Source organism: Cavia porcellus, unplaced genomic scaffold (genome assembly GCF_034190915.1).
Source record: "Cavia porcellus strain 051 isolate PalLab524CR breed Dunkin Hartley unplaced genomic scaffold, mCavPor4.1 scaffold_15, whole genome shotgun sequence".
Taxonomy (NCBI): Eukaryota; Metazoa; Chordata; class Mammalia; order Rodentia; family Caviidae; genus Cavia; species Cavia porcellus.
Genome location: NW_026947498.1, coordinates 39,841,472 through 39,985,650, shown reverse-complemented (window position 1 = coordinate 39,985,650; position 144,179 = coordinate 39,841,472). Strand labels below are relative to the sequence as shown.

The 144,179-nt window shown below is 35.7% G+C and overlaps 2 pseudogenes; both read left to right on the top strand.

Annotated features, from left to right (window-relative positions):
- Nucleotides 1-1,804: 1,804 nt before the first annotated feature.
- Nucleotides 1,805-15,938, top strand: LOC100724721 (ADP-ribosylation factor-like protein 13B; annotated as a pseudogene).
- Nucleotides 15,939-30,517: 14,579 nt separating this feature from the next.
- LOC100724440 (tRNA (cytosine(34)-C(5))-methyltransferase, mitochondrial-like) lies at nt 30,518-93,958 on the top strand (annotated as a pseudogene).
- Nucleotides 93,959-144,179: the final 50,221 nt, after the last annotated feature.

The following is a 144,179-nucleotide window of genomic DNA, read 5'->3' as shown; positions in this document are numbered from 1 at the left end:
GTAAGCAAAACTTAGTATTATGTGATTTGAAATAAGAAAACTCATTATGAACTCAAGAATTAGTTTTTTTTTTTTTTTCTTTCTAAAAAATAAACAGAAAGAAAGGAAAAACATTTTCTTGCTGTGTACTCTGAAAGGATTGGGAAGCATTGAGAAGTCAGTAGCAGTGAATGTCATTAGTTTCACATTGTGTCTTAAAAAAACACCATGTCCCCTGAAAAGACCAGAGAGTCTTGGGGAAATAGGTAATCCCAGGTCTTAAACAGTGCTTCATATTAGAAAGCAAAGAAATTATCAACAGCTGTTGAAACTGCACAACTAAGGAGCTGGAGCCTACCTGGAAAGGCCTCTGTGTCCACAGATGGGCAGCTTTGGGCCTTCACAGGAACAGTGACTATAATAAACTGATGTACATCAAATATGTTTTAGAAAATCAATTTGTAATGATGACCCCTAAAAGAAGATTTTAAAAAGATGATAAAGCAACTTGTATCAATTTTGGGGGTGGCTTGACCACCAATTAATTATTATGAAAATTAGGGAATAAAGTCAAAGGATCAAACATTTATCTTGGTTTAATTGTAACTTGTTTTTAACTAAGAGTACAAAGTAATTGGTGGGAGCTAATTTTTTTACAGAAAATTCTGCTCTTACATGCAGAAGTAATATAGAATTAGTTTTTATTTTATACAATTATAAAATAATTAGATTAAGCAAACTTCATTAATTATTGTTAAAATCATTAAGTGAAAGACTAAGGGCTGGGGATATAGTTCAGTGACACAGCGCCTGCCTGGTAAGCATGAGGTCTTGCGTTCCTTCCCCATTCAAAAAAAAAAAAAAAAAAAGAGGATCGTACTGACTCATCAAATTTTAATGTCACTAAAATGTGATATAATATAAAAGTGGTGCTTGATACCTTGTAATTACTTGCAACCGTATTAACTATGATACCAAATTATTTCAGTCTGAAACTCCTCTAGTCTCCATAATCTAATTATCAGATAAAGGAAATACAGGTTATGTACAGTAATAATCTCCTAAAGAAGACATTAGCCAAATCCTAAACATGTGAATTTCTACAAAAAAAAAAATGATTTGTTTTCTTCTAAAAATAAATGCATTGAACAAAAAAGAGATATCACTATAGTTGGAAGAGGGTGGGCATTGCAGACTTTAAAAGGTGATAAATTTTAATTTCATTTGATTTGGATGAAAATTTTAATTTTCATTTGATTTGAAAATAATTCAAAATAATTTTGAAAATAAAAAAGCTGTTGAGGAATATTAAGTACATAGAATAATATTAAAGGTTTTTTAATAATTTTATTAAGTGTGATACTATGGACATGTTTTGTAATTATAAAATGTTTTGATGAAGTGATACAGACAAAGGTATATATATATATATATATATATATCTGCAAAAATCATGCAGTATTGATAATATTTAAAGGTGTGGGGGCTGGAGCTTTGGCTCAGTGGCACAAGCACTTCCCTAAGATATGTGAGGTCATGAGTTTGATCTCTGGTACAAAAAAAAAAACTACAAGTATTTAAAGGTATATGATTAGATTTATTATTCTGTGTGTTTATGAAACACTATTTTTTGCCCAAAGCTCTAACAAACTCTGATCATGTACAGTACAGTTATCACCCAGTATCAAAATGAATTGGTTCCAGAATGCTTTATAAATATCAGTATCCAAAGATGTTCAAGTTCTTCACATAAAATAGGAAGATTTCTATATAACCTATCTGGGGCTAGGGATATAGTTCAGTGGCACAGTATCTGCCTGGAAGCATGAGGTGGTAAGTTTGATTCTCATTGCCAAAAACAAAAAAAAAAAGTCGAGACTCTAACCTACCCGCATTTGTATAATTTATATTTCCTTTAGATTGCTTATAATACTTAGTACAATATAAATGTTATATAGATAGTTGTTACACAGTTGTGTATTATTTAATGAATAATGACAAAAAGAAAGTTCATATAGAGTCAGTACAGTGTTTTGGTTTTTTCCCAAATGCTTCCTATCTGAATTTTTTTGAATTCATGTATACAGCATCTATGAATACAGCATCCATGAATATAGGTGACCAACTATGTTTTTTCACCTCTTCCATCTAACAGAAAAATAGTAATCATGGTAATTTTCCTATTATCTCTATAAGTTACCTGGTTTTACATTTGATTCCCCAAATTGTATTGAGATGAATGTGTATGTATATGAGCTGCACATGAAATGCGTTTGTTTATTAATGTTCTGTGCCAGGTAAATTAGAAGTATCTATGAGCCTTCAGTAAATTGCACATTTACATGTACACATTCACACATTAGAAATGTTGATGAGCTCAAATACAGAATGAATCATTGACATTTAAAAATTATAAGGTCTATATTTTAATAAGATATTAATGTGAAATGAGGATATTTACATGATGATGCGGTTTATTTTAAGAAATAAGGACATAATATGTGGTTTTGGCCATGGAAAATAGGCAGTTTTTTCCCTCTTTTGGGCTACTGGTATATTGTTTGTGTTATCTTGATACTTCTTGATAGTTATAGTACAACCATCTTGTTTTTGTAGGTTGACAAATAAACAGGACAAATAAGGGGCTTTAGGACAAGCTTGATTTTGGTTTTATAACCAGTTCTTATGACTTTATATCTGTCTTTAGAAAAATTGGTTAATGAGCACATGTGCCTGTGTTAGATAGTGTTTTTTTTTTTTTCTGCTTTTTACAGATATGTTTAGTATAATGTAGTTCTTATAAAGGAGATAAGCAGTTAAAGGACAATCATTTTACATAGGAAATCATGCTGTTACTCGTCTGTTGGCATTAGTTATGCTATAATGTTTCCTGTTTAGTTGTCACTGACTTCTTGAGAAAGCAGTCCTTCATAATTTCAGAGTTTTTGCACTACTTTTTGTAAAGTACATATCTCAAAATGTTATGCTATAAATTTTTAAATGGTAAATAAAAATACAAAGATAAGATTTATATTCAGAAATTCATAGTGAATTTTGAAAAATTATATCAGGAGAATTGTCATATCATCTTAAGAAAGAGATGAGTATAATTAATCTAGTTTTGTAAAATTATTATTAGGTTGTGAACTTTATGGATGTTTACTGCTATAAATTATTGGCTAAGAAATTAAAACTTGCTAATATTCTTAATTAGTTGATATATTTTTCTCATGGCAGGTATATTTTGTTTTCCAGTAGAATGGTTTAAAATTACAACTGATACCTATCAACTTCCTATGTCATAGTAGGTCTTGTAGCGTTCAGATAATATATGTAAAATTATTTAGTTACTATGTGGTAATGAAGTATGTTTATAAGTATGCAGATGCTTCATATAAATATTTAAAATAGTTTACTTTTGATATACTGATAATTATGCACAAAGGTATATGTCTTAATTACTTTTTACTCATTACTGAGACAAAATACCTAATGCCCAAAGTTGGGAAAGGAAAGGTTTATTTCTTACAGTTTTTGGAGGTTTCAGTCCATACTCAGTTGGCTCCAAGGCACAGTGGCATGGTAGGGCCACAGTTCATGGTGGCTTCAAACATCAAGGCAGAAACTGACAAAAAAGCAAGACATGTCTTCTTCCTGCCATTATACTGTATGCTGGCTCCACCCCTAGATGGGTGTAATGCTGACACCATCAGTCCAAGCTAGACAATGAACTAATCACAAATGCACAATGCAAATGCATAAGGCCTGGGGGCCACCAACATAAATCATGACATTCCACACCTGGCCCCCAGGACTCCTGTACATCTTTTATACAAAAAAAGACATTTAGTCCATCTCCAAGAATTGCCAACTCCTAATAGTTTTAGTACTGTTGAAATCTGTAAGTCCCAAGTCTCCTCCAAGATCTATGGAAAATTATTAAGTATAACCCCCTATACAAATGAAACAAGGTTAAACATTTCTGAAATGCAAAGGCACAAGATAAACATTACCATTCCAAAAGGTACAAACAGGGGAATATACAGCATTGTGAACAAAGCAAGTCCAACATCCAGCAGGATGAACTTTAAGTTTTAGAGTTCCATGCTCAGCATTTGAAGCAATCTGGTTGCGAGTTCCAAAAGGCTTGGGTGATTCCACCCCCAAGGCACTTCCAAGGATGTGAGTTCCCAAAGCTTCTCTCTTAAACCTTCTCTGCTTTTTGCAGCTTTCCTTGGGTGATCCATTTTCCTGGCTTTTCCAAACTTCTGGGGTCTCCATTGCACCTTTGGCTTCACCTTTACATCTTTAAAAATTGCCCTCTCAGGGTCACATTGCTTGGAGTCCCAGGCCCTTTGCAATTGAGGTGTAGGCCATCTTACCCTCAGAATTTGTGCATTTTCCTTGCACCTAAAATCAGCACCAATGGATGCTGTCAAGGTTTGCTGCCAACTGGAGCAACAGCCAGGCTTCTGTCTCTCTTGGCTGTAAGGGTTGATTCCCTAGATTGCTGGGCTCCATGAACCTGATTGTAAAGATAAGCTTCTCTATGTTGCTGCCATTCTGGAACATCATGTGGTCTCTGTCTCCATTCTGGAGCATGGTGCTCTGCAGTTTTCTCCTCTGAGCAAATTCTTTCACTTTTGCATTTTTGAAGCTGCAATGGGTGGGAACTCCCTGCTTCCTGGGATGCACAATGGCCATCTTTCTTATCTCTTTGTTACTCTTCAGCAATCAAAGTCTCAACTCTATCTTTACAATACACAGCTTTACTGGAGTTTTCCTTCTGGCTAAACTCACAGCATTGTAAATTATTCTGTTGGGCTCTTTGCTCTTGCTTTTCAGCATAAAGCTGGCGAAAAACCCCCAACACTAGCTTCGACTGCCTTGAAATTTCCTTTGCCAGATTAATCAGTCTATTGCCGTTAGTCTCAGTGTCAGGCAAAGTCTCTGGGCATGCGCAAAATGCAGACAAACTTTCTGCCAAGCCATAACAAACATGGTGGGGAGTCCAACAACCAATGCAGTCCTTCTTCCCAGCAGAAACCTCTGAAGCCTGGACTTTACCATCAGTCTTTCTATCAGCATTCTGGTCTCCAGAACACTGACCAGAATCTCCTTCACAGAGTACCCTAAGCTACTCCAGCTTTATGCATCCAGGCAATAACTCTGAACCTTTCCAAACTCTGCCCATTAGCCATTTCTAAATGGCTTGTATGGTGGGCCACAGTTCATGGTGACTTCAAACAGCAAGGCAGAAACTGGCAAAAGTGCAAGACACACCTTCTTCCTGCCATTACATTTTATGCTGGCACCACCCCTAGATGGGTGTAGCACTGACACCATCAATCCAAGCTAGACAATGAACCAATCACAAACGCACAATGCAAATGCATAAGGTCTAGGGGACACCAACATAAACCATGACAGTATATGAATGTAGGTTTGGGAGATCTTTCAGCTTTAACAGCTTTGAATCCATAAACATCTGTTGTAGGAACCTCATTCAGCAGTCTTGGAATATGGAAAGAAAATTGACAAATCTATTAAAAAGGACCTTTACTGGCTACTACATATCATTGCAAGAGACTTTTATATCTTAAATAAAAGGATCGAAAAGGACGCAATTGAACAGTGAGCACTTGAGGAACAGGAGAAATGAGAAAGAACTGAATGAGTATGAAAATTATGGATAGAAAGGTAAGTAGCCTATTTTTATAGCACATGGCAGTTTTATTAATTCTTTGACACTTTTGTTTATTCAGTCTACCTGTTCTATTTAGTTTTATCTCCTTTTGTATGAAGGGGGATACTAAATAAATTGCCTATTTTATGGATCTTTGGTTACAAGCTTAGGTGATAGATTTTAACTTTCCTGGTGGTATTACACTAGTTAAATATACACCTTATGTGGTCATTATTTCCCAGAGTTTCAAAATTTTATGTATTATATCTTAGGAGTACCTGACTGTCAAGTGCAAGCTTGTGAGTTTGATTCCCAGTACAAAAGAGAGAGCGAGAGAGAGAGAGAGAGAGAGAGAGAGAGAGAGAGAGAGAAAGAAAGAAAAAGAAAAGAAATACCTCTTAGGAGCACTTTAGAGCAGTGGTTCTCAATGTACAGAGATTGTGGCCTTTCAGGGCCATGTGGAGATGTCTGAAAACATTTTGATTGTCACAGCTTGGGGGAGAGAGAGGTAGTGTTGATGCCTATTGTGTAGAGTCCAGGGATGCTGCTAAACATTTTATGATGTACAGGACAGTCTTCCCCCATCAACAATTATAAGGCTCAAAATGACAAAACTATGGAGATTCAGAAACTTTTCTTTAGTCTCGGCAAAGTTAGAAGGTGTGATGATAAAAGGTAAATTAACTGAGAAAGAGCTGATCTTCAGTACTAATTGTCAGAGAGTATACCATTTTAAATATATTTTAAGTTATTAAAATATATATCTTACATTATTAAAATATGCTTTCAGAAAGAAAACACTTAAATTCACCGAACTACTTTTGAAAAAGATTGCATAAATTCTACTTCAGAATCATTTTTAATGTTATCAATGCAAGAACGTGCTATGATTAAAATATAAGTTGAATTTACTGTGGAAGGGGGAAGGGAAGGAGGAAAAATGGGAAGGATTTTTGAGTGAGTTCCTGTAAGATCCAGAATTGCCTCCAATCAACCTAAGCAGTATTGGCTTTTCACATGGTTTAATGAGCAAAAACGCAGTACTCCTGAGCTTTTGTGAGGCCTCCCCTTACATTGTGGAGGAAGGTCCTCTGGCAGTATTGTTCTTTTAATTGAGAGAATTTTGTAAAGGAAAGAAATGTGTGTAAAATAACTCTCTTGCTCTCCCCTGAAGTGCTCTGTAATGTGAGTGTGCCACTCATCTAGGTCCTCACTTACCTAAGAAAGAGGAGAATGAGTGGTCTTGAGGCAGCTGCTAGCATGTGGTTTTAGTTACTGTGAGAATCTTTGGGTTTATATCCCAATGTATATTTTCATGCTGTCATGCTCACTACAAGTAGTCACATCTGTAAAATACTTTATTTATAAAAATAATATATAGGGCCATTCTTTTGTGGCCATTACCTTTTCTCTGCGAGGAAAAGAAAAGTATGGGACTGTGTGAATAGACAGAGGTGGAAAATGTGGCCAACTTGTGCAAGGCAGAGAGAAAGGAGTGGGAGAGAGGAATAGGAAGAGAGGGAGAGGACGGGAGGGAGAGAGGGAGGCAGTTGGGAGAGAGAGACAGTAATCAAGTTGAATAAAAGAAATTTAATGTTATTCATTTACAAAGGCTTTTACCTGCTCCGCATCATGGCAGACATTACTCATCCTTGTTTTCTTCTCCTCTTTCCCCCTTTTCCTGGGTTGCTGTGGCCTCAGATTGCTCTTCTTTAATTAAACATCAATAACCACCTATAATTAAACATCAATTAATACTTAGAACAGGCTACAGAGATCAGAAAACAATCTTTTTACTTTAATAAATTGAATCTAATTTGTCCTCATAATCATTTCTAATTTTTTTGATAAGCAGTAAAAAACCCCACAATTTGGGTATCAAAGTAGTGTATTAATACTATATATTGGAAATTGTTACTAATAAATAAGTAATATAAATAACATTGACTATTCTATTTTGTTTATTTATGAGTTCCCTAATATATTTTGCCTTGTTTGATCTTTGAGACAGTGTAATGAGGTATTTTTTCCATATTTATGGGATGCTGAGGCTCAATAATCTAGTCCAATGTCAGGAATAGTTGACTGTAAGTCTCAAAACCTTGCCTTTCCAGATTCAGATTGATAGGATATATATTTTCATTTTAGAACACAGTTAACAAATTCCATAATTATGAACACTTGGATTGTTTTACTACTAACCTAGTTGATCATCCCTAATACTCATTTTTCTGCCTTTGGCTGCTTGTTTTAGTAACTTTCTCTTCATGTATTGGGCAGCATTAACTCTAAATCACAGAAATCATAAATGAATGAAAAAAGAAATTATAAGTGATTCAGTAGCAACTAATATGGGAACATTTAATCTGAATGATATGGAGCAACTTATTTTTATAACTTCTCATACTATTAAACTAAGTGACAGGGTTTTTTTTTTGTTGTTGTTGTTGTTTTGTTTTGTACTTTTGGTTTTTGAGACAAGGTCTCACTGTGTAGTTCAGGCTTTACCTGAACTCATCATGTAGCCCAGAATGGCCTCAAACTTGCAGCAATCCTCCTGCCTCAGCCTCCTGAGTGCTAGAATTACAGGTGTACACTGCCACCTCCAGCTTTAAGTAATAGATGTTTACCTAGCTATTCAAATATTATATACAATGGGACAAAATATTGTACTAACTTACATAGTTCTATAGAAAAATCTATAGATATACCACTGTTTTCTTTGTACTAAAATAAAAAACACATTTGTGTATAAATAAAAACACAGGTTGAGTTACAGAAATATCTCCAAGACTTTTCTGATGATGCTGGTAAAAAGAATGCCTTTGATTCTAATTATTATTATTAATAATATGACATATTATTAATTATTATTATTAATAATAGGGTAATTAATAATATGACATATATAATTTTAAGAAATAATTTGTGCTATTAACATTAAAGAGCTGTTAGCTTAGTGTGGTGATGGTATATTTCTGTAATTTCAGCTCTTTGAAGGCTAAAGCAGAGTGATTACCACAAATTCAAGGCCAGACTGGGCTACAAAATGAGTTCAAGACCAGCCTGAATTATACAGGAAGACCTTAACTCAAAAAAAAAAAAAAAAAAAAAAAAACTAAATAAAACAATGAAAAAAGTCACTCTTAAGAATTTTTTTTCAGAATTTCTTTAAATTCAAATAACTGATTTTCTGTTTTTGTTGTTGTTATTTGTTTCTTTTTTGTTACAGGGTCTGGCCTTGAATTTATGTCAATCATCCTGCCTCATCCTCCAGAATGCTGAGGTTGGGGCTGAGGATATAGCTCAGTGGCACAGTGCTTGTCTACAAAGGATGAGGTCATGAGTTCAATTTCTGGTACCAAAACAAAACAAAACTAACCCCCCCCCAAAGAAACAGTCCAATGCTGAGGTTACAGGCATCAAATAGCTTGCTCAGCTTGGTACCCTGCCCAGCTTCAAATAGGTAATGTTTATATGAGGATAGAGGCCTGTGTATTTTTAAAATCCTCTCTATAATTAAGAGCTATGATGATGTTAAAATTATGAAGATTAAATACCCTTAAGCCTATTACAAATTGGCTTATTAAACATAAGAGTTTTTATAAAGAAACTTCCATTGCCCCGCACTAATAATAGGGAACAAAGAAAAAGAGAACAAGCAGAACTGGATGGAACCAGTGGTCTGGATGAGTTGAACCCAAGCCCAATTACTGCTAATCCTTTCCAGCCAATAGCATCTGTAATAATGGAGGCATGAATTGGTGGCAAATTAATTTTTTGTATATTAATTTATAAAATTGATGATGGGAAAGGAGGTGAAGGGAGGAAGAAGAGACAAGGTGTGCTAGTTTTCTATTACTGTGACAAAATACCTGAAAGTGTCAATTTAAAGGAGGAAAGGTTGGGGCTGGGGATTTAGGTTAGGGGCATAAGCACCTGCGTTACAAGCAGGCGGTCGTGAGTTCAATCCCTGGTACCGATATAAAATAAAAAAAATTAAAAAATAAATGGGATTGGGGATTTAGTTCAGCAGCATAAGCACCTGCCTTGCAAGAGTGTGGTTGTGAGTTCGAGCCCCAGTACCGATAAAAAAACAAAAAGACAAAGGAGGAAAGGTTTAATTTGGCTCGTGGTTTCAGTCCATGGTTAGCTGGGTTCATTGTTTCTGCATCCTTCATGGCAGAATATTGTGGCAGGACATGATGGGGCAAAGCTGCACACCTCATGGTGGCCCGGAAGCAGAGAGAGAGAAATCAAAGCAGAAACAAAGATACTGGGAGCAAAATATCCCCGTCAGAACCGTCACCCACCCCCACTGCTGACAGTGACTCACTTCATTCATAGTGCATCCTCAAAGCCCTTTGAGCTGTGCACTTATCACTGGGCTAATCCACTTGGTGAAGTTAGAGCCCTCATGATCCAATCACTTCCCAAAGTTCACCAGCTGGGAACCTTGGCTTCAGTGCAGTAAGCCTTTCCAGAAATATTTTAGATTGCAGCCATAACATAGAAAATAGAGTTATCTCTCTAAATAATGAAGTTAAAGGTGAGAGACTGAATGTTTATTCCTTTATTTTCCCCTTCAAGTTTTACTTTGGGGACTGGAGATACAGAGCAACTATCTAGCATGCACACAAAAAATAAAAATGGCAGTCATTTTAAATTGACTATTAAAAAGAAACGTTTTCAAAATGAATTAGAATGAAGATAAATGTTGAATATTGTTCAACATTATCTTATCAACATTAACATTAGCAGTTATTTCCATTAATGTTTTAATGAATCTACTTTTATCATTATTTTCATATAGCAGTAATGTATTAGTCTTATTTACATTATCTTTATCCTAGTGTTGTTGTTACTATCTCTGATAAAAATGTTTAGGTGCTTGTATAAAGAGTAAACAATTTTTCATTTTCCAATGATACTTAAGAATGTTCAAAGTACAGTAAATTTTCCTGTATCTGAATATAGGGAAATATATTTTGATTCTGAGCATCAAAAGTTTTCAGCAAAATTGATTGGTAGATTTTAATAGTGAAGAGGTTAAGGAGCATGCATGTATGCACATGTGTATGTGTGTGTGCTTGTGTCTTTATTTTCATCTTTTGCTGGGACCAAGGGTTTGCTTTTGCATTGCTTTCCTCACTCTCAGCAGCTGAGCCACCTTTCAGGCAGGGCTTGCTAAGTCTCTCCTGCTCACTCAGAGCTCGCTGTGGATATGGGCTCGCTGGTCTTGCCTGTGTGTTCTCTACTCCTCTTCCCTATCACACAGGTGCTCATCTGGGAAGGTGAATTATTCTTTCTCAGGGCTGGTGTTGAGGGAGCACCTTTCTGGGTAAAAACGTAATGAGACAGTTTTGATATTTATTCTGCAAAATAACTGATAATATGGGATAGTTAGCCTTAAGTTTTTCAGCTTATGATTAAGTAAATCTCTTATTAACCCCATTGCATTTCCTCTAAATATGGTGCTTTTCTAAATAAAGCCATCTTAATAGTGGTAACTATTGTCGCCATAGTACCGTACCAAACATTGTCATCTTGATTTACATTTTAAAAAATACTTTGAAACATTTATTACTCTGTGTAAGAAGGCTGATCTTGTAAATAAAACCTGTTATTTTATAGTACTATTGTATGTAAAACTTAGAAAGCCCTAGTGCTTCTCTCAGTATCATATTTTTCACAATATAAGGAAGAAAACAATATTGGTATAGAGGATAGACTATTGCATATGTATAAATTAATTAGGGTTATGGAGAGAGTATAATTATTCTTTGAAATTATGATAATTTAAGAAGATGGTAAGTAATGAAAACAAATTATCTAAATCTCTTTGTACTACACAAATGTTTTTTTTTTCCCACAGTATCTTTAGTATGTTTGCATTGTTCACAATATCTATTATTCATTTAATTTTACAGTAGCTATTAAAAATAGTAAGGTATTATGAAGTATTGGTTCTAAAATACATCTATAAATGGAACAAATAGTAATAAATCTAATTATATATGAGCATTCAATATAAAATAAAGATAATATTTCAAAGTGAGGAGAAAAAATATTGGAACTGAATAATCATTTGGAAAATTATAAAATTATTATGCATTCCACAGCAAATTAAACTTCAGAAATATCAATGACATATATATTTGAAACATTTTCTTAAAAATAGTAGTAGGTAATATAAGTATTAGTATATGCTGAGAGATTGAAAACTTTAAAAGATAAATTACAAGTCATAAAGTGAAAAATGGATAGAGTATATTATATTTAATTTTAAAAGTGCTGTTTTACAAAGTTAAAAGGCAAGCATTGAAACAAAGTAAATCCTAGTGGAAAGTAAAACACATAGGATGCATAACCTGCTATAATTGTGTGGTTAGTCCTCATAATAGAGAAGACAAAAGCGATAAAAGATAATTTGTATAAATTACTATGAAATAGAGAAAGGTATACTGATAAGCACAGTTTACTAAATGGATAAAATAGCAATAAAGGTATTTAATAAGTAATCTTCTTTAGTAATAAAATTTTTAAATTAAAATAACACTAAGTTAAATATTTGTTAGTGTACTAGAAAAATGAAAATTTAATAATGTGTAGCATTGAAAATGATTTTAAAAAATTATCTTCCTAACTTTTTACCTGAGGTATAAATTTTTCCATTTTTTTAAGGAAGAGAACTATGTGCTTATATGTCACTTTTAAAAACATATTAACCTCACTGATTCAACATTTTTACTGTTAGAAATTTAATTTTAAAAATTTAAAAGAATTTATTTCTTACAATACGAGGAAAACTAAAAATCTGGAGTCATTGTTTATTGTAAAAGAATTAGTGTAATAAGTTAGAACCATTTCAAAGGTTAATATAATTGTTGACAATAAAACAACTAACACTTATTTTCTATATATGAGAAACTGTTCTAAGTACTTGATATATTCATCTGGAAAGAAATACTTTTTAAAAACTTAAATTTTTGCGGAGGATTTAGCTCAGTGGCATAAGCACCTGATGGCAAGTGTGAGGTTATAAGTTCTGTCCCTGGTACCAAAACAAACAAACAAACAAACAACAACAAAAAAAAAACCCAAAAAACCCTTACATTATTTTTTTCATTTAAATAAAGATGTATGTAGAGTCAGTCACACACTTACATGTGTTTACGTGTGACATATGTCTGTGTGTGGGTAGATAGGCAGAGAAAAACGCCTCATAATGATTACACAGTGAAGAATGAACATCTCTAGGCTGTAAAATCACCAGTAATACTTGTTTTCTTTATATTTTCTGTTTTTTACATATTTAATAACATGTTTTAGTGTAACATTCAACAAATAATTTTAATAAAAATATCACAATGCCATCAAAATCTCAAAATGTCTAACTTTACAAGCATTGCTTTTGATTTGTTTGTTTGTTTGTTTTGGTTTATTGAGACTGTGTCACACTAAGTAGTCTAGACTGGCTGTGAAATCATTTTGTAGCCCAGGCTGGCCTCAGACTGATGCAATCCTACTTCCCTTAGCTTCCTGAGTGGTGGGATTACAGGCATGCAACACCATGCCTGGTTATAACATTTTAAGCATTCTTACGTTGCTATTAGGTAAATGATGTTAAATTGATGTTAGATATAACCACTATACAGTATAATAAAAATGTTATATTTCACTTTTGTTAGAATGAAAAGAAACTTGAAAAAGAGACAAAGAAACAAACAGTGAAAAAAGATAGTGATATTTGTCCCCTGCAACAGAAAATGGAACATGAACAATTAGAGACACAAAGCGAGATTAGTGAAAATAGCCAAAAAAAAAAAAAAAATAATGAATTTGAAGTGGTAGAAAATTATAAGGAGGCATTAACACAGCAGCTGGATGAAGATAAGATAGATCAGTGATCTTTACAATCAAGCAACAATGTATTATTTAAAGTAACTCATATATGGTATTTTTGTCATTGTTGTTTTTTGTTTCCTTTTGTGTTTTTGGTACCAGAGATCAAACTCACAACCTTGCACTTGCCAGGCATGCACTGGGCAACTGAGCTATATTCCCAGCCCTACCATGTTTATTTTCACAAAAAAGCTGTAATTTTTTGGTCTCCAAATGCAGTTTTTATCTTGATTTTTCTCAAAGATCTTTGGTTACTTATTACCCAATTTTCTCTAAGTGCATTTTTGCATATAAGCTTACTATATGGACTTTTACAACTTAAAAAAATTCAGCAGAAATTCAATTTTGAAAAATTTAGAATTCAGTGTAATTCCTAGGATTCCTTAGAATTTATTGAACATTTTAAGCCTTTGTTGTTGTTAAGCCTTTTAATGCTGAAGTTTACATCATTTTCTTTATTGTTTTTTTCTTTAATATGTAAACATTATAAAAACATTTTTACAATCTTGTCAGGGACTGTGGTATAGCTCAATGGTAAAACTTACATTTAGCTGGTGCAAGGCTCTGAGTTCATTCCTAAGCACATGCATAAACACAGACATGCACACATAAATCTTATCAAATAGTTAATTTCCTTTATTTTAATTCTGTAGAAAATTTTCATCGCAAGGTTAACTGCTGATGTGTTGGTGTCATGGGAGAAAACCTTTGTTTAGAATCAGAAAACCAGGGGTAAAATACTTCGTTAGATATATGTTAAATGCTATAACAGCAGTTCCCAACCTTTTTAGTGTCAGGGAGTAGTTTTATGGAAAGCATTTATTTCCATTGACTGGGGGAGGTATAGTAGTCATGGGATGGGTGTGGCAATTGAAGCACATTATATTTATTGTGCAGCATTTTTTCTGTTATTATATTGTAGCATATAACAAAATCATCATACAACTCACAGTACTGCAGAATCACTGGATTCCCAGAGCTTGTTTTACTGGAACTAGACTGCCTTGGCTGGGGGTGATGGGAGACAGTGACACTTAAAGTGTGCTGTTTTTGTCCAGTCTACTTGATAATCTCATTTTTGGCTGCTATCATTGCAGAAAACCCTGCTTCACAAAGATAGTATATTGCAAACGGAAGCAGCTTTTTCATGTTTTTGTGTCAATCTCAGGATATACCATTTGCCTTTAATACAGAAAGAATGGAGATTTGAGGTTGTCTCAAATGAACATTTTTTTTCCATACTGGGGATAGAACCACATGCTAGGTGAGTTTCTACTATTTAGCCACACCTCAAACATACTTTTAAGGCTTCTGTCATTTTCAGTCTGAAGCAGTTGTTTCTCTTCTAGTACAAAGTCACTTCACCTGGCTTATTCACAAGTGGGTTGAGGATGTGCTTAATGATATTTTGTGGTTAGGAAGTAATATTCACTCTTTTGAAAGGCAAAATAAGTAATTGTATTCCAGCTGGAAAAAAGAAGGCCCTGTCTCAGTCTCTTTCTACAATCTCCTAATGTATGAAATGTGTCAGAAACTCTCATGTTCACTCTCTACCCTCATAATTCCAGTTTGGCTTTAAATGCAGCCCATTTATCTGCCATCTTGAACACATTTGTCATTGTCCCTTGAGGGGATAGATTTGAGTTCCTTGAGTAGGTTCAGTATGTCACACAAGCAAATTTGGGGGCCCATTCTGTGTCACTGAAATGTGCTCCAATGACTACTCTTTTTCTAAAAGATAAACCTGGAATGGCTTTCATCATTCAAAAATTCTGGCCAGTTCTCCACCTTTAGAAAGCGATCTCACTTCTGTATATAAGAGATGATATGCTTTGCATCCATTGCTTCATGGTGCTTCAGGAATGTATGTGGCTTAATTCCAAAGAATATTTATGTGGCTGTGGTGGTGTTTGGCTAAAGAGTACACGTGTCTTCATGCTCATCCTCCTGAAAGGTATATTGCACAAAAGCAAGAATTTTTGCCCTATTATCAACATCAATAGCATCATAAAACTGAATTGCCTACTACAGAAACTCAGTAATTCTAACAATTGTGCTGCAGTATCCTCTGGTGGTTCATCAAATTGTATAGTTATGGTGCTAGCTAAAGGAGGAACGCATCCCATCTTTGAACAGTAGCTTCTCCTAAATGTTTAACAAATGTCATTAGCATAAGGCTGGGTCAACTCTTAACAGTACTAAAGAACTTCTTAGTTTTAGCAATTTGGTTAGCCACTAATACAGGTGCTTTCTGTGCAGACTTTTGACAAAGTCATAACCTTGAAAAATTGCTCTTATTCTTCATGTTTGTGGTTTTTATTTTTTTCCTTTGCAGTATTCAAGTCTCCATATGGCAACCAAGTTTTGAAGAATTCATGGTTTGTTGGATAATTTGAATCATGGCTTGAAAGGAACTCCCATAATTTAAATTTTGATATATAAATTTTAAATATAGCTTTCTTATTTTTGGCAGCTTTAGTGTCTTCTCATGTCTCATCATCACTAGGTCTTTCTTTTTTTTTTTTTTTTTTTTTTCCTTTGTTGAGACCAGGTCTTGCTATGTAGTTCAGGCCAGCCTTGAACTCATTATGTAGCCCAGACTGACCTCAAAAAAACTAAGTGCTGGGATTTCAGGCATGTGTCATTACCCCTATGATCTAGGAGTGTCCAGTTTTTGGCTCGGCTTAGTTTGTGGGCTTAGCAAAACGGTGACTGAGACAAATATGTGGGTGGGAAAGAACGCTAAATAGAAGTGGTAAATAAAATAATGGGCAGGCCTTTTGCAAACTAAAATAACTGTCAGATTCTAACCTAAAGTCTGCCTTTGGATCCCCTGTAAAATTGAAGTACATTAACTTACCATAAAGCCTACTGTCACATGCAGCTTGTCATTTGTCACTTAGAGTAGGTTGATGGAGTTTTAATATGAATCTGTAGGAAATTGATTTATTATGGTCTCTGTGCAGCCAAATCTTCCTCTCAATATTTATCTGTATTTGCTGTGGCTCCCTAGTGCTAGCATGACCTCCTTAGCTTTCCTTAGATCACCAGGCATGAGATTCCATAAGAGAGCACAACAAAGATCCCTATCATGTGCGGTTCACAGTAAGTTTTGAGTTCAGTGATGATCTGATCACTGATCAGATGGGTGGCAGAGCCCAGGTGGTAAAGCAAAGGATGGGAGCAGCTGCAGATGCAGATGGCACTGTGTCCATTAGCCTGCCACTTGCCTCCTGCTGTGCAACCGGGGTGTGGGCATCCCTGTAATATAACATTGTTCAGACTTTGTTTCTTCATCTCTAAAATGGGATGCTGTCCCATCATCTTTATTCACAGGGCTTTTAAGGTTACTTGTAACCAAAATATTCCTTCCAGAGAGATTGGGCCCAATAATTCCTTGCCATTTCTACTTAGTGAAAAGGCTCCATAGAAGCTTTTCAAATATCCTTGGGTTCATGAAAATACATTCTCAACCCCTGAATTGAAATTTTGCTGAGAGAAAATAGTTCTTGAAGTTACTCCTTTTGTTAGATAAGAAGTTAGGGCAGCCATTTTAATACCCATATAGCTTTCTATCAGCAGAGTTAAAAAGAAAGTAGCTTTAAGATAGCAGGCTTTGATTTGTAAAAGGAATCTAACCTGACATATTGTTAAAAATAAAGGTGTTCCACAAATGATTATAAAATGTAGCATAGGGAAATTTGAGGTGATAAGTCATATACCACAGTGATAGCATATTTTATACTTCAAAGTGTGCCTTCAGGTTCATGTATTATTCAATACAGCATTATAGTATTCAACATAGCAATCCTATTTACACTTTATATGTGAAAAATCAGGAATTAAGAGACTTAGAGTAATTTAAGACAGTAATTCTTCATTTGGGGTAGGGCTGAGAACCAGGTCCAGATTTTAAGTTCTGTTATCTGTGCTCTTGGACCTTGAGCAGTTGCTGATCCTAAAACACCATGTGGTTTTGGAGATCTCCTTTTCTCCAGCTATAAGCTACAACTTTAATTGGGTAGTTTTGTTTCTACTTAGAGTGAGATGTCTCAAATGACACTAATTTGTTTAGAAAAATAATTTCTTTCTAAATATATTTACATTTCTTACTACTTTGTGGGCTTCACACATATTGACTTTTACATTATATGTGACTCCCATTTTAGAAAATATATTTTTATATGTGTGTATATATAATGTATTACATATAAATAAGGGTAACCATTAATTAAAAATTTTTTCTTAGGACATATATTCAAGTTCACATTTGGTTTTTGATAACAATTTCCAACAAAGATGTTTCTGTAGTAATAATATCAGTATTCAAATTTTATTTTGTTTTTTTATCTTAGAAGTTTGCTTCTTCTCAAATATACGTTTTCAAATATAGACATTCACTTTTTCCCAGTGGTATTAAAGTCAATGTTTGTATTATTTTAAATAATAGTAAAAAGAAAACTAAGAAATTAAGAATGAAAAGGACTCACTGAATAGAATCAGTTAATACAGATGACTCCATTCCTAAGCGTGCAATACTACTCCTTGCTCCTCCTCCTGGTGAGTAAATTGATGTACTAAATTTAGAAATACTGCTTTAAACAATAAAGAAAAAAGACAAATAAATACATTGTATAATTTTTATTTAGCATATTCACTATCTTCTGAATTTATGCAAATCATACACGTTTACAATGTTCAAAATTTGATAACATAAGTATAAATTTTCATATTATAAATAAAACATAAAATCTGTTAAGTAAACTTTACCCAGTAATTCCCAGAATGAGTTCAATGTGCTAGTCTGCTAAAAGGAATTTAAATTTATTAGATGGGTGGCTAATGTTAGCTTTTAAAATTTTGGACTTTTCATTCTGGGAGCCATCTAAATGTATGAACTTTCCCAATATAAATCTTACCATATATGCTCACTTCCTGTTACATGGATTAACTTGAGTAGTGCATAGAAAGCAGTGGGTCATAATTACAAAAATGATTGTAAATTTTCAGTATTAAGCATAACACTTCATCTACTGTAGGTACTCGTAGATAAATACCAGATGACTACATTAATACATTGTTAGTATCCTTTTCTCCAACTACAAAGCTTTAGATAGTAATATTTTCTTTTAGGAATCTTTTAAAGACCATTTCTAGTATTCCATTCAATAAAACCATTTCTTTCAGCATCTGCTATAAGTTACAATATAAAGCTAAACATAATTTATGATGGTGATAAAGGGATTTGCTTATATTTTTAGTTAAAGGTGAGTAAAAACGTAGATGTTAGCTTCCTACACATTTTGAAATAGAAAGCACTTAAAATTGACTTGTGGATGTTCAACTTTGTATCATATAGTAAATTTGAAGTAACTCTGATTGTTATATATACGTCCTATCAAGAGAGGGATCCTCTCCACAGTTGTAAAGAAACATATGTTTAACAGTGTGTTACATCGTTTTCTTCTTTTTCATTGGCTGAAGAACCCCCAAAGTCACCAGACTTCCAAAACTTGAGCTTCTTGGTGAAACACATCATAATGGTAATGCAAAAGGATTCATTTTCAAACATCATGTGCACATATTATATCTACTTGTATTTACTTTATAACTTAAACAAGTTTAACGTTTTAGTTTTGGAACCCTTTTAAAACCACTGTTATCCTTTTTGGTTGTATTTTTCTATTTAATTTAAAATCTTTTTTCAATACACTTTGCATCTATATAATTTGATTTTTTATTTTAGAATGCAAATGTAAAAGAATCATACTTGTGCTTATCTATGCTATACTCATGTAAATACATATGAAAAGGGGAAAGGGAGACATTAATTTAAATGTGAGACATTAAAATTACAATTAATAGTGTTCAAAAAATCCATAGGTCCTGTTCATATGCATGATATATTTTTTTCTCCTAGTAAGACAGCCACCATATTGAAATGAAGACAAACAAAATATGTAAAATCAGAGAATAAATCAGTAAGCAAAATAAAGTTTAATTAAATGGAAAGTTACTGATCTCTTTATTAAATTAAAAATAATTTTCTTTAAATGAGATTAACATTAGCTATTATCCAGCCACTTGATGACATTAGAATTCTAAGGAGCAAGAAGCAGAAACAGGATACTTGGGAATAATAGAGACATCTTGTACAAAAGAGAAAATGTATAGACCATCAGCCTCAGTCTTTGCAATAAGATATTTCTATAAGGTAAAGAATAATTACATGTCATTGTAGTCTACTAAACTTGTTTGATCAAAATTCATAACTCCTTTTTCCATATATGTTTTAACCTCTTTTAAAAGCTAAATACTCTAAGAAGATCACTTAGTAGGAAAAAAAAATGTAGAGTTTAGAAAAGCATTATTACATAATTTAAATTAATCGAACTCTATACAATATTATATTAAAATTATGTACATATGTGTACTATTTGCTTTTTTCAGATTAGTGTAGGTCAATAATGGTGTATTTCATTATAATTAGTGAAAATTAGAAGACCTTTCACATTTCTAAAAATAGGTATGTATCCTTAGACTATATGAATATTATTCATAAGGTATTTCCATTAGAATTACATATCTTTGAGTTACTGATTTTTTATTAATCTTTTTTAGTACATGTTTATCGTACATATTGACCACAACCATTATATGGAATTTATACCTGTACATAATACATCTTAATTCTTTTTCCCTATTCTCTCTCCTCCCTCGAACTCTTCTTATCCTTTCCATTTACAGAAACTTGTTTTCATTTTTTCTTGCTATTCTCTTTTATTTTTTTTCCTTCCTCCTCCCCTGTCCTTTGTTCTCTTCCACCTCAGACATACTCTTCCCGCTATCTTTCATCTGCTCTGCTCCTTACTTACCCTTTCAGTTTCTCCCATTAGGTAAGCAATCTTGTTACTTAAACTTGTGTTACTTAAACTTTATTTCATTTAAGATTATGGTCTTGAGGTTGCCTGTTTTTTATATCATGATGTTTTTAATGACTATAAGAGGTTAGTTCAGATTTATTACATAACTGAGTGAATTTATGTATCCATGAATATATTATGAATTTAAATATTTATACTGTTAGAAGCAAGCAGAGTAATGTTAGTGTGTTTATATATACAATTACATATGCATGTAGAAATTAATTTTTACATTATAGATTTTTTTCTATTACTGAATTTATCATTCAATTACACCTACTTTGTATTTGACATCAGCTAATACATTTGTAATACTAAGATGAATGAGACATACAGTCTGCCTTTGTCGAGATCCTCTTTGAATGGAATAATACTTGAGCCTACTGTTGTGTTAGTGACAATTCTGTAGGGTAGAATCACTTTACATAGACTGAATCGGAAGTTAGGGAAAGTAGTATGAGGACTGGGTCTTCTAAGAATGAAGAGTAGAAGAAACAGACTGTTTAATGTAGAGAAGTAGAAAAGAGAATTATTTATTTGAAGAATACCATGTGACTGTAGTTTTGGATGATGTACACAGAGTAAGATGGATGCTTCAGAGAGACTTTTAAAAAGATTCTGTATTTCTGCATGCACACTCGATCTACTTTACTGATATGTCATGTATTACCATTGTACATTATGAGAAATTAATAAACAGTTTTAGTTACAAATAATGAATATGCAAACTAAAGAATATTTTCAAATTCTAAAATTAGGAAAGAAGATAAATTTTGCAAATTGAAAAATATGGCAGATAGATAAGAGCAGTCTCCCTGAGATAGTCAACTTAGATTCCAAAAATAATACAGCATGGAGAGTCCAAACAGAGGGAGATAGACACTCCTGACCCAGGAACAAACTAAACTGAGAGAAAACAATTAAAATTACAGTCCTGGTGCTACTATTGGAACAGCTACAGTCTCAGTACTGCTGCTTGAACTCACTGCTTGAACTCGCTGCTTGAACTCACTGCCACTGCTGTGCTTGAATAATTTACTGAGCTACACAAAAGCCCACCAGTTTCAACTCAATAGAGATACATTCACACTAAGGACGGGAATCGGTGAACCAAACTGAGAGCCAACCTGCTTTAAGTGACAGGAATAAAAACCCTTCCATAGACAAAGAAGCTCCAACAGACCACATTCTGGGATTGGGCTGAGTAGTCAGAAATAGGGGCTTCTGTAATTTCAGTCAGCTGCTCCCTTCTCAAGCAGGATTGGTGGGGACCACTTGACCTGAGTCATGCCCAGGACTGAGACCCAATAGGCTAGCCCAAACCAAGTCCTTATGACTGGCGGTGCATCCTAATGCAATGAAGCCCTCAGCAAGTTGAGGGGCAGGCCCAGCATAGGCCAGCCCAGTCGGCACCTCTGTAGTACACTGCAGTGAGTGGGAGCACCAGGTCAGCAAGCTTCAGACAAAGTATAACCAACAAAGAAAGAAGCTGGCCTCCTATACACACCTGTATGGAAGGAATAAAAATATGAGAAGAGGAAGCAACAAGAAAGGGTCCCCAGCCCACAATCCTGAGAACATTGATCCAGGAAAGGTAAATGTAAAGGAGAATGAGGACAGCAAACATACAATATCAGACATGGCACCAGTAGACATAAAGAGGTATCTCAGGAACTCATAGATGAGTTCAAAAGTGAAACATTTAACCAAGTAAAGCAAAATGTAAACAGAAAAATTAAAGAAATGCTAAGCAAATCTCAAGAAAAAACAGATGGTAGAACAGAAGAATACAAAAAAGAGTAGAATTGTTTGATGAAAAAAATAGAGAAAACATAGAGTATATGAAGTAGGTTCAAAGAGAATACCAGAAAATTAAAAACTCCATTGAAAACTGACAAAACTGCTTGAAAGAAACTACGGATAGATTATCCAAACCTGAGGACACATTTTCAATATCGGATCATTAAAGGAAAAATCTTTTAAAAATAACAAGGAAATAGGCAGTAGCAGTACAAAGGCTAGACAAGATGATATATAACTTAAGACTAAAGAATGTAAATGAAGAAGCAGGGGTACTAACAAAGAAACTACAAAGGATATTCACAGAAATAATTAAGGAAAACTTCCCAAACATAAGAAAATGAAATCATATTCAGATGTATGAGGCATAAGAACTCCAGCCACCTACAACCAAAACAGAACTACACTGGCCATATAATAATCAAGATCTCAGAAATCCAATATAAGAAGAGAATATTAAAAGCTGTCAGAGATAAGAAACATACTTATAAGGGAAAGCCCATCAGAATTATGGCACATTTCTTAGCACAAATCATCAAATTGAGGAGAGAGTGGAGCAAAGTATTCCAAGCCCTGAAAGTAAATAACCTTCAACCCAGATAGATGTACCCTGAAAGAATGTTCCTGGAAATTAATGGAGAAACAAGATGCTTCCAAGATAAAGAGGAACTGGGGGAATTTGCAACCACCAATTCAACCCTGCAGAGAATACTATAGGATATTTTAAAGAGAGAGAAAAGCACCAAGATTTCAGGAATAGTGGCAGAGAAGCCCCAATGAATGGAACAAAAAAGCAAAGTGAAGACAAACAAATAAATAATGACAAAAAAAGAGCACAACAGAAATGAGACAGAGAAGGCTGGATATAATTTCTAATATAGATAGCCTAGATACACTAAATTAAGGAAAAAAGAGAGAATTGCAAGCAGGTAGGAGCCACCAAGATGCTCTTCAGGGAAATATAATTACCCTGAAAAAGGATATATGGGCCAAAATCAAATATGAGAAAACAGAACTCTCTATGTGATAGGGAACCAGAGAGTAATAGGGGTAATTGGACCAGTATTTATGTATAGGTTGGAAAGACAGGCTTTAATAAGTGAAGAAATACAACTAGAAATCAAGCCCAGGAATGAGAAAGTTTGGAAACACTTAGGTAAATAGCAGGTTGCTCCTGCCCCCATGTATAACTGACGGTGTTGGAGAGACCCAAAATTACTCAGTACACCCTGGGGAAGTGAAAGGGGATGAATAGTCTTTTATAAAAGCAGAGGATATTGCTAATAGTGTATCAGGAATTAACATCCATATTTTTCACACCACTCTGCTTAGATAAAACTTATTCAGTCCCAGTTTGTATACAAGCACTAGATCTGAGGACACAGACAGCTATCCCAAAAATATCAGGATATCGCACAGCAATCATCTTTAATTTCCTATTAACTTAATCTTGATCCCTGTATAACTTATACTGTTATATCATGACTGATCTTAGTTAAATCTGATTTGTTTGATTGCTGCTTGTTATTGACATATTTTATTCAAAACTGGTTGATAGTATCAAGTCAGAAAGTATAGACAACTATACTGAAAATGACAATGATTCATTATGATACCCATTCTGATTTCATTACTACCTGTTTTTTGTACTTCTACACTACCTACAAAGTTGTATTTCTAGTAATACTGTTATGTACTAATATATTCAATTATACTTTATCTGATGATATAACCAATTCTATTGATGATAACAAGAGACAACACAGTATCCATGGTAGAACTCCATGTACAGCAGTTTTATATGTCTTTTTAGTTTTATGTGTCTGTAGGAATATGTTTTGTTCTGTCCTGCTTTGTTCTGTTTCTCTCTCTAATATAGAAAGGATTGAAATACATGTTAAGATTCATGCCTGCATAAAACCTATAAACAGTTTATAAGAACTGATTTTCTGACACATGATGAAATGAATAAATGCTCTGAAGGAAAAAAAGACACAACAACATCCAGTGCTGATGCTAAAGTGTCACGATGTGAAATCCAGCAATCCTATTAATCTTTGTTCACAGCGATTTTAGTCTGCTTTAGTTTATTTAATCTTAACATAAGTGAAGATATGGATAAATGTGTACATGTTTAAGTGTATAGGATTGATAGCCATATTACTAAGTTTTTATTAGATAGTTGAACAAAACTATTTGCACTCTCCCTGTTTGAATTCTTATGTATACGTTCCACTTTTATATATTGAACAGTTATTTGTAAGAGGACAATATGTAAACATCACCAAGTGACTTATTACTGTTTATTTTTTGCTTTGGAAAACATGTACTGTTTCTACCCATTTTCCATTTTTTTTGTCTTTCTTTGAATAAAATTTTTTAAAACAAGAAGATAAGTTTTTGGTCGGCTTTTTATTTTTAGAAACGGTCTCACATAGTTCAGGTTGGTCTTGAACTCACTATGTAGCCCAAGCTGGCCTTGAACCTGCAAGGATCCTCTAGTCTCAGCCTCCCAATCGCTAGTACTACAAGTGTGTGCCACCACACCTAGATGTGTGTAGTTCTACTGGCCCAATTTTCAAGTTAAAAATCTTGAAGCTCTTTATAAAAAAGTGTATTGGCCATTAAATTAGGCATTTTAGCTCAGTATCCTTATCAAAAATATCTTCAATGTTAGAGGAAATAAGAAGCCTATTTTTATAGTGTAGTTCCATTTTCTGGCAAAAAAAAAATGGTACAAAATCTCCTGAAATCAAACTGATTCCTTGGGAGAGGAAAAAACAAACAAACTAACAACAACAACAAAATACCAGTTTTTGCACGTGGAGTTGACACATTTTTTTTACAAAAGTATTAAATTCCAGAAGTAAAATCTGTGACAAAACATAATTACTACACCTTAATTATGAGTTTTTTCATATTTTGAAGTTCTCATTCATTTTTAATTGAAAAAATTAGAGAATAAATATTTTAAATTTAGTAGAATAATTTAATACGTATTATCTCTTTATTTATAGTAATAATGATGACTACATTTACCTTGTAGCTACCATTGTGCTCAAAATTTTTCAATTCTCCCAAACAACTGTTAAGTGAGCAGCAGTGTCTATCTACTTTCTGTTCATGAGGAATCTTTACTCCAAGGTCATGTAGCTAAGAAGTGATAGAATCAGGATTTGAATGTAGTTTGTTCAGCTCTGAAACACACAGCTATAACTCATTATCTCATACTGTTACACTGAGGTCTATTGTTTTAAAAATATCATTCTTCCCTAATACATTTTAATCTATTTATTTCAAATAATCCTGAACACCTATGCTTCTAGAATAATATTAATGTAACATATCAGAAAGTAATTACCTACTGATGGTTTACACATGCCATTCAAGATAGAAGCCAATTTATGATGAGGTATTTATTATTAAAGGCAGGATATTTTTGTATAATATATGCACTAGTTCATTGATTTATACTGATGTATTATTGTAAAAGTGCAGCTAGCTTTTCCTAAAATACCTACGAGTTACAGCCACTACATAAGAATATAAGGCATGTGCATATACAAATTTATCAAGGCTGTAGAAATACATTGTGTAGATTTTAAATATTTTGCTTCTTTTCAGTTTTAACATGAGTGTGCAGTTGGAAACAAAAATAATAATACATGTATCTGTTTGATGCAACATTTTACTCAGTCATGTAAAATTTGCCATGGTTGTTCTGTTTTGAATTAGTTGAAGTTTTCTTGGATTTTTCTATTCTTTGCATCTCCATTTCCCATTGCTTCACTGAACAAGTCAGTATATAGCATAGTTTTTAAAAATTATTGATTGAGAAATAATGGATGATGTGAAAATTTTTTATTAGTGTAACTCTTTTGTGTTCTTGGTTTCCCTTGTTTATGCAGATTTCTCTGGGAAACTTTTCCTCCTCTGCCTGTTAGACAAAGACCTAACAGTGACACTCAGGATGTGGTCTCATAACCGAGTCATATGGAATAGCTCTGTGCACATCATCAGTGAGCTGATCAGAACCTTTTCTCAAAAGGAGAGAAACCTTGTAAACTGACAACTGGGGCCAGATTGCCATGTTGATTTTTAGTGAAGAAATTACTAGCCCTGGACCTATCCTGATCATCACTTCTCCATGTTCTTCATGGTTAAAGCAGAAAGGAAACTAAATGACTAATATATGGGATGAGCATTTGGACCAATTTGGCATGATTTAATGTTGAATTTTTGGTTTATACATCCCCATTCATGAGCATATTTTTGAAACAAAACCTCTTCAGAAAGAGAGCCAATGAACTTTGCATATAACTTCACCTGGTAGTCTGTATTTCTAAGTTAAACATTTTTTAAAATGCATATGCATGAACAGGGAACTCCTGCAAATTTATAATCTAGATTATAAATTATATTATAATCTTGATTATAAATTATATGATATCTAGATTATTAATTATTTTTGTATTTTTTAAAACTTTTTTAAAAATTGCTATTACACAGTGAACTTTTCTACAGATGCTTTGTTTAAATTGTCTCTGGAAAACCAAGTTGATGTACTTAATAGGCATGCATTACATAACAAGAAATGTTTATGACTCAAGGTATGTGTTGTAATAACATTATTCTTGAACTGTGAATACTAATTTGACCTTTAAAGAAAATAAATTCTCCAATCGTTATTCTATCAAATTATGTGATTTGAAAACATCACCCAAGGGGAGAGTTCAAATTTGTTTTTGTTGTCTGTCTACTTTGGTGATAATCTCAAGAAAGTAAAAAGTCTTGATGTACTTTTTAACATAAAATTTTAAAATTAATAAAAATATGTCCATGAGATATTATTAATTCTCAATAAACTCTTGTTTTAAATGTCAGACACTTTCAGAGCTCAAGGTGCTGTCACTCCTTTGATTTATCAGAAGCCATAGTTACTCTTTTAAATTATTCTAATTATTTCATGCCTTGAAGTTAAAGACAAAACATATTGAAATACTCCTGCAGGTACAGAGACTATTATAACAAATAGCTTTGTTACTAAAGCAATGAGGATAAAAAATTTGGCTCAAACACATTTATAAAGAAATGATTACAAAGTAATCACTCAATTTAAAATGTGTTTGTCTTGCACTTAAAAATGACATCCATAGAATTCTCTATTTTTCTGTTATTTTGGTAAAGATGCATTCATTTAATTGACAGCTTACCTTTATACCCAGGTGAAAATCATATAAGAAAATAATATCTCTACCATTTTAAGATTGTTACATTTGGTACTATATACAGACAGTAAGCAAATAGTAATATCTGAGGATAACATAAATAAGTACATCTCTAGAATATTTAATATGACTACTTTTTAAAAGATTTTACTTTAGAGCATCACATTTTTAACTGACTGAACTTTTATTAATCAGGCTGCTATAGTCAGCATGGTACTGTTTCTTGGAATTTGTCCATGAACCCACCTGACACACTGAGTGAGCAAAAAACATTCTATATCAGAAGCAAGACATATGACAATCCAAATTTGAGAAGTGGCTGAAATGTGATGGAAAATAGTGCAGAAGATACAGTGTAAACTTTGAATTGGAATTTAGAGGAATTATTGCTCATCTCCTTTGTTCCTTTTGTAACATTTATGTTTATTTTTAAAAAGGCTATTCATCTGACTAGTTAGTATTCATCTGGCTTGAAAATAAAGATAATTTTTTTTCCTACCAGTGTTTACTGTAATACACAGTAATTACTGATTCCATTTAATAAACACAAATAAAATGGTCTTAAAATTGTATTGTAAATAGAATCAATGTTTTATATAGCTCTCTCAAATATTAATTCGCTTTCATGAAGCCTTGTAACAATGCTTTACAAGATATTTTGTAACTCCAGGTGGATTTTAACAATTAATTGCTTATTTTGATATATGCTACATTTACATTTATATATGCTACATTTTAATTCTTAATTATCTTGAATTATGACATTTTAAACAATAAAAGTAATTTATATAAGTATACTGTTTTATCATTAATTGCATTTAAATGATTTCTTTTTAATAAGATTTTTCATTTGATTGTTAAAAGGAAGATGAATCAGCAGATTAACGAACTTGTTATTTTCATGAAAAAAATTTCATGCAATTATATACATTTATATAACTGAGAAATGTGATTTTTAAATATAGCATCATTGCACCTTATTATGGTTTGTTCAGTGTGTATCTTTTTTTAAAGCTTTTTGCCAATGTACATATTTTTACATATTTAAAAGATAATTCTATGAGCTTCTATTGGAAAATTCATATGTGGATACTATATATTATATTGCTGTAATTGATAAGTATCAAAGTGCATAAAAATACACTAGAAAGAAATGTTGCCAAATGTTTATAGTGATCTTTTTTAGAGTTACTACTGGTTCTGTGTTTTCCCTCAACTTTTGAAATAGTTTGTAATTTAGTGTATTTTTTTATAATGGGAAAATCAAATTTCTAGTTTTATATAAATTATTTAAGCACAATGTCTTTAATCCAAAATCTAACTCTTTACATGATAAATAAAAATCTCTAGTTTACTTAATATGTAAAATTTCCTGTCAATACTCATCAACTTTCACCCATAAAAGACATATTTGCAGCTTTTCACTGTTACTATCATAATATTTTGATGTGATATGTTTGATATACTGTGTGACTAATAATATTTAATTTCTCCTTTTCCAACCAAAGAAATCTATGCTTTTCATAGAAAAGCTGGCCAAAGCTTTTCAAAAGTGAAATTGCTTATAAAATAAAGTTGTAGGTTACAAATTTGATCATTTTTGGCTGAAATAGCTACTTCTTCTATAAGCAGAATATATTTTGTGGCTGAGGTTCTGCTAATACTAATTAGTTTTATTAAAAAAACATGTTACAGCTGACCCTTTGAACAAATTCATATATTTCAGAACTTACATTGATGTGTGGCATAGGTTATCAAAATAACAATAATTTTTTAGCATTGGAGAACCAGATCATAGAATCTAGGTTGGTTTTTAGACAAAAATAGGAATCAGAAATGAATTTTCTCTGGAGAATCAACTTTTAATTAAAGAGAAAATAGGGATGAAAGAATCATTTTGTTGTTTAAAGCATGAATTGTAAATTCCTTTTACATACCATTGAAGCAGAAATTTTGACCCAGGTAAGTGAATCAGTCCATTCCCAATTTTTATAATAATGTATCAATAAAAAATTTTAATATACATTTATACTTCAGTTATATTAGTTTTCTAGGGCTGTCATAGCTAATTCCACAGATTGGGTGGTTTAAACAATGTAAATTTGTTTCCTTTCTTGCAGAAGGTAGAGATCCAAGATCAAGGTAGCACCAGGTTTAGTTTTTCCTGAAGCTTTTAACTTTGGACTTAGGGATGGCTGCCAATTTACTGTGTTCTCATGTGGCTTTTTCTCTGTGTTCTCGCCCCTGGTGTTTCTTAGTGTGCTCATTTTTTTTGTATTTTATAAAATCACCAGTCCTACTGGATTAGGACTTCACAGTCTCATTTTAGCCTACCTACCTCTTTATAGAGTGCATCTCCAAATACATACAGTATCTCTGAGATATTAGAGATTAAGGTTTTAACTGCAAATTTGGGAGCAACAAATTCCATACTTTAGTAATTGTATACTTGCTCTACACTACATTGCCATAAATAGGGCAATTAAAAATATAAAATGAAATTAAGTAAAATGGTAGTAGTATACTTAGCCCTCCATTGCAGTGGATTGTCTACTGGAGTTTGAACTTACCACTTGGATCCCTAAACTAGTAAAAGCGTCACCTGAAATCAAAGTCCAGGTTTGCCTAAAGCTATACTCACTATTCCTTCTGAGAGTCGGAACCTGTGGTCCTACCACGTGTTTTCATGAGCAATGGATTTCTTCATTTTAGATTGTTTTACTACAGAGCCTGACCTTAACATTTTGGGGAGAAAAATAAGCCCATATCTAAATGTGCACGAGTTTGAGGTATGTTGTATGTAAATATAAAACAGCATAGAAGATGGTCCATAAGTGCACTTATTTAGAAACACCACTTGGAGGAACTGCTTTCACCACAAAGATGCCCCTACTGTGTCTCCCTAATACACTGCAGTGGGTGGGAACACCTAGCCAGCAGATTCAAACAAACTATAACCAACAAAGAAAGAAACTGAGCCTCCTATATAAGCTTGTATGGAAGGGACAAATGTATGGGAAGAGGGAGCAACAAGAAAGGGTCCTCAGTCCACAATCCTGACAACACTGATCCAGGAAAGGTAAATGCAACGGAGAATGAGGACAGAAAACGTGCAATATCAGACACAGCACCAATAGACATAAAATGATATCTCCAGACCCTCATACACAAGTTCAAAAGTGAAGTATTTAATGAAGTAAAGCAAGATATAAGTAGAATAGTTAGAGAAATGCTAAGTACCTCCCAAGAAAAAACAGATGGTGGAATGGAAGAACAGAAAAAAAGGGGAGAATTGTTTGATGGAGAAAATAGAGAAAGCATAGAATACGTGAAGCAGGTTCAAAGAGATTACTAGGAAACTAAAAACTCTATCAAAAGCTGGCATAATAGCTTGAAAGAAACTAAGGATAAAGTATCTGAACTGGAGGAAAGATTTATAATGTGGTAGCATGAAATGAAAAACTTCTTAAAAATAACAAAAAACAAACAGCAATAATACAAAGGCTAGAATATGATAAGAGGATCTATAACTTAAGAACGTAAAAGAAGAAATAGGGACACAAACAAGTAGACTACAAAAGCTATTCACAGAAATAATCCAAGAAAATTTTCCTAATTTAGCAAATGGTAAAGATACTCAGATGTATGAGGCATACAGGACCTCAGCCACCTACAACCCAAACACAGCTACACCCAGGCATATAATAATCAAAATTCCAGAAATCCAATATAAGAACAGAATATTAAAAGCCATCACAGACAAGAAACAGATCACTTACAAGGGAACACCCATCAGAATTACAGCACACTTCTCAGCACAAACCATCAAATCACGAAGAGTGTGGGGGGAAATAATTCAAGCTTTGAAAGATAATAACCTCCAGCCAAGATTGATATATCCTGCACAACGGTCCCTAAAAATTGATGTAAAAACAAGGTGCTTCAGGATAAAGAGGAACTAGGGCTATTTGCAGCCAACAATTCAACTCTACAGAGAACACTGCAAGACATTCTAAAAAAGAAAAATACCAAGATCCCAGAAACAGTGGCAGAGAGGCCACAATGAATGGAGCAGAAAGTAAAATGAAGAAGACAAACTGACAACTAATGACAGAAAAAGAGCTCAACAGAAATGAGGCAGAGAAGGTTGGATGGTATGAAGAGCTATTTTGGAGAAAACAAGACATCATAATAGCTAGTGTTAATTTAATATCATCTTCTTTTGAAGTCCCATCAAGCTTTTGTTATTCTTTCTCCATCGGTCTTAACATATTGTATCTTATTGGATTTTATTATATGAGATAATATAAACAAAAACTATTATAGACAAGGAGATTATTCAGAAACCATTGTTCATTTTCTGTTAGTTGATTCTAAATATCCTGTAATACTGTCATTCTCTTGAATGGTTTTACCTTGTCTTGATATTTTTGATGCTACAGTATACAAAGTTATACTCAAAGATTTCAAGGAAAGAGACCCTATGGTAACTACTTTTGTGTCAGGATATCTTATGGTGAAACACTTTTTTCTTATATGGTTATGTTTTGACCTGTGCTGTTTTGTTGTTATGCCCTCTTTTATCTCAATCTCCTTTTTAATTTAATTTTTTTTTATTTTTATCTTTTTAATTAAGGGAAAAATAAAGAAAAATAGCAGGGTATATTATAGTAACCCACTTTGGTTTCCTATTAACTTGATTTGAAACCCTGTATTTCTCTCACCATCTTGTTTTGACTGATTTTCCTCTATTCTGTTTTGATTGATAGTACCAAGTTCAAGAGTATAGGCAACAACTGTGAAGACAATAAGATTCATTATGACGCCCATTCTGATTGACTATTATCTTATTTTGAAGTCCTGTAATGTCTCCAATGTTTTGATTTTATTGCTTTTGTTCTTTACTATTTTGTTAAATTTTATTATACCTGATGATATAGGCAATTCATTTTAAGATAGCAAGAGGCGTTATGGAAACCATTGTTGATCACCTTGTATTTTGTTTTTACATTATGTATTATGTCCATCCTTTTGATTTTACTGACTCTGTTTTGTTATGTCACATTTGGTTTTACTCTCTGCAAAAAAAGTAATAAGAACTGTGGGAGTAATAAAACCCAAAATGTGAAATTGTCCTTGTAAATACGAGAGGAAAAGAAAGTGCTCTAAAGGATATAACTGTATGCATATTTAAGCATATAAGATAGATAACCATCTTACTGAGTTTTGCTGGATCATTGAACAGAACTGTTTACAGTCTCACTGTTTGAAGTCCACTTTATAGGCTTTAATTTTGTAACTTGAACAAGTATTTCTAAGATGACATTATGTAATCTATTAACTAGTGATTTCTTACTGTTTATTTTTTTTTGAAATTCTGTATAACTTGTACCCTTTTTCTGTTTTTTTTTTTTCCTTTTGCTCCTTAAATAAGATTTTTAAAAAATAGTCTAGTGTTCATAGTGACAGAAGGGCATGATGTCAACTGTGTAAAATGTTATAATTTACTAAGTATTATAGAAATAGGAGTATCATTGCTACATCTGTGAAAGTCAGAAGATGCAGGTGATGTTCAGAGGAAAAGCCAGGTCTTACAGGACTTACAGGAATTATCAGGACAAGAGAAAACATATTCTAGGCTGAGGGGAAAATGCCCTGCTGGGGATGTTGAGAACAACATCCAATACATCCTTCCAGAGATCCAGTAACAGTTATATGGCTACAGATAATGTCTGGAATTAGTTTCAGGCAGTATTTTCTCATATGGTTGTCTTTTTCCATCTCTTATGTTAATAAATATTGGTTAAAACAACATTAGATCTTGGTTAATAAAGATAGTAAAGTGTTAGTTGGTTCTGATGTAGATATAGGGCAAGTTAGGTTACTTAGGAAACTCAAATAGTGTAACATGAAGATGTGTATAGCCTTTTTTACAAAAAGTCTTAAAATGGATATTTTGTATCACAGAGCATGATTGGTGAAGTTTATAATAATGAGATTTTAAAGTATGGAAAGGTATTTAGGTAAAGTATCCAAATATCTTACATGCTTATCATTTGCCAGACAATAGTGACTTAGGGGATTTCCAGACCAAACCTATGAGATTTGTTTTTCAGTTTTCACCTGATGATACTGTACATGCAGTTAAACTAGCTTGAGTTCATTGAGGTAGTAAGCTGCAAAGCTGGAACTTGGGCCTGGGGTCTCTGGATCAACACCTTCTAGCTGACCCTTGTTATGTATTATTTCTCATACTTGAGATGTAACTAGGCAAATGTGGATGATTCAAGAGATTTCATCTACAGATTTTACAGTAATCTGGCTATCCATATCCTGTCATGAGTTATTTTTCTAATTAGTATGTTAAGACAGACATACAGAGTTATTATTCAACTCTAAACAAAATGAGAGATGAACCTTGACTCAGTTTAATTAGCAGTGCTTTCTGCTTCATCTACCTTTTTGTTGGGTTTCATGGTAATTTTAAGTTTTGCATAATCATGTGCTAAATTTGCTATAAGCAAAATAAAATCTTTCCCAGAAATTAGTATGAACATGGAAAATAGCAGCATGGAATGAAGACAGAATTATATACTTTTTGTTTTACAGCTATTTATTTTCTTGAAATAATGTCCTTGGAATCTGTTAAGTTTCAGGGGAAATTGGGTTATACCTCCCCTCATCTATAATTTACTCATTAATTTTAGTTTCTTAACTAAAGTAAGTAACTAAGATTTAAATTTTTTCTTTCATTTTCCTGTTTATAATAGCCTTTCTTGCTGAGCCACCTTCTGAGAATCCCTTAGACTTTAAAGTTCCTGTGGTTCAGTCAGTTCTCTGCTTGTCTGTTCCCTTTCAAGTGAGTCCATTCATGGCATGACTTCAAACTTCCATCACTGTACTATCATCTGAGCTGCAGTGTTTCCCCAGATTATTTCCACACTTAAAAGTGTTATCTGACAGCTACACTGAATTTTCATATTCAGCAGGCTCAAAAGCATGTTAATATTTTTCTCTTCCAAATTTATGTTGTCTTTGCTACTTGCATATTTTGTCTCAGCTAAAGACACAGTTGTCAACCTGGCTATTTCAGTTTTTTCCTCCCTACCTTCAGTACCTTTGTGATAAACAATAAATCTTACCCAAAAGTAAGTCTAGCATTTGCCCGCAGATCCAGGGAGGTGATCACTGAGCCCTTGAAATGTACAAGATAAGAATGTTTTGTTTCACGTGGACTCTTAGGCCATACCTAATAGTCAAGCAATGTGATTTACACTGACTGGGTGTAAAATGAACTGCAGATAACAGTTCAACCTCCAGAGAAGCTAGACTCTAATAATATGTTGTGTGGGCAGTCCCACAGTTCTTTTTTTCTAAGATTGATTTTAATCTGTGTGCTTTTGTTGAAATAAATCATACCATCATAGTACATTTTAACACCTTTCCATGAGTTCTATGTATCCTATTGAGTAATCAGATTTGACAATGGTCTTGTGAACCTTAAAATTGTGTTTGGTGTCAGATGTAAGAGTTTTCTTGGTGTCTCCCTAACTATACATAGTGATATGGGTAGAAAAATGACAGAATCCAAAAACTAAAAAAAAAAAAAAAAAAGCACTTTATTAGCTGCACTCAGTGGTGACACTGTCCCAGAAGGCAGTCAGGGAAGTGTGTGGTGAGCCAGGGGCTGCAGGCAATTATAAAGTAATGAGCCAAAAGGGGAGGGGGGTCAGGGTCTTAGGATTAGTTTGTCTAAATAAAAGTCATTTGGTTTAGTTTTACAGGAACTAGGGAGGTGCAACAAGCAGTTATAGGAACCAGGGAGGCTGGGAGGGGTATGTAACATGGGGGGGTATGTTACAAGGTTGCAAGTGAACTGATAATTATACAAGTTTTACAGGAAGAGAACAAGTTATAATAAGTGCAGCACATTTTGGGTTTTTGAGCTTATAACATTGCCCATTGCTTTTGGCCATTGAGTCAAATCTTTGACTCTGTTGCATAATCATATGTAGGTAACTGGTTATATCCTTCTTGTCTACGTACAAACATTTTAACAGCTTGAAATTGGTCCTGGATGTATTTCAAGAGGCACTTTATAATACATGGCCCAAAGGTTATGGCAAATAAGAAGAGGATAGTTGGTCCTATCAGAGTGGAAAGCAAGGTGGTCAGCCAAGGGGATAAACAAGTTTTGAAACCCATTCTGATCAATTTGTCTTTGCTGCTCTCATTCTTGGAGTCTTTTTCTGTTTGTTCATGTTATCTCATAAGACTCCAGAGTGATTGGCATAAAAACAGCAAGCCTCTCCTAGGGCTATACATAAACCACCTTCTTCCATGAAAAACAGATCTAGGCCCCTACAGTTTTAGAGAACCATTTCTGCCAGAGACCCTAGGGATTCTTCCAATTTGGATACAGAATGTTCCAGTGTTGCCAAATCCTTGTCTATTAGTTCTTGGTAGTTTTGGTCACCAGTTGCTAAGCTTGTGGCTCCCAATGCTGTGGCTCCATAGAGACCTAGTCCCATCAAATTTGGTATTAATGCAGGGGCTGCTTGAGCTGTCCTAAAGAGGTCAGATTAAGTGTTCTCTTCCACTAGTGCTGGAATACCAGTAAACTTGGGGAAATACAAGTGTAAGAATACATAGTTCAGTATGTCTAGTAAATATATCAAGCATGACACAAGGAGTTAAACCTGAAGTAGAAGCAAACTATGCTTCTTTGGGAGCCTCTAAATGTTTGCCTGATGAGTATGAAACATTTGTTACCACAATAGGGTTAAGGCTGAGATAGAAGTATGGGCTTAAGTTGAGGTCATACGCATTGGATCAGATGCAAGTTCCATTTTCTTGAAAATCCTGAGTTAGGACAGGTTTTTGTCCCTGCCAGCAAGAGGAGTTAGAGTCCAAGTTGGAGGAGTTCTGGATCTGGAAAGAGACATTTGATCTAATGGATGCTTGTGGAGCCTCCCCTATGTAAATGGGTGATTTTGGGTCTAAACATAGCCAGCAATCCTAGGTGAGATTGGAATTGCTACAGTTGAGGTATCAGAACATTTTATGTCTAAGGAACTCTATAGGTCAGTGACAGGCTGAGGGATTTCTGGTGGTGAAGGAGTAGAGGTAGTAGGAAAAAGATTGGGATTTGTCCTAGTGGGGGGAACAGGTGGGGCCAGGGGCCCATCAGCTGGCCCAGTAAGGCAATCAATGGCCACCTCCTATTAATATGGAAGATTGTTCCTGGGTCATATCCAGACACATAAAGTCGAATGCCCCAAGTTTTTCCCTTGCTATTAGTAATGGCGGGCTTATTTAAAGTAAACATAAGGGGGTTGTAATTTTGGGAACCACAGTTTGGTTTTGAAGATCTTTAGAGACCAATGAAAGGATAATTACTTTCCCATGGAGAGATGGACTCGCAGCCCCAGAAATTACAATAAAATTGATTGTATCCCTCGCAGAGTTCATTATGGCAAGAGTTTCTAGATGGCTGTTTTCAGGAACAAACATAAAACTGTATATTCTGTAGATGTTGTCATCACTTAGAACTATGGCAGTCATAGAGGTGCTCAGATTTGCCTCTATTTTGGGATGAAGCCCTTTTATTGCTGATTTCCAAAGTAGCAGAGCTCATTGTGGAGGACTGGGCACCCATGATGTTACATCTGTAACCAGGACAGCATGGGGTGTGGTATTTTTAGCTATGAGATAGCCTGTTATGGCATTTGTTAATTCCTAGGTGTAAAGGGGTGGGTCATGTTCAAGAAACAAAGCAACCCTTTCCCGTACAAGCAAGAGAGACTACCATTATCTAGAACATTTTGACAGTTTGAGTTTCAGGGGATGTTCAGGTGAAGTAACAGTCCACTTCTCTGTATCCTGGGTATCCAAAGAGAGGACCTTGATATGGAGTGATGTATCCAGGTGGGTTTTCCAGCCACCTTGACAGCTGTGGGAGTGCTGAGAATAACGATGTATGGTCCAGTCCAACGTGGTTCAAGGGAGGAGTTGCAAGAATGCTGTCTGAGTAACACTTGGTTTCCTCTGGCTTGTGACCAGAGGGGTCTGGTGCATGTGTCTTGGCTTGGTGGTCTCAGAAGAGTTAACAGATGGAAATCAGCAGAGGTGGAAGAGCCTGTAGGGACTTAATCAAACTATGGTTATCAGTCTCTTCCAAATGAGTACTATCAAGGTGGGGATGATGTTTGGCAGTCTCTCATAGACTGCTTCAAAAGAGGTTATTTTATTTATATATGGAGTACAGTGCATATGCTGGAGGGCAAAAGGAAGGAGACTCACCCAGTGTTCACCAGACTCTAAAATCAATTTGCTAAGCATCTCTCTTAGAGTTCGGTTCATCTTTTCTACTTGACCTGAACTTTGGGGACGGTAGGCACAGTGAAATTTCCAATCAATCTGTAAAAACTGAGCAACTTTATTAGTGATGGAAGCTATAAAAGCTGGGCCATTGTTGGACTTCATAGATAAGGAAGGCCTAGTCTATTGCAAGAATTATTTCAAGAATTATTTCATATAAAAGCTTTTTGACAACAATTGAAGTTGATTCAGTCTTTGTTGGATATCTCTCAGCCCAACCAGTGAATGTATCTACCAGAACCAGTAAATACTTAGTTTCATGTAATCCTGGTTTTCCCATTTATGTGAAATCAATTTCCCACTGTTCTCCAGGAAAAGTCCCTCAGTATCTAGTTCCTTGTGAGATAGCAGTGACTTTGGCATTTACTTCCAGACATTGTAGGCATCTTTGACTGACTTCCCTTGCCATTTGATTCAGTTTAGGAATGAAATACCTGTCTTAAAGCAACTCAGCCAATTTTGAGCCTCCTAGGTGTGAGGCCAGGTAGATTTGAAAAATCAATTCTCTTCCTAAAGCAGATGGTATTAGAATTCATCTGTCTGCCAATTGGAACCAATTTGGGGGGGGGGCTCTTGTTTTGCTCTCAGTTGTTTAGTAGCTATTGATCTGACTTGAATATACCAATTGGGGCAAACAAGGCAGTGGCAGAATTGGCGGCAAATGGGCTGTAGGCTGTACAGATAACTGTAGAGCTGCCTCTTGAGCACGCCTATCAGTGAGTGTGTTTCCTATTGAGACTGGATCTTTTCTTGTTTGGTGGCTTCTGCAGTGCACTGCTATAGATTTGGGGAGCCAGATATCAGCTAACAAGTCCAGGATAAAGGAGCATTCTTAATCTTTGAACCAGCAGAGGTTAGAAGCCCCCTGTCTTGGTAGATTGCCCCATGGACAAGAACAGCAGCAAAAGCATAATGTCTATCCATGTAGATTGGTGCCCTTAGATCATTAGCCAACTTTAGGTCCTCCCTGAGGGCAATGAGTTTGGCCCTTGAATGGAGGTGCTTTGATCCAGGAGTGAATCCAAATCCTGTGTTTGAGTGGTTATGGCTGTCCATGCCACCTGTTTCAAAGAGGAAGCTGTTAACATCAGTGGAATGTTCAACATCTAGATTCTCTAATGGAATCAGTAAAGTCTTGATGGTAGTGGTAGAGAGCAAGCCCATGCAATCATAGTTGGGTACCTGTGGGTTGCTGGGTTTAAGACAATAGTCTCCTTGAGTTCAACAAGGTCAGAGTTAAGCAAGAGGGCCTAGTACTGCACAATTCCTGCATTTGAGAGCCATCTGTCAGGTGGAGCCCTGAGGAGGGTTTCAATTGCATGAGAGCTGCCATTTGGAGTTTCTGCCCAAATGTTAATTTATTAGCCTACTTTACTATTAAAGCAGTGGCTGCAGTGGCTCAAAGGCAATTCATCCAGCCCAAGGAGATTGAGTGTAGCCTTTTTGAGAGATAAGTGACTGGGTGGCACCATGGTCCCAACATCTGAGTCAGTACCCCCTTAGCTATTCCTTGTTATTCTGTAATGAATTGTTTTTGGTTGTTCTGTAATGAACAGCAGGAAGTGTTTGGTCAAATCTGGCAATGCCAATGCTGGGATTTGGGCAAAAGCCAATTTTAGTTTTCAGAATGCTTGGCTTTCCCTCTCAGTCCAAACAGGTAGATCAGAAAGAGTTACCTCAGTTGCAGTGAGGAGGGGTTGTGCCAACTCAGCAAAGTCCAGTATCAACCAGGAAATCTATGAGTTGCCTCTCCCCACAGTTAAGGTTTCCTGGAGCTCAGGTGAGCAGAAGAACCCTGAAATTGTCAATCGTTTCCCCTCTCTCCAATTTGGCTTTTAATTTCAGGCAATCCTTTTTTTAATGCACCAGTTCTTTGCAATATTCACATTGATTCTTGTCTAGCAGGGCCCTGGTTTGTTGGTCTTTTCCCTTTTTGCCTTGAGTATGTCCTTCTGCTAGTAAACCAAGATCTTGGTTAATTTCTTCTCTTCTGGGTTTTCCCTGTTGTCAAAAACCTTCTGGGCTATCTCTATCAACTGATCTATCATCATTCCTTCAAAGCCTTCTAATTTTTGCTTTTCATTTAGTGTCAGGGGCTGACTAAGAGATGAATGCTATATTAATAGCTTGTCTATTTTCTGGTGCCTCTGGGTCTTTAGGTGTATATATATGATAGGCCTCTAGGAGGCACTCAAGGAAAGCTGATGGAGACTCAGAAGACAATTGTCTTACCTCAGTTACCTTTGATAGATTAGTCAGCTTCCAGGAAGCAGCTTGAAGTGCCATAAGAAGAGTCTGCCCATACTGATGAGGAGCCCCCTTACCTCCATCTATGTTGGGGTCCCAGTTGGGGCAGGTCAAAGGAAAAATAGCATTGAAGTGGGTTCCCCATTAGTGCCAAGCACAGATTGGCATGCCAAAGTATGGATTTGCTTGCATTCCTCAGATGTGAAGAGAGTGCAAAATCTGTTGGCAGATATCCCAAGTCAGCCGATGGGATAAAAGCCGATGGTCTTAAGGAGAGATAATAGAGATTGCAGGTCCTTAAGGAAAGGTGGGTTTTGTAATTTCCAGTTGTACAATCTCTGATAGAGAAGGGGACATAAGTGAAGAAAGATCCCTGAGAGAAGTCTAATGGAGGGACTTCTCATAGGGGTAGAATGGAGGGTAGGTCAGTGGAGTCAGGGCTGGGTGCAGAGGAGGGTGGTGAGTGACAGTGGCTGTGAGTACAGGGTGGACTGGGCAGGATAGGGACCCTTGAGCAGGTTGTGCCCCACCCCCCCAGAGTTCTTCCTATAGAAGTTTTCTTAACCATGAGGGTGGATCCTGGATCAAGTCAATCCAAACTTTGATATAGACCACTTGACCAGGGTGCATGGCTGGCTTATGAGGGTGTCTGAATATGCCTTGATGGACCTGTTGAGAGACTTGTAAGTTAAAAGTTCCCTGTGAAGGCCACCTAACACCAAAGGAAGGCCATTTGAGTTCAAAGAATGTTCTTAGCTTCTTTGGATAGACAGGATCTCCATATCTGGCAGCTTGATCATTAAAATACTTAAAATGATTAAGAATGTGTTGCAAGGGTGACAAAGAAGAGGAAGCTGTCTGGCCCATAATAGTAGACATGTGAGACAAGGGTATAGATGAGTAAATACAGAATAGCAGAAGCCTGCCACAAAGACAAAGACAGGATGGTAGAATCCTGGACAAAGACAAAGACAAGATGGCAGAAGCCTGCCACAAAGACAAAGAAAAGATGGCAGAAGTCTTCCACAAAGACAAAGAATAATTCAACGGCCTATGGATACTGAAGCAGATCCTTAATTTTGCAATCAGGAGCTGGCTAAAATTACCAGGTGGCCACTTTTCTGTTTGTTGATCACAGACCTGCCCCAGGGATTTTAAAATAACCATTTATTGCTAGCTGCAGTCTATCCTAGGGAAGAGCATGCTTTTCAGTTGAGTAACCCAAATAACCCCACAAAAACATCATCTAATTCAGTTAACTCAGGTTAATCAGCTGATACTAAAAAACCTCCAGGAGGCAGTTTATATATTAGGTCCAGCTTAAATTGCAGGAATTCTCAGTAACAGATGAATCAGAGACAGAACAAGAAGACAAGGGTATAAGAGTGCTAAGACAATGTTTTGGTGACATCTCACCCAAATGGGAGCAAGCCTGAAAACTTGACTCCTCAAGTATGGTGCACCCAGGGGAAGTCAATTCCTCCCTCAAACAGTGGTAATCCACCTAATTTTGGTGACATCTTGCTTAAATGGGAGCAAGCCTGAAAACTTGTCCCAGGCCATAGAAAGGAGAAATATGGAAAGAAAGGAAAGTAATAAGTATAGTACCTGCTGGTAGAAACAAGCCACATTCAAAAAGATCCTGATGTCATCTGAAAAGTAGGAGCCTGGGGTGGGGGGTAAATCTTGTAAAAAGTGGAATCCTGAAGTTAGAGACCCTAAATGAAATGAGCAGAAAATGATGGACTCCAAAAATTAAAAAATAAGCACTTTTTTAGCTGAGCTCAGTGGTGACACTGTCCCAGAAGGCAATCAGGGAAGTATGTGGTGAACCAGGGGTTGCAGGGAATTATAAAATAGCGAGCCACAAGGGGAGAGTTCAGGGTCTTAGGATCAGTTTGTTTCCATAAAAGGTAATTTGGTTTAGTTTTATAGGAACCAGGCAGGTGGAACAAGCAGTTATAGGAACCAGGGAGGCAGGGTTGGGGTTACAGGGTGGGCATGTTACAAGGTTGCACCTGAACTGGCCATTACACAAGTTTAACAGGAAGAGAACAAGTTATAATGAGTGTGGTACATATGGGGTTTTTGAGCTTATAAAATTGGGGCCATTCACCATACTTCAATTTATCAAATTATTCAAGCTATTTATCAAAATCTGAAATAGCTTTCAAAGACTATTGCTTCTACCTGAAAATTTTCTTATTTTGTATAACCCTTTTAACTCTACTATTACTATTTATTCAGGGCTTCTTCATCTCCTATCTGGCATATTTCAATAGCCGTGTCTCCCACTTTAGTTGTGTACATTAGTTTGCTTATTTTAATGGACATTTTTATGGCACTTTGTGCTGATAGTATTCTCATTGTGGAAGTAACAGTTATTCTCTTCCTAAGGTAGAGTTACGTCCACTTATGGACAGGAAAGTTGAAGCACAAAGGGGTGAACTAACTTGCAGATACATAGTTCCCATTTGGTAAAGGCTCAGGAGTGTGCCTTACTCTGTCAAGTTGCTTCTCAGTTCTTCCATATTCTGTTGTGTGGCTTCTATGTTCAGATCATCTTTGCTCCCTCACTGTCTATGGTAATTGCATTTGGATCAAAGATCATATCATGACTAAAGAAACACCTTCATGATTTTGATACTATGTATACTGTTGCCTATGCCAGAAATGCTGCTATTCTTTCGCCTTTGTACAGTGATTATTAGTCTAGATTCAAGTCCTACTTCAGCTTCTAAGATTTCAAGAGATAGAAAAATTATTGAACACATCTGCCTCACTGACCTCTTTATGTAAATGGGAAAAATGTATTATTTGAGAATATAAAATGAATATTGACATAAGCTCTCAATATAAACATTCTTTTGTTACAGTTATTCATTAGACTTTCCCACTTGTGTTTCCATTACATTGTGTTAATATAGCTATTATAATTTCAAGATTTTAATGTTATAATTTGCTAATTCTGGCATTTCTTCCTTAACAAAGAAATACTAATAGTGATCGAGAGTGGAGAACATGTTGGATAGATAACAGAAGCTACAGTGGCTCTCTGACATAGCCAGCTTAGATTCCAGGACTGGTTTGGTGTGGGAAGTCCTAAGCAGGGGGAGATATACCCTGCTGACCCAGGAACGAACTAAGCTGAGAGAAACCAACTGGAAATGCAATCCCGGTGCTATGACTGGAACAGTTAAAGTCTCATTGCCAAAGCTGGAACCCATGCTTCTGGAAACCTCGGCTTGAGTTCCCTGCCACCGCTGCTGCATCTGAATTGGCACAGCAGGGATAGAGACATGAAAGCTCTGAGAGCAGAAATTTGCAAATCAAATTGAGGGCAGAGATGCTGGGGATCCCTACATTGACCTGTGGTGAGTGAGAGGAACAGGGACCCTTCTATAGACTAGGAGGCTCCAACAGAGGACCAGGTAGACTAGCCAGAACAGGATGCTGCAGTGACTTTAGTCACATGTTCTCCTCTCAAGCTGGATCAGTGGGGAGCACATGACCTGGGTGATGCCATGGACTGAGGCCAAATAGGCTAGCCCAAAACAGGTCCCTGTGCCTGGCCGTAAACCCTAATGCAGTGAAGTTTTCAGTAGGTTGACTGACCTGAAGGGACAGGCCCAGCATAGGCTGCCCAGTCTGTGTTTCCCTAGTACACTGCAGTAGGTGGGAATACCTTGGAAGCATGATTCAAACAAACTATAACCAACAAAGAAAGAAACTGGACCTCCTATATATGCCTGTATGGAAGGAACAAAAAATATGAGAAGAGGAGGCATCAAGAAAGGGTCCTTGGTCCCCAATCCTAAGAAACCTGATCCAGGAAAGATAAACGCAAAGGAGAATGAGGACAGAAAACATGCAATATCAGGCATGGCACCAATAGACATAAAGCAATATCTCCAGGACCTCATAGACGAGTTCAAAACTGAAGTATTTAACCAAGTAAAGCAAGATATAAGTAGACTAGTTAAAGAAATGCTAAGCACTGTCCAAGAATAAACAGATGGTGCAGTGGAAGAAGAGAAAAAGAGGGGAGAACTGTTTGATGAAGAAAATAGAGAAAACATAGAATACATGAAGCAGGTTCAAAGAGATTACCAGGAAACTAAACAACTCTATTGAAATCTGGCATAACAGCTTGAAAGAAACTAAGGATGGATTATCTGAACTAGAGGAAAGATATGTAATGTGGTAGCATGAAATGAAAAACTTCTTAAAAATAACAAGGAAGCAAGCAGTAACAATACAAACGCTAGAAGATGATAAGAGGATCTATAACTTAAGATTTAAGAACATAAAAGAAGATGTAGGGACACAAACAAATGGACTACAAAATATATTCACAGAAACAATCCAAGAGAATTTCTCTAATTTAGCAAAAGGTAAAGATACTCAGATGTATGAGGCATACAGGACCCCAGCCACCTACAACACAGAGTTATACCCAGGCATATAATAATCAAAATTCCAGAAATCCAATATAAGAACAGAGTATTAAAAGCCATCACAGACAAGAAACAGATCACTCACAAGGGAACACCCATCAGAATTACAGGAGACTTCTCGGCACAAACAACCAAATCATGAAGAGCATGGGGGGGGGGATAATTCAAGCTTTGAAAGATAATAACCTCCAGCCAAGATTGATATATCCTGCACAATGGTCCCTAGAAATTAATGGATAAACAAGGTGCTTCCAGGATAAAGGGGAACTCAGGGAATTTGCAGCCACCAATTCAACTCTACAGAGAATAATACAGGACATTTTAAAAGAGAAAAATACCAAGATCCCAGAAACAGTGGCAGAGAGGCCACAATGAATGGAGCAGAAAGTGAAATGAAGAAGACAAACTGACAACCAATGACAGAAAAAGAGCTCAACAGAAATGAGGCAGAGAAGGTTGGATATAATTTCTAATATAGATGACCTAGATATGCTTAAGTAAGGGAAAAAAGAGAGAATTGCAGGCAGAGTGGATCAAGAGGGTCCACTGTGAGGCTCTTTATTGGAAATGTAATTAGCCTGAAGAAGGTTATATAGACCAAAATCATACATGAGAAAACAGGACTCGATGTGATAGGGAACCAGAGATTAATAGGGGTAACTAGACCAGTGTTTTATGGATAGGTCGAACAGACAGGCTTTAATAAATGAAGAAATATAACTAGAAATTCAGCCCAGGAGTGAAAAAATTCAGAAATACTTAGGTAAATAGCAAGTTGCCCCCTCCCCCTAATATAAAACAGTGAGTATTGGAGACACCTAAAAATACATAGTTCATTCCGGGGGAGTAAAGGGGAGGAATAGTCCTCAAAAAAAAAAAAAAAAAAAAAAAAAAAAAAAAGGTATAGCTATTAGTGTATCAGGAATTAAAACTGCTATTACTCGCACCACTTTGCTTGGTTGGAATTTTCTCTGTCCTAGTTTGTATACAAGCACTGGATCTAAGGGGCAGAGACAGCTGTCCATAGCATAAGGGACATCTTTAATTCCCTATTTACTCAATCAGGATCCATGTATGACTTATACTGTTGTATCATGACTGATCTTAGTTAAATTTGACTTGTTTGATTGCTTCTTACTATTGACAGATTTTATTGAAAACTGTAAGGTTAATGGTAACAAGTTGAGTAGTATAGACAACTATACTGAAAAGGACAATGATTCACTATGATATTCATTCTGATTTGTAGCTCTACACTAACTACAAAGTTGTGATTCTGTTAATTCTGTTATGTACTGATATGCTCAACTATACTTTATCTGATGATTCAGCCAATTCTGTTGATGATAACAAGAAACAGCACAGTGACGAGGGTAGAACTCCATATGCAGCAGATTTATATGTCTTTTTAGTTTTATATATATATATATATATATATATATATATATGAAAAAGTTTAGTTCTGTCCTGCTTTTTTCTGTTTCTCCCCTCTAATATAGAAAGGACAGAAATACATGTTAAAACTCATGCTTACATAAAACTTTTAAACAGTTTATGAGAACTGATCTGATGACACATGATGAAATGAACAAAAACTTTGAAGGAAAGAAAGTGGTACTGCGGTACCCAATCCTGATTCCATAGTGTTATGATGTGAAATCCAGCAATATTATTAATCTTTGTTCAGAAGGATTTTAATCTAATAAGTTGTGTTAGGTCTCAATATAAATGAAGATATGGAAAAATGCATACATGTCTAAGTGTGCAGGATTGATAGCCATAATGCTTAGTTTTTGTTGGATAGTTGAACAAAACTGTTTGCAGTCTCCCTGGTTGAAATCCCATTTATATGTTCTACTTGTGTACCTTGAACAACTATGGGGGACAATATGTACACATCAGCTAGTGATTTATTACTATTTCTTTTCTTTGAAAGTATGTACCATTTCTGTCCATTTTCTATTTTGTTTTGTCTTTCTTTAAATAAAAAAAAGAAGAACTAATACTGTAATACTTGGGCAAGTCATTCATTTATTCACAATTTAAGCAAAGTTTATGCCCTTATGCTGTGCACTGAGGATACAAAGGTAGGTTACATTGTTTTGTCCTCAAATATACACAAAGGTGGATTAGTTGGAAATCTGTATGTACTTTGGAAGTTTTATGTGCACTTCATTGAAAAAAAATGAAATGAATGACAAAATGTGTACGTGTGATCTCACCTACCCAGAGTTCACATCCAGAAAGAAAAATTACATAACTATTAGTAAATATTGTAGTACTATTACCTGAATTTGGGGAGGGAAGTAAAGTTCGGTGGTTAGGGGAAAGAGAAGTTAACTAGTATTTAGATCTCTTTTTCACATATGTTAGCTGTACATACATTTTCATCATTAATTGGTGCAGACTGTCATAATTTTAGCCCCCTTACAAGTCAAAAGCATTGGCAAGTGTCTCACAATTAGGAAAAACCAAACCTGCGGCTGAAATCCACATGCCTTTTTTTCTGCCATCTGTACTGCTGTGAAAGATCTGAGCACACAGTCTTGATAGAATTTATATGTTCCTAATGTGTGACATGCCTCAAAGGAAACATACAGTATTAGTAACCTTTACTTTGAGAGCTGAAAGAAAATTATGACTAAATGAAGAAATACTACTCTCAGAGTAAGAAAGACTAAGTTACAGTAGAGATGTTAATTATCTCCAGGTTCAGTGCATTTAATATGCTAATCAAGTGTATTATTTTATAAATTATTTTATAAAGTATTTTTAATTGACCAACTGATTCTGAAAATCACTTTAAAGAATAAGTACCCAGGGATAGATTTGAATGTCTGGAAATAAAAAAAAAAACAATAGTAACTACATTTCTCTGTCTGATATTATCTAGCTGAAAGTATCCTACCTTTAGTTAGCAAAAAAGTGGGCACATGAAACCCACTCCAGTCTGCATAAATTAAATTATGTTTCTGACCACATCTTTTTAAATGTGACTCACAGTGTAATATAAGTTTTCACCCAGTTTGAAGGGTAAAATTAAGATGTACTTTCAAAAGATTTATAACAGCAGCATTCAGATTTCTCTTTGGAGTCTGTGGTAAAGCAGGAGTTACCCAAGTGTAGTCCTAGAGATCAGCATCATCAGTTTTACCCCTGATACACATTAAAGTTTGGAAATCACTTTCTTAAAGTAGTTAACTACTGAAATAGCTGAAACAATGATGTCAGGATCCTATGATGCACCATCTCATCCATGGCAAAAGGCATTGAGAAGAGAAAATAGTTCCACATATTACCTTAAGTTGAAATTCACATGGTATCCTTGTGTCGTACATGTTAGATTTCAATCCAACCATTCCTCATATTGGCAGCTCCACGGTGAGTAACACCTTTAATTTATTTAATTGACTATGGTTAATGAAGCTCCCAAATAATTCAGCCAGAAAGGTCATCTAGTAAATAAGTAAATATTTCCTGCTCTATCATCTGTCAGGTGATGTGAGTTTGTAATTGTCAACAGATCTAATTGGATGAAATACAAATTTAGGAATGGAAAGGTGTTGGGTGGAAAGCCTGCCTCATCAGTTCATAAGTGATTTTTAAATCATCCTTGGATCTGAATCATCTGAGCCACTCATCAGCTCATTAACTCCATTACTATAGAGTTCACTGTAATTAGCTTTTCATGCCTTTTATCCGCATTGGAGGAAAACTTTAATACTCACTCCTACAAGCACATTTTGATGATAATAGTTTTCCCACCAACATTAATATTCTTGTGTCTATCCAGCAGTTTCTTGTGCAGATAATGCTACACAAAAAGGCAGAACTCTATTTTGAAAGATGTACGGTTTTGCTAATGCAGTAATTTTTTTGGACAAAATGATAGTCTATAGGGAAGATTACGGCTGAGGAAAGTGACTCACAATTTAAAGAAAAAAGAATAGCAATTATAATACAATTTTAATGATTTAAATAAATTTTTTAAAGACACGATTAATAATGCCAAATTTTAAAATACGTACAGGCTGTTCACAGCAGGTCAAGGTATATGAGGGCCTCATGAAGTAAAAGGAAATGTCAGAAATACTCCTGTCTCTGGAAGTCAGGAGTAAGTAAAGTATGAACCCAGGACCATCCCAACCCCATTAATAATTTAAAATCATATTGATGCACTTAATAATATGTTCCCATTTCTAGAGATATACTAACATCTCCATCACTGTGGCAGTATGCTGTCCTCCTCAACCGATTCAATTACTCTTATGACCTAGAAAAGTATTTTACATTTAAAGGGTTATACAGACTTTTTCAAGGGTCCTTACCCAGCTCTCCTAAATTAATGAAATGTCACCTCAGCAGAACTCCAGATTGAATGCCTTCAGAAAGACATCAAGTTGGGGGCTGGGAATTTAGCTCAGCAGTTTAATTGCCTGCCTGGCAAGCAAGAGGTCATGAGTTCAACCCTCAGAAATTAAAAAAAAAAAAAAAAAAAAAGACATCAAGTTAGGAACCTGAAAAAATACTGTCTTTTGAACGCTGCTTCTCTCTTCCCGGTACTGGCTCTAGAATTAAGGGATGGAGAGAAAGTTCTGGATCTGTGTGCTTTTGTCCTTCCCCTAATGTCTCTCCTTCCTTCAGGTTTTATCTCAGGGATCCGCTTCCCCAATAAGGTTTTCTTGAATACTCTGTGTTAGGTTCATCTTCTTTATGTAATAATAAAAGTAATAACCATTTTAGAACAAGATCCCAAGGACTGTCTTAATCACACTGTATAAATCTGTACTTTTAAAATATGATTTAGTCTCTGCTTCTAAAGTGGTATCTTTACAAAAAATCTTCTAAAGTCTTGAGTTTAGAAGAACACAGTGTGTCTGTTATTGTCACAGTGCTCTGAATTAATGATTATTAACCTCATTTTGTAGATGAAACTGATTGAAAGAGAAGTTAACTAAGTTTCCCAAGGTGAATGACCTTCAGTTGGCATCTGAAGATGTTTTCACTGTTATGTTGTTGACTCTCTTCCACAGTCTCCTGTTGACTTGTGTATGAGCAAAGGGACAGTGTGTAAAAAGTGCTTTGTAAACTACAACTTTAAGAGTTTGTACCCACAAATGCATTTTAATCTAATATCAACTGAATTTTAACAAATTCATAGTGATCATTTGTGAACTTGTGACTTTGTTTCTGACCACCTCAGAGAACTTTACCATTAGCCTTCACAACACTTTTAGCATATAGGACAATATTGTTATTCCATTTCTTACATTGAGAGGGTCATAAAAAATTCATAATTAGAGGTATGGCACCAAAAATGAATTGGCAGAACTGGAAATAAGATATGTATTTTTTCTTAAGTTTTATGTACTAAAATAAATGAATGAAACTTTTTCATTTCCTTTACATAAACCAGTCTGCCATGGGATTATGCTAAAATACATTGTCTTTTTTAGGAATATGTTAAATTTACCCTTTACCTTGCCTAAATGAAATGTTGACATAATTGAAATTAATTGTCTCAGTATAGTTATTGTATGTGAGATATGAATGATAATTGTGCTAAATGTTTAAATTAAAAAGATTTACTACAATAAAAGATACATTGTCATTAATCATTCCCATAATATTGCCCCTCACTTGAAACATGCTTATTATGCTGTTCTTGACACTTTCTGAAGCAGTTCTGAAAGTCCTCTCTGGTGAGTATGACCAATAGAGTCATTATGACCACCTTAGTGTCCTGAATGAATTCAAAATGTTTACCTTCTATGGTCATTTTCACTTTGGGAAAGAGTCAGAAGTTGCCCAGTACCTGACCTGGTAAGTAAGGTAGATGAGAACACACTGTGATGTTTTTATGAACCTGCCTTTTCATTGGATGGCACTCAGCAGCAGCATTTGCAGTATTTTTCACCACAATTACACAGACATTCACAGAAGACTTTCAACAAGGAATGGATAAGTGTGTTCAAAGTGAGGGTGGAATATTTTAAGGAACATTAATGGCAGTGTGTCTTTTCTATAATAAAAATTTTAATTTAAATGTTCACTATATATTTTGATCACGTCATATATGTGAAACTTGCATTGTTACCATATATTGCATAATTTTAAAAAGTTAAATCAAACTAAGATCATTTCAAATAACATCTGTGTCTATATAGAGTAGTTGTATATCATAAAACTATTTCATCTGGGAGCTATTTTAAAATGCTGAATAGAGAATCTTGACTAAAGCTATTATTTAATAATGGTTTGATTTTCTCTTGTGCCTTAAATATTCTTTACTGTAATGCCATTTTTCAAAACAGGTCTGCCATGACTTTATGTTCACATACTATTTATAAAGCATTGGATTGTAGTGTATAGAACTTTAGAATATAGAAACAAACATGGCTTCTATTTCCTGTGGTGTCACAGACTAGGTATTCTAATCAACTCTCCTATAGAAAATAACTTTTAAAAATGTCAGAAACAGCTGGCCCAGTGTTGCATACCTGTAATCCTAGCTGCTTAGAAGGCTGAAGCATAAGGGATGAAAGTTCAAGGCAGGGGCAAATTAGTAACACCCTCTACAGATAAAGTTAAAAAATAAAACAATGGCTGGTCCAGTGCTTGTTCAACATGTAGAAAGGCTCTGGGTGTGAGCCTCATTCCCAGAAAGAAAAAAAAAAAAAAAAAAAAAGTAAGGGAGGAAAGAGAGGAGAAAGGACAGGAAAGGAAAGGGGAGAAGGGAGAGACAGAAAAGCAATGTTAAAGCTAAACAAAGTCTGTTAAATGAGGTAATTATCTCCTAATACTGAACAGCAGAATCTAAAAAAACAATGCAAAACTTAGAGTTAAATGGAGCACTGTTTCGGGCTTTTGACTTAAAAGCATTTACTTGAAAATCTTTCATGTCAGTTTTCATTATTTCATGCAAATGCAAGAGTAGAGGAAAAAGGTAGAGGTTGTTCAAGTAGAGTATCTACTAGGAGGCTAACTTACAGCTAGGACAGAAATACTATGTCTACATGTGGTAAATCGGGCAGAAATTGTCTCCTCTAAGTGTTACAGGGAGAAACATGCCTTCAGCTTTGATGTTGAGGAGGAGTGGAAGTACACCCTGAAATTCCCATAACCACAGCTAAGCAAATATAAACCATTACAGTGAAGTTTTCGAATACCAAAAATAGAAGATCCTCATATAGGCATTACAGTCATACTTTGGTACTCCTTCGAAACTCAATTTTGATGCAAAAACTTTGTATTCCTTAGATTAATCTCACTTAGTTGTGGAGACTGATCTTTTAAATGTGATATCATGGGGACATTGGCCAGAGGTATGTATGAGCTGGACACGCAGAAGTAACAGAGTTTTTGAGGTTTGTGACACAGGTCACAAACCTCCCTGAATGCATGGTTAGATATTAAAAGGTAGCTGATAGAGCCACAAGTCCAAGTAGGATCAAAGCACATTGCCTAATGGAATGACTGCTCTTGCCCTCATCCTCACCATACTCCAGTTTATTATATAGACTGGCCCTAAGGTCAATCATGTACAAGACCACCCTGCCCTTACCATGTCCTCCTACTGTCCCCTGAATGAATTCATGGGCAGACATTTTTCTTTTGTGCTTTGTTGTTTTCTTTTCTCCCTCAGTAACATGAAATCTCATCCTCCTTTGTGGCTATGGAAAATCTCTACTGAGAAGTCTTCTTAGGATACCAGTGTCTTATGTTTCCCTTCTCTTGCTGCTTTGAAAATCCTCTTTAATTTCTGATACATGGGCTATTCTTGATATCTATTTGGTTCAGTTGACTAGACTGGTAACCATTGCCTTCCCTATAGTTGGATATTTGTAACTTTTTTGAGAATTTTCATTATGACCACTTTGAATGGTATTTCTATTCCTTTGGCTTTTTAAAAAAATATGTTTTGGAGACATGGTCTCATTGTGTAGTTCAGGCTGGCCTTAAGTTCACTACGCAGCCCAGGCTGGCCTCTAACTCACAGTGATCTTTCTGCCTCAGTCTCCCAAGTGCTTGGATTACAGGTGTGCATCACCACACCTGGTTCCTTTGGAATTTTTAAATACTTCTACAGCCCCAGTAATTAGAATATTTGTGATGTTTTAAAATTTTTCTTTATCAGTACATGTTTTTAGCATGTAGTATTTACATTTTTTATGGAGTTGGTATGTATGTAAGACACTTTAATTCCTTTACTTCCTTTCTCCTCCTTTCCTCTATGCTTCATCTCTAGATCCACTTCCCATTTCAGAAAGAGCTATATTTATACTTTCTAACATCTGTCTTTTATTTTGTGCTTTATTTATAATTTGGGTTTCTCACTGAAGAAAACCATGTGATATTTAAGCTTGTGCATCTGATTTATTTTATATAACATTATAGTCTCATAGTTTTTCATCAGGTATAAGTACCACATTTTCCTTATCTGTTCATCTGTTGATGGATTATGTAGGGACTTCCAAGATTTAGTTAGTATGAATTGTGCTGTTATAAATATGATGATGCAGGTATCAAAGTAATAGGATGCCTTTCACTCTTTCTATTAGATACCTAGGAGGGGAATAGCTGAGTCAAATGGAATTTCTATTTTTGCTTTTATGAAGACTCTCCATACTGATTTTCTTAGTGCTTATATTACCACTACAGAGGTTCCTTTTCCCCTCAACCTCACCAGCACTTAGTATTTGATTTCTTGATGATGGCAATTCTTTCTGAGGTAAGATGAAATCTCATTGTTGTTTTTCAATTTGCATTTCTTTGATGACCAATGACGTTGAGCATTTTTTTCATGTATTTATTGGTGATTTCGACTTCTTTTTCTATGAAGTGTCCTGTCATTTCTGTTACCCACTTTTTGATTGGGTTTTTCATTTGGGAGAAGTCTAACTTTTTTTTTTTTTTTTTACAGGTACTAGGGATCGAATTCATGACCACTCGCTTACAAGGCAGGTGCTTATGCCATTGAGCTAAATCCCCAGCCTATCTATCTATCTATCTATCTATATATATATATATATATATATATATTAAAATATATAAAATATATATATATATATTTTTTTTTTATTCTAGATGTTAGTCCTGTATGTGGGAATAGCTAGCAAAAATGTTTTCTACTACACAGGCTTCCTTTTCACTCTGTTGGTTTTTTCTTGTGTTGTGCAGAGCTTCTTACTTTGATATGATCCCATTGACTGTTTTTCAGTATCATCTCTTGTGCAACTGAGTGCTTTCCAGAAAGTTCTTGCCTATACCTGTGACTACAATAGTTTTACCTGTTGTATCTTTCAGCAGCTTCTTCGTATTTTAACCTTTAGTTCTTTGATACATTTTGATTTTTATTTTGTTTATGGTGACAGATACAGCTCAAGGGTCAGTCTTCTGCATGTGATATAGCTAGTTTCCTAACCTCATTTATTGAAGAGAGGCTGTTTTTTCTCCAGTATGTATTTGGCCCATTTGTCAAGATCACATAATTGAATCTGGTTTGTTCCATTAATCCTCATGTCTGTTTTTGTACCTACTATGCTGTTTTCAATTTTGTATCTTTATAGTAAAATTTCTTGTCCAGGATTTTGATGCCTCCTGTTTTGCTATTATTAGTCAGAATTTCTTTTGCTATTCTGCATCTCTGCTGTTTCCAATGAATTTTATAATTGTATTCTATAGCTTTGTAAAGAACGTTGTTGGAATTTTGATTGAAATTTTGTTAAATCTGATTATTAATTTTGAAACTGTTCCCATTTTCACTATATTGGTTCTCCCTATCCAGGAATAGTGAATACCTTTTCATTTTCTGATGTCTTTTTTAATTTCCTTTTTAAGAGCATTATAGTTTTCATTGTGGGAATCTTTCACTTCCTTAGGTTAATCCTTAAGTATTTAAATTTTCTTGGTGCCATTATGAATGGTATTTTTACCCTAATTTCTTTTTCAGTGAGGTCTTGTACAGAAGTGTTACTGATTTTTGTGTGTTGATATTGTATCCTGTGCATTACTGAATTTGATTATTAATTCTAAGAGACTCTTGGAGGACTTTTTTTGAGTTTTCAGTATAGAGGATCATGTCATCTGCAAATAATGATAATTTGTCTTTTTTCTTTCCTATACATATCCCTGTTATTTCTTTTTGTTGCCTAATTGATCTGGTTAATTTTTCAAGTACTATGTTGAACAGTAATGATGATAGCAGGAATACTTGTTTTATTCATAATTTTAGAGTGATAGCTTTTGGGTTTTACCCATTTAATATATTGTTGTCAGAAGTGTCATGTATAACTTTTATTAGATGAAGATTATGTCCTCCAATATCTATTTTATTCAATGTTTTTACCCTGAAAGAATATTGAATTTTACAGTACATTTTATATTTTTGGATTGGCATATGTTTAATATTCCTTGCATCTATCAGTTGAAGCTTACTTAGTCATAATGTCTGACCTTTTTGATGAGTTACTGCATTTTGTTTACCAGTATCTTTTTGAGAATTTTTACATATAGAATCCTTAAATGGATCTTTAGTTCTCTCTCTCTCTCTCTCTCTCTCTCTCTCTCTCTCTCTCTCTCTCATTCTTTTTGGATTCTTGTCTGGTTTTGGAATCAGAGCAATGATAACTTCCAGGAATCAAACTGGGGGTATACCTTCCCTTTAGATTTTATTCAAGTTTTAGGAGTATTGATGTTAGATTTTTTTTCCCACAAAGTTTTGGTAGAATTCAGCATTGAATCCATCTGGACCTTGGATTTTCTTAGTTTGTAGGTTTTTTATTACTTCTTCAGTATCATTGCCTGTTATTAGATTATTCTGAATTTTTAAATATTCTTCATGTAATTTTGGTAATTTGAATGTATCAGAGAATCTCAATTATTTATGCATTCAATATTCATTAGTATATCAGTTTACAAAGCAATTGTCAGTAATTTTTGTCATTTTGCCAGTGTCCATTGGGATTTTACCCTTTTTATTTCTAAATTATTTTGATTTGGGTTTTTTGTCTCCTTTCATTGGTTAGATTGACCAAGTGTTGCTGTATTCTGTTTATTCTTTTGAAGAACCAACTGTTTGGCTCATTGATTCTTTTATCATTTCTTTTATTGTAAACCCAAAAATCGAGTTCAGTCATCTAAGTATTGTAATCCTCTTTCTAGTTTTCCTCTCAATCCAAAAGGCTATATTTGTAATCCCATTGAGATATTATTGGAATTCCAGCTGGTTGCTTCCAATCTACCACCACCAAAGCAACCCGGGGCAGAGAGTAAAAACACCAAGACATATTCCAAGTTAAGGGCAGCCAAGGGGACCCAAGTCCATTTCCCGTGAGGACATGTGGACAAAGGCTAAGATCCTAGGCCTCTCCCAGCATTTATTATCTTGTGAAGAAAAGGGAGGGGTCACTCAGGGATGAGTAATAGTCAGGATGTCAGGGATTGCTGAGTAACTTGAACTGGCTGGCCAGGTGCAAGGAAGGCATCTGTAGTTTACAGAGATAAAGACATGCAGAAGGATCAATTTACACAACCTGATTAAGGTAGCAGGGAAATTCTTTTGGGGGGCTGTTGCATTGGTTTTTGACATGCAAACTGTTGTGCCTTGGGGAGTCATAGCCTCTTCTCTTGAGGCTCCTTCCCAGTTGACATCCCTGGAGTCTGCTCTGTATCTCTCTGCTCATGCAAGGAAAGGGGGCTGTCTGATGGCCAGACTTTGCACTTTGGCTAGCCTTATTTGCAATACTTACAGCCAATTGAAGAGAGAAGGAAATATCCCAGCCAGCCTTTCACATATCAGTATAAGAAAATGAGTCCCCAAGTAATCAAAGTCACAGCAACTGTTTTGGATCCAAAGGGAGTCACCAAAGTTGTCTCTTACATCTATGATGGCTGCACTTTAGCTTCTGGGCTGGCCTTGTTTGCCATGCTCAGAGTTAACTGAAGAGAAGGAAATACTTTAGCCACCTTTTTACACATCAGTATAAGGAAATGAGTCTCCAAGTATTCAAAGTCACAGTAATTGTTTTGGATTCAAAGGGAGACACTGGAGTTGTCTTCTACATCTTTCATCTCAATTCTCTTGATTTCTTCTTAGATTTTTATAATTTCCTTCCTTGTACTATCCTTAGGTTTCAATTGTTCTTGTTTTTCTGAGATCCTGAATCATCACATCAGTAGGTTATTTATTTGCCCTCTCTCTTTTCATGATGTATGCATTCACAGCTATAAATTTTCTTTTTAAGACTGCTTTCATTGTGTCCCCGAAGTTCTGGCATATTATACTGAACTTATTGTTTAGTTCTAGAAACTATGTTACTTCATCTGTAACCCACTGTTTATTGAAGAGTTTATATTTTTTCCATACATGTGCATTTCTGTGTTTCTTTTGTTGATTTCTAGTTTCACTGCAATACGAAGATATATATGGTATAACTTCAGGTTTTTTTTGTTGTTGTTGTTTTGTTTTGTTTTGTTTTGTTTTAATTTAAACTTGCTTCATTGGCTAGTAAGTAGTTCATTTTGGAGAAAGTTCTGTTAGCTCCTGAGAAGATGGTTATTCTGTTACCTAGTGGAACACTCTAGCGATACGTATTAAGTCAATTTGCTTAGATATTTTTCAGCCTTGATATTTCTTCGTTGGTTTCTTTTTAATTTTTGTCTAGTTGATCTATTTGTGTTAGAGATATTGAAATCTCTCATTATAATTCTGTTTATGTTTGTCTGCTCTTTCATATCCATTTGCAATTGTCTTATGAAGTTGTGTGTGCTATTATTTGGTACATAGATGTTAATTGTTACCTCTTCTTGTTGGATTTTTAACGCAAACAAATGTAATGACCTTCTTTGCCTCTTTTGATCAGTTGGCTTGAAGTCCACTTTCTATGAATATAGGATAGCTGTGTAAGAAAAGATGATAACAGCAAATATTTAAATGATGATTTTATCAGATTTATTCAATACAGGAGTCTGCTGATTGAAATGACACCTGCCAGAGTGATGCTCAGGATGGTGAGTACATAAACTGCCTGAGTGATGTTTGTAAACTGTTAAGTGCTTAAGTTATCTTTCATTAATTGGCCACCAACAGCAGCCCTGTCTTCTAGTTCTGCCACTCTGTCCTTACATTCTACCGCCTATATTTTCAATAGAATTTTTAATCTCTTGAATTTCAATTTGGAGCTTTTCTGTGTGCTCCTAATTCTTTTTTTGTGCTGGCCATTTGTTTTGCAAATGTTTTCCATCACTTCATTTAGCCCTGCTGGATTTTTGTTAGTGTCTTTATTGGATTCACTGATCATTTTGTTTATTTCGTTCAGTACATCTTTTCTTGTATCTTCCACGAGGTTGGCAAGCTGCTTGTCTTATTGATCTGTTTGTTATCTCCTGTGGGGAGTGACTGAAGCTGGAGACTGATCACATGTATAGAGGCCTGAGGTGAGCCATGCGAACAAGCTGTTCCAGATTTGAGAATGTGAGACATTCTAGACAGAGGGGTTTCAACTAACAGTAGCCTCCTGATTCCTTCACCTGACCTCAGCTTTCTGCATTCTGCTTCTTCATTTCTTTATCCTCTGCTGTCCTTCACCTCTGGAATTTTAAGAGCTGTGCTGAATGCAGCACTCTGCCCTAATTCAGGTTTGTGACATTTATTTGCTCCATTTTTATACCCCATGGATCAGTTTGGGGGTGTTACAAGTTTTTGGAAGGACTTTTGTTGGCTTGTATTTACATGTTTCTCCCCCACCCTGTGTGTGTGTGTGGGGGGGGGGGTTGGGATTGATTGTAGTGGAAAACTTTTTTCTAGTATAGAAACCTTTACAGAATGTCGACTTTTCAGTGGTGTCTTCTAGGCCTGGCTAGCTATTGATTTTTGCCTCTGTCCCAGGATTCAGCTGTATCTGCTACATAAAAGGAGAGTTTGCAGCATATTTACCCCAAAGTACAGTAAATAAAAGATGCCATGAGGGCCTGGGGGTTTAGCTCAGCTTGCAGGTGCGAGGTCATGAGTTCAATCCCCAGTACAAAAAAAAAAAAAAAAAAAAAAAAAAAAAAAGATACCATGGAAGACAAAAAAGTTAAAAGAAAAAAGAGACAAGAAAAGAAACTAAAAGAAGAGGGAAACAGAGAAAAATCTCACCCCTCAAAAAACTTGATGAAGAAAAGATGAAAATAGTTTTTAAAAAAAGAAAAATCAAAAAAAGAATTAGTAAAAAATAAAATTTCTTTTTTTTTTTTAAATCTGTACTGGGGATTGTTAGGTCTGAGAAGAGGGGGATGGGAAAGGAGAAGAGGATGGGGAGGAAGGAAAGGAGTGGAGTGGAGTGGACAGCCTTGAAAGGAGTGGGTGGCGGTGGCTGCAAAGATAAGAAGTATAAAATATAAGTAACCTTTATTTCGGGAATGCGGGGAGAGACCTCCCGCCCCCAGGGCGCAGCATCTCCACCCCGGGGCGTAGGTCTCTCTCTGGAACACTCACTCTCTCTCTCTTTCTCTCTCTCTCTCTCTCTCTCTCTCTCTCTCTCTCACACACACACACACACACACACACACACACACACACTAACACGTGGAGTGAGGCCCATAAGTAGCCTCGGTCTGGGGTGGACCCCAAGGGGCATTAGGGATGCATAGGTAGCCCATTGGCACACATTTGGCGCCAGAGGCAAGTTCTTAGGGATGGGGGTATAGGGTTACAGGTAAATTCCTAGGGGCGGGGGGAAGCAGGAGCTCTTTAATTTGGCTGAGGCTTCTCCTGGTTAAAGTATCTGGCCTGGACCAGCAACTCTTTCAGGGATCGGACTCATGACCACCTGCTTGAAAGGCAGTTTCTTATGCCACTGAGCTAAATCTCCAGCCCCATAAGTGAGATTTCTTTGTTTTTGAAAGTGTAGTTTCTTTCTAAAATCTGTATGTAGTCTTAGGATCCGGAGAATCACAATTTTCTCTACACAACTTGATGGCCTATGAGTTTTTGAGATGCCCCAGAAGCCCATCCATCTGTTTACCCCAGACTGTGATTACTGTCAGAGCCAAGGCATTCCCACTGGTAGATGGGAAATACAGCAAGTGCTCCAGTCTCCACTGGATGTAGTGGGGCCTGGTTCCCTGCTTCCTTCTAGGGTCAGGTCAGTTGATTAATCCTCAGCTCTGCTGCCCTGTTCCAAAGGGAAGCAAACTTTCGAGCCAGCTTGGAATTTGTAGACTATGGCACCCTTAGGTCGGGGCAGGCACAGGCCCCCTTGCTTGCATCGGAGCAGAGCACCATGTGGCTCATCAAGTCCTGGTGTCTTTCTCTGGGACTGGGCACTACCTGTCTGGTGTGGTCCTGCTTGCTCACATAGAGGCTGAGCACCATGTACCCAGCACAGGCCTACTTGCTGGCATCTCAAATATTTGCTGTTTTTGTGCTAGCCTGGAGCTCCATATTATTTATTTTTTATTCTATTTTTTCCTCTAATTTTGTATTTTCAAGTAAACCTATCTTTCAGCTTGCAGATTCTTTTCTCCTATTTGATTTGTTTTGTTATTTATGTCTTCTATCACATTTTAAAATTTGTTTGGTTTTTATTTCATTTTATTTTATTTTATTTTATTTATTTATTTTTTAAATCTGTTAAGCTAGGTGTAGTGATGCACACCTGTAATTCAAGAATTCAGAGACTGAGGCAGGAGGATCCCTGTGAGTTCAAGGCCAGCCTGGGTTACAAAGTGGGAGTTCAAGGCCTGTGTGAACTATAAAGTGAAACCTTGTGTCAAAAGCAAAAAAGCAAACAATTTAATGTTTTGGTAAGTTTGTCCATTACACTATGAATCATTTTTTGAACCTCACTGAGTTTCTATAAAAAGACTCATTTAGTTTCCTATCTGATAGTTCTCAGATACACCAGTATGTGTGTTTTGTTCCCAATAACTTATTTTGTACATTGGGTGAGGTCACGATTCCCTGAAAGTTCTTTTAGTTTCTTAGCAACTGGTATAGTTTTTACATTGCAGGACTAAGTGTTTATTCCAGTTTTCATAATTTGGCTTTCCATGTGTCTCCCCTTCTAGAAATTTCTAAACAGTTCCCTTCTCTGAGTAGATGAATCTTTTTTGCTATTTCAGTGCTAGAGGGCACCCCAAGCTGAGTTTTGGTGCAAATCCACAGTAGGTACAATAAGTTATGCCAAATAAATTTAGGAACATATTTTTTTGGGCCCAGGCTAGGCTCAGATGCCTTATCTATAGCCTATTTTTAGGCACTGAAGGATTCTTGGCTATAGGCCTCAAAACAGGAGGACTGGCCCTAGGAATGGAGCACACACATAGTGCTTTGGGCTGTTACCTGCTGAGGTAGACTAGTAGCCCAGATGTGACACTGACTGGAATAGAGGTCCTATCAGCGGTGGTACCTGTACTGATGTAGAGGTGTTCTCTGGAGCCACTGGCCTGGTGATGAGGACTGTTAGAATCTGCCTAGTTTTAGGTTTGGCCAGCCTGATCCTGAATTCTAAGACAAAGTCCTCCATTCACATTACTGTCTTGGTCCAGAGACATGAGCCTTGCTCCTCGCTGTGCTGCCCAAGGTTGGGAAAGGTGGTAAAGATATTCTATTCATTGCCCAGGCTGATACTTAGCTGGGTCACAAACTGAGTCTGATAGCTGCAGGGAAAGACTGTTCACAGCATCTAGGCATCATCTGACAGTGATGCATGCTGAATCATGAATCTGTGCCACCAATTTTAGCTGTCTATGTGAGACCTTCAGGACAAGATTCTCCATGTAGAAGCCCTGGTCTGGGATCAGATGCTTTTGGGCTGCAGTGGTCTTGGAACTGAGCTCCAAAGTGAAGTCCTATGCTCGGTCTGGCACTACTCCCTAGTGAGTAGACTCTTGCTTCTCACTGTACTGCTCAAGGTGAACAGAAGGGTAGCGGGTAACAGAGGCAGTTTCTGCCTGGCTGAGGAGCATCCAGAGTATGGTCTCTGGATATAACCCAGAAAGAAGTGCCATGGAGCATGTCTGTCCCTAGGCTTCACTGTGGCAGGCCCCAGGCTGAGTTTCAAGTCTAAGGTCTAAACTTAATTGTTCTCCCTTGCAAGTGGGAAGTGTCCCTTTTGATGCCACTTTAATTAGATTTGGAGGACTGATGTTATGGGAACCTTGCCCCTTCCTGCCTTCTTCAGCATTTTTCATCATTATTTTAGTAAGCCAAACACTATAATCTCTCAACTAATTTATTTAGCTCTTGGGAAAGCAGTTCATTGTGTATATAGCCATTCATATCAGTGTCTCTTTTGGGAGACAGTCACCACCAGAAGCATCTCCCTTAGCTACTATCCTGCTCCTGATGATTATCACATTTAATCTTTTCAAGCACCTCAAGGTAGGAGAATACAATCCCACTTTACAAATAAGTAAGCTGAGACTCTTAAAGAGCTAAGTAATTTATTTAAAGTCTCCTCGTTCATAATTTGAACCATGACTACCTTAGTATAGTGTCTCAATACTTACTTTTCCCCACATATTCTGTTACCTTCCTTATTTGGTCATGGAAAGAGCTTTACATATGTACAACAGAGTGCATTTTTACTTAGCTCATGCTTTCAGGTGAGAACTATGTCTGAAGTACTGCTTGTGCAGCATGTCTTTAGGAATCCACGATTCCCTATGCCCCCCCTTCAGTTAGACTGACTAAATGTGTGAGCTTCTGGGAGGGTGTAGACCTTATACACACACACACACACACACACACACACACACACAGGAGTGCATCTATGTGCATACACACAGATGGTTTGTGTTTGTGCTTATTTTCAAAGTGTAAGACAATGATAATACTTATTTCTAAACCTTATTTCTGCATAATTATAGTGAATTGATTTTTATGAAATTTACTTATTGAAAAGTAGAAATTTAACAATTCCATTGCCTTTAATTTGAAACCTTTTAATCTTTTATATTTAGGCTATCTTCGTTGTAGTGAATACGATAGCCTGAGATTGAGATGGCTGAGGCAGACATTAGAATCTTTCATCCCACAACCTTTGAGAAATGTAATTAAAGTGTCTGAATTGGATGGCAGAGAAATAGGAGATGCTCAGCCTGAAACATTTGACAAGGTACTTTTATTACATTTTGACAAATTGATAGACTCCCAAGGTTACCACTATTATGTTGCTTTGTTGTTGTTTTTCTTCTGCTCCCAGACATAGCCTGATAGAGTTTTTCAGTATCCTGGGAAATTTTGATAAAGTGAACATGGAAACAGTTTTCATTTGATGGTCAACATGATTCAAAGGAAGCCATAACATTGGGTTTGGGAATTATAGAATGCTACATGTTTTCATGTGCCTTAAAGATATTTAGGAAGAGGTCAGATATTATTTGGGTCAGTACACAAACATGTGCACTAGATTGCTTCAGTTCAGTAATATTTTGAATTAAAGAATGTTACAGAAAAAGTCATTTCTGTAAATGAAAATTGAAATAATCTTAAAAATGTTGGGATTCAGAAATAAGGTACGATAATGTCTGTTTAAAATGAGTGACTTTTATAAGTTTTGATGTGGTTGTCAAAATATCAAATGTCATTAATAATCATTAACAGCCATAGAGGCACATACCTGTGAGCTTAGCTATCTGGGAGGCTGAGGTAAGAGAATCAGAAATTTGATACTAGCTGGGGTAACTTGGTGAGACTCTGTCTCAAAATTAAATAAAAAAGAGCTCGAGATACAGCTCAGGGGCAGACCTATTAACCTAGAATTATTAGACCTTGAATTCAAAGCCTAGCACCATAAATGAGACAGTCAGGCATCAGTAGACTTTAGTCTTCCTTTGTTTCTTCTCTGTAATCAAAATAAACAAAAATCAAAACTGTAGTTGGGCATGGTGGCTCATGTTTTCATCCCAACACTAGAAAGCTAAGGCAGGAGGATCAAAAGTTTGAGCTCAGCCTGATCAATTTAAAGACATAGCAAGACTCTGTCTCAAAACAAACAAAAGGGCTGAAGGTATATTGCAGTGTGATAGCCCTAGATTCCATCTCCAATATCGTTAAAAAATAAAAACACAATTTATATGCAAAAATTTTCTGAAAAGTATTAGTGAATAAAGATTTTAAAGAATTTAAACATACTACATTTTTAGTACTGAAGGAAGTGTTTCTATTTGTACTTATTATTTGTTTGTTGTGTACTTTTCTCTATGAATATATCTGCATCATTTGTCCTTCTTCCTCTAGTTGTTAGTTGATGCTCCATGTTCAGAAGATCGAAGCTGCTTGTTCTCTTCTGATTCTCAGCAGGCAGCCTGTAGGATACATCAAAGGAAAAACTTACCTGTTCTACAGTTAGAACTCTTAAGGTGAATTGTTTAATACAAAAGCTTATTCTGATTTCTAATGTAATTTAAATAGGAATGACAGAGGAAGGGTGTCAAGCCTCCCTAATGGAAGGCTTCCTGTGTAGGTGCCAGTGACTAACTCCTCTGAAGACTGCACTAAAAAAGTTCCCAGCTTTTTTGAAAATTTCCTGCTTTTATTCTATAATGCCTGCTGACCCCTAACAACATGCAATGTCATTGTGCGTAATCTTGGAAGGGCACGGATGCAGTTATTTGCTTACTGAGACCATCCCAAGCATAGGTTTAGAACCAGGGTTTCTATGAGAATCTGAGCAGCCCTCCAAGGAGTCGCTTTGCACATGCATCTACTTTTTGGTCTTTTCTGGCTACATCAGCTCCCTGGGAAGGTGTAGGTACTGATTACATTTATCTCCCCTCTAAGAATCTTGTAGAAGTGATTAACTACTAAGAGATACTTGGTTTCCTTCAGATCAAAGGCATTTGGGGACATCCTTGCTCTGGTTTTGAGAGTGATTTTGACTTACACACTTATCCTAAATAATTCCTATTATTTAATGCTTGTTATTAGTACATTTTTTCCATGACAAAATACCCAAGGTTGGATATTTTATAAAGAAAAAAAAAAAAAAAAGGCTTGTTTCGCTCAGTAATGAGCTTAGTGCTAACATCTGCTTTGCTTTGTTGAGGACCTTTCACTGTGTTACTCACATCAGGCATCGTGGGGGCAGTGGCTACAAAAGGGAAAGATCTCACGTCCAGACAGGAAGCCAGAAAGAGAGAGGTTAGAATCCAGGGACAAAACATGCTTTAGTTTTTAATTTTTTAAAATTCTGTTTTATTCTAGTAACAACTCACTTTGCCAGAGACTAACCAGGATTCTGAAAGAAATACACTAAGCAGCCTAACTGCTTTCTCTCTTGAAGGTCCCACCTCTTCCCACACTGGCACCAAGCTTCCAGCACATTAATCTGCAGACAACACACTCAGACAATATCCAAACTGTGAAATGCTTGACCATAACTCTGAAATATGTAAAGTACAGCTAAATGTTGTCTTATCACTCAGCACCTCTTACATGTAAAACGACACTGAGTGAGAGTGTGGACTTCAGACAGTGTGCTTTGTTGCCAACTTCTGACAGATACACAACAGTGAACGTATGCTAATCCCTAAACATTGCAAACAGTAGTAATGTGTAGTCTTGTTATTGCATCAGATTAGATACTGGCTCAGTACAGTGATTCTTGGTAATACCAGAAGGTTTTTCTAAATGTTTCCCATCTTGCAGTTAGACTATTTCTATATTCCATCAGATGTCTGCTTTTCATATTCTAGAAATCCAAGACATTTGAAAACTCTGTATTTGTTTTCCTTTTACTTCTTGTTACCAACTTTAAGATGTTACCTACATATCTCTCTAAATTTCTTTTCTCACTTTTGTAGTTTGGCTTCTCAATTATTCCTGCTCCTTGGAGCCTTTCTATTGTTATCTATTGTATCTTAAAACAGATACTGCTATGATGGCTTAATACTATTGTGACATGTCATTTTGTTTTGTTTTGTTTTTTGATTTTGTTTTTTGAAACAGAGTCTTGCTACATAGTTCAGGTTCCCTTGAGTTCACTGTGTAAAGAAATCTGGCCTCAAATTTAGAACAATCTTCCTGCTTCAGCCTCCTGAGTGCTAGGATTACAGGCATGTACATCCATGTCTGGTGATTTTTCAATATTTTTTAATAAACTAGAGGCTTCCTGAGAATATTATTTTTCTCCTCTCTCTGATGAAAATCTGCCTTGACTTCTTTTTCTTCTTGCTCATGATAACTTTTTTGTATTTTATGTTTCATGTCCTGTTTCTTTTTCCATTTTGTCTCAAGCCTTCCAATTTTGTTTTGAATCTTTTCCTATTAAAGTTACTAATGGTGAAGGCATACTTTTCTATCTTAATTTTACTTGATGTGTATTTTTACTTGGCATTTTTAAAATTGTGTGTGAAGTTATTATTTATGGGGTGAGTGTTGTAACAGGGTCTCTCCTGTGAACCCCAGGCTGGCCTTGTACTCAGCTTCCTGAATTCTGAGATTGAAGATGTGAAGAAGTATGCCTGGTTGGCATTTGATAAGATTGAAAATGTGTTTTAAAGTATATAAATAGAAGGCTGTGGATTTAGCTCAGTGGCACAAGTGCCTTTCTTGCCAGTATGAGGTTATGAGTTCAGTCCCTGGTACCAACAGAAAAGAAGGAAAGAAAGAAAGAAAGAAAGAAAGAAAGAAAGAAAGAAAGAAAGAAAGAAAGAAAGAAAGAAAGAAAGAAGAAAGAAATAATAGAAAAAAGAAAATAATATATGAAAAATTGGTCTTATAAAAAACATTAAGTAATTCAGATAAAGCAAAGTCCCTTAACCATATACTCTTTTCATTATAAAGCTGTTAGTCTTAAATTTGGTTTATAGTCATAAACTTTTTCTGTAGCTTTTCTCACAGGTAAATACACATAGAAAAGTACATTTAAAAATAACTGCTGGCAGTATGTGTGTATGTATGCTGTTTTGGAACTTGCACTTTTTTTACTTAATAGTTTTTACTCTTTTCTTCATTTCTTTACCTTCTGTGAAATATTCAAAAAGTATCAGTTCGTTGTGCTCTATTTAATTTTTATTTTTTTAACTTGTAATTTTCTTTATTTTCTTTCCCATTATAGTTTCAACTTAAATGAAATGCTGTATCTCAAATATGGGTCTAAGTTTTGATATTTCTCCTTAGCCTTAGACCTATATATAATTAGATACTGGAGATCTTCCATATGTATAACTCTACTAGTTAAGATTGAACTCATAATTTCTAATGTTCTTCTAGTCCCTCACTGCCATCAACAGAACAAAAAAATCAAAATTGAACCCCCAATTTGCCTATTCTGTTAAAATAAATGCTATACCACCAAGCATTTGGCTATGTGTGTGAAAGCCAGCCACATCGTCTCTTCTTCTACGTCCAATTGATCAGTAAGACATCTCAACTGTACCTGTTACATACTTTTGAAGTCTGTCCATTTCTCTCCATCTTTCAGACCTGAATCACCGGCATCTGTCATTGATTTCAGCTGACTCCCAATTAATATGTCTCCAATTATGAGATGTTGTGAGTTCTACTTCTCCCTTCTGTACAGAGAAGCTAAAGTGATATGTTTGAAATTTAAATCTGATCCTGTCATTTTTCTGAGACTCAGGCAATGATCCCCTGTTAATAGCAGGATTTGAAACTCTTTGTTTTATTTTTTTGGTGTTAGATATTTCCAGCTCTTTAGTATAATATCCAGGAACTCTTGATATAACCCATTCTTACTTCATTAACCTCATTATCTCAGGACACTTACTGCACTGTTTTTCACCTGAACAAATCTCTGTAAAGCATCAAGCTTTGAGACTGGTGCATGCCTGTTCCTTTCATTGTAGAGTTCTTATTTATCTTTCACTTCTCCTTACTAACTCAGTTGATTTTTCAGGAAACACCTCTGACATCTTATTTTGAAGCCTTAACTTGACTCTTGATTCTCTAGGACTGGGATTGATGCCTTTGCCATTTTTGATGTCTTTGCCTCCATGTATGTACAAACATACATACATGGAGAGGGGGAGGGTATGATAAAGGAAACATTCTCCACTAGACATTTGCTATATAGGTCTCCCTTTTTGTTAAGATTTTAAATCCTATGGGATCTGGGATTGCTTTATTGTTTTTATTCCCAATATATAATTTGGTGTCTGGAATATGGAAAATACTCAGTAAATAATACTTTAAAAGCAATAAATTGCAAGGCCTGATTATTTATAATTCAAAGCTGTAATTTATAGCAAAATTAACAAAAAATAAAAGTATCATTATTGTGCTGCAAAGTAATAAGGGTTAAAATGTAAAGCAATTCACTTAAATTTATTTTGATTGCAATTGCTTTATATGATTTTGGCCAAAGCCTGCTTTGGATTTTGACTGTTTTCTTTCTCTTCATTTAAAAATTTACCTTAATATTCCACATTCCCTTAAAATCAGTCATCACCTTAGAAATCATACACTTACATAAACTTCTTATAGCATAACAAACAAAGCTCTTCCATAGTAGTTATTCTATTAGCCCATCTTCCTATTCTTCAGAAGCAATGTCCTGAGTATCACAGCACTTTATAGAACAAATTGAACACAAAACTGATTTCACAATCACAAGTGTAGGTTTCCATGAAATCATTCATGATTGGCAAAGACCATCACATCAGCTATCATCCCATTTTTTGTCCTTGAACAGCTCCTATAAAACCCTTGTACCCACTGTTTGGTCTGTATGGGAGGTTTAGGACTTATCTGAGGTAGCTAATAGTTGGGGTCTTTTAGCTATGTCATTATGATGATAAGTACAAGAGAAAGGGATACCAATCTATAGACCCAGGAAATGATCTGATTTCCCAATATCTACATGTCTTGGAGTTAAAAGCAATAAAGGAAAAAGTGATAATAGCAGATAATCTTATTTATTGGCCTTGACTTCAAAAAATGAAAAAATAACAATATTTTTTCATTACAGATAACTTTGTTAATCACTATTATTCTTTACACAGAAATTTCTCTTGCGTGCCTTTCAGACCTTCTCACCTCTTACTTCTTTAAGAAAACATAATCTTTTAATTCTGTTACAGAGATAAAAGGATTCAAATGCCATCTCTTAGTCCCTTAACAAAAGGCAATCTTTTTATTTATAATATCAGATAAAAGGACTTAAATAAAAATCTATGAGAGAGTAAACTGATGTGTATGAGTTTTAGTCAGACTGTAAAAGTTAAATTTAAGATCCTTGTATTTACAAAAAGTAGTTAGGAAAAACAAGCAAACAAGGAGTGACTGGCTTTATATTGTGGACAAAGGATGATATTCAAAAGAGAGAAAAGGCCTGGGAAGGGTGGTAGAAAAGCAGATAAGGGCTGGGGATTTAGCTCAGTGGCATAAGCACCTGCCCTGTAAGCAGGTGGTTGTGAGTTCAATCCCCGGTACCAATTTAAAAAAAAAAAAAAAAAAAAAAAAAAAAGAAAGAAAGCAGATAAGTCACGTCCTTTGGCTGCACTGTGTTGTTGAAGATTGTATTGGTCAGTACTTATTAAAGAAACTAATTTAATGTGATATGTACAAATATATAAAAACTCACAAGATTGGCTTTCAGTGGTTGCCTGTGGAGTCAGATGTAGAAGAGTGAAAAATGTCTATCTGCACACTGGAGGTCTGTAGGATCCAGTCAAAGACCTGGAGCTTACTGTAGTATCCTGTGATTCTGTATCAGGAGTTTCAGTCTGCTTAGGAGACTGAAGGATCTGTGCTGGAGGCTGAAAAGTCTGTCCTGGAAGCTGGGGAAGGACCTCTAAAGGGATGGCAAAGACTGGAGCTCCTCCAGAGAAATAGAAGCTATTTCCCTTTTATGTCATGCTGGCAACAATCCTCCTGAGCATGCATCTTCTAAACCCAGAACTATGCTGATCCAATTTAGTTGGGCTATCACAATACATCCTTTGTCATCTTGAAAATCAGATACATTTCTTTAAATCATAGTTTCCAGATAAAAAGGCAAGCTCATAATCATACCTAACATGTTGTAAGTCTCCTGAGTACAAATAAACACACACTAACTCCCTTCCCTGAATAGAAGACAGTTTTTCTTTGTGTGATGCTTACTGCTAATATTTCATAACTTGCATGTCCTATACAGGTTAAACAACACTTAACAACATTTTAACTATCAGCATTATATTACATCGGAAGCATATTAGGAGTGAACTATTACAGTTCTTATTTCTGTAGCTGATCATGGAGTCATAGCTGGTATTTAGAACTACCTTCTTCTTTCTACCCATTCTGTATTCCCTCGGCCTTCAGCAAGCATCTAACAGGTCTTGGTTCTTTCCCAGGTGAGAGTGACCCATGCCTTTATTCTTGAAGGTTGTAGGTCATTTGTCATTCTGCCTGGAACGGGTTGTTGTAGTTTCTGTTGCATAACTGCAGTCCCCAATGTAAGATCTGGCATACAGAGAAGAGCAGTGACAGGGCTCATCAAGGATTTTTCTGGGTCATTCCAGTGTGGTAGACTAGGTTTTAAGTTAACAATCCACTCCAGTATTTCCATTTCGCTAAGCCTCTGAAACCCCTCATCAACAGTAAACCATGAAATATCAGGCATTGCTAACTCATTTGCAATGGGCCGTCTTTTGATCCATATTTCTGCCAACCAGGCATATAAACTATTAACACTGTTTTTTAATCATCCAGACCTACAACATTAAATTCAATATCTATGCTTTGTGTGCCCGTATCAACAATTACAGCCTGATCCAGGTGTATATTTTTGCTACCATCATCCCATACCTATTAAATCCATTCCCGCATTTGCTCATCAGGCTTCCACTTTAAGAGTTAGAAAACTCAGGAAGTTAGAACTTCTCATGGGGGAACATGTACCTCACCCTTAGGCATTGTCTTAGTTACATTTGTTTCATTGCTGAGGCAAATACCCACCACTCAAAGTTAAAGGGGCAAAGGTTTATTTAACTCACATTTTGTAGAGATTTCAATCCATAATCACCTAGTTCCAAGGCCAGGTGGCACATTCAGGGGGAAACGTTCATGGTCCTGGAAGACAGCAAAAGGAACTAGACAGGAAAGATAAGATTCTTTCTGTCCGTTATATTGTGTGCAGGCTACATACCAGGGCAAATGTAGCACTGGAACCCTTAATCCTACCCATAGTGATGCCAAACCAGTCAGTGGACTGATTTACTAATCACACACCCTTAATCCCAGCATCACACACTGTAGATTTAGGCACTGCTCTACAGCCATACCATGCTGAATGCTCCTGATCTCATCCGATATCAGAAGCTAAACAGGGTTGGGCCTACTTAGTACTTGGTAGAGAAACCTCTGAAAAGCCTGTCCTATTTAAGTTTGCATGAAACTTTAGGGCCATATCTAGACACAAGCCATAACAGGCACCTTCTGTGATTTGAAATGGCTTATAACCCCACAGACCAAAGTGGGTGGTGAGGGTGGGTCCTGAGGATTGCCAGTATTATCATGCTTGATCAACACAGAATTAGTTTCTTGAAATATCCTGGGAGAGTCCAACCCCACAGAGTGTGGGGATGCATCACCACTGTGAGTCAGGAAATCTTTCCCTCTGGCTAACTATTCTCATTGGAGTCTAGGCGCTCAACATCCTCACTTTTATCCAGATTCTCCCAGATGTCACCATCTCAGTTTATGAGACCCCATTCTCTTTTTCAGTGAGATCCTTCACCTTTATTTCAGATATCTTTCCTTGTGTTTCAGCCAGTTGAATTATGAGGACCTATGTTTGGGTTTCTACAGTCTTGGCAAAAGGATGCTAGATTCTTTTTCAGGACATGCTTAGGAAGTTTTAAATTTTTGTGTGTTTGTGTCTGGAGCTAAGTGTTTGAATCTTTGAGCTCCTTATTTTCCTTTGTTAATTTCTTCTCACAGTTAGAAAACATTAGATTTCCTGTGAATGTTTTGAACTCATTGTTTTCCTTCAGTAGTTTTCCAGCAATGCTAAGAGCAGCCAGCCAGTATATTTCCCATTCTGCCAAAAATTTGTATCATATAGAGTTGCTAAATTCCTTATATTTCACGTGGTGAATTAGGATAAAGTGGATCCACATTGCATATTAGTTTAAACAGTTCACACCAGGGCTATCAATATTCCTCACAGTAATAGAAGGAGACACCATAGCATTTTTAGTGTCCTCAAATTAGTGTCAACCCTAGGAAGCCCTAATGCCATTAAAGGATTTCATCTTTACAGTTCTATTTCTCTAGAGTCACTTGTGGTACCATAATCTGTATTAGTCAGTTATTACTTGGGGACATTTGGGAATATGACAGAGTGGTAAGTAACTGAGTGAGAGCCTCTCCAAGATTTGGTTTCCAGATACTGGAATATAGTAACATAAGGAAGTGAAAAAGGAGGGAGGTAGGTCCCCTGGACCCAGGAAGGATCTGAAGTGTAACTTGAAGTCCATAGAGGGAGAGAATCAAGGAATCTAGCAAAAATAAGAAAATCAGGCTCACTGCCAAGAGTCCAAGGAGAAACCACGCTCCCTGCTGAAGGAGGCACCAGACCTAGAGAAGAAGCCACACCTCCCAGTGAGGCAGCCACTGCAGACCCAAAGAGAAGAGCCACACCCTCAGTGAACTGCACCCAAAACACATCCAGGAGATGCAGACACAAAAGAAATTGAGAGTCACACCCCTGAGATTTCTGAAATGGTGGCAACTGAAAAGAAACAACTCAGTACTTAAATTGTTTGATTAATTTTACATGCCTATATCTCACCTAGAATAAGTTCAAGAAAAAACAGACATGGAATAAATTAGAGAACACATACTGAAGTTTCTGAACTGATACCCCCAGGAAGAAAAGAAATAACTGAGGGCTTATATTGTTTGATAAACTTAGCATGCCTGTATGTAGTAGTTGAGCAACTGTTTGGAGGTTAACAATGTGCAATGCAGTAACTATGTTTTTTTTTTTTTACTACTGTCTTGTTTTTGAAATGCAAGGTCTTTCCCATTGTATTGTGTTGTTTCATTTTATTCTCTTTAAAATAAAAATAAATCAGTGCTTACTAAAGAAATTGATTTAGTGCAAGATATACAAACAAATAAGAATGTATAAGATTGGCTTACAGTGGCCATCACACAGTCAAGTGTAGAAGGATACAAAGGAGCTGTCTGCATGCTACAGATCTGAAGGATCCAGTGAAAAACTTGAAGTCCACTTTAGTAACCTGTGCTGGTCTGTTTTAGGAGGCTAAGAGGTCTGTGATGAAGGCAGGAGGTTTGTGCTGGATGTCAAAATGTCTACCCTGGAAGCCAGAAAACAATGTCCACGGTAAAGGGGAAGACTGGAGGCCTGCCTCCAAAGCAGAAGTGACCTTTCTGATCCAATTTAGTTAGGCATTTCTTTTTTCATTGTTTTTTTACTCAGGATTTTGCTATGCAGTTATGAGTAACTTTGAACTCATTGTGTATTCCAGCTGGCCTTGAATTCATACCAATCTTCCTGCTTCAGCCTCTGAGTACTAAGGCTACAGATGTGCACCACCATGCCTGGTTTAGTTGTGTGTTTCTTATTCAGACTGATACAATCAGCTATCACAAAAACTAAATTTATGTCTGTATTTATTTGTTGACATATATACTCAAAGGTACTTTCTGTCCTTCATGGCTGTATATTTATTTACCTTAACCACAAATTATTTGTGTTTATATTAAATAAGTAGTGTTCACAGTGTTTAGAACTTGAGTTTTTGAAATGACAGTATTTTACAACTAAATGTTAATCTTACACATTTTCATAAATATGATGCATAAATGAAAACTGATATTTCACTTAAAGGAATGTTTGATGTTAAAAAATTTTAATAGGAGTATTCAGAGATATGTAATATTGTTTTAAAATTTCTTCAAAAATTAATGTATATGTATAATTATATGTACTCATGAAAATAATAACCTGCTTTTTTAAGCATATAAAGTTAAAAGCATAAAATGTACTATAATGATAGGAGAAAGGTCCTGAAAGCATGCAAGTTCATTTTACATTTACTAAACCATGGCAAAATTAGACTCTTTTTATTGAATTTATAAAACAGGAAAATATAAATTATAAAAAATTTTCTCAAATACCCCTAAAACTATATTCAAAGAACAAGAGGAAAGCATTAATTGAACAAAAGCCAGTTTTATTCACAGAATGCAGTTTAATGTCGGTTTGGTGGCTGATACCACCAATCCATGTCTTGAGGAAGCTAAGGCAGGAGGATTACTATGAGTTCAAGGACAGTCTGAAGTACACAGTGAGATCCTGTTTTAAAAAACAAAAAAGAAAAAAGTACACCTTTATTACCACTTTTCTAAAGAATTTCAAAGTCAGTAATTTCTGGTATTATACTATAATCATCAAAATTCTTTTCTTCTTATCTGTTTATATGTAAGAAAATATAGTGGGAAAGTATTGTGAAATGCTGTATGTTGTCTTTTTAGAAGGTGACTATGGTGTTTGTGCAAGAGAAGTTTATATGATTCATGTTTGGGAAAAGGCTAACTGAAGAGTATGATTTATAACAAAAATGTAGAGATCTTATTGCAGTAATGTATCATGCCATCCATTTCCTGGAAGAAAATCAATCACTATAAAATACTTTCTTGTATTCTTTTTTACTACTTTACAAGGAAAAGCCAGTATTTGAACTCAGTAAAAAAGGATGGTTAGATTATTGGGTAACATCTGAAAATTTATATAAATCATTCAGATAGCAATTCTTAAAAACTGGTACTGCTGGACAGCAAGAATTGTGTTTTGGTGAAGTACTCTATTGCTTACATTGTTCTGTTCTGATTTGCTTTGTTCTGTCCTCTTTTGTCTTAATCTCTTTAAAATAAAAAGAATTATGTTTTAAAAGAAATATTGGAAAGGATCTCTAACACCTATTCACTGATATTCTTGAGCTGAAATGAGGAATATCTAGTGATTGAGGAGTAAAGTCTTTATCATTTATCAATATAGTAACTAAAAAGTTGATGTGTTTGTATTGGAAAACTAATCTTTGGCTACATGGTTCTATCAGAATGGAAGACTTCAACCACTATTTCAGCTTCCTATATATACTCTTTATAAAGTTAAAATATTTAGCTAACTTTGCACATTATCATATGTGTAATGTATTAGAATACAGAAAACAGTTGTACTATAATTACTACAACTAATATTAATATTTTTCTTTCTCCTTTGGTTCTTCCTCTCTCTCCTTTCATTCTCTCTCTCTCTTCCTTCCAACTTTCCTTTCTCTTTTCTCTCATTAAGCTGGGTAGCAATAATCAGAGGTTCTGGGATATAAAATACATACATAAAATACATTTATTTGAGCCAAGAATTCTTTTGGTGAGGCATGGTGCTTTGGTTTGAACTAAGGGATTCTTGCATGCTAACACATGCTGTAACACTGAGCTACATCTCTGGCCCTACACATTTATTTTTAAAAGCATTCACTGATTATAAGTTATTCAAGAAATATCCAATGCTATAATTTGTAGTTATTGTATTTTCACTAGTAAAAGTGTCTGAAGAATGTAAATGGACAATGTGAAATATAATCTCAATCACAAGAATTTGTCAACATTTCTTAATTTATCCAACATTTGTTAAGATCCACCTTATATGCAAAGTTTGCTAAGAACTTCAGAGGCTAAAATATATAGGAGATGATCCTTGTTCTCAAGGCCTTTAGCTTATTAATTTTAAATGTAGAATCTATTACTGGAGGGAGTACTTAGGGCACAGAGGAGGTATAAAGAGGACCCTTGTCATAGATTAGGAACTGGTGGTCAACTTAACAGCAACTGGATTATATCAGCATGGCCTTGAGTGAAGATGCTCCACCTGAGGAAAGTTGCTAGGATAAATAGGTGGAGAAAAGGGGGAGTGTTGTGACATTGGGGTGTTAATGCGTTGTTGCATTGAGGAGTTGTGGGTTCTCCTATAAGTTGCTGTTTGAGTCATTAGATTTTCCTGGAGAAGCTTTGCTTCCCACATTGAGCATTGCTTCCTGGCTCTGGACGGAAAGACATGTGCTACTTGGTCTCCAGGATGAACTGGTCATGCTGGCTTCCTGGCATGTGCCCAAATGTGCTTGTCCTTGGAGGAGCTCAGGCCTCCATGTCACTGAGGATGGCTGTGGTGCCTTCAAGACAGCCCTGGTCTTTGTTGTGAGTGTGGCTTCTCAGCTCCAGCATAGAACCCTCATCCCACCAACACAGCTCCTTCACCCAGCTGGCATGGACTTTCTAGATTCCACCGCTGACCTTTGGGCTTTCCTGGCATGGATCCATAAAAGAGACTGATGTGAGTCCTTCTTGTGGGCTCTGGACCTCCAGTTGGACTCCTGGGAGGCACTGTCATGAGCTCTCAGTTTTTATCTAGACTCATGTGGGACATTGCTGTGGGATTTAGGCCCTTGACTAAATATTCTATGTCTTGGTGTTGTGGATAGATTTCCTGCATTTTCTTAACTCCCAGTGAACATTATAACTCCATGTCCTAATTCTAATTGTTCTCTTCACATCCCCTAACTACACCAACCCCTAAGGTTACACAGATTAAAAATGGGGTGCAAGGGTAAAAATTTGCATATATTTTCTTCTTCAGATTTTATCTGTAGGAATTACAGTGATGTCCTCTTTTTATTACATGTAATTCAAACTTTTTGTTATTAATAATTAGTCTTGACTGAGATTTGTCAAATTTTTATCTTTTCAAGATCCAGAATTTAGTTTTATTAATCCTTTTATTATGTGTTTATGTTCTATTTCCAAACATATGTGTGTTTTCTGGTTTTATTTATTTTTATTATTTTTATTTTGATCAAGGAGCATATGCTATGTTGTTAATCATCCCTCTGAAAATTTTACTTTCTTTAAACCCTCATGTTGACACTTGTAAAAAAATTTCACATATACTTCAGAAGAATGTGAATTTTACATTTATCATTTTAGTATTCTGTATATACTCATTAACTATCATTTGTTAATTTTAATGTTTGACTCTTCTGTTAATATTACTTTTTAAAATTTTATTAAATTATTACTTTTTAAAATGGTTCTCAGGTCAGTTATTGAAAAAAGTGTGTTAAAATTTTTAAAATATGATCTGAACTCTTCAGAGTAAGGAGTAACTGTAAATTTTGCCTTGCATATTTTAAGACCATGTTGTTTTAGAAGCATATAGATTTTTTCAGTGGCTTTCACAATCTCTCCAGGAACCTTGAAAAGAACCCTATTTTTTAATCTTAAAAAGTAAGGTGCTAGCATCTATATTTATGCTTGGGTTAGACAGTTGCTGCTGTTGGTGGTGGTGTGTTTTTTTGTTTGTGTGTTTGTTTCTTTTTTATTTATTTGTTTGTTTGTTTTTTAATCATTATGAGATGGAACATAGGACCTTGTGCTAGGAAAGTTCCCTACCCTTAAATTACATCCTAGCCATCTGTTTATTTTTATTGTGCTTTTGACTAATGTTTAACTTGAATACCTTATTCTATATCTTGAAATAATGCATGTATACAGTAAGGAACTACTGAGATACTTTTAATAATGCAGCAACATAATTACATTCATTTTAGAATGATTGCATTACTTGACAAAAAATGTTGATACATGAGAGTAAACATAGAAGAAAATTAATTAGGAAGTTATGAATTTTTCCCATGAGTGATGGCTTCCAATAGGTTAAAGTTAGAACACAGAGACCATCACATTAAGATGATACTTTAAGCACTCCATTATTTCACCTCAGTTTATCTTATACAGTTTGTAAGATACCTTTGATATTAGCCAGATTATAAATTATTTTTTCTTAATAACTTGTCAAGCCTTAAATGGATATCAAAATGAAGCTGAACAAATAAGCAAAGTATTTGCCACATAGAAACATATATAGTCTTCTATTTTAAAATTCTGGACAATTTTTCTAAGTGATAACCATTAAGTATGGTAGAGGATGACGTAGATTTTTTTCTTTTGAAAAAATTTTGGTCATTTGAGCATTGTTAATTGTTACTTTGTGCTTTGCATTTGTTTTCCTCCTCTGAATCTTCTTTCTACTGGTACCAATTATTTTTATGACCCAAACAATTTGAACTGAGGCTGAAAGAGCAAGATTGGTCTGGCTTATCCATCAGGAGTCTCTGTGACGCTTCCTCCATTAGAGGGTTTACCTGGTGCTTGACTTCATTCTGCTACTCACTGCAGGTATCTGAACTTACCAAGCTGTTAACCTGCAGTCACTAGCATGCCTTTCCAAACTTTACAAATTTTCTAACAATCTGGCCACTATAGAAGTCAAATGACTTCTTTCTTTAGGAAGAATTTTTTAGATTAGTGTTTTTCAAACTGTGCTGCACAAACTGTAGCAGTGTTTTAGGGACCATCTGGAGTGAACAGGTAAGGATGATCAGAAGAATTCCTTAGTATATCATACCAGCTACAGCTAGAGAAATGGTATAGTTGTCTGGTTAAATACAGAGGATTTCATCTGAAAAGTTTCTAGTTACTTTAAAAAAATTTGGAAAAACATTTTTAAATAATGTAAATCATAAGCAATTCTCTGTTCATAATGACATTTACCAGGGCAAAATCAGATCAGTTGTGGTAGTTTTCTTGCAGACTTTCTATTTTCTTTCTTTTCTTCTTCTTTTTTTTTAATAAGTGAAGAAACTATATTTCATGGTAAACCAAAGACCATATATTGAAGTTAAGTAGGCCTAATGTGGTCTCCTGACACTGTTTGCTAATTTAAACAACACAAAGCTATATTCTTCACGTTCAGTTTAGTAGAGATCTTTTAATTCTGACTCTCTCTCCATACCTATAATAATAAAGTAATTAACTGTTGAGGAGATATATTAAACAAGATATCTGAGTGTAAACTGATAATAAATATGTTAAAACTTGTCATTTATAATCTATTTCAGGAATAGCTAATGTCATTACTGTGTCTTCCAGTACTATATAAAAAAATCCCTTCTTCAAAGTAAAAACTTAACTTCCAGGAGAGAAAAGATAATTATCAGCATGGTTTTTGTTTCTTAGGCTGACAAAAGAATAGCTGCTGGATACAGTATCTTTAAAAATAGCTAGCTCGGTCAGGTTTATTTATCTTGAATTTAATGGAACTTTTTTGATAATAAACAGTTTGATATCTAGAAATTTGATTACTTACTGTGAGCACAGTGATGGGTACCCTCAAGGCTTGTAAAATAATACTTCTAAAACTGATGATAGCACTGGATAGCTATCAACCAAGAAGTGTCTGTGTTTTAGATGTTTATAGTACCTGAAATTTAATTTTAAATCTGCATTTATTTGATAGATTGTCAATGAGCTTCAACTTTTCACCTTAATGTTTCTATGGTCATAGTACACGGTAGCGGTGGGAATTTTTTATTGACTTTCTTGCCCAGCCTGCTGTTTGCCAGCAGAAATATAAACTGGTATGACCAGAGTGAAATGATGAGACACAGGCAATGGAAAATTGCACAAAATGGGAACTACTGAAAAGGAACAAAAATAGAAAAATTGTAGAGGAATATCAGAAGGTAGCAGAAACATGAACATGATATGGAATGGATAACAAAAATAAATGAAAGGTGTATCCTGAAATGCTGAGAAGAAGAAAAGGAATGAAATATAGGCGAATTGACATTGAGGGTTGAGGAAAAGCAAAAAACAAACAAACAAACAAATGAGAGACAAAGATTTATGGAACTCATTAAGACGTGCTTTTATAACTAGGTAAATTATAATTAAAATATGTTTTGGTTACAGTGGATTAAGCTGTTAGCTTTTTAATACTTTAGAATGTAAAACATTTTTAATGTTTTTTTTTTTTTTAAATCAAACTAACAACAGCCTTCTGTGTTCTCTGATCTTCCCCATTAACATCTTCTGTCATTTCCCTTTAAAAGGTAGTATCAGAAATAACTGGGATTTTAAAACATCTGAATGGCTTGCTTTGGAACTACATTTTAAAGTATGAACCAAGGTTTTCTATATAATTCTTTACTTATTAAAAGTTACCAACCACACTTCTTCATTAGAAATGAGACAGTTGCTTACATAATAATCATGATTAGCAGATTTTTTACTTTCTATACAGGCTTATTGTCTACAGTCTTTGTTTCATTGAAGAAAATCCTTTTTCATTTTTATAATTGATTTGCTAGCAAAAACTTGTATTCTTTTCTACCAAATAAAGTTTGTGGCCTATATCATTTTCATCTATTCTGTAACATAAGTATTCCAAGTTACTTGAGCTGTTCTTTACTCAGAAATTTGTTACATTAATTGCAGTTAAATATATTCCTTTATTTTATGATGAAAAGTTCTCTTCCTGAGCTGTCTAATAAGTAAGATAACATTCTTTAGTCATTTAATAAATGAAATTTAAGAACATACTTTACTTGTATGTTACTTATAAAACTACAGAATGAATATAACAGCCTTTATTGTGTAGGAGCTGAAAAGTTTTTGCTTGGAAAAACAATTGGGGAGAAATTTCACAGGAAGAAATGAGAGTTTCTGTTACCCTGTAAGCTTTGAAATGGGATTTAATGATTGAATAAAAGTTTACTTAGCCAGGAAAAAACATCGTTATTTTTGTGAAATATAAGTTATGCAAGCTTTAGAATTTGCATAGTTTTGAGAAAGAAAAGAGAAAGAATGAATTTTAACTCTTTAACTTGGTAGTTAATTATACCACACTCACAAGAGCAGAGGTAATACTGTACTACAATTTGGTCAGAGTAGAACTCCCTCAAATGATGTAGGGGACTTACTAGAAATTAGATCTTGTTCATTTATTAACGCTGGTTACATAATTTATAGAAGTCTGTGTGGTTGTGCTGTTGCTGAGCTTGACCTGAGCAAGGCCAGAAGTCAGCTTGTGAGGTCAGGAAGAACCCACAAAGACAGACTAGAAGCACATCAGTCACTAGAATTCTACTGGCATCTCTGCCCACCCTGAGCAGCTCTGCTGGTATGAGGGAATCTGCAAAATAGCTTTGGCTTGTGAGATGCACAGGAACATGGTTTAGAATTTGGAAAAGCTGAATGAAGATTGTGTGATTCCTAAAGGAAGTCTGGACACAGCTGCCCTCTACCTACCAGGTGAGCCAGGACCCTGTAGTGTGTGTGTGTGTGTGTGTGTGTGTGTGTGTGTGTGTGTGCACGCGTGTGTGTATTGAGCTTAGTGTGTACATTTCCAGGGCTCTGTCAATGCTATCAAAGACTTCTGATGCTCCCTCACAAATCCAGTCACACCTCTCTTTAAATGCATCCTTTCTTCTGGTTTGCTGTACTTTTATCTGCTCTTAAAATTTTTAAAGCTGTAATTAAACAAGTAAGATTTTATCTGGACTTTTTCTCTCAGCACAGTGTCTTTGGAATTGAGCTTTATTGCCATTATTAGAAATATAATGTTTTTTTAATGGATGAAGTATGAGAACAACATCTTTGCTTTTGGACTGACTTCCACTGTCTGAACAAGAGCATTCACTCCGTCTGCATTTGTAAGGCTCAAGACCATTGTATTATCCATTCTTAGGAACTGCCTCTTCTGAGATGCCATTATAACACTGCTTCATTTTGGAGCATGGGGTCTTCATTCTAACAAGACCCAAAGCCTAAATTCTCAGTTGGCTTAAGTTTTATGTAGTCCAGTGCTGGGGATGTAGCTCAGCAGCACAGTGCCTGCCTGGCAAGCGCAAGGCTCTGAGGTCCGTTCCCGGTACTGAAAAACAAAATAGTAAAAAAAAAAAAAAAAAAAAAAAAAGAGTTTTATGTAATCCACAAGCAGAGTCTTCTTAACAGAGCTGTTTTGCATCTCTGCTTCCAAATTCCCCAGATTTTTCTTAACCTTTCTTTCATTAACAAGTACTAATGTTTAAAAATCTTCCAGGTACTTTAGAGTTATATAAACATTGTTAGCATGAGGCTGTCCTCCAAGATACCATAGATAGTGATTTTAGTAAACATTTTGCTATAGAATAATAAAGGTCTTTGGATATATCAAGTTCACCAGAGAAACTATGTCTCAGTGTTGGGGAGGATGTATGAATTTTATGAATTGGCTTAGGCAGTTTTGGAGGCAAAATTTGTAGGGTGAGCCAGCAGTCTAGAGGTCTAGGGAAGAGCCTTTCAGATGGGAAGGCCATGTGCTGGAGAATTCTACTTCCAGTGGAATTTTGTTGCATTAAGTCTTATCTGATTGGAGGAGGCCTACCCATTGTGAAATACAATCTGTTTTATCTGGTCTGTTAATGCAAATGTTAATTTCATTCCAAAATATCCTCACAGACACACTCAGAATAATATGTGGCCACATATCTGGGCTTCATTGTTAAACTTAAAATTAAGCTATTACACTGGCTTTCTAACCTGTAGTGTTTGCCCCATATTACCTGCCACCTAAGCCAGTTCTACATTATAAATACCATTTAAACAACCCCACATGTGGTACTAAAGTCAGTATTAGTGATTTTACTTCTAATACAACAACAACTACAAAAAAGAAGGCTCAAAATAATAGTGGCTTGATAAAGTGTAACTCTGCTTCCCAGGGTTGTCCTGGCAGTCAGAAGATTGTGGAACTTTATAGTCATCAGAGTCACAGTCCACACAGGGTTTAATCCACATTGCAACTAGAAGGAAGGAATAAAAAAGTATGTCTTGTGAGACTTCCACTTATATCTCATGGGTCAGCTAAATCATATGCCTGTCTTCATTGTAAGGCACTTTAGGAAATTGGCCTTAACATGCCCAGGTAAAAATTCCATTACAAAAGAAAGAAAAATAGAAAGATCTTACCTAAATGAATAAGACAGAAATACAGATGTGGTTAGACTTAAAAGATAATGTCAATGGATAATTAATAGAATTTGCTGATTGGTTGGGCCTAGAGTTGGAAGGTGGTAAAGACCAGTTTGTTAAGAGCAGAAGTTGTCAAACCACATTGCTTAGCTTTGAATCCTGGTTTGGATAACTCCTCTGGGACCCTGTACTAGTTACTTTCTTTTCTTAGTTTTCTTTTCTGCACAGTAAGAATAATTACTTATGTCTGAAAACTAACTGAACAATGGAATGAAGTACATATGTAACATACCTGGCTTTGGACAAAAGGGTAAACAAATGATAAATTTGTAGTTAGAACTAATATGTAAAGAGAGAGGAAGAAAAAATATTTACATAAGAAGGCTAAACGTAGATGAAAAAGAAAGTATTTTCCAGAAGACAAAGTAGGATAACCATTCAAGAACTTTGTGAATGGCTGAATCGAGTAGTATGGTAAGATGAAGACCAGCAGTACGTGTACACTGGATTATAATGTACACTGGATGTGTACATGTTTCTCATAAGCTTCTGAGGAAAATGAATATTTTATCTACCTTTTATAATTAAAAATGGTTGAATTACCAGATTATTTGGACTAATGATATAGTTATTAAAAAGAGGTATCATTACTTCAGATTATTTGGAATTTTAGTGAAGGTCTACTTTTGAGTTTCTAACTGCTGGTTCTAATTTGTTAATATTCTTCAAAACTGCCATTTAAATGTCAGTAGAGGCACACATTTCTCAGCATAAGGCATTTGTTTTCATTCATTTTATTATCAAATGCTGTGTAGCAGCACTTTATAGGTGGGGGTTTCATACTGTATAAAAAAACGGGTAGCTAATATTCTCAGGTTGTTGCTTTAAACCTGTTAATTCTTAGGGGTTTTTTGTTAAGAATACTTAAAGGTATATAATTGTTCTTTACCTTTATTGACTATTTGGAGCAATTGGAGTGAGAAAAGGTGTACACTGGCATCCTAGGTCTTATTGCCCCAGATGCCATACTTATTTTAGCAGCTGTAGTGCTTGCTGCAGGGTAAATAGCAGTGTTCAGGTTGTACTCCTTATTCTGGCATGAGATTGAATGGTAGCCTTTGTGCTGCATTAATTAACCATGTAACTTCAGGTGAGTAGAGTTTGTGATCCTTGACTTGGTAAATCAGAGCAGGCTGTTTACCTTGTACACTCACCTCTTAAGGTTTTATTAAGACTGTATGTGGAGTTCTCGTTAAGCACCAAATAAAAACAAGGTGTCTATATTAATTAGGCTGATCACACGTCCTTTGCTAAGTTAACATAGGAATCAGCATTGTTTGATTCGTGAGCCAAATCTTCATTCCCACTTATTCAGCAACATTCTACTCTAAGCAGCAAGAATTTCCTTATGGAATAATATAGTGCCTGTCTGTTATATTCCCTTCCCCTGAAGTGGGGCTTTTCACCTTGTAAATTTAGTTTACTTGTTATTTGGGCAGTGAGTTAAGGCTGGCAATACCTATTATACATTTTTCACATTGTTAATTGTAACATTGTTTTGCCTTGTGAAGTAACATGCAGGTAGCCTTATAATGTAGTCTGATAGAGGGCCTCTAAAATAGTAATTGAATATTAAATGTTAAAATAAGCCAATTACAGCATTGAGCTCCTATTGTTCTTTCAAATATTTAACATTATTACACTTGGTTGGTTTTTAAAAATGTACATTGCCACAGTTTCTAAGATGAGGAGGGAATCTTACTTTTTGTCAATCAGCAAGTCAAGTCTGTTTCCACTTAATTGCTTCCTTCTGCCCATATTCAACTCCAGCTGTACCTTACTCTTGCCTTGATACAAGAACATGAATAAACATGAAGAAAAAGTTTATTAGTCATAATACTGTTTAGCTATAATTTTAATTTTTCAAGAGTATAGACATCTCTGATTTCTTTACTTTAGCACCAGAAATTATAGTTAAGACAAGGGCCATAACTTCAAACACTGTTACAAGGATGACATAAATGAAGTTGTTTATCTCCATAAGTATAAAAAGGATAAAAGTCATTTCCTGTGCTTTGGTCAAAAGAAGGCACTGTTGCTGCTTTTTCTTATATTTTGGGCTCAGTCCTTTTTGAATACAGAAAACAGTTAAATTTAGTAATCTAATTAACACTGACCCTCCTAACAGAATGCCAAATATTCTAATCAAGCACCAAAAGAATACAATGAAAATGGGGAATTTATATTTTTTAAAAATGTGTATGGGGACTTAATGGCTATTTATAAGAACAACATTCTCTGAGATTCAGAGATTTGCCATGAGAAAAATAGGGCATCTTATATCACATTTTAAGTTTTAGTTAAGTTCTGAGTTGCCTTCTCTATAAACTTTGTACTTATTCGAAGACATTTTTGTTTTTAAGTGTTATATTTTGTTTTAGATTGTAAAGATCACTGAATTTAAACTGTCATAAAAGCAATATTTTTTCCTTGGAAGTACTAAATTCAGAAGATTATTTTTATTTTTTTGTACACTGTAGTTCACTTCTTAATAGTTAAAAGCCTGTGTGGACTAGTGTGGAAGTGTCAAAGTGGCCTCTCTTTTGTGTGGAGAAAGCAACACATTCTCACCTTATTTCTGAGCTAGTATCTTAAATAGCTCTTGAAGGTTGGTTCTCTACTTTGCTTTAAGTAGATCTTTCAAGGACAGGAAACTACAGTGAAAAGAAGATCATTTAATTTGGAGAAAGATAAAATGAATGCCTTGAAAATAGACTTTATTATTGATGCATGAAGTATTTTTTTAAATGCAAACACAATTTAAAACACTATTTGAGATCAGGGGGAAGGAGCCCTTGGTGTACTGAGATAGGACAAAACCATCAGTTTTTCTTCTTTCCTTTTATCAGAATAAAGAAACACTATGGCATGCAGACTGCTGATTAGTGGATTTAACTGTGTGATGGTGTTGGTGGTGGTGTGTGGGTGTGTGTGTGTGGTAACTATCCAATGAAAAGTCTCATGCATAATAGGTAAGTACTCTACAGCCATATCCCTTCAGGTCCACTGGTGCTTCTTATAGTTGAGATATTCTGTAGAAATTTGCAATGAAATTAACTTGAATCTTAAAGCCCAGCATCTTATTCAAAGCCTTTGAGGCCAGATGTATTTTAGAATTCAGATTTTTTTTGGAAAAACATAAAAGTAGTACTGTGTATATCATATTCAGTGTATGAAATAACCCTTTTCCTCCAGTGGGGTCTAGAGCAAGACTGTAACCCAGTGTATCAACACTTTCTTAGCAAAACATGAGTAGCATATCATATAGAGTGTATTAGTGAGCAGTTTGTTGGTAGGACCAAATACTTGATACTCCCTGCTTAAAGAAGGAAGTGGTATATTTGGCTCACAGTTTCAGAGCTTAAGATTCATGATAGGCAGGCTCTAGCTCAGAAACATTATGGTGGAATGATCTGATGAAGGAAAGCTACTTAGTTAATTGTGGACTGGAGGTAGAGCAAGAGAACAGTACCAGAGAGGAAGAGGCCAGAGATATATACAGGACCCAGGGTCACACCTCTGTAACCCACCAAGAAATGTGCTTTACTTATCTCCCAAGCCAACTGAGTTGCAATCCAGTTTAATGGTTACATGTGGTAGGTCGACCATAAATAACCTGTGTCAGTTTAGGTTAGATTTTGAGCCCATATGAACCTGCAGAAATTGCAAACAAAAACTGTAGATATCAGTGTTTTTTGGATATCACAATGAAGATAAGAAATAGAATATCTGAAGTACTTTTCAAGTATACACTGAATGGCTAAAAAGCTACTGAGCATTTTTGTGTCTCTAAATTTGGAAAAATTTAGAAACAGATTATTTTATGTTTTTCTTGTAAGAATGTGTTTTGTTTCATTTTGTTTTTAACAACTTTATCAGTTAGATGATTCAAGTACAAAATTCATCATAGTCTATTCCATAATTCTGGAAATCAGCCAAAGATTTGGGAAATGTTTTAATTGCTCATATCTGCAACAGGGTACCTAGGTGTAGCTAAAATAGTTGGTAGTACTTAGGATAAAAGCATTTCCCACTATATTTTAATCAAGATCAGTTTTGCTTACCACATCAGTGTTATAAGCTACACATTTCAACACTTGTGTGGGAGGCTTCTGAGGAGAATATGTGTTTCAGGGAAATGGTGGAGGGTTTATGTGACATAGCAGTCCTGCTTCCTTTCGAAGTACTTCTCCAAGGTTTGTATGATAGTTGGAAATTGTGTATGAAATAAAATATACAACCCAAATTATTTTCATTAGTTCTCATTTGGATTTTAGAAATGTACACAGATGATAAAGGTTTCAGGAATTAGACTAGAAGTCTACCTAATCTGATCATGAACTGTTATATCTTAGTCCTAGGCTGCTTTGAAAATCGTCAAATTTCCTGCTCCATACATTTTTGTTACAACAGTACTGGTTGCTTGTTTGTTACTTTTATGTGGAAGCCATAACTTACTGATGTCAGTTGTCTCCAGCCACAACAATTTGTTTGATACTCATAGTTGTTGGTACTCATTATGTCTTTCAGAACTGAATACTGAGGTACCACTGTAGTACTTTTGCCTCTGCTACAGTTAGTCATAATGTTTTTAAATGTCTGCTTAGAAGCTTACATTGCTACCATTCAAAATGAATATCACCAGTCTTAATGCAACTTGGTTTGTAGTAATTCATACAGTGTGATTATAGTACCAAGGACTAATACCAGATTTCTCAGGATTTTGTTTGACCATGAAACTTAAGAGACATTAAGAAGACAAGGGGGGAAAACCCACTCAAGGACCCCTTCTGTCCTGCAGAAGCTTTCTTTCTTTCAGTAAATATATTTTTCTCTTAAACTCCTTTTTTCCTAAAATTCATTGTTCAGTTTTAGAGAACACAAACTTGTACTGGATATGTAGTAAATTGGGAGTTTTGTTCTCCTTTGCAGTTCAAAATCATTGGATAGAGTTAAGAGTTTGCTTTTTGTTTCATAGACTCTGGTCTGAGACTTGTTTAGGTAAATTTTTTTAAATTTTTTTTTATTTAAAGAGAAAGAAAAAAAGGTAGAAACAATACAGAATTTGAGAAAATTAAACATTAAGAAATCATCAGTTGATAAGTTTCATACCATCATCGTAGAAATAGTTGCTTGAGTTACAAAATTAAAGCATACAAAGTAATATTCAAATAATGACACTACAAACAGTTCTGCTCAACAATCCAACAAGAACTTAGTAATATGGTTATCGGTCCTACACACTTTTTATGTTAAAAAGGGTAAGATTAAACATAACAAAACAGAACAAATCAGTTTATAAGGAAACAATTTAAAGAAACACAGATTTCAAAGCAAGTCCCCTGGAGATCTTCACTGTCTACCTTGTTTTCTCTAGTTTTCTTCCAAATAGTTGTCCCCATCTTTACACACATTGAATATATACTGAACATCATACAACTAATCAAATCATTACAGGATGATGAAGGCCTTTTAGGTCTTCAAGACTGGATTTTGGGGAAGTCAATAATGACTACCATAATGTTTCTCAGTCTCTTCATGGTAGATATATTTATCTTTGCATATGCTGAAATTGAACATAAGAGACTAGACTAATATCACTTTGAACAGTGAGTGATAGTACTCCTAGATTTTATATCATAATGCTACAGAATTTGCATTAGGTTTCTTAGTGTCTCTTCTTCTTCAGAGTATCTGTTCATTACATCATGTATTATATAATCTGTTCCTGTAAATAGTTTAGAAATTCTTTCCATGTGTGAATTTCTATATGTATATCTATCCTTTCTGTATTATAGGGAAAAACAGATCAAAACTAGACAAAAAAATTCCTAGAAAAACGTGAAATGAAAAAGACATATAGGACCACAATAGGTGATCTCCAGTAGTTACTATGCTTTCTCTTGTTATTTTCAATAGAATTGTCCACATCATCAGGCATAATATAATTGAACATAACATTACAAATCTATTTTAGTAAAAACACAACTTTGAAGATATTGTAGGACTTGAAAGCAGTTAATAATCAAAACCAGAATGGATATCTTTTACATCTTGTCATCTTCAGAGTAGCTGCCTCTACTCTTAGACTTGATACTAACAAGCATACCAAATTTTAATAAAATCAGTTGAGGCTAAACAGTGGCCTAACAAACTTGCTTCAAATAAGATAGTAAGACAATGTAAGTAATACAGGATTTCAGTGTAAGTAAATAGGATATTAAGGATAGTTACTATGGTATATCCTGCTATTTTTAGGTTAGCTGTCTGTGCCCTCAAATCTAATACGAGTAGACAGACTGGAACAAAATATAATCAAACTAAACAGCGATAAGACTACTGTGACTTTTAAGTCTCGGTACACTATTAACAATGTCCTATGCCTCCTTTTTTAGACAATTCCTCCCTTTTCCCTTTCTGGGAAAAGGGTGCTTTGTATATTTTAGGTCCCACTAGCTCTTTTAGTTTTTAGATTAGAGGGCCAACTTGTTATCTATCTGAGTGTTGCTAAACGGTTTTACCCCTGAGCTTGATCTTGAGCTGTACTCCTTTACTTACTAAAGTCACAAGGTTTTTCTTCCCTCCAGCTGTGTAGTTCTACATTGCCCCAAAGTGTCATAGCTTTCCAATCTATCTGCAGTGCTGGACGAGTTGTCCATATTTCTTTTTGGTTTCCTGTCACATGTAGCATTGTTTTCTCATCTTTGACTCTCAGTTTATTAACCCTCTTTCAGGTTGATTTTATTTCCTATTCAGAGCATCTTGATAGATCTTGACTCCTAATCTAATCTGCCTGTGTTTCTTTTTTTGTTAGTGTATCTGGGTTATCTATATTAAAGATTATAGCTTACCGTCTCTGCCTCATCTCTTCTATTCTATTCTTCTGCTATTATTTGTGCACTTTACTCCTTCACTCCACTGTCTGCCCTGTTCATTGAGGCTTCTCTGTCACTGTTGCTGGAATCTTGGTATTTTCTTCTCTCTCTCTCTCTCTCTCTCTCTCTCTCTCTCTCTCTCTCTCTCGCTGGAATGTCCTTCAGTATTTTTTGTAGGATTGGATTGGTGGCTATGAACTCCCACAGTTCCTCCTTGTCTTGGAAATATCTTATTTCTCCATTAATTTTGAGAGCGCTTTTCTGGGTCCATCAATCTGGGTTGCAGGTTATTTTCTTTCAGGACTTGGACTATTTTCCCCCCAGGCTCTTCTCAATTAGAGCATTTGTGTTGATAAGTCTGTCATTATTTTGATAATTTTTCCATTGTAGGTAATCTGCTTCTTTTCTCTGGCTGCTTTTAATATTCTGTTCTTGTGGTGGATTTCTGGAATCTTGATTATTACATGTCTGGGTGTAGATCTGTTTTGGTTGTAGGTGGCTGGAGTTCTGTATGCCTCATTTATCTGGATATCATTTCTTTTTTCCATGCTTGGGAAGTTTTCCTTAATTACTTCTGTGAATAGTCTTTGTAGTTCATTTGTAGTTACTCCTGCTTCTTTGCTCATGTTTTTTTTTATTCTTAAGTTATAATTCCTCTTGTTGTTTTTAAATTGTTTCTTCCTGATTCCTTGTTATTTTTAAGAGATCTTTTCTTTCATGATCACACACCATAAATCTCTCTTCAAGTTTCAAAAGGCTAACTTTAGTTTCTGTCAAGGCATTTTGCCAGCTTTCAATGGAGTTTTTAGTTTCCTAATAATCTCTTTGGATCTGTTTCATGTATTCTAGATTTTGTTTATGTTTTTAATGAAAGGTTTCCTTTTCTGATTTCCTCTGTTCTTCCATCTGTGTACTCTTGGAAGGGGCTTATCATTTCTTTAATTTTTTTATATCTTGCCTCACTTGGGTTAGAATTTCAGTTTTAAGTTCATCTATGAGGTCACAAATGTATTTCTTTATCTGCTGATGTTGTGGCTAATATTGCACGATTACTGCACTGGTTCCCTTCTGTATTTACCTCTCCTGGGCTTATTTTCCCAGGATCAGCAGCTGGAGGGGTTTTGTTGTTGGTGGTAGTGGTGGTTTTTTTTTTTTTTTTTTTTTTTTCTGTCTCTTATCATGTTTCTGGTTTCTTTCAGACAGGTGTGTTGTGGAGGTCCCTGCCCCCTCCATATTGCTTATGGTTTTTCTGAAGCATGCTGACTGGGGTTTTGCTGCCTTCTCCACTTTGCTGTTATCTGAGGAGCATGCGGGGACAATGCAGGCTAGCGTCCAGCCTCTGAGCCAGTCAACCTGCAAGTGCCTTGTGCAACTTAGCCTGTTTTTGTGAATGTCATAGGGTCAGGACATTTTCATCCCTGGTTATTGGGTCCCAACCAGGGGCATGGCTCAGCCCAAGCAGATCTCACTAATCCTCTCTGGGCCAAGGGCGGCTGACTGACACCACCACAGCACCAGGCTCTGCCCCACTCCAACATGTCCTCCAGCCAGCGACAACCATGATGGGGCCCAATCTCCAGCATTCACCAGGAATCAATGTAGTTCTCCACGTTGGCTCCACTCCACCTGCCCTCCCGCCAAGGGCCCAGGACTCAGCACTTCCCGTGGCTTCAGTGTAGCCTTGAATCACCTGACTCCATGGCACTCCCAGCACAGCGTGGACTGGTCTCAGTGAGTGCATCAGTCTTCAGCCCTCCACTTGCATTTTCCCTCCCTCTTCCTATTTTTCTTTTCACTTCAGTTTCCTCCTTCGTGAGAGTCCCTCCCCACTCATCCGCCCTCTCCATGTTGTCAAATTCCAGCATCTGAGCTGTTTTTCCAGAGAGGCTCTCCACCTAGCAACCTAGCAAGCCACTATCTTCTTTAATATATTTTCTGACAGTTCTGTGGGCTAGAAATTTATAATAAAGATGGCAAGAATAATTTCTTCCAGAGGCTCTCTTCATGGCTTATAAGTTGCTTCTTTTTCTGGAGTCTTTACATAGTGCTTCCTCTGAAACTCTTGTGTCCAAATTTCTTCTTATAAGAATACTCCCATATTTGATTAACATCCCATTCTAAGCACTTAATCTTAGCTTAATTACCTTTCCTCAGAACCTATCTTCAAATACATTCACATTCTGAAGTAGTGGGTATTTGAACTTCAAAATATGAATTTGGGGATAGGGCATCCCTTGACATTCTTACTTTTGTAGTCTGTCTTCCTATTAAAATGTAATCTTCATAATATGAGGAAGTTTTTTTGTTGGTCATGGTTTATCCATTTATATATATCCAATACCTAGAACAGTACCTAGCATATAATGGATGCTCAGCAGATAAATAATGGATGCTAGCCCTTTATTTTAAACTGAAGAGTCATATTTTCTCATTATTCTTTTATTATTTAAGGCCTTGTTCAAATTCTCTGAGTTATCTTTTTACTTCTTTTAATTGAATTTTGGACTTATTGATAGATTCTGTGTATCTTATTTTCAATCAGTCTCTTATTGTTCTGCTTTGAGGGTTGGGTTCTGTGTTATCTTTCAAACAGTTCTGTAGAGTTTTATTAATTTAGCAAACATATGTGAAACTTCAAGAGCTTTTAGTCTTTTCTCATGGCATTCTGTTATTTTTTCATAGTTGTGTATTTGAAGATCTTTCTGTAATTATTGGATCTGATTTCTCTTATGTTCCCTAACATTTTTAATTTAGGATTTTTTATTGTTGTCTGTTACTTTGTTTGTGTTATTTCTTTTACACATTTATTAAGCATATCTTATCCTTAACTATCTGGTAATCCTTGAATATAGATTTTTATTTTATAATGAGACAATAAAGTACTAGAGGTTTATTTTAAAGGTGGTGTCTTTTTCCTGATGATTTTATTCAATGAATAGGATGTAACTCTAGAGGCCCCTTCAATGTACAATTCAGAGGTTGTTTTTTTTTTTAAGGACCAACATGTACAGTGGCTGTCTTAGGTCATCCCAAATAATTTATTCTATTTTTTAGTTAAAGATTGTTATGATTTGGATCTAAAATGTACCACACATAGACCAGCTGATGGGCTTGTGGGAAGTGACTGGACCATTAGGGTGCTAACTTCATTAAAAGATCAATGTACTGTTGAGTTCATAGCTAACTGGCTATTAGGAGTGAGACCTAGTTAAAAGGAGTGGGTAGTCATGGGAACCTGACCACAGGGCCTATCCAATCCTAGACCATCTCTTTGGTTCTTTCATACTTTCTCTTTGCTTTCTACCAGCCATGAGGTGAGCAGCTTGCCTCTGCCACAGCTTTGCACCATGATGTGGGCCTCACTAAGGTCCTATAGGGAACAGAACCAGCTGACTGAAAGCTCTATAACCTTGAGCAGAAATAATTTTTTTCTTCCTTTAAATTGCTTTATGGGGGATTTTGTCATAGCAGAGGAAAACTAATACATTCCCCTTCTGTGTATCTTACCAGAAAGATTGAAAAACATCACACCACAGTGACATATGTGCAACCATAAGGTTCAAAATATACAATAGTCACTGTAAAATGGGAGGAAACTGTTCAATAAAAAGAAGAAACTAAGATAGGGGAAAAGAGAAAGGATAGAAGGGAAAAGAAAAAATGCAAGTTAGTTATATCAATAGTGTCACTTAGTTCACTGAATAGGAAAGGTTGTGCTAATATTGATTGAAGAAATTTTTATGCCCATATTTTGTACTTGAATGACTAAAGATAATGATGTGTAATTTATCAACAATTGTTACTTTTTCATTATTTTGTTGTGAAAATTTGTTTTACCTTTTCTTCTTAATATTAACAAATAAAGTAAAAAAAAAACTAATACAAAATCTTTCCAGCTTTTTACCTATTTATCCAACTTGGAATATATGGAGTATGAAATCAGTCAATTCTTCTGAATGCTTTCAATTAATATCTTCATTTTCACTTTTATTTTCATCAACTCAAACACAAACGTACTCTGCCATGTTCTAACTTTTTTCCCTGTCCTTTAGATAATAAAACAACTAACCATCACACATACTCTGTCCTTTCTATCTTGATTGATCTGATTACCATTTCCCTAGTCATCAGAAATAAGTCAAGGAAGAATGAGGTATAAGGATGGTCATTTTTGTCTGAGTCAGAGTAAGGTTAGTTTCAAGTATCTTATCTTTATTACTCTAAGACCCCCTGATTTCCTCTTAAAGTACCTAATGAATCTCATTTTTCTGTTTACATTTAGGTCTGCAATCAAAGTCCTATGTCCTGGAGGGTTACTTGTGTACTATACATGTACACTTTCCAAGGCAGAAAATCAAGATGTGATCACTGAAGTTTTAAACTCCTACAGTAATATCGTGCCTATGACCTTAGGGGATTCACAAAACATTTCTCCCAAGACTTCGCATTTGCTCCCACTGGGTAATAATGTAGCTCCTTGTGATTCCAGATAAGGGCAAAGCTTGGGGCCCAATATATGTGGCTAAACTGAAAAACTACAGAGCATGGAAAAATGATGACATGATTTTTTTCAAATGGCTGCCGAAGTCCAGCCATTGAATAACAAAAACTTCTCCACTCTCACACTGTCACATAACCCTGACAATCATAGGTCTTGTTGTGGGCATGGAGGCTATGGAAAGCCAGGGACATGAAACTTTTAAACCATGTTGATACATTACTGTAATTATTATTTTGTGTATTGTCTTCCAATTAATGTTTAAGTAATTAATTATGCAATCACTTTCCCTGGATCTGTTTGCAAGTCTATTAAGTTAATACTTTAGCATCTCAGAACTTTTGCTTAAGAGTTTTTCAGTTGTATATTTTCCTAGAAATATATCTGTAGCAACAATTTAAGGTGGCACAGATGGTATTTGTTCTATGTAATAAATCTGGTGTCTCTTACTTGGTATTTTATGGTTAAAGTAATCAGAATACATGGTTTAGTGCATAAAATGTTTAGAACTATATTTTGTTCATGGTGCTATTAAGCCTTGAAAGATGCTCCTTGCCAACACACTTACTGTTTCCTTCCTAATCAGATGTACAGATTTTTTGGTAAGAACTGATTGTTATTCTGAAGCTAGCTTCTTAAGCAGCACAGTTTCTAATTCTAGCAATATAGATTTCTTATTTGCAAAGTTGTTTTCTGTTAAGAAGTGTCTTCTGTTTTCTGCAAAGGTCAGTGACTCTATTGACACCGGGTTTATTTCCCTAATTTTTTTTTTCCGTATTCACAAATACCAATTGAAAGGGTAAATTATGTTGAAAGGCCTTTGGAACAGCAGACTCACATGTGCAGATTTGACTTTCCACATTAAGCTTGTAGAATAATGGAGTCTATCCAACAAGCTGTAAAGCAAGTACTTGAAACAAAACAAGAATGATTAATAACTGCAATAACTGAACTATATTTGGAGAGTTTTGTTACATAATTGCAGTTATAATGAACACTACAGAATATGATTATTTTACAGTTGCAGTCTGGAGGGGCTTTTTATTTCACTCTGATAAAATGTTACATGAGAGTATGATGTCACATATTAATGCACAAGAAGGAAATGACTAGTGAGAGTGGATGATGCTGTAAACCCAATACCATTTTCTAACTGTCTCTTTCTGTTTACATATCCTAGCAATACTGTGGGTATGTTTTGTATGTATTTAAGATTTTAGCTTCAGTTTTGGAGCATGTGTTTTGTCCAACTACTTCACTTGAGTCCAACCATATTTTTCCAACTAATAAGAAAAATCATGCATACTTCAATATAAATTTGGAAATTAGCCTTTAAAAACACTTCATGATTATAGAAATATAAACTTTTGCCGAAGCCAAATATTTTTGTATCCTTTTATTTTGTTCATTTAAATTAGAGCTTACTTGATAATTAACTATTTTGTGTTTTGCAAGTACCTATAATCAGATAACTAGGAAGTCTTAGAAAGAATGCTTTTTTATGTACCCGCATTCTGTTAAAAACCTTTTTGTATATCTAACCAATGTGTTGAACTAAAGCTAGATTTCTTTCTAATGTATTTCAAATGTATTGGATTATAAAAGATTAATGACAATGAAAAAGGGTTTTGTTTTAAATTAGTATTTTTTGGTTTGTATTTCCTCTTTGAAATTCTGTCTTCAGATATTTTCAGTTTAAAAATGTTTATTTTGAGGAAAGTTATTTACAAAGTAAATTTTCACTATATATTTTGTTGAATATTATTATTTTCCCAACATAGTACAGTGCAGTTTAATTTGAATATTTGATCTGATGTTGGATTAGACTTTTATCTAATGTATAAAACCCATTTATCAATAGGTTGTATGTGTAAACATTATATTATCTCCCTAGTATAAGAAACCAAAAAAAAATAAATAAATAAGATCCAAAATCTATAATAGATAGTGTAAAAGGGAAAGAAATTGCTCAAAAGGAAAGAACAACTGAAATGGGTGAAAGGAAAAAGAAGGAAGGAAAAAGAACAAAATATATATACAAGATAGCTAAGATAGTTATAATAACGATTTTTTGGTCCATCGAAAAAAGTTGTTATTCTTACATTTGATCAGTTATCCCATGCCTATATCTTATCATCTGAACAACTACTTTGAAGATAATAATATGCAATATATTAATTTGCTGTTATCTTGTTTTGAAATTCTGTATCATTGTTCTTATTTTTGTCTTTTTAAAATATGTATATTCATACATATATATGATGTCCATACTCATATTTTATATTATTTTATTAATAATGAAGCAGCAAACATTTATTGAACATTAAATAGCTAATTTCATTCTTTGTATGTTTTCTTTTTTGCTCTGTAAAGTTATAGTTCTGAGTAGAGAAATCCCTTTTTTGAATGATAAAACCAAAACTCAGCACTATTTATAGTTTGCCAAAACTACTTGGTAAGAGATGGAGGGAGAAGGAAATGATGGAGGGTAAAGAGAAGTAAAAAGAATTTAGATCATGTAGATGGACCAGCTCTACATGATGAGTGTAATCAGTACGTACTCCAGACATGCACAACAAATAAAGAAAAAAGAGCAGAGGCAAGATTAAAATTGAGTCCAACTGTGTAGGCCTATAATCCCAGCACTCTAGGAGTGAGGCAGGAGGATTGCAAATTCAAGTGCACCATGAGTAATTTAGTGAGACCATTTAAAGGTAAATAAATTTTGAAAAGGGCTGGAGATGCAGCCTAGTAAAAATGGCATGTGTTCAACCCCTGATACCACAAAAAAGAACACAACATCACCAACAAAAAGCTGCCTTCATTACCAGCCTTTCTCTGTATCTTATTTTGCTAATGAATGGTTTAAAAAACTCAAGATTATTGATTGGTTTTGCTTTTCTTCATTGTTCAACTCTATTTTAATGAAGTTCTCTATATCTGGGGCTTCAAAAACTTATTAATACTCAGGAGAAAAAACTTTGAAATATTTCTGGGCACGTTCTAAAGAATTGCATTCTTGTGTTTGTAATATTCAGAAATTTTCCAAAGAAGTATTCTGTGCCTTCCATTTTCTTTTGCAGGTACTGAACTAACGAATGGACATTTGAATCAGCTTTGCAGTGTCAATTAAAAAGCAAGGAGTAATTCATACTACCTTCTATGCCACTAAGCTACCTTTATCTTTACAAAAATTTTGGTTAGCCACATATTAACTTCTCACTGCTACCAGCAGACTGAACAGACACTAGTGTCAAAAATAATACTATGAATAAATGTAATGCATATAAATTATGTGACTGAATTTTTAAAGTATTGGATACTATCTGTGGTTTAGAATTACAATGGCCTATTTTTCTTTGTTGTATTATGCATATCCATACAACCTTAAACTTATGGTTATATATTATTTCCTTAGCATTATTGTTAAAACTTTTATTTCATAGTGTAGGGAGGTATAAAATAATAACTACCTGAACACTTGCTACATGACTAAATAATCACAAATCTAGTAGATTCTTATCCAAGAGAGCTTTATTCCTGGGAAAGAAGCATCAGGTAATTTGCATAGACTAATTCAACTCATCTGGAATACAAAGAAAAAATTGGAGGCCAATCGCTGCAATGGTATTAGATGCCAAGAAGTCCTTTGATGCAGTTGAATGGGATTACTTGTATTATGTGTTAGGTAAATGTGACACTGGGTCAAATAGAGTAGATAGCCCAATTTATTTTCAACCTATTTATATGGTTTAAAATCAGTGGTTTTACAATCTACCATTCTCTGCTTATTACTGTATTTGGGTAGAAAGTAAGGATGAGGCCCATTACTGATTTTACTTGTCAGGCTGACATTGAAGCTATAATATCACCTGGATCCCATGGGCATCTGAAAACTATTCAGAAGGAGGTTCACAAGTTAACTAATGTATGCTGATAATCTACTATTTGTGCTGAAAGATCTATTAGCATTTGTCCCGAAAACATTAAAAGTAATGTCAGAATCTGAATGGCTTCAGGCTGCAAAGTCAATAGGATCAGAAACACTATCTTCACTGAACAATTTCTAATAATATTATTATGTGACATTTAAAACAAAAATTTGGAATTGATTTGCAATTTTCATTAGGGAATAATTACAGAGTAAACAAGCCATTTCAAAATTGACCTGAAGTCCAGTGCTATGTTTTAATTTTTTAAATACATTTTACCAAATCTAATGAAAAATAAAGCTTGATAGAGCATGCAGCTCTTTAGAGTGGATTGCTAGCACAGACATTAATTCCATACCTCTAGAACTTTTTACAAATGAAGAAAGTAATTTCTTAGTCATATGAGAACATAGAGTCATTCTAAAATTCTGTGAAACCATATGCTACCTTAGGAAAAGAATTGTTTGCCTCATTGGGAGCTATTTAATAGTAAATGTCATAACTCAATTAAGCTTGCTATGGCTTGTCAAGAAGGATTTTCCACTGCATATTGCTATGGAAAAGCATATTAAATAACAATAAATATACCATCTAGGAGTATCAACAGAAACTAAAAATATATAACTTACTTAGAAACAAAAACTAGAATGTTAGGATCCAGTTTTGTTCTAATTTTTAAAAACCAGTGGGAACAAAATTACATATAGTAGTAAGAAGAAACAAAATTCAGAGATTAGCAGTGGTAAGAGTGAAAAAAACAGTGAGCTTTAATTAGCTTATAGATAGTTATAGAGTAAAACATTATCCAAACAAAGTGGTACCAATTTTTCCAAAATAGTATACCTTTCCCTGTTCTGGTATTTCAATAATCATTGGGTAAACATGTACAGGAATGAGCAGACAGACCTTTCAAAGAGTTGGTGTTGGTAGGAAGAGTTTATTGCTGATTCATAGCTAATAGTAGCCAATGCTCAAGAAAAGGGAGGGAGGAATATGGTGGTGTAGCCAGCTCTGATGCCACTGGAAATGGTTCTGTGTGGTATCTTCAACCATGAGTAGTTGGCATAACTGGCAGTACCACACTGCACATGACGCATAGTCTTCTTGAATCGATCATTCTTCACTGTAAATCCTAGATTATAACAAATGTGCCTAATAAACATGATAGACACAAATCTATATTCTTCGATAAAAGATTCTTTATCAGCCCAGTATGATAATGTGTCCTTTTAACCCCACTACTTGGTGTTGGAGATGAACTGGATGGCTCTCCTTGAATGCAGAACATTTGCTTCAGCATTAGTTAAATTGAGCCCTGTCTCCATGTACTGATATGTACAGAGTTGCCTATGCTATTTCCTTCTCCCTTCAGTTGGCTCTAAGCAATGTGAATAAGGATAGCGGAGGTACTGATATGTCATCCTTGAAGCCAGCTGACAAGTTTCCTGTTCCCTCACATTGTGCCCCCTATAAATGGTCAAGCACAGTTGGATGGCACAGCCACACAGCTCCAGGAATGTCAACTGGGTTCAAGCCTCAAGATAAGAGCTGTGACTTCCCAGGGTACAAAAGTGTACATATTAGAAACTAACATAACAACCTCCTAAATCATTCAAATGCTACCTCAGTCAAGTTATATAGGCTGGTCTTTCTACATACTTGTCTCCCTACATATTACAGAGGTAATTTTTCTCCACCTGGCCAGCTCAGCTCATATTACTCATATTACTCATATAATTCCTGCTATACCTACTTTCATCTTTAAGCCACTCTCTTCTTCATGAGTTTGTAAATACTAGGTGATGCCTTGGATCAAGGCTTTCATTTTGTGAATCTTAATCTGGACCAGACTCAGGACCCCTTGGCAGCCCTTAACTATGAACATGTCTTAGTGTCTTTATTCTCACCATGGGTTGCACTGCAGGTGGTAGATTGAAGTTAATTCACCAGGATTTCAATAACGTTTCAATGGGATTACAATTATAAACTTCCCAGACCACAAGAAGGAAAAAAAGGGGATTACAATATTTAGATTATAATATGCAATATTTGTATTATAATTTGGGTTGCACAGTTGTGAAAATCACTTGAACCCATAATTTGAGGCAATAATAGAGGACATTTCTCAAAAAAGAAAAAAAGGTTATTTGTTATACATCATAGTACAGGTAGTAACAGTAACATCATCCATACAAAGCTGAAATTTTTCCCACAAATAGTTTTGAGCTACCTGGTTAATCTACCTGTATATAATTAACAGGTTTCTTTTCCACTGTGGGATATTCCAGTTGGTAGAAACAAGGAAAAGGTGATTATTACAAGAGAATATTAAGTGAGTTCTGGGCCATCATTCTTGGGCAGGGCCTATGTTGAGTGAGTCACACATTTTTCAGGAGCAGTGGATAATATGATAAGACATGCAGGGTTTTGATACACTATTTGGAAACATCATGACTCCCACTGATGTTTAGGTTTTAAACTCTGGTCTTACACATTCAGGGAGAACTTTGGTGTTTGGTTCAGATCTTCTCCATTGGAAATCTTACCATACTGCAGGCTAAATACAACATTTCCATGGAAATCCTACCCAATATTCCACCTGCCTGTTTTCTTGATTGCCTATTCCTCAACACCTTTGGTCTCTATTGTGTACAGCAAATTATATTCCTGCACATTCCCTAAAACTTGGCACTATCTAGAGCCATACTCTAATAGACTTTTCTGTAAGGTCATCTATACTTTGCAGTTTTCTTCTCCAGTCATATGCCTACCTGTTGCCTCATATCTCACAATCTACACTTGCTATTATTGCTGCAAAAATGTTTTCCCTATAGCAAAACCTTATCATGTCATTATTCTGCTGCTATAGTTTGGGTTTGGAATGTTCTCCATAGGTCCATGTATTAAAGACTTGGGCTCTGGCCTGTGCTGTTGGGAAGTGTTCCAGGTGTGGTGTCCTTGTTTGAGAAGATTAACACATCACCTGATACTCTTGGTACCAAACTCTGTATCAGTCAGTGCTTACCAGAAAAACTGATCTAATGCAAAACATACAAATACATAAGTGTTTACAAAAACAGGCTTGTGATAACTGCACACAGAGTCAGGTATGGAAGAGTACATAAGGGATGTCTGCATGCTGGAGATGAAGGGTTCAGTTGAAGACCTGGTACTCACTGTAGTGTCCTGTGTGAGTCCATATCAGGAGACCAGAAGGTCTGTGATGAAAGGCTGGAGGATCTGCATGGAAGCCAGGAGACCAAGTGTGAAGTAAAGACTGGAGCCCCTCCAAAGAATCAAGCTAAGCTTTCTGCTCTGTTCCTCTTTTATTCCATTCAGGTGACAAGACTACCGGCTGGTTCCACTCACACCCAGAGTGGGTCTTCTGTTTTCAGTAAATCCCTTGGTCACACTTGGGACTATGCTGATCTAATTTAGTTGGTCATTTCTTACTCAAGTTAGCACAGTCAGTTAAATATCACAGGAAATGATAAACCTTTACCAGGTTGAGGCCTAGTGGGAAGTTTAACATCACTAGGAGCATGGCCTTGCCGAGGACTAAGAGCCACCAGACTTTCCCTCTTTAACTTGCCCACCATGGGGTGAATGGTTCACCTCTACACCATGGATTCCCACGAAGGTGTGGTGCTCCCTTCCCCACCAGAAGCCTAAAAGGCGCATGTTTGCTCAATCACAAAACTGAAATCAAAAAAAAAAAAAAAAAAAAAAAAAAAAAAAAAAAAAAATTAAGCCAAAATCTCTCTGTATAGATTGGCCACCTGAGACATTTGTTATATTAATTTTTAGGTGACTAACATACCCACTTATGATTCTTCAGACAACCTTTGATACTACAGGAAGAGACCTGAGCCCTTAGCATTCATTCTAGGCCCTGTTGCTTTGGTATCTCTGTCTGTCTGTCTGTCTGTCTTTCTCTCTGTCTCTCTCTCTTTCTCCCTCCCTCCCTCTTTGCCTCCTCCCTTCCCTCCCCCCTTTTCTTCCCACCCTTCTGCCTTCCCTCCCTCTCATAACTCCACCCCTGAAACCTAATGAGGAAATTAATTATCACAGTGGTTAGAGGATCCCACTCATTGGTTGGGATGTCTTTTAAATAAATCACATTTCCCTTTGTATAGGGGAATCTGAAGTTATTTTTGAAAAATGCTCTAAATATTTTACAATACAGGAGGGTTTTTTTGTTTGTTTGTTTTTGTTTTTGTTTTTGTCTTTTTTTTTCACTTTGATACTCCTAAGTGACAATGGTCTATCTCAGGCTATAATACTCTTTCTATAATGAATTGAAAGAATAGTCAGACCAGTTTCAAAATCTTGTGTATTGGATTGAGAAAAATAAATTAGAGAATCCACTATAGTGTGCAATGTGGGAAAATTTCAAAATGAAATAGGCTTAATAATAAAGTGGGAATGCCAGTGTATAAACCCATACTTGTCTTCTGAAGGATACTTCAAACCTACAAGGAATATCCAATGGCAGAAAGCAGATGAGAATGACTGAAAATAGAAAAAAAAATGCACTTCCACACATTAAGAGTAGTCAAAAATAAGTTTTTAAACCAGCACTTGCAAATGGTAGGAAAATCTTATTCTTTACAAATGTATCAGTTGTCCTACAAGTGTTGTGTTTTGTTGTGTTGTGTTGTGTTGTGTTGCTGTGTGTGTGTGTGTGTGTGTGTGTGTGTGTGTGTGTGTTTCTAATATGAAACTCAGTGTGATCTGGAACTGCTGTTTTTAACTTGATCGCTGACATTAACTGGACTTCAAACTTTCTAAACTTCATTTGCCTAATCTTAAAAACAAAAGGTTAACTCCAAAGAAAATGAATATATTTGGAGCTATTATTACATTCCAGGCAATTTTTAGCCATCCATATCTTTATATTTTATTGGTCTCTTCTCTTTGTAAATGTTGTCTCATCCATAACTGATATTGAGGCAAAGGGTTAATAAGAATGTGTATAGAAGTTAAAGGAGAAATTAGAAAGATAATAATGGAGAACCAGAGTAGGTCTGAGAGAGACTGATAAATAAAAGTGGGCCGTCAAGGTGTGAATAAGCAATGAGAATAACAAGGGAGACAGGGATGGAAGAACCTTGCTGAAGAGGACAATTAGCTGAATTAACTATTCACTTCTTGGCAAATGCATTCATTCTGATAAATTGGCATTCTTGTCAAGACAGTGTGCCTGGTTGTTTCCATTTTTCTGTAACAACAGCAAATCAGTCTTCTGTTTCCAGTTATGATGTTTTTATTCTTATATATTTTAAAATTTAGTAATATAAATACCCTTTTAAAATATTTATTAAAAATGAAAAAAGCATCTAAAAATGTGTATGCATTATAATTTTGTAAAATTTGAAAATTTATCAGCTTTTATAAAAGCTTTTAAGAGATAATATATAAAATAGAGCTGTGCTTGTTAATACATGTCCACAGTCCCAGCTTTGGGAGACTGAAGCAGGAAGATCACAAGCTTGAAGTCTGCCTGGTCAAATTAGCAAAATCATATCTCAGAACAAAATTTTTTAACAGGGCTAGGGATACAGCGCCATGGTAAAGTGCTTGCCTAGTCCCTGGCATGCATGAGGAGCCCTTAGGCTCAATTTCAGGTACTGCAAAAATGAAAAATAAACAGACTTGATTTTTCATCTCAGATGACCCTGTTCTATTAAAACTAAGTTGCTTCATGAAATCTGACCATGTACTGAATGAACCACTATAGTGGAGGGCTTTGGAAATTAGTGTATGTCAGTCAATCATCACCTATGATTTCTCAGTTCTTCCATTCATTTTCTATTCTTGACCGTACAAAAAAGTCTCTCTCTCTCTCTCTCTCTCTCTCTCTCTCTCTCTCTCTCTCTCCCCCTTTTCTCTCTCTTTTGGTGTCCTCAGATACTGTTTTGTTTCCAGCTTTCTATAAACAAAATTTATATGTTATGAACACTGTGAGGTTTTTATATTATTTCACACATACTAAAACAATGTGGGTTGATTTTAGCTCAATAACATCAATATCTTTTTGTCACTAAAATCTTTAGTGACCATATATATGGAGAGCGTACTTACATACTATTTTCTACAACTTTAGATTAAGTTCAAAATAAACTATACAAACATTTAAATTTTCATTGGGAGCTCGATGTCTGGGAATTATTCAAGAACTCCCAAATCTATGAATTTCAGTTTGAGAAATATGGTAGTGGTCTTTATTGACCATCTTCAATCAGAAAATGGAATTTCCTTTAACAAGCATATCCCATAAAGGTTGTCAGGAGAGAGAATCACAAGAAAGTCATAATTTTAATGAATGGATTCAAAATCTTTTGTACACAGCTTTTCCCTTCAAATGTTTCTTTACATGTCAGGGACAATTTTTTCTTTCCTATAGAAAGAGTGCTCATGTAATTTATCATCTATCAAGGTATTTTGAGAGTAAAAAGGCAAGATACTAATAATTACACCCAGACCAGTATGTAGCCAGAACTATCCAGGTCTTCTAGGTACCCTAACTGTTGTGCAGGAATGGATTGAGGAGTCACTGGTACATTTGAATAGATCAAATGGAACTAAGCTGTTCAGGAGAAATGCTTTTTTCTCTCTTCTTTATACTTTTCTGTGGTGCTCCTCTGCAAATATAAGATACTCCTCAGTGAAAATTAATATCTCCTTAATTACAAATGGACATGCTTTCTACTCACAGGAATGAAGTCTAAAGTGTGAGGGTTTTCTTATAAGCAACAACTCAAAATATCCTTTATGCACTCACTGAAGCCTGATGTTATTCTTCATGGAGCTTTTAACAAGATCCCAGCTGAGTAGCTTTCAAATGCTTTAAAAAATATTTAAAATATGAATTGTATTTGTAAGATAATGTTCATAACCAAAAGACACATGAAAAGTTTTACTATGCTACATTGATCCTTAAAGTTGAGATGGACATGCATATATATACACATGCATATATGTAGATAAATGTGTGTAGTTTACAAAAAGCTGGCTTTTGTCCACACTATTGACTTCATGACCCATGAATAGCTTATGATTTGTAATTTAAAATTTAATATCTAACCAGTTATTCTGTTTTGTGTCTAGTTAACTTAAAAGGTAATAAATGTGCTATGTTAATTTATTGCCATGTGATTTTGTTAGAAAATTTCAGTTGATCATTTTTTTCTTGGTTTTAGAGCCAATTTCAGCACATTTAAAATGATCCTATGTGAGATATTGTACATTAGGTCATTCAAGGTCTATTCTGTATGAGGAGTGTGATTATTAATTTCTTATAGACTTTAGTGAATATTTTAGGTGACCTGGTCTATATAAATCGCATTGTGTTCCATTTCGCTTTGGATGCTGAAAAACAGATGAATTCTGTGATCAATTTCCAGAAGTTATCTTTCTATATCTCCTTTTTGCTATCCCAGTCCCATAAAACTTGTATTTCTTCTCCACCATTACTCTTTATTAAAATAGTCATGTTGTAGAGATGCTGCTGAGTCAAACTGCCTATAGTTCAATTCTATGCTGCTTTCTAGCAATGTGGTATTAGCAAGTTGCTAAACCTCATTGTGTCTTAGTTTCCTTAGTAGTAAAATTAGAATAAAACTAAGAAAAATAGTAATCATAGTATCTATGTGGAGTTTTTTTAGTGTGAAATTATGTAATTCTTTTGTTTGCTTAGAACATTGTTTGCCTGTGGTAAGAAGACAATTTATGTTTTAGAAGCTAAATTGTAATTATTTAAGAATGTCTTTATTTTTTTCAATCTTCCAAAACTATGAGACTTCTATAAATACAAAATCTCATGACAACTGGTCATCTAAATGTGTGTTTACATCTTGTTCTGGAAGCATCCCTTTTTAAGGCAAACTAGCAGCATGTTTTCTTACAATCTCAGGCTTAGCTAAATCCTTTCTGATATTTTTGTATGGTTCATTTTCCTACTAATGTTTTAGAAGCTGGAGAGTCGAGGGCTATGTCCTCAATCTTTGAATTCTCCCAACTCTTCATTCACTGCTTTCCTGAAGATACTGTCTCACAAATGTTTAATTAAGTAATCTAACAAGTTTTCCCTCATTCCAGGGAGGGTAGATTGGCATGAAGAGAAATGCAGATGCACGTATTCCTCACCCCAGAGATGATTTCCTCATAACCTAATTCCTTTCCACTATGGCCCTAGTTTTGATAGGCTCCAGAATCTCCTAATATTGCCACATTTTAGAATATATCCAAACAGTATGGTGGCCAGAATTCAAAATTCAACTAAGTGAATAGAAAGAGATAAATTCAAAATGTAGATTCTATTTAGAACTCCAGATATGAATCCAAAGCACCGACATTTGATCTAATAGGCAATAATTATCCATGGAGACTTTTCAGAAGAGGAATGCCACACAGAATAAATAGTAAGTATGTGGCATATCTGTGGATACAATATGTTGAATACATAAAAAAATATGCTATTTTAAGAATAGTATTAATTTGAGAAAATTTTAATTGGAGGGAAAATATTGTTCTGGGCTATATTAGTATTACAGTTCTGAGAAAAAGCTTATGCATTTGCAATGTATTTATGCTGTTTTCTGTTGCAGTAGCAAGATGTCTAAGGTTTATTTAGCTCACAGTTTACCAAAGTCCAAGATCAAACCACCCTATCTGTTTTGTCACGAACAAAAATCACCCTAACTTGGGTCACAACACAGTGGAATACCAGAAAGAGAATTGACTAAATGCAAATGAAAAGGATCATATGGCAAAACAGGAAGACACAGGGATAGGCCTGACATATTTTTTAACAGCGTGCTCTAGTAGAACCAACTGCAAGAGCAGTATTAGTTCTCCCAGGGTGCTGTTCGCATGACATAATTCCCTTCTGCTAGCATCACTTCTTAAAGGTCCCACAACTCCTAGTACTGGCACATTGGAAAGAAAGTTTCTAGGATATGAACCTGTGGGGAATAAACTACATCAAAACATGGCATGTAGGATCTGAGTTGGGTCTTATTATAGCAATGATGTTATGAGAAAAATAACTCCCAACTTGTTACATATTAGATGTGATGAGTTTGTGTCCCCCAAATATCAAAAAATGAATTTTGGTGACCAAAGAAGTTAAGTGTAGCAAAGGTTTATTAAGAGGAAGCTCCTAAGTGACAGGAGGGATCCTAGAAGTAGATTGCCATTGTGTGTACTTATACAGTAAAATACCGATGCAAGTACAGTGTGGGTCAAACTATGACCAATCTATAGCTTTACAAATTATAGTTGCTTAGCTAATGTTGATCCAATAGAGAAGCAAGTCACACAGCAAGGCGGTATGGAAAGAACAAAGGAGTTCTTGGAAAGCAATAGGCCCAGATGTTCTGGTCACCCATCTTTGCCTCTGATGCCTATCTGGATTTAATAGACAAGGTGATACTAAAGATAATATAATCTTTTTTCTTTGTCTGTTTTTTAGACTGGGCTTCACTATGCAGGTCAGGTTGGACTGGAACTCACTGTGTAGTCCAAGCTGGACTTGAACTCACGGTGATCCTCCTGCCTCAGGCTCGCGAGTGCTGGGACTACAGGCATAACCCCCCACCACTGGCTAAAACAGTGTAATTTTAAATTGCTATTTATTTCTAGAGAGGCTTGAAGGCCTGGCGATGGTGTATCCATTTTGTGACCTGACTTTCTTCAGATTTGCTTCCAGCCACAATTTTGATGTCTTCATCTTTTCTACTGATTTCATAATGGCCCATTCCTTCTCTGAATACATATTAATTTCTATCTAATTTAGCTGTCAGTAATATTGGGATGACAGAGAGACATAGGAAGAATTAATAGTATTTGAATATTAATTAAATATGAGGGAAAAGAAAAGAAGAAAACTAAAAATGATTTAATTTTCAGCCTGGATAATATAAAGACAATGACAGCATTTTATACTTTCTTACATGTGAAAATGGGGAAAGGAAAAGCATTTACCTACTAGTGAGCACATTATATTATTGTTGTTATATACATAAGATGTTTTACAGAGTACTTGAGTAATTGTTTTCAACAGTTTTAATTTTAATATTGTTTTCATCATTCTAATATTCTTTTATCATTATTATTCTTTAATGAAGAACTGCAGATCCAGACAATTCTAAAAGTCCTTTTTTTGTGTGTTTTGATAGCATTCAATGAGCTCACCCAAGGCTTTTGAACACAAAACCCTACCTAAACTGACTGATAATTTATTTATATTTTTTAATGTGCAAAAAACTATATATTTTGTTTCTTCAATCCTAATGTATTTATAGTGAGAAAAGAAGTTTGGTTCAAACTTCTGACTTAGTTTAATATATATGTCTTTGGCATATTTGCAAATAACACAATAACTTCCACTTTTTTATCTAGTTAAATTAAGGGTACAAAGTTGGGCCAACTGAAATCTTCTTGAGAAAGGTAGATGTGTATGGTATACCTAATATAGTGTATGTATAATATTATTCTTCTAATTGAAAAAACTTCATGTCAAACAACATCCAACTCAAGGTTTTTAGGCAAAGTTTCATGAATCTATACTATTGTCAAGGGGAAAAAATAGAGTGACATTAAGGAAAAAATGACTTTAGTTATGTTGAGTTAAAAGTGGATGTGCATCCGAATGAAATTGTTTTCCAGGTGGATATACTTTACTGAAATTTCAGGCAGGTAAGTGAGAGACACATATGGTTGTAACTTTAAATCACAAATAGTAATAAGATTCCTTCAAAAGACTTCAAAGAGAGGGCAAAAAACAGAGATTACTAAAATTTGAGGCAGACTTATAATACTAAACTCTGGCCTACCTACAAGAAAGCAGGTATTTTGCAAAGTGGACCACAAATGTGTAGAATAGGTGGGGATAAAAAGAAGCAGGAGAATGCAATACTTACCAAGAGAATAACTAAAGGAGCAGTTGATCACTAGAATCAAGTACTCCAGAGAAGTTAGAGAATACAACGATAGCAGGAAAAAGCTTGGCTTGTTAACTTTGGAATTTCAGATTCAGTGATTGTGTAGGCCCAGCTGCTATAAAATAGGAACAACTGAAGCCTTAGGATTTAAAGACAAAATGTAATTTATCAGCTACTGATTTCTTATTTTTTTAAACTCTGTATTGTTTCTACCCTTTTTTCTGTTTTGCTTTCTTTCTCTAAATAAAATAAATAAGCAAATAAATAAAGGCAAAATGGCAGCATTCTCTCTGGGTTTTATTACTTCTTGATTATATTCATTCCTTGTTGGTTCAGAAACACATCTTTTCTGAGAAAGTTGGGAAATCTGAGGTCTCCAAAGAGGTTAAGATTCTCATAATTTTCACATAGTGAGTTAATGGTAGAGTTAAGACTAGTACACAAAACCCAAGTCTAAATTTCATGCTGTTTCTGTTCTGCTTGGGTATCCAATTAGGACACTCATCTAAGGCCACTATTAGGTGACAACTTTAAGGTTCATCTAGTCTCCCTTAGTATAAAAACAAGATACTCTTAACAGCTGAAATAAAAAAGACAACACACACATATATGTTGCTGATTTATTTACATGTGTGTATGTTTTTATTACCAAGAATTTTTCTTTGTATTAATTTCCTTCCCACACAATTGGTGTTCTTTAAGTAACAGTATATCTTACAAATTTATGTATGGCCCTATCCATAAACTCTATAGTTTTAACATTTTTCATTGATTTAATCTCTGTAACTTGCAGAATCTCAACAACTTGAGAGGAAATATATAGAATAGTGACTCCTTAAAAGTAGGGACTTTATGTAGTTATCTTTGCATCTCTGCACCATAAAATGACATCTGAAACATAGCATGTGTTTAAAAAAATGCTTGTTGAATGAATGGATTGTTGAAGAAATAGGTAAGTGGTTGAATGAATGAAAGCAATGTTCACTAAACCTAAACCAAAAACAATGATAAGAAAAAATGATTGGTTCAATCTTTTGACCTAATTTTTGCTTCCTTTCTGACACACTTTCAACAAAAATAGCTCTCAGAATATTTGTAAAAACAGCACTAAATACAGTCCTCAATAGGAGAACAAATGTATACTGTCTTTTAAAGTTAGTATTAAAGTATTTTACTTGTTTGGGTGTCAGTAACCCTCACTAAAGGTTTGGGCCATTAGGAGTCCATGAGGTAGTGAAGAAACGATTGTACTGATCCTGTCCCTCTCATATCCTATTACGAATATTTTTACTGTTAGGTTAGTGTGTTTGGAGACTTTTTGTTTTGGGTGAAATGCAGCCTAGAGGGTAAAAGAACATGCCAAAAATTTCAGACTTATTTGGAAGGTCTCTGTAGAAAATGGCATATCAGTTCTTAGCACTTTTCCAAATTTAATGCTCAAATATGACTTATTTCAAAAACGTGCAAAGAAGTATCATGTATCTCTCCCTGTACTATAAGAATATGTCTTCTTTCCCGGGATGTGCTTTTAACTCAGAGTATATAATGTCATAAATTTCTACCACTGCCTGATTAAAATATCTCAAAGGCCTAATGACTCCTAAATGTCTCAACAGAAGCCTGATATTGCTAAGGAAATCCCTACACATTCTTAGTAAGCTATATCTTATACTGAAAGGGTGGCACACTGGTGAGTTACCTGAAGACAAGATGCTGTCTACAGAAGAACATTTATTTTCTTTTAAAATCCTTTATTTTCTTCTTCCCTTTCTCCCTGAACTAAAGAAGCCTCTGTTGTTGGAGTACCGGTCATGAAGTATTAGACATTTGGTCAGGAATTCTAGCTAAATTAGTTTAAACTTATACGTAAGTGTAAATATATCTTTCTCACTTCTCTGCCAGCCTACCCTAATAACATTCTGGCTTAATTCCTATTTTTAGTAAACTAAGAAGCTGGTCTTTTGCATGTATATGTTGAAAGTATTTACATATGCAGATACAGCTTGGCAAAGAAGAGCTAAGAGCATGGGGAATAAACATTGTCTTTGTTCTTTTTTCCACTCAAAGTTGAGAAGTGAATTCTTTAATATGATAAGAGCTAAGCATTGGCAGAAGGGAGATGGCAGTAATAACGTGACATTTCTCAAAATGTTGAATTGATAAGCAGGTCCTCTCTGCCCACCCTGTGCATGCTAAATCTCTCAGGGATTGACAAATGCTTTCCTTTGTCCGAGTTTCTTTCCCCAGCCTGTCTTGCCAGGGCCTGAAAAGAGCAGAGATACACATTCCACAGCTCCAGTTGCTCAGTTTAAAATGCATGATAAGTAGAAATTAAAATTAAAATGAGTTCTTTTTAAAGCAAAAATATCACCATTCTCTTCCAAAGATGAGAACTTCAATAATAACTCTTAAGAAAAAAATTGGTGTCAAATAATGATGCTGTGCTTAGTGGGGTTATGATTTATGTATATGAATACAGAATTTTTTGACAAAGGAAGGTGAGTTTGAAACTATACTTATTGGGCAAGAAAATGTTGGATTCCCTTACTTTTAAGCCATTGATATACATTTTTTATATCATATACATTTATCAGAAACCAAGGACATGGATGTTCATGTTTAAAACTAAGGAAAACATTTCTTGGACCATTGTAGGAAGTCTAGCAATTCCATGGGATGAGAGCTGTTTTTATGTTATCGTAGATATTTTAAGTTGTTCATTTGTTTCTTAAAAGCATGGTTTCTTTAGCTGTTGCCATTTTTCCCCTTAACCAGTGTTGGAAAAACTGGTCTATACCTCTAGCAAGTGGAAAATTGCTATAAGGAGTGTTATCCTTTAGAAGAATCTTTGCAAATGCATATTTAGTTTCTCTTTTGTCTCTGCCCTTCTCTCTCTCTCTCTCTCTCTCTCTCTCTCTCTCTCTCTCTCTCTCTCTCTCCCTCCCTCTCTCTCTTCCTCTCTCTCTCATGTTATATTAGCAGTCAAGATGTTTATGGATTATAAATAAGATTATCTAGTCTACCTTTACTAAGTAATAATCATATTGTCACATATAAAATTTTCCACTGGAAAATGAATGATTTTATTCTGCTTGTCAACAGAGCCAATTAATTGAGGACAAATTTATAGGTACTATTGCGCTATTGAGTTCAGGTGTGTGTGTATGTGTGTGTGTGTGTGTGTGTCTGTTTATGTGTGTGTTTTATATATTAAATAAGAGTCCTTAGGTTGTTGTGCCTTGTCTCCTTTGCATTTTATCAGAGGTGGGTGAGGTGGGCTGGTTACCCTGTTCTTTTATGTTTTTGGCTTTCTCTGTGCATTGTTAATTCTTTCTGATAAATTCTTATGTTGATTGCATTACCTGGCACCTTTTGGCTATCACCTCTCTCCTTTTCTACCTTTTTCTTTATAAGTACTCTCACTGTAGAGTCTAACTGTAGAGGCAAAAGCTGCTTTTAGAAAGATTCCTTATTAATGTTTTTAATAAAGCCTTTCTTTCCCTACACTTCTCCCCTTTGAGATGTACATCTAACTGGTACTGGGGAAATAGGTGATGATGGATCTGGCTTTTTTGAGGCGAATAGGGTTGCAGTTGGTGTGGCAATGGGTGGAAATCTTCAGTAAGGGGTTGGTCTAATGGGCCTCAGTTAAAGGAGAGTCCAGTTGAAGCAATGTCAGAAGTTTTATGGGATTTTACTTTGCTGCAATAAAGTGAGACAGAAAGTTGAAATTGCACAGCCCAAGTAAGCACAAGAACCAGGGCTATTATCTTCCCATGATAGATTGAAGAAGATCTTGGAAGTAGAGATATACTCTGTAGAAAGTACATTGTCTTTAAAAAAAAATCAAATGCTTCAGTCACTTGACTTCTGAATACTAGTTTCTTCTGTAAAATGGAGATTATTGGAATGCTGTTTTAAAGGCTACTAACGATATGGTCTGGAACTGAAGGGAGTTATTATAGGTTGACTTCCCTACTTCATTAGTGTTTGACTTGGCTAGGCATTATCCATAGTGACCCTGCTTCCCTGAATAACTGGTTACCACACATGTGCAGTGTCCAGCACATGATCACTGTATGCTGTTCCTGAAGTATCCGTTCTCACAGATATTCTCTTGGATGTTCTGTGGCTCAGTACCTCCTGGAATTCATGTGTCCTATGTTCTATAAGTTATTACTTTCGATTAGTGTTTTACATGTCTTTTCTTCAGTGTACATGTAACTTTTGAAATTATTGTGGAACAGGCCTTATGACTCAGTCACTCATTCCTCCAGTCAATGGACATTTAGCCCTTTAATCAGTCCCTGCTCCATTGCAAAATTCTGGATCTCTTTTTCCCTGTGTACTTTCCGTCACTTACTGGTATAGCATGTTATATAATTTGCTATTTTTATGGCCCATCCCACCCCATAATAAAGGTGAGGTAAGTTGAGGATCTCTGTCTGGATTTTTTACTGATGTAGAAAACAGAACAGTTTTAGCGCTCAGCTAGTGTTTTTTTGTTTTGTTTTGTTTTGTTTTGTTTTTTTAATCAGGAATCAAACTCAGGACCCTCTGCTGCCAGGATGGTGCTGTGTCATTGAGCTATATCTCCAACAGCATATATTTATTGAATGAATTTAGAATTTATTGTGTTTTAGGAATGTGGAAACTGGTAACTCATATTATTTTTCCAGAGAATAATTCACTCAGGAACGTTCTTGTTGTTTTTGAGAATTACAAAAATTTTGCATTGAGTGTATACTTTCCTTCTTATATCCCCTGGAGCAAAAGGAGTATCATGCACCTCCTCTGGGCTCTGGATAAGTTCTGTCTCTTGGGTCCGTGGCATCATCATTGCCACCATTATCATCATCATAGCTGGTTTCCAAGATGGCTAGAGTGTTTCTTGTTTTTTGTATTCACACACTGTTTAGTACTCTCCCAAACTGAGTAAGGATGGCTTGTATAATAGGATAAAATGAAAATGATCTTATGAAATTTCAGGTTTTGTTTTCTAGTGGTTAATAAGTAATACACTCATCTCGGCACTTCGCGAATGCCTTTCACATATAAAGTGCATTATTCCATTCTCATATGAAACCCAGGAGATGGTAGTTATATCTTCTCCCTACATAAGAAAACGTGGAGATAAAAGGGGTGAGTTTAAGCATCTAGAAAGTAGAACTAGAATTTGAAGAAAAGCTTTATTTTTAATTACTATGCTCTTTTGAGTAGACTAAAATCCTAATACTATTTCTGGTAGTAATTGCATGTGGTACTGGGGAACTATAACCACAATCTAATTTCAGCAGTTTTTAAGGTACAATGTAAGAATACCTAAATACTATGAATTTTAGGAATTAATGTAATTTTCTCACAGTCTATTAAGATAAATGCTTAGGTTCTCTAAAACAGCAGTGCTTATTCGTGCTGTTTTTAATGAACTAGCTGGTCAGTTGGTTCCTGATGGAACACAAGAGTGGAAAGTTTGAATGGTAGCAAAATATTAGAAATGATGACAGAGACACATGAAGAAAGATAATGTAAATTGTGTGAGAGAGATGCATACAAATTGTGCTGTCAAGCAGAGTGTTTTATTACATGCCTGTAATCTCAGCACCCAGGAGGCTGAGGCAGGAGGATCATTGAGAGCTTGAGACTGGGCTCCAAAGTGAGTTCAACGCCAGCCTGAATTGCATAAGAAGACCCTATCTCAAAAGAACCAATCAACCAATCAATCAATCAATCAATAAAATTGTGCTTTCAAATTGTGAAAAATAATTATTTCACAAATGCTCACTAAGCCTTTTCTTCAAAGAAAGCACATTTCTTCAAAACTAGGTGGTCAGTGGCTTTTCTTGTTTTGTTAGGCTTCCTACTGTAGTAATTTATCCTAAAAATGACTAGATCCAGTAGTGGAGAGCATAAGAAATACATATAAGAAATCCCTGACCTGAATGTTATCACATCCACTCCTCTATTATGTCAAAAATCCTATCAATCTAAAATAAGGTTAATGTAATTAAAGTAATTCTCCCAGCAGTAGCTCACCAAATTAATACAGATATATATTCTGATTGCTTAAACTGCTTACTGAGAATTAGACACACAACGTCTCTGTAAAACAGGTGCAAGATTAAAATCTAACTGATGAGTGCTTAAAGGCAACAGTCTAATTTCCCCAAACTTATAAACCACCTTATATTGCTGTTTTTGTGCTCAATATTCACATTGTCCTTTGTGTTTTAAATACTTTTGCTGACTTATTTCCGGTGTCAATTTTCCACTATCAACATCCTTTAAAATTGGATTAGAATTTTGTTACAGAAAATGCTGAAAAATCCCTTGCTGATTGTGTATGGAATGCATCCCATATAAAATACACTACATCTCATTTTCCTTTTGAACAGTGCTTCCCATAAAGATGAAATTACAATGGGGCTTGGAAACGTATCCAGAGATGAACAAATGGTTATTTGAAGTATAATAGACTTTTCTATGGACACTAACATGATAAAGAACCTTGAATTTGACTCCAAAAAAGAGGACAAAGTGTAGAGAAGAGAAGGTAGGATGTTAGCACAAAAAGCCAAATGGGTGATGTATTCAGCCGGGAATTTAATGAACCAACAGGATGTTGTGGTGGCCAATGAAAGTAATTGGCATTAACAGAAGAATGCTATCTACAGTGTGGGAGATAACAGACATTTGCTGCTGAGACATTTGCTAGAATATTCTTTTATATTCTGAATAGAAAATTGTTAAAGGAATACAAGCAAATGAAGCTACATTAATATAAGAAAATTTAACATGAAATATTTCATATCTATATCTAGAAACATATTCAGGTATTAAATTAACTTTGTGGACTTAAATTCTATATTTTTAATTAAGTTTTCAAATTATGGAGTTGAAAACTATACATAGGAAAAAGTAGGCTGGATCAAAATAACTGAGGGGATAATTGCTTTAGGAGGTGTGCCTCATGATTATTAAAAGTGTTCAAATTATAGAAAACTACTTGAGAATAATGTGCATGGATGAATCATCTTTCAACACATAGCAACTTACTTACTTATGAGTCTTGCCCAATCAAGTCTTGCCTAAAACTTGGATCAGTCATATCACCAAGTCTTTATTCCATGAGGATGGGGTTGGTTCAGCATTGGCAGAGCAACAGAAACATGGAGGAAGGCTGCCTGCTATGCTTCCTATCTTCCTATTTGATAACTGGTAAATTTGTCTTCCCTAGGAAAGAATTGGAGAACTCAATAAATATTAAAAACTTTAAATATTGCTACAAAATTTGATCTAACACTTTCACTTAAAAATATGAATGAAATAAACTTGTCTATGGCATGTAAATGTTGTGAGAGAATGCAACTTAGTTGTATAGAAGTAAATATAATTATCATAAATACATAATTATGTGACTCCATTGGTATGACCAAACACTTGACATAAGTAGAAAGATTTAGTTTGGTTAATGATTTCCGAGGTTTCACTCAGTTTTCATGTCACTCTGTTGCTTCTAGGCCAGCAGCAAGGAAGGAACATCATGGTGGAAGGGCTGGCAGAGGAAAGTTGCTCGCCTTCTGGCTGCAGGAAGCAGAGAGATGAAAACAACTAGAGAGAAAAGGGCAAGAGATGTGACATAATCACCGAGAGAGATTACAGTTCCACGATCTACTCCTTTCAACTGGTTCCCACCTCATGTTTCCAACATTTCCCAGAAAGATCATCAACTATGACTTCATCAAGGATATCCACTCACAAAATTAGAGCCCTCAGCATCTAATCATTTCCTGAACATCCATCACCTGAACGTGTAACACTTTGGGGAGACACTTTAGATCTGAACCATAACAGGTGGTAAGTGCTATGGAGAAAAATCAAAAGGTAGAGCAAGATACTGTAATAGGGAATGGAATTAGTGGTTTCAGAGTGGCCAAGGTAGGGTTCATTGAGAAGACAGTATGACCTAACGCTTGATGAAGATGTTAGCCATGAGCAGTATGATAACTGATAGGAATTATTCAGTAGAACATACACAGTTGAGGGAGTAGGATTTATTTTGTTAAGTAAACAAGAAAATACAATACAACATTCTGTGGAATGGATAAAGTATGAAGTGTATATTCAGTATCATAATTTACAGTTATGCACAATATACATTCATCGTTCTACATTTATTGAACATCTGCTTTTTATTTTGTAAGCATTTATTGCATCAAGTTTTACACTCCAGGATTTGTATAGCATTTCCAAATATTAATGTCATCACTTTGATAAGGAGTGCTTTTGACCTTATAAATGAGATATTGATTAATTATCCATGGCCATACAGTCACTACAAGCAGACCATGAATTTTTTCTAAGTTCGTGTTCTTAATTTTCATTAGGTCTACTTTTCCTTGCTAAGCACTGTTCAGGTATTGGGGAGAAAACAAAACACACAAATTTATGATTGGAAAGAACTCTGGAAGGAAGTATGCTAAATATTAGTATTAATTTTTCTGTATGAGCAGAATTATAGATGACATATATTTGTACATTTTATAAGCTTAATAGGTATGTTTATCTAGATAACCAGAATAATGCTTTTGAAAATTAGTATTGTGCTCATAATAATTAGAGCATAATGAGTAAAAACTTGAAGGAAATTAGGCTTGGCTTTGCTTACTTTAGTTAATCTTATTTTCACTATTTATTTGTGTTTCTGAGAATACTGCATATGCAGCATAATACAGTAAGAAAAACACTTGTCTGGTTTGCTTTGGGGGGGGGTAAGGAGGGCGTGGTTTCCAGAGCCTTATGCACACAAGGCAAGAACTCTACCACTGAGCGGTATCCCCAGACCACAAATACACTTTTCTGGAAGCAGGCTCTGGTTCTACTTCTCACACTAACAAATTCAGTACCTTCTATTGAGTTGTTTAATCAATCTAGACTTTAGCATGTGCTTTTCTAAAATTAAAGAATTGGACTGTTTGCAGTCTGACATTCCATCTCTGAATTTCTATCATCCTGTGGAAGTTTTATTGTCTTTAATTAAAGGCAAATGATTCTGAGATAGACATTAAAGTACTAATTTATTAGCATGCAAAAGAAATTGACATATGACTAATGGTCCTTAATGTTTGTATTGTTATTTTCTTAACATAGCTAAGCTATGTAAGCATTGTTTGGTACATCAAAAATAGTCAAGTATTAGCAAATTCATGGTTTAACTGAACACATGGAGGATAATAATGATTCATAATAACCTTATTTATTAATTTTTAAAATTACTATTACATGTATAAAAGTTCAAATAATTAGAAGATTCTATATTATGGACTATCCAGCTCTGGAGTCAAAATTGTGCTTGGTACATGGGCTCATGCTAACAGGCATCAGAACAACACCGTCTAATGACATCAGAGTAGTATACCTGAAACATCTATCTATCTAGCTGGAAAGTAAAAATCTATTACCCATATATTTCTTGCTCCACTTCCACCTTAGGCATAATTTCATAAGTGGGAATAGGAATCCTGGAACCCTGCCATGAACAGTTGCCCCTTAGCCCTGCCACCCTACCTTGGAGCTGATTATGAACCTCCATAAACTGTGAGCTAAATAAAAACTTTCCCTCCCTAATTTTGTGTCAGGTATTTTGTCTTAGCAACAAGAGAAAAGTAATTAAGGTGCTGCCAAAATTAGGTTCTGTCACACATGATAGTCCTATACCTCCCTTTTTCTTTGATACTTGTCTGGATTGAAATGTCTTTTCTCTCTTAAAGATTTTTCCTTTTAGTAACATATCTGTTTCCCTATTGTTATGGTTTATATCTGGATATCCCCCCAAAACGTGGTGCAGTTTTAGATGGGTCAGACTTTTCAGGGATGGCTGAATCTAGAATGTGTGATGCTTATATTATGGGTGGGTGAAGCAGTAAATCAGTCTACTGGTTGGTTTGACATAATTCTGGCTAGGCTTAAGGGTGTGTGTGCTACACCCACCCTAGTGCATGTAGCCTGCATACAATATAAGGGACACAAAGGGTCTTGTCTTTCTCCCTTGTTGCTTTTGCTGTCTTACAACTCTACCTCCACGAATGGTTGCCCCTTTGCCATTTGCCACCCTGCCTTGGAGCCAGCCGATTTTAGACTAAAACTTCCACAAACTGTGTGCTAAAGAAACTTTTCCTCTTTAACTTTGAATGTCAGGTATTTTATCTCAGCAATTAGAAAGATTGCTGAGATATTGAAGACACTTGTCAAACTTACAGATGAATATTCAAGAAGCTTTACTATTTTCTTGGTTTTTGAAAGGGTAAGAAATTAAAGAACTGATGTCACATTTTACTCATCTGAGGGCAGCACAAGACCTTTTTATAACTGAAAAAGCAAATTTTCTTCAAAATCTCAGGCTGAGAAGAAGTGACTTGCTTTTCAGGACACCCAGTGAAGTTATGAGAGCACCCAGGCACCTCTGCAAAGAAATCACTAGCTACTTGGTTGTCCAAGAAAAGAAACGCCAAATGCACATGCAAATCAGCTTTGTAATTCACAGATGGGTGTTATTAACAATGTGCACCATCTGGCAGCTTCCTTTCTTTGACTAATTTGTCTTGCTAACTAGGCTCAGTTATGGTTTATGCTGTGGAAGTGCATGTGCTGTCGACATGTACATACACTAAACTGTAACACTGCCCAACCTTAAAGTCACTACTTAAAAGTTTTCTAAGTTTTTCAGTTACCTAAACCTAGAGGGCACTCTGCTTTTACATATGTGTTCTCAGTTTAATAAACAAAGTGTTGACAGGGAAATCTTAAAGAATTTTTCTCTTAATTACCTTGAGTAAATAGTTACAGCGTCCTGAAGTAGTAAACACTCCAAAGGTACAAAAGTTTTCAAGTTCTAAAAATTCAACACAATTATCCCAGTTCTTTTCTGACCCCATCTTCCATGAATTTTGTAAGTATTTGAAAGCACATCTCTCATTACTTCACAGGGTTTCTATTCTGAAGATAGATATCAATAATCAATCATTTTTTCTGCTCAGTATCTTTTTTAACAGGAAAAGGGAAAATTATATCATTATACAACAACTCCTGGCCTAGAGTTGATGTAGAGTTGATTAAATATAGTTTCACCAACTTTCTCATTACAGCCAGACCTTGTACTCTTTATGAGAGACAGCCTTGCTTATTCACAGGGTGTCAGAATTTTTAAGTAATAAGGGATAGAGACTCCACTCAGACCAGTCTAAGGAAAGCATTATACTGCTTTGATCCAAACCACTTCATAGAGAAGAAAAGGAAAGTGTGATCAGATTCAGGACCAAAAACAAACAGGTATTTCCAGATCTTTTTCTCTCCACTGCTTAATTCTCTATCATTTTTGTTGAGCATCAACCATTCCTTTTTCATTTTAGCTTTCTTCTGCAGGCAGGGAAGGTAGACAGTGATCACAGGATGCTCACTTAGCTGCTTCAAAGACAGCCAATTCTTGTCTCCAATGTCCATGTACAATACAAGCACTGTATTGAGCTATACTTATCTTCGAATGAAACAGGCCAGGGTCCAGAATGGTACAGTGTGCACCCTTGATCCATACTTGACTTTTTTTTTTAAGCAGGGGTTGGGAAACTAGCTTGTATTTGTTTCATTTCGGTATTTTGTGGTTGTTGCCCCATTTTTATTGTTGTTGTTTTGTTTTGTTTTTTGAGACAAGGTCACACTTCATAATTCAGTGTGACCTGGAACTCACTTATATAGTCTAGACTGGCCTCTAACTCATAGTGACCCTCAGTCTCCTGAGGGTTGAGATTAGAGGTGTGTGTCACACCTGGCTAGTTTGTACTTGTTAAAAAAAAAAAAAAAAAAAAAAAAAAAAGGAAAGGCTGCTTATAGATTAGGCATCCATCTATAGTAAGTGCCATTATTTTATACACTATCTGATAGTAAAATAATTTTAATATAATATTTAACTTCATTATTATGTCAAATATCTTGGATTTTATGGAGGAATCGTAATATCAAATATTTTGTCTTCCTTAATGACAGAATCTCCATGTGTCCAAAGTTTTATATTAGAAATTAAATTATTGTATTATATGTGTTCAGTGATTGGGTCTCACAAATGGATACTTTGATAGTATTCAAACATTTTTTTTTTTTGTCTTTTTTATCGGTACCGGGGATCGAACTCACGACCACCTGCTTGCAAAGTAGGTAGTTAGTTATGCCGCTGAGCTAAATCCCCAGCTCCCAGTATTCAAACATCTTAATCTATGTTCTTGTGTTGTTTTAATTAAAATGTTCTAGCATATTCATTTCAGAGTAAAATGATCAATGAGAGGTGGTAAAAAATGTAGCAAAATACTATTTTAGGAAAAAAAAATAGTTTGAGATTTGGTAAGCCTTCAAACCTTGCCAGAAAATAGCCCTTGTTGTACATAAACTTGTATAACGTTGAAAATTGACATTTAGGCTACTGTTTTCCTGGCACTTTTCATAAACTCACAAATTATGCTCTAAAATTTTACTTCAGAAACAATTACTTTTTAATAAGAGAGCTCATTATTTTCCATTGGAAGTACTTTTTTGCCAAGTACTACCATTTTGTAGGAGGCGGGCAAACTTTAGTTCAAACAGTAGCACAGCCTCCATTATGCTTTTCTGTTCACATCGGCTCCAATTTGCTGTCCTTTCTCCTCCTTGCCAACATAAACATTTCTCCAAACTAGGTATTTGCTCTCGGCCTTGGAACTTGAAGCAGCTATCAGGAGTCTACAAACTGATCTGTTCCATCCTCACTAACAGATGCCACACTGGTTCGGGGCACATTGGCTAAACCCAAGGGATTTGCAGCATTAAGAGTAACTGGGAAAACTGCAAGGATTCAAAAGGCACTCATTTAATTCTCAGGTTGTAGCATATGATTTAAAAAAGAAAGAGAAGCACAAATCCCTTCCTTAATACCTCCTTCACATGAGTTCTCCTCTATTGAAGTACAGTACTCTTAATAGTAAGCCCCAAGGTAACAGAACAACCAGCTATGATCAGCAAAATTACAAGACACCACAAAAATGAATACCATAAAGTGCCACCCAAAACTTCTGCTCCAAATGGGCCTTTTAGAGTCACTGCCTCCTGTACTGACAACATATGCTATGTGAAAGTAGACTCAACAGGCAGGCAAATGTCATGGATGACTGTGCCCTTCAGTGTGAACTACTCATGAATGTCTGCTGGTTGTGGATCTTTTGGAAATGAATGGAAAATACCAGACTATATTTGCCATCTTAATGCCATGAAAAGGAAAAAGTGTACCACACGCTTTTAGAAGTTAGGGAATATAGTGTTCTGATTTAAAGTTCTTTTAAAGCCTGCCCATTTTTCTTTACTCTTTTGTCATTTCCTGATGATAGAACAGAAAGACTCCATAGTATGAAAGTGACACATCATTTTATGCACCCAAGTGCTTTATTTCCTTAACAACTTTTCTAGCAATTTAAATAAATCACAGAGATGGAATTAGATTTTCCTGAAGAGCTAGAGAAAGACAGTGAAAGGCTGAGTCACAGTTAATTTCTACTGAGCTGATAGGAATTTCTCTCCCTCCACTTAGCCAAGACTCATGTAGTCTGGAAAGTAATGCCTGGCATCTTATCAGCCTACTATAAACGCTGCTTAAGTTCCTGACTAATGAGTCTCTGAAGTGTTTTTAATGAATGATGGGTGGGAGGAGTATGAAATATCCTCACATTTATTCATTTCTTCCTTGTAATGTTGTCTGATAGAAGACTAAAAGATTGAACACTTAAATAATTAACTCGTTTAAAGTGTGAATTATATGCATGATTTGCCTGACACACAACTGATGCAGTGGAACACACAGTAAAACCTCTCCATAAAGCAGTAGAAGTAGGGAGGGGAGAAAATATTTTAGATTTGGTTTATGTGAAAGAAACATTTAGGATAAGAATCACACATTAAAGGGAATGGAGAAGCATAGGATCGGATCCCTTCCAGGGCAGGATTTGGAAACCTTTTTCTGTAAAGGACCAGAGAATAAACATTTCAAGTCCTGTGGACCATACGTTATATGTCAACTATTTACCTCTAACAGTGTGGTACCAAAATAGTGACAGATAAGATATAATTGAATGGGTGTGGCTGTGAGACAAAAAAACAATTATGGGCATTCCGTTTGAACTTCAGATAATTTTGATGTATCACAACACAATCCCTTTGACTTTTTGATTACTTAAAAATGCAATATTCATAGCTTGTAGGCAAAACAAAAAGTCAGTGAACCTGTGGCTATAAGTTTCTCCATTTAGTCACAGAATTACTATGCCCATGGCTTGAGATAGAACACAGCATTATAAAATCATAGAATGTTAGGTTGAAGTGGTCTGTAGAGAGTGCCTAGTCCAACAGTTTCACTTTAATAACCATCCTCGGCATTTCCAGCTCACTGTAAGTACTAGTAATAACAAGAATAAGATGTATTTGGTGATTTTATTTGAGTTAAGATTTCTTTCTTGGCTTTGCAAGTTCAATAATGCTTATTGTTTTTAGTTACTTTGTCAATTGAAAAGGTATTATAACTGATGGTATAGCCAAATGATGTACATTTGCAGAGAGAATTTTTCTGGTGAAAGAGTTTGCAGCTTCCTCAATGCTTTAATTAAACAGCATGAAAAAAAAAAAACTTTCATTTCAGACATGGCTAAAGAAACAAAAAGAACTTATGAGACCTGAGGTCTTATGCATCTACCTAATTTAATGGAATTTCAGCTGCACAGCCTTAGGCTTGGTCTTAATGAATGCAGAAGGAGGCTGCAAACTTTTGTTATGGAAAACATATCTCAGAATATGTGGGTGAGACTCACAGGTACTAATAATTAGAGGATCTTTGTTTTGTGGTATGAAAACAACAGGAGGAGCACAGAAAGTTGGGAAATGTAACGGAGCCTCACTTGCATTTAATCAACTAAGATATACACTGGTATGATTTAGAAAAGCTTACCAAATACCTGCTATTTGATTGCTACCTGAGGTATAGAAATGCATTAAGAAGTGGTACCCTGCTCACTGAGACTTTATTTTGAATGAAACTAGTTATATTTAAAAAACCAATATTACAACATTATATGTTTTATAACCTTAGGTTTTCTCTATGATTTTTATCCCACCTCTACTAGGAGAATGAAATCATAGGTAAGTGCTAAGCAGCCAATGAACTAGATGAAGGAAATGAAACTCTGGAAAATATGAGAACAGAATAATGAAATGAATAGTGAATTATGGAGATCTGGAGGGTAGAATTAAGAGTGGGGAGGAAAGGAAATAATATTTTTCACTTTCTAACACCTGCCAAGGAGCTTTATATGCTTCCTCATTTTCTTCTCTCAACAACCCCTGAAAAGAAAATATTTTTACTTCCATTTTAAAGACAAATAAACTAGGATTCAAAGGGCCAGTAAGCTTATGTGACTTGCCCCTCTAAGTGATACACCCGAGGCTTAACTTCCATTTCAATCTGCCTTATAAGCACAAATAAAATATCTTCAAGTTTAGAAAGTGGGCTATAAACAGTATGATAGGAGGAAAAGTAAAGTTTATTACTCAACAGAGTCTATAGCTAGAATCATTTGTATCGTGAGTGAAATGTAAGACTGAATGAAATGACAGATATGGGCTGGGGTAAGTGTGACAGGGAGGACCAAAAGGGCAAGAAAAATGGGTAATGGAAGGTTGCTTTCTGGAAGATGTAAATTGGACATAAATGTAGTCTTGAGGAACACAGTGCCATTAGAGTGGAAGAGTTTTACTATGAGATAGAATGACAGAAAAATGGAACACTGCACAAAATACTTTGTCATTTAGAGGTATAAACTAAGATTTCCTACTCTGGTGCCACAGCTCATGAAGCTGCCCCTCATGAGGAAGAAAAGGGACCATGCTGGCTGAATATGGTCATGGTCCTGTGAGGTCCCATCATTGGTATGTGACCCTTTTAGTCTCTCTGGATCCCTGTGAACAATCAAGCTTTCTGTCCAACACAGAAGAGGATTAGCGAATAACCCAAATGCGAAGAGGATATGTTTCCGCTGTATGCTGGGTAGTTCTTCCTGGGTTGTCAGCCAGGAAGAGCTGGCTCATGCTCATGGAGCAGGAGGGAGATGGCAGTCAGGAGCAAGCCAGAACCACACAACCTTCATCTCTCAGGGCACTAAGCTTCTATATTTTATAAGCACCTAACTTTTAACTTGTCCCCAAACTGTTCTCATATTCTTTTTCCTTTCCATGTTTATTTTCCCTTCCTGACCATGGCAAATGACAGAAGTATATGCATGCTGGAAACCATGCCATCATCCTGAGCTCTCACCTCTTCTCCTCTGACATTTCATTTTTAAACACTGCCTCCTCAGTTAACCCCTCCCACACATCCTATCACATCCTCCGGTCAGATTCTCCTCGTGTTGCATCCAGACACTTCTGGCTGATCCCTTGTTTCTAGCCCAGTCCCTTTTATGTTCCTCTTCACACTTCCTTGACAGACCTTCCTGCAGCATTCTAGCTTTCAGTACCGGTCCATCACACACAGAATTAAGCCCAAAGGTTTTAGTTATTTAACATAATTCTCCCCAATATCTGATATTAAGGACTTCTGAATCTTTACCTTTTCCTGTGTTCTACTTTAAATTTTATTATTGATCAGTACCTAAGAGCTCATAGCTTTCAAAACTCATCATAGTGGCTCATACCTGATGTCATTGCCTGCCTGGCACCTTTCTCATCTTTCAGCACCTTGATTCCTCTTTAGTCATCCTTTCTAGTACATGGTCATCTTCAAGAACGCTGAACCACAGATGAGACCGAGTGCCACCCACTCCCCTTTGCTCCTGGGCTCCAAATAAAACCTCATTTATCTCCAACTCAGTACTTAAAATTGTCTGTGCATTTGCTTCTCTCAGAAAACTAAAGATTTCTAAATGGCACATCCCAGGGAGATAAGAAGTGTTTATTAAATCAAATGAAAATCTGTTCTACTGAAGTTCCTGCTATACCTTCCTCATGCTTATAGTCCCCACAGTTCTTAAATATACTTTGAACTCAAGGGAAGCCCCTAGGCTGGCAGCCTAATACATATCACACTCTTTAGTTAAGCCTCAACATTTTATTCTTTTTAAACTAAATAGGCAGGTGTATTTCTTTTCATAATTTCTTTTCTTTTTAACTGCAAACAAGATTTTGGGGGATAATATCTAAATCATTACAGGATAATATGCAATAGTTATTTCTAAACTGAATTATCATCTGTAAATTGAAACCAACCATGGGTCTCCAAAAAATATCATTTTGAAATTGCTTTTATTTCTGTTTTTCTGGTTCATCTTAGAAAGCTAGCCTGAGTCTTGCCACATTGTAGACTTTGTGCAGAGTTGATGGGCTAAACTTGAGGCCTTTAACAATCTGGAAAGTATATTTTCTGAAATTTTCAAAGGACTATTTTTTAAAAATTTATTTTGAAGGTAGTAAAATGCAACAGAACAAGACAGAACAAAGGCAATAGAGACAATGCAGTGAAACTGGTACAGAACTTCACAGCAGGATACTGGGATAACAGTAATAGGTACTATACTATATCTTTTATCTTCACAATAGTTGCCCATTGAATCAGGTATAGCAAAGTCAAGCCAAAAACCAGAACATTATAAAACCTATCAAATCAGAATATTGAATAGAACAAAACAATCAGTAACAGATTTTAAGGAAAACTCTGCAGACTTAGCCTGCTACCAACCAATTCATGCTGCCTGACTTTAATTGCTTCTTAATTCTTTCATTAATCTCTTGTTGATCCTCTAACAGTCTGCATGAGAGCTGTTATAAACCTTCCCTTACTTCCAATTTGTGCTCTCATCCTTGCCTCTAATTTTTAAGTGGATAACTTCCCTTGTTTATCAAGAAATTAAAGAATATTCTTTTGTCATTTTCTTAACAACCTGAAGGTAAAGTGCATCTTTTTCTAGCTAGCCCTTTGACTTGAGCCCAAGATATCATGCGTTTATCATCTCTCTTTCCTCGGCATTATTTTTTTTTCTCTCCATTCGTTGAAACATGCATTCTTTGACCCTCTACTCTGTAGGGTCCAATTTTTATTAAAAATCTTTCTTTATGTTCCAAGAAATGTTATTCTTATATGTATTCAGTATTTGCAATGCATTAGCTTTCCTATTGCTGAGACACAATGCCCAACACCTACAGTTTGAAGAAGAGGTTTAATTTGGCTCAGAGTTTTAGGAGATTTAGTTCATGGTTACCAGACTCCAAGGGAACAAAACTCTTGGAGAAGGAGATTGGTGGAATGAAGATGCTTACTTCATGATGATGGGAAGCAGAGCAGAAATCAATGTCAAAAAGGAGGGGGCCAAATAGTATGCATGGTTCCCAAAGTCACACCTCCTCGACCCACCTAGAATTATACTTTACAAATCCCCTAGGAAACTCCAATCAAGTTGACAAAATGAAGATTAATTGCCACATATAAATTTGCACTTACCTTCTGCTTGCAATTCCTTATGATATTTATTTTGTTAAGTACTCTGCTGAAGCCATATTCTCAGTGAATTGGGCATAGTGATATATACCTGAAATCCTCACAGTCTTGGGAGGTTGAGGCAGAAGTATCACACATTTTAACTCAGTTTGAGCAACTTAACTTAGAAAGATCCTGTTTCAAAACAAAACAAAATATTTTTTAAAACGGTTGGGGATATTGTCAGTGGCCCTGAGTTCAATCCCAAGTACCCCAAAAACAAAACAAAAGACCTAAAAGAACGTGTCCTATTTTCCAAGGAAGCACAATGACCCTACAGATCTTAATGTTTTTGACATCTCTTAAGCACTTAGCATTATTGTTAATTCCTTTTCTCACTATTTTTCCCTTGATTCCCAGGATAAATTGTGACTTTTCTCCCCAACTTCTCTGTTTTTCCACTGGACAACATTTCATGTCATAAATGATCAATTTGACAACAAACTTGTGTCTTTTCTAAATTTTTAAATTAGTTATGCTCTTAGTTTTAGTGCCCTCAATTCACTGTATCCCCAAACACTTTTTATCCCTTGTTCAATTTTTCATGGTAGAAGAATAGAGTAATAACCCAAATACCTTATTTTCCTCAGTTTTTCTTTGTCTGAATCCAACACTTATCTGATTATATTAGTTTTCTATGCAAAATAACAAACTGCCATATATTTAGCAGTTTAAACAGTGTGCATTTATTTCTTCATCTTTTATCTAGACAAGGTATGGCTTAACTGGACCATGGGCTTGGAGTCTCATAATGCTTCACTAAAGATGCTGGTTAGTTATGAGGTCTCTTCTGACAGCTCAACAAGAGAATGATCCACTTCTCAGCTGTCACAGGTGGTTGGCAGAATTCATTTTATTTCCTTAGCTTTAGAACTAATAGTTGACTTGCTTCTCAAGGCTGGTGTGAGAATAAATCTTCTGATCTATCTATCTATCTATCTAATCTATCTATCTAATCTATCTATCTATCTGTCATCTGTCTATCTATCATTTGGCTATTCATCTTCAACCATATATATTAAGAGAGTGATGCTCAATAATTCTTACAATATCTTGTTGGTTAAAAGCAAGTCCTAGGTCCTGCCCAAACTCAAGGAATGTAAAAAACATGTCTCCAGAGACTACCTTAGAATTTTGCCTACCATGCTTCTCTTTCTGAAGGACTCACACAAGAGGTAGTAGTCCCTTTTATACATGCTATAGGTGTAATTTTGTAACCAAACTCAATAAATAAAATGCTCACAACTTGGTTTAGCTTATTATTGGGATCTTAGGTAGGGAGTAAAACTGGATTTTGAAAACCAGATGAAAAAAGAGTAGGAGGTGAGTATGGCTAGAAGATGACTAACTGTAAACATCTTCCCTCAAGGGTCTGATTCAGAGCTTAAACGTGATCAAGGACCAGGAGTGTTATTATTGTTGTTGATATTGTTTGATTGTTTGTAAAACAAAAATTTCACCAACCAAAATGTTTATAAAACTGAAAAGCAAAGCAAATCAAATAATGTCAGAAATGTACTTAGGATACCTGTGTGAGCCTCATTTCTTGATATTAGTTGGAACATACATAAAATTACTCTGCAAAATTAATATAGGAATTTCTAAGTGGTTACTTCTAATGTCTGTGCTTATCTCATTGAAGACAAATGTCATTCTGGAGTCCTGTGTTGTTTATAGTCTACACTTTAAGCATAACTGATCTAATTCACTTCCACAGCAAAAATTCGCTAAGTACATAATGACAATTCCTCTTTCTAAATGCAAGTCCAGATCTCTTTTCTAAGCTTTTTGTTCACTCATTCACCAATACATTGCTGAAACTTTATTATTGATGAGACAATGTGTAGGACTAGATAAAATGTGAGATGAACTGATGACTTTTTTGCATATTTTAACTTCACAATTCAAATTATTTCAAATACAGATTGTTGAAGCGTGAGCACACTGCCTTCTAACTAGCTATGTCTCCCCTGTCTTCTAGGTTAATGTAAGACACTTCTACCCACCAGTTACAAAAGTCAGAATTTTACTTATTCATACCAAATTCTCACTCATTTTGCTTCCAAATATCAATTATATTTTCATGCATCTCTACTACTACTACATTAATTCAGGCAGCCACTTCTGGCTGGAAGAACTGCTGCTGTTTAGAGGCATTATGTCTTGCTCTTCTGCAGTTAACCAGCATGGAACCTTTAGGGGATCATTCTGAATTTTAACCCCCACTTCATGTAATTGCCTTGCTTAAAACCTCTCAATGTTTCCTAACAATGATCTTGAAAACTGACCAACAGTATACAGTGTATAAATTATCTTTATAGACTAATTCCATCTCTTTTATTTTCTTCTTTCACTTCCCTTCTGAAATTGTGCTATAGCCATACAGAATTATGTATAATTCCTAGAATGTACCACATTCTCTTTTCTTATGGTCACATCTGCTGCTTCTCCACTTCACACATCATTCCCCTAATTCTGTATCTTGGAGTGCTCTGTGAACTAGAATGGCCCTCCATCAGGACCAAAGGGCAACCAGAAAGGGACATTTTAAAAGGTAGTGCCCAAAGCTTCTTAAGAAGGAAAAGTGCAAGTTTTGATGGTGGAACTAGAGAGATCTCAGACTGAGAGATCTCTGGTTCCTGATCCTCAGCCCCAGGGAACCCATGCAATAGTAGGTGTGGGAGAAAAGCCAGTTAGATTCCTGATAGACACTGGAGTGGAAGTTTCTATGGTTACCCAGCCAGTGGTGTCAGCCACCAAGTGAAAGGCACACATCCAAGGGGACACCAGGGAGACCTCTACTTATTGATTCTGTGTACTTAGGCAGGTTCAATTAGAATGACAGTTGGTTAGCCACTCTTATTGGCTTTTATCTTCTGAGTGGAGACGATCTCCCAAAATTACGAGGCCAGATTTCCATTACCCCACAGGGGACCACCCTCTCAGTGGAGGAACCTGGCTTGGCCCAGTTGCTTACTGCAATCCAGCCCATGAAGGTAGTTGTGCTATAGACTGTGTGGCTTCCCAAGCAGGTGGTTGCCATACACTGTCCTGGCCAGAGGGGAGAATCACTTGAGCCAGAGACAACCGTGCTTTGGATCTGGCAGCCAAAAGCAACCCATTTGGACAGCCTCAAATCTGAAAAGGTGCTCATGACACCATACTTAAAATCACCCACTTATTCTGAGGCTGAACTCAAATGGACCAAATCAGAGGGAGCCACTGACCACAGTGAAAGGATGCCAGCAAGATTATATCCCTCCGTGAGGCCCCGGGTTGGTTTGTGATTAATGATTTTCATGCCTGGACACACTTGAGAAAGATTGCCATGGCAGAAATGCTTTGTCACATTTTTACAGCTCTAGGCTTTGGATGCTATGTTCCTCAGTGGCTGAATATTGTGGAACTTCTGCCCACATCAATCCTAAAATAGTAACCACATTACTAGCCTTGGATTTGAAGACAAGGAATCACCCCATTTGAAGACATTGATGTTGACTTTATTGAGATCCAGATGATCATGGGAAACAGGAAATATTTGTTAGTCCTAATATGCACTACTCAGACTGGCTGGAGACCCTCCCCACTAAGATTGAGATCTGTAGGCAGATGACCAGGGCCCTCTCGGACCTGATTGTCCCCTGATATGTGCTCCCTATGATGACTGGGTTAGATAAGTGGTAAGCATTTGTGGATAGTGCAGTTCAGGAATTAGCCTCAGTTTTGAGGCTAACACCTAAGCTTCACATGGCCTGTCAGCCTCAGAGCTCTGTCCAGCTGGGAAGACATAATCACACCCTCAACAGCAGTCTGGCTGAGCTCTGCCAAGGCACTGGAGCCACATGAGTGACTGTGTTGTCAATGGCCTTCCTCCATTCTTGGTACATGCCATGCCAAAATGGTCTTACTCCTTTTCAAATTCTATTTAGGAGGCTTCCCTCACTTGTGCCTGTATTGGAGGGATTGCTAGAGACTGATTCACTGACCTCCATTAGCAGATGAAGTCTCTCCATTGAACCCTGGAGAACCTGAACAAATTGTTTTGGAATTCCATCCCATCCCTATGCATACTCCTGTGTACCCTTTTAAACTCTAAGACCAGGCTCTGATTCAGTTAGGAGTCTCCAACCTAAATGGGAGGGACCATACGATGCTGTACTATCCATGCTCACTGCTCTTAAAGTTGCAGTGCTAGCTTGTGAGTCCATCATTCCTGGACCAATGGATGGATCTGGACAGAACTAGTATTAGCCAATGAACTGGACCCACCAAACATCAATACAGCTGTCTGCTGATAGCAGGAACTGCACAATAAGAAGGCTCCATCAACATCAAACTGACTGTCCATGTCACCTTCTTGCTCCTCACTGGGCTCTTGGTCAAGTCAGTTACTACTGAACTGGCCTACAAGTTCACAGTAACTCAGACACTGGGGGAAAATTATTAATGAGGCTCTTTGACCAGGATATTTGATCCCTCTCAAGATCAAGGTAGATGTATGCAAGATATGGCCCCCAAATATTTTTGTTTAGACAAAGATCGGGACATTTTCCTGAATTATGAGGGCCTAACAGAAGGTTGGTGGGATGAGATAAATATGGTTGGTGTTTATTTTTGCCCAGGGCTGTAGCTCCATAAGTGAATATAATTGCCCCCAATGGGGTTAAAAAACATTGCATACGCATATAGGAAATTCTGAATCAATTAGGATGATGACATCATGGTAAAAAGTATCTTTCCCCCAAGCTGGGGAAAATTGGGATTCTGTCATCAGCTAAGATTAATTATTAAAAACCCAGAAAAGAAATATTGGCTCATGGGAAAGACGTGGGGAATTAGGCTTGTTGCCACCAAATTAGACCCATGAATGTTTTTCATTATTCGTAAGGTCATTCAGACTTCTATTGAGACTCCATTGACAGATAACCTAGAGTTATCTGTCTAGAGAAGGCTTCCAGGCCCCAACCCAGGTTCAGGTCCCAAATACCACCTTGCACATCACTGAGAATACATGACCTTTTGGATAAAACTGTATCTGTCCTAAACTAAACTAGAACAGATTTGGCCTTAGATTATTAGCTTTGTATTAGGCTCAACCATCCTTCTATGAGGATATGGCCTGACCTTAGAGACCCACTAACTTCTTATGTGGACAGTTGCTCCAACAGGGAAACAATTCATCCCTTCTATCTTAAAAAATAACATATATGATAATGGGATTTATATAAGGAAAATGGCCAATGCACAATAATTCCATGCAAAATAATCATTCCTCACACTTGAGCCAGGAGAGTACTAAATGAGAGTTGGTTTCTTTGCCAACACGGTCTTAAATATCTCAACTCAGGGACCATCCTAAGAGAACTTTGTCATTTGCTTATACTACTTCCCTGAGTATCTACACTGTGGGAGATGAGAGACCACAGCTCCTTGCCATCCAGTTAGACCACCGACAAAAGACAGCATCAGTCCTTCTCTGTGTTCTTTTGAGTGCAGCCCTTATGAGAACTATAGCTCTCAGTATGGAACCAATAACCTGGACTGAGCAGACTTCAAGGATTCCAAAGTGTATCACAAGCCATTGAGGAAGACTTGCCAGGGTTACAATATGCAGTTCAACAGCTACATGATCAAGCTAATTCTTTGGTTGAGGTCCCTCTCCAAAATAGAAGAGTACTAAACTTCTTCATTATAGAACAAGGAGGACTTTGTGCTGCCCTAGAAGAACATTGTTTATCAGGGACACCTTAGCTAAGATCCAAAAAAGACTAGATAAACAAGCCAAAGATTGCCAAAATTCCCAGGGCTGATACACTCAAATATATATTTGGAATCTCTGGCTGACTTCATTGCTAACTAGCTTGGCAGGGCCACTACTGATAGGCATGGACTGCCTCCTTGTAGCCCCTTGTTTAATGAAATGGGTACTAAATAGAATACATATGGGTCTGGACCAAGTGTAGCTTTTAATTCTGACTGAAAATCCCACAGACTAGATTAGGTTAGGACACTCCTAGACACCCTACATTAGGAGAATGTCCTAGACAGATAAATGAAATGGGAATGAGTCAGACCAATGCCATCTTAGGTCCTGGCTGACATCTTAACTATAAAAATGTTGTGACACACTGTTCTCACAATTGTTTTCTGCAGAAATAGCCTTGTAGTCTGTCATGGTTTATGTTTGTGTCCCCCAGGCCTCATGAGTTTGCATTGTTCATTTGTGATGGTTCATTGTCTAGTGCTTGGATTGATGGTGTCAAGGCTCCACCCACATAGAGGTGGAGCCAGGATGTGATGTAATGGCAGGAAGAAGGTATTTCTTTCTCTTTGCTGGTTTGAGTTTCCTGTTGGCGGCCGCCATGAACTGCAGCCCAGCCATGCCTGCCTGTCTTGGAGCCAATTGAGTGTGGACTGAAACCTCCAAAAACTGTAAGAAATAAACCTTTCCTTTCCCAACTTTGGGCTTCAGGTATTTTGTTTCAGCAATAAGCATAAACTAACCAAGACATAGTCCAAATTTCAAAACCTCACTGTTGCTTCACCCTGAGCTGTTGTAAGGTGATTGGTTACATCCTGCCCTCCACTTTTGAAAGAAAATACTCTATGACAGCTATATTTCATGCCAAATGAGACAATACATCCTTGACCATTTCTCCCTGGCAATAAACTGCATATAAACCTAACTCAGCTGCCCTTTGGGGTCAATGTCCCAATAGTTTGCCGGATGCTGTCTGCCATCTAATAAAGCTTGCCTGTGCCTGGTCTCTGCCTACAGGGATGATTTCTCAAGTTTCTTTTTTGCTATAGCACAACAATTAAAAAGGCTGAGTTTATATTATTTATCATTCTATGAGTTGAATGAAGAGTTCTGATCACAAATCTTGTACAATTGATCATACTCTGGCTCAATCACACATTTCTGGAAATTTTGTAGATCAGAAGAAAGCTAACCTGGCCTAGGACAAGCTTATTCATGTCTACTTAGTGTATAAGTTACTTTTTACTTGTTGCTGAGACAAAATACCTGAAGCCCAAAGTTGGGAAAGGAAAGGTTTATTTCTTACAGTTTTTGGAAGTTTTAGTCCATACTCAGGTGGCTCCAAGGCAGGCTGGCATAGCTGGGCCACAGTTCATGGCAGCTGCAAACAGCAAGGCAGAAATCAGCAAAAAAGCAAGACATACCTTCTTCCTGCTATTTCATTACATCCTGGCTCCACCCTTATGTGGATGTACCATGGACACCATTAATCTAAGCACTATACAATGAACCAATCACAAATGCACAATGCAAATGCATGAGGTCTGGGGACCACCAACATAACCCATGACAGATAGTGATTGCATCTTTGCATCACGGAAGTGATTGAGTTGTATACGTGTCATCATCTGGTCATTTAGCCTGAGCTTGTTGGCATATTAGTGGCAGATTCCAAGGGAGAGAGCAAAAGAATTAAAAGCCTTAGGAGATACTAAGACAGATTTTTTTCTGTTGCTTTCTATTGGTTAAAGTCAATTATAAGGGCAATCCAGATTGAAGGAAGAGAGAGATAGTTTATACTTATGGAAAGGGAAGAGTTGGTCATATTTACAAAGCACTTGAAGAAAGAGCATATCAGTAAGCTTTTTGTCACTTAACAAAATACATGATTTATGCAGTTTACAAGAGGGAAGGTTTCCTTTTGTTTATGATTTTAGGAGACTCAGTCCATGTTTAGCTGGCTCAAAGGCAGGAACATCATTGTGGAAGAGTTTGGCAGAGCAAAGCTACTTGTTCATGACTTTCAGGAAACAGAGCAGATAATGGAACCAGACATAGGACTCCAGAGCATGTCTTTATAACCCACCAGACATACTCAAAAGTGTACTGTACTAATCCTTTAGGACCATCCAAGCCAATCAAGCAGATGACTAAGTTTAACTGTCACAGAGAACAAGGAATTGGGATCATTTTGTCAATCAAACTGCCACAGTTTTCCTCTTTGCATGCCTTAGTATGTGATACAATGTTTATATACAAATTTTTGCTTGCAAGTCATTTTACACAATTTATGATGGCTATATATATTTTATAACTTATTGGCACACAAAACTAAAATATAAACCTAAATATTCTATAAACTCTTTGAGAAAAGGAAACGCCTCATTCATCTCTTTATCTTCCATAGCACGCAGCAGAGCATACTAAATTGTGTGGACTCAAAATAGTTGCGGAGTCAATTGCATCAACGTGTAATAATGAGCACACAGAGTATCATATTTGGATGTCCTTTCTCCCTACCTGGCTTAAAGGGAACATAAAAAATCCTAACTCAATGTGATTTCCCATTATCATTCAGAAAGGTGATACACTTTCCTACTTGATGAAGAGATAGAGCTGAACCATATTAAATTTATGTGACTTATTAACAGTTATCAATTGCTTCTAGGGAAGACACAATATTGACTTCTTCAGATCACTATATTATTAGCCCCAAACCAACAAAAACAAATCTTTACTAAAAACAAAAGTAAACTAAAAATAGAATCAGAGAAGCCAGAATTCCTATCCTATATTGCAGTCAGTTGAAAACAGGCAAATCACGAGGCACATCATAAACTGTCTGCCCCCACACCCTATGCTTGGAGGAAGTGGAAAGGAATAATAAAATAACTTTCACTTGTCACTTCTATTCATCAAACATTTTTTTCTTAGTTGAACCAATGTAGTGCTGTTAATACAGAGTTACATAAGTCTTTTCATAAAAGTGTCTGCAGCAACTCCTGCAGATTCCTAACTACGTAAAGCCACAGTTTAAAAAAGTACTACAGGTAGATTACAAAGACAAGCACACAATTTGAGATAGATTATTGCCAAACAAATAAACTCTGACACATGGCTGGGGATTTAGCTCAGCGGCATAAACGCCTGCCTTGCAAGCAGGCAATCATGAGTTCGATCCCTGGTACCGATAAAAAGGAAAAAGGCAATAAATAAATAAATAAACTCTGACATTAATCCAGACACATTTGTTCTCATCTCCCTTGGGGATGCATTATGTGAATGGGTGCACCATGAGAAAAGAGAAGGGGGAAAAAAGAGAGAAAAAGAAAGAACATCTTCTTAGTTAGAGGTATTATCTTTTTTCTTTGCAAATGTATTTTTGTCAACTTTTAAGAATTGGAAGGAAATGAGACAGATCTACTTTTTTTTGGAAAATGACTTTAGACAAGTTGGACAGGGGAATGATTCTTAGTTAAATTTTAGTCTACTGAAGAACATTCTGTTTTCTTTAGGAGACACTATATTTCACTTTTTCATATGCTGTTTTCTTTAAAGATTGGAATTATGTAAATTAAATTTGAACTTTAAGACCTTGTTTTAAATGAAACCAACACTGAGGTATACTGAAAAAAGAGAGAAGAATCTATATCGTAGTGTAATTATTATACGTTATAAATTCAAGCAGAATAATCTCTCACATAAAAGGTACAAAATGACAATATTAATGTAAACTCTTGTATCCATAAAATTTTTTCTTCTTTTTTAATAACATGAGTAGTCAGGTTTAGGTTTTAGCACCTCAAATTTGTATTTTGCTCAAGCAAGGCAGATCTTATTACATTAGGCAAACACTATTCATGAGAACAGTGGATCATGGAAATACCTGTAATATTATTCATGAATTTCACTCCCACAGTACATTTGGGAATATGCTACAGATATTCTCCTATGAATGAACTTATTTAGCTTCTGATATTACATTTCTGCATTTTCATTATAATTTAAAGAGGCTTTGATTTATTTCTCTGCTACAGACTTTGTATTCTTTTGTCCCTATCTTTTGCTTCAGTTTTCTTAACCATGTTTCTCATCTTTATTCACTTTCTACTTTTTGTCTCCAGCCTTACAAACTTCTTGGTAAAATTCATGTCTGCAGTCAGGATTGTAAGCTGAAGTTAATAAATTTACTTTGGATATAGATACTTGTGGGTGTGTATATGTTTTTAATCAGTATATAATTTATGGCTACTGCACAGTTGTACACTGGTAGAAATGAGACCATCAAATGTTTATGGTACAGGACAGTTTTGTCAAATAGTACTGTTTGTATTACATCACACTTTTTGGGTGTATTGTAGTGGCAGAAGAATGAAAGTAAATATGCAATGACAAAACTGTTTTTTACACTTCAAATGCTAACATATAAACTATTTTTTATAAGTGATATATCCTGTTTATTTGTTGATTGATTGATTAACTTTGGTACTAGGAGTTGAACGCATAACCTCATGCTTTCCAGGAAGGTGGTGTGCTACAGGTTTATATCCCTGATCCTTATCTTGTTTAATAAACTTTTTTGTAATTTTTATTTTAAAGAGAATAAAACCAAGAAAAATAAAACAGAATAAAGCCAATAAAAACAAAACAGTGCAATTGATACAGGACTTGAGAACAAGATAATAGGAAATTAACAATGGTTACCATAACGCCTCTTGTTTGCAAAATAGCTTCCTATATCTTCAGAAACAGTAAAAATCAAACAAAACAGAACAGATTAGAACTAATAAAAACAAAACAATGTATTCAATAATTTCAAAACAAGATAATAGTAAATCTAAAATAGCTACCATAATATATCTTGCTATCTTTGACATAGCTGCCCATGCCATTGGATATAATAAAATCAAACAAGACAAAACAGAATAAAACCCAACAAAAAAATGAAAATGATACAGAACTTCAAAACCAGATAGTAGACAATAATAATGGCTACCACCCTCAGGAGGAGATTCTCCATAGATGCTACACTGCATACTGTTTTACTCTGAATAGATGATCCGACTACCAGCTTTAAGCCTGCAAAGTCAGTGAAACACTGAATACTAAAAAGATCAAGTTGCATTTATTATTATTATGTTTTACTATTATTAAGTTGTATTTTACTTCATTAGCTATCATCACAGCCTGTGTTTCTCCAGATCGTCCAGTTACTTATGGGGCAGAAGGGGACCTTGGCTCTTCTTGTCTCTGAGTCCATGCACTGGAACAGGTTGGCATCTGGTTGTCCCCCTAGTGGCCTGCACATGGTGCTGATTCACAAGGAGGGCTTGACTTCTTGTTGGCTTCTTGTTTTCCTCTCCCACAGTCCACAAGTGGTGCCAACTCACAGGAAAAGGCTATCTGGTTCTCTTCCCAGTAGGCCTGCTCATGGTGCTCACTTGCAGGGAGGGTTAATAAAATAATATTGAGTAATGCTGATCATACTTAGGAAATCAGATCATAAATTGGGATAAAAATATCTTAAATGGTTAGAAATTTACAGGTTAGTTTTCCATAGTTGCATCTGTTCATACCATTTGTTTATTCATTTATGAAGCATCTGAAATGTTTCACTTGATTCCAACCACTGGGCTTACAACAGTGAACACATTTTTTAAAAATACTTTGACATGACAGATGCTAGGATAAAAGTAAATCAAGAGAAAAGTATACAATGGCAGGTTTGATTTTAGTTTGGTTGCAGTTCTGTATAAAGTAAAGGAGCACATGAGTGACTCTGGAGAAATAAGTGTGCTTCACACAAATGTATACTTAATATATTCAAGGAGAGGGAAAACCATTTTATGTGGAAAGAATGAGTGAAGAGAGTCCCAAGGAGATGAGGCTGACAGGTATGTGTACAGGGCAAAGACTTCTGTAGAGGCTTTCACATTTACCTGACATGAAATACATACCACCCACAACTTCATCTCAAAGTTTAAGAAGATTCAGTCCATGGCTCGCAGGCTCCAAGGAAGGAGCATCATGGCAGAAAAATGTTACAGAGCAAAGCCACTTATTTCATGGCAGCAGGGAATCAGTGGGGGAGCAGTGTCAGAGAGGAAGAAATCAGGGTTGTATCACTATGATCCACCCAGACACAGACAGAAATGTGCTTTCCTGATACTCTAAGCAGCTCCCCACATGACCGATTTGGCAAGAAGACTTAAACATCATTGTTTAATGTTTTGCTAAATAACATGTGAAGGTCATTGGAGGGTTTTGAGCAGAAAAAGAGATAAAATTTTATGAGATTTTAAAAATATCTTAGTGATTTTTCACTGCATCATTCAGCAGTGTCAGCTATAATCACATTGTTGTATAACAAATTTCCAGTATTTTTTTTATCTTGAAAAACTGTAACTAGACACATATTGAACTCCCCATCTCTTCTCCTTCAGCACCTCACAATTACTATTTATTTTACTTTTTCTATTTCAATATGTTTGATAATTTTAGATTCCTCTTTTTTAAAAGAGGATAAAATTAAACACAACAAAACAGAGCATATAAAAGCAATGTAAGAGACAAGTTTCAAAGCAAGACAAAGATCTTCACTATCTGTCCTCTTTTCTCGTGTTTTCTTCCAAACAGTTGTCCATATCTTCACATACAGAGAATTCACATGAAACAATGTAGTATAGAACTGATCAGAACTGGATGAGGAAGGCGTTTTAGGTCTTCAAGACCAGACAATAGGAAAGTCAACAATGACTGTCATAGTGTCTTTCACTCTTCAAAATAGCTGTCCATATCTTCATGTATGTTGAAATTAAACAAAACAAAACAGGCTAAAATCACTCTGAACAAAGAATAATAGTATTGCTGGATTTCATGTCATAATACTAAAGAATCAGCACCGGTACTGTAGTGTGTCTTTTTCTTCAAAGTAGTTGTTCATTTCATCATGCATTATATAATCAGTTCTCATAAACTGTTTATAGGTTCTACACATGCATGAGCCTCTACATATATTTCTACCCTTTCTGCATTAGAGTGGAAAAGAAAGCATAGCAAGACAAATGAAAAGAAATTCCTATAAAAACTTGAAATGAAAATCTCATATAAAACCACAGTACAAGATGATCTACAATGGTTAGTTTCGTCTCTTGTTATCTTCAATAGAATTGTCCAAATCATCAGGTGTAGTATAATTGAATATAGCAGTATGTAACAATATTAATAAAAACAAAACATTGCAGACAGTGTAAAACTTCAAAAGCAAGTAATAACCAAACCAAAGCGGGTATCCTAGTGAATCTCGTCATCATTAGTGTAGTTGCTTATACTTTCAGACTTGATACTATCAATCATAACAGATTTCAATAAAATCTGCTGTCAATACAAACAGCAACTAACAAACCAGATTTAACTAAGATCAGTCATGATGAAACAGTGTAAGTTATACAGGGCTTCAGATTAAGTTAACAGGATATTAAAGATGATTACCATACAATATCCTGCTTTTTCTGGGACAACTGTCTGTGTTCTCAAATCCAGTACAAGTAGACCAACTGGAACATCAAATAATCCATCTAAACAGAGCACTGTGATCAATGTGAGTTTTAAATCCTGATACATTCTTAACAATATTCTCTGCCTTCTTTTTTAAGACTATTCCTCCCCTTTCACTCCCACAGTGTGCTGCACATTTTGGGTCTCACCAACTCCCTCACTTTTTAGATTTGGCGGCAAGCTGCTATTTACCGAAGTGGTTCCAAACTTTCTCACTCCTGGACTTGATCTCAAGTTGTATTACTTCACTTACAAAGGTCTCAAAATTTTCCTTCATTATTGCTGAGTAGTTCTCTACTGAATGTAAGTATCCTGTCTTTTCAGCCTATCTACAAGTGTTGGTTGATTTGCCCCTATTTCTCTCTGGTTCCCTGTCACACAGAGCATTGTTTTCTCATATTATTTTTTGGTCCATAAACCCTTTTTCAGGTTTTCCTATACAGAGCATCTTGGTGGACCCTACCTCCTGATCTACTCTGCCTCTGCTTCTTTTTTTCTTTTCTTTTTTTTTCTTCTTCTTTTTTTTTTTTTTAGTGTATCAAGGCCATCTATGTTAGAGATATAGCCAACCTTCCCTGCCTCATTTCTGCTACACTATTTTTTTGCCATGGGTTGTTAACTTTTCTCCTTCATTCCACTGTCTGCCCCATTCATTGAAGCCTCTCTGCCACTGTTCCTAAAATCCTTATGTAATTTTTCTCTTTCTCTGTAGAATGTCCTTCAGTATTCTCCATAGGGTTGGATTGGTGGTCAAAAATTCCCCCAGTTCCTCTTTGTCATTGAAGCATCTTCTTTGTCCATTAATTTCTAAAGACAGTTTTTCAGGGTACATCAATCTGGATGGAGGTTATTTTCTTTCAGGGCTTGGAGGGGCTTTCATACTTCACTACAAGCTCTTTTTGATTTGATGGTTTGTGTTGAGAAGTCTTCCATGATTTTGATGGGTTTCCCTTTATAAGTGATCTGTTGCTTTTCTCTGACAGCTTTTAATATTCAGTTCTTATACTGAATTTCTGGGTTCTTGATTATTATATGTCTGGGTGTAGCTCTGTTTTGGTTGTAGGTGGCTAGAGTTCTGTATGCCTCATACATCTGAATGTCATGTCCTTTTCCTATGCTTGGGAAGTTTTCCTTAGTTATTTCTGTGAGTAGCCTTTCTATTTCCTTTGTTTTCACTCCTGCTTCTTCACTTACATTTTTTATTCTTAAGTTGTAGATCCTCTTGTTGTCTTCTACTCTTTTTATTGTTACTGCCTGTTTCCTTGTTACTTTTAAGAGATCTTTCCTTTCATGATCATACATTGCAAATCTTTCTTCAAGTTTTGATAGTCTATCTTTAGATTCTTTCAACAGCTTTGTCAGCTTTCAATGGAGTTTTCTTATTTCTTGGTAATCTCTTTGAATCTGCTTCATGTATTCTAGGTTTTCTTTATATTCTTCATTGAATGCTTCTCTCCTTTTTTGTGTGTTCCTCCATTCTTCTGTCTGTGTCTTCCTGAGAGTGGCTTAACATTTGTTTTATTACTCTACTTATGTCTTGCTTTACTTGAATTAATATTTCAATTTTGAGCTCATCTACGAGGTCCTGAAGACATCTCTTTATGTCTGCTGATGGTGTGTCTGATAGTGCATGTTTGCTGCCCTCAATTTCTTTTGTATTTACCTCTCCTGGATTAATAGTCTCAGGGTTAGTGGCTGGGAGCTTTTTCTTTCTCTTGTCATGTTTTTGGTTTCTTCCATACAGTGTATAGTGGAGGTCCCAGCCCCTTTCCTTGTTGGTTATGGCTCTTCTGAAGTGTGCTGGCTAGCGATTTCTGCCCTCTCCAGTTTGCTGTTGGTCATTGAGATGCAAGCAGGGGTAGTGTATGCTGGCCCCTCCCCTTCGAGTCAGTCAACCTTCGGGAGCCTTCAACATGTTCGTGCATGCTGCACAAACGGAATTGGTTTGGGATGTCTTATTGGGTTCTGGCCAGGGGCATGACCCAGGCCAACCAGATCCCAACAATCTGCTCTGGGAAGGGAACAACTGACTGAAGTCACTGCAATTCCTAGCTCAGGCCTGTCCTGCCCAATTCCAACATATCATCTAGTTGGTCACCACTTCCTCATGGGAGGGTTCCTCACTGGCTCCATTTTCTGTTGTTCTCGCTGGCCTCTGACTTCAGTACAACCACAGTTGTAGTGAGTCATGGTGGCACAAGTTTGGGTGGCTCTGTTGAGTAGAGGTGGTGCAAGTTTGAGCTGCTCTGGCAAGAGCACCATGGGTGCTAATTTTAGCTGCTCCAATGGTAGTCCCAGGACTGCATGTTTGGCAAACTCTTTTCCTTTAATTTCTTCCCGGGTTGACTGGATACATCTCCCTCTTTCCAGACCTCTCCAGCATGTTTTATTTGGGTGTCTGAGTTGTCTCTCTCAGAGAGGCTTTCTGTATCCTGCTACTTATCCATTCACCATCTTTAGCTCCTCAGATTCCTCTTATAAACGAAATCTGACAGTACTTCTCTTTCTGTGACTGTCTTATCTTACTTTGCAATAAATTTATATTTCTAAGTTTATTATGTTTTTATTTTTCAGTTTCTGTGTGGAAAAGCCATAAGATTAAGTGAGGGGCAAAAGTGAAGTCAAATATACATGGTTTGGTGCTATTACAATGCTATAGGCAACACATAATGGTAAATTGAACAAGGTTGTGGTAGTAAAAGTGATGATAAATATAAGAAATCTGCATAGATTTTGAAGGAAAAGCTTTGTAATTTGCTAGTGTTTGAGACATGTAATATGAGAAAAAAGAAACTAATGTATAAATAATTAAATAGGGAATTTTCCAAGTAATTTAATCATGACACTTATCTATTATTGAGAGTAATCTTTGTAAAATCAGAAAAAATACTACATGCCTTTTAAAACACTACACAAATGACAAGTCAACCTATTTGATTGTTTATGGTGACTATTTTGGACTTGAACTTGTTATCTGCTTTAAAATAAATGTGAATGTTATAAAATCCAAAGTCTAGGTATATCATAAGTGGATTTGATATCTGTCTGAACAGAACACTAACATTTGAGCAACATTTTCCAGACTAAGAAAAGATTAACTGATTTTGACAGCAAATATGCCACACTCTAAAATGTATTTTGGAATATTTTTTAAATGCTATGTTGTAAACTTCTTTCTTTGTCTTTCTAATATAGTCTACTCAGCATTATCTAAATGTGGATTGTGCAACAGAAGCTAAAGTGAGCAAGTCAATAGGGAAGAGTATTATTTTTCTCCTATATTAGCTTCAAAAGCAAAAGGGAAAAAAGAATTTATAAACTTTTTTTCTAAATATATATAGACATACTAAACACTGTTTTTGAGAAATATCTCTGTATTTAAATTATTGCTTATTATTTCAAGCTATGCAACAGAAAACCCATTATATGCAGCTTGAGATTTAAAAAACAATCTGTTCATTGTGGCATTCCGTGTTCTTTATGGGACTATGAGTGATGTAATGAGAAAGTACATGGTCTCCTAGGCTGTGCTTCTCT